Here is a 143653-nt window from a genome sequence, read left to right as displayed (position 1 = left end):
GAGTAACAACAGACCACAAACAGGTGATTTAAACCAGTCATCATTGCAGCCGTCAGGGTCACTTGTCAGTAAAAATATATCATAGAAATACAATGGAATGAATACACGTGGTTATGTCCAAGTAGTTCAAGGGCCAGTGCCAGATTCCCCTTCGAGGATTCCAAGCTGTCTGCTCCCAGCATGCCAATCTGTCATGTCCTTGTTCATATCCTGCCCCTCATAGGATGCCCGGTTCCCGAGCTTAAAATGCGTACAGATTTAGCCCAACCTGGGCTTGTCGTAAGCAATTATACACAGAGCGTGACGAATGCCAACAATGACAACATACTCTCAGCGGGATATCCATAATCTCTGTGGCAACTCAATTTTAGCAGCGTTCAATTCCTCAGGCGGTTAGGGAAAAGTAAACTTGCACAGGGTTTAGCAGAGTCCGCTGCTCTTTGCCTGGGTGCGTAGGTGAAGGTCAGTGCAGGTGGAGTTAGTCATGCACGGGCCGTCCTTCGTGGGGCAGTGAGCAGGTCTCAGTAAATGAGTGTAGCAGAGGCTCTGAGGGTATATCAAATTGCACTCTGTGAGAAAGAATGCTCCCTAAGGTCATAAATCAGAGATGGGGCAGAATTTCGCGCCTTTCTGCAGCTCAGCAGGCCTGTTTACACTGACGTAAGTGGCACTCAATAGACTGCCACTAATGCCCAGTCTGTCATTCACATACGCAAACGCAAACTCGTGCGAGTGTGTCCCGAAAAAACATACTTACAAAACAAAGAACATAATGAATGTAATCCTGTTTAATGCCAACCAATTTAACGGTGCCAAAAAAAGACAAATTCAATGTTAAAATCATTAAGGCTCATTCAATCTACATCCAATACTAAACACTGGGAGGTGGCACTCACAGCCTCTTGTTTTGCTTTTTTTTATTCATTGGAGTCTATGTCACGCTGTTGATGTTTTGTTAACACACCTCGGTGTTATGTCCGGTCCAAAGTGCCCCCTTTGAAAGCAGAGGGCTCTCTGACTTAATAGCTTTAGTGTCCTTCACTAAAGTAATAAATTATTCCTGAACAAATTCCTGCAGGTAAAATAAATATCATAAACTGAAAAAAAAAGAAGTATCAACAGAGGGGTTCTGTTTTGGATCAATATGAAAGGACAACTAACCCAAGAAAACGAGATGTGGACCATAAATTTGAACACAATTTCCTTTGCAGACCTACCAAAATGAGAAGTCCCACAAAAAAAACACAAGCAAGGTGTCCAGCAAATAATTCATGGTGGCATGTGCGAGCATTTGTCAGCTGCATTGAGACAGGCACGATAACTTTTTAACTGCCCTGGTGTTGTTAGGTCATGTAAAAGTAACAACAGGAGACACAGTAAATGCTGGTTATTAACACGATGTTCACACTAAATTAGATTGGAAAAATACTTGCTTAGTCAAATCTAATAATTAGTGCAAATCAAGGCGGAAATTGAAACATTAAGTGAATCTGAACAGGGAATATTTCTTAGCACAGAGAAGAAAGCAAACACATGTGTGAGTGTGATGAGAAGCTGCTTGGAGTCTGTTTGTGTGTCTTAGGTTGTGTGTGCGTGTGCTTATGGGAGTTCCTGTGTGTAAGAGGCTTAGACGCACTCATGTAAACAACAAACGTGCAACGCTGGGCAAGAAAACCTGTGTGGCCAACTTGCTTAGAGCCTGCAAGGATCACACTGTGATTTGTACAGTAACAGGAAACATCTTGGCAGACTTACAACAACTGAGCAACCTACTTTACAAATAACGCAAACAAACCAAAGTTCTCTGCCTGTAAAGATACTTTGTGGGCATTCATTAATATATGTTAACAGCTTCAAAGTTGCAATGGCCCCGGGGAAGAAAAAAACTGAGAAGAAAAAAAAACTGCCCTGTTCCTTTTAAACAGGATGTTGGAGATACTGTGTTTGATTTCCTCCTCTCCTCAGCCATCACCCTCCATCAATCCAGTGGCCTCAAAGACACTCCCTTTCCAACACTATCGGCTCACAACAGGAAATCATGACTCCTTAAAACCCCCCCTGGACTCATCTTGGCGAGAAACCAAACAATGTACAACAATTCTTGATCTTGTATTAATATTTTTGGGAGTTTCATATCAATAACTTTGCTGACTTTTGATTTCTTCCGTTTACAAGCAGCATATTTATTTTTTTATTACTAATTCTCATATGAAAGGTAGCCTTTTGAAAATAGATCTGCTGGAGTGCAGTAAGAATGACAGGTTTGCACTAACGCTGCTGCATAATGGATGAGACTACACTTGTGTATTACTGTGTGCTCCTGGTGATGTGGCGCCCAACGAAGCAGTAGAAAACAAATCCAGCAGCAGCCAGAGGCCTTTAGGACTAGAGGGCCTGTAGACGTAGTGGGGCTGAGAGGACTCTTATCCACAGCCTCCCGATCCCCACTATCAGGTTTTCCCAGTGGGGTTTGCCTGATAACACAGCATGCTGATAACAGTAGCCTCAAGCCCGGGATACTCTGGACCATGTTAATGCCGTTAGCTACCTCATTACTCCACTGGCTACTGGCCTATCACAAGCCCGTCACCAGCCCAGTGGCTCCTTACCAGCTCCGAACCTCTGGCAATCACTACTGTCTTAGGGCCAACAAGGGAATCATCACAGGCTGCTGTCTACAGGAGCCAGACCCTCCATTTGGCATATTGAAAAAGAGAGGAACGTTTTTCTCCATAAGCACAGAGTGGTGTTTATTGAGAGCTTGTGCTTCACAAAGATTAGGATGACAAACGAAGAGTCAAGAGCATAAGAATTGAAGTGCTTTTAAAGAAAGAAGTTGGTGACGTTCCCATTTTGAGCCAACCTCTGAACTTATTAGGCAGTTTTTCTTCTATTTATGTGAACTATTGAGCTAATCCCTTTATCTGATAGAGATAGTCCTTAATATAATAACCACTTCACCTTATTTTAATATCTTTGTACATTTATTTAAAAATAGCTTGTCCCTGGAAAAACTAGTAGCTCTGTTTTCAATATGCTGGCTCCAGTGTTTATATCAGTTCTAAGAATCTGACATTTTCAATGAAGCAGTAAGAGTGTGAAAACATTCAGATCATCTTGCAAAGAACAGACCATGGTCAGAGGCCCTGTCACCGAGGACATAGTCAAACATGTCAGGGAGCAGAAGAAGTTGCAGATTCCAAAGCTGGAGCTTTGAATGCCACTGGAAATGCTGTGTCACCTTTATAACTGGTTGGACACATTCGTACTGCTCCAACAGGAATAAATTGCAGCTTTGCAACACTAGTTTTAAGGAACTTTTTGAAGAAATGAGACTGAAAATTATAGCTAAATCATACTCCTAAACCAGCATGGATGTCTTCTAAAAGCATACAATATGTTATTAATAAGGATAAATGTCTTCCTACAAGCACCTGGACGCATCAACAACAAGCTGAAGTTTACAATAAAGACCCCGTTATCAACTGTATGACCAAGTGACAATGTTGAATGTAACCTGAAGCTGGCTTTCATGTCCTTCTGCAGCTAATGGGAAACAATGGGGTCTTGAGTGAAGATACAAACACATTCTTCAATCTAACAACTGAAACATGTTTTTTGAAGGGGTTATTCAAGTATTAGGTTGAATATGAGTGTGAAAGAAAAAAAATGCAAAATGTACACAAAAAAAAACAGAGCACATCAAATTAACTGTTTTCCAGATTAATATACCTAAATTGGAAAAATATACAACTATTGATATATTTCAAAAATAAAATAATTAAATAATACATACTTTATTAAGGAATAGAAAAGACAAATGTTACCACTGGAATAATGACTGTGGAAACCGAACAAACAAAATTTGGGAGCATTCGTCATTAGTAATATTTTGTGCCTTACCTAGTTCCTCCGAAGAGAATGATTCGATCCCCGACCATACAACAGCACTGCCGTCTCCGCGGACATGGGCCTTTCCCCTTGGGCTCTACCTTCGTCCAGGAAAAGGCCTCTGCAGTGTGCACACACACACACAACACAGGAATAAAGTTGAAATAGCAATAATTAGAAATAATGATGGAAAAGAAGACCCTGAATAGCTCTAAAGAGGGATTTTCAGCACAACAAATCTTGAGCGGTGTGGGCGACATTGTAGCAGCTACACAAATTCTCAGCCACTTAAAAGTAACATAAACCTACTAGTGCTTCCTTTAGTGCCTCCAGTTCATTCAGCTTCCTGCTATATCTAACCACAAACACAAGGCCCAGGGGTAAGGGGATGAAAATGAGTGATTAAAACAAGAAAACAAAACCTAGCATTCATTTAAACATAAAACTTTCCATACAGAAATAGAAATGAATCCTCTCTTCTGCTCGGCAGAAGTGCAATATGAGTGACGATGTTGGAGCTCTCTCAGTTGTTCCATATAAGGATGAAATGTCTCACACACTCTGAGCCAACAGCATCATTGTATCTCTATAGCAACAGGCCATTCAGACTTTGTTGAATATGTAGGTGCTGCCATCTAGTGGACGCAACGCACAAGTTTACCGCAAATCACCCAGTTCACCAATGACGTACACGGTACATCTTCATTCATAAAAAGCATGTGACATGCTAAATCTGGAAAGGTTAATGATCAGTGGGGATATGCTAACTGTTATGATACATATTCTGTCCATTGTCATGACCATATTAATGCATATTCATATTAATAAACAACAGTCTACCTTAATTGATTGAACACCATAGAGCACCTTTTCACCAGCAATGGCAATCATAACAACTGCTATTACTGTCAGTCACTATATTATTATTATTATTATTAATATTATAAGATATTGTATAGACAATAGACCCCAGGTATTACAACATGCTCTTTCAATGTCTCTTTCGGAAAACAACTTCAGAATAAATCTGCAGAATGAGACTTATTTATTGTCAGTTCTTAAATCTGCATGTTTCTGGCAAAAAGACCGGCCATGTGTATTTCACAGTGAAAAAGGAAGCAGCTAGCCACTAGCACTGATAATGATGCATTGAGGGAGGAGGAGGAGGGCCTCGTCTACATGAGTCTCATGCGGGTCAACACGAGTTAGCGTCTCCAGTGCAACGTTTCCTTAACAGAGGTGTAACGTTCATTAATGCGGGGAGCTCAACACATGTACTACGCACAAAGCGAAGACACGCTACTGGGAATGGCACACTTTACAACGGTGTTTGATAGCAACGTGACACGGTTTCCCCCAAAACAGACATAAAAACGGTGAATCACCTGGATTGAATTTCCAGAGGTCGTTGAAGTGCCGGTCCAGACGGGCGTTGTATCCACCAAATATATACAGCTCCCCGTTGTAAGAAACTAAACATAAAAACAAATCAATTGACCAAACATAAAAACAAATCAATTAACCAGTCTGTATCTATCATCCCGGTCAAGACATTTGCAGCGCAGTAAACTGAACCATGTGCATCTGTTAAATTAACTGGATTTGTTTAATCAATGTGGGAAAAACAGCCAATCTTGTCCTGAATACATTTAATATAAGTATGAACACAGTTTGTATTCTCATTTCAAAAACTCTAACATAAAAAACTAATCATGCTTGAGAATGAAATAGAGATAGGTCACACTGTAAAATGACTGCAATTTACACACAAATGAATAATCAAAAAAATGTATTTGAAATTTGATTCCATCAGTTATCCCCCAGGAAAAAAATGAATTTAGACTATTTAGACTAACTATATGTTTAATGATGAGTGCCGGTTCATCAACCTCTAAAAGGATGAGGAATTTCCCAACAACCAGATTGTATTCTGAAATGTTGAGCTACAACATTGGGGCTCACAATTCTCATCTTTAAACTCATTCTAGGTTAAATACTTATTGAAAAGGACAGAATAAAAGCAATTTAGGATTCTGGTCTACTGAAATACAATACAAGCATTTAAAAGTGCTTCACAAATTCTAAATCTGTGTTCGCCATATTGATTTTATGTGTGCGTTTGTCTTACAGGCCGAATGACTCCTGCGTCCCTCTGGCAAAGGCTGTGTTGGAGGTGTGCTCAGCCAGCAGTTGGTTTGTGTATCGAACACTTTGATCTTGTTGCAGTAGATCTCATTGTTGGAGTGGAAGGGACCAAAGCGGTCTGCTCGCCCTCCAAACACAAACATCTTTGTCCCGATGATGGTGGCCGAGTGGAAGTCCCTCCAGCGTGCTGGAGTGCCCTGTGAAGAGGAGGAGAGGGGCAGATGATGTGTGACCGTTATACTTTAACACTCTATAAAACTTTCAGTAGAGCAACGGAACATAAAGCAGTCGATCCAGGACCGACCTCACGGGTATAAAGCTTTATTTTCACACTCCCAAAAGGTGAGGCTTAGTTTACAGCAACCGTGGGTAAACTGCGCCATCTAGTGTAATACGTAGCACAACTACAAAGACACTCCACTTTTCTCGAACCACCAGTTTTGTAAAAGAATGGCCAGTAATAGAGACATTGTACGAAATTTAGTGGGAACACTGATCTCAGAATATTTTTGGTATTGTCATTGGTTACAAGAGTACTATAAATACAGGTGAAATGCAATCTGTTTCCACGGTACAAAACAGCCTGAGCCTCTACTCCCTGTGCATTTAGCCCTGGTAAAGCCTTTCACGCCTTCCTTTCCAGAATGTGCTGCCATTGTTTACCCATAAATGCTGCAGTCCAGCACGATGTAGAACTTGTTTTACAAATAGAGCAGTGGGCGAAAAAGCAAACCAGAAAACAAACAGATTATACAAATAATGTTGAAAAAAAAAGACCATCTTAACAAAACTAAATTGAAATAATTCAAACGGCCGGGCCAATCGAGGAAAAATAGTGAGCACACAAGACGTATTGAAGACTTTAAATTAGTGGAGGAATAAAAAAAACATATTTATTAACTGAGTAAACTGTTTTTTGAGTAAAAGTGCAGCAGGTTGTTTTATTTTACAAAAGGAATGCAGAGCTGAGAACATGGCAAAACAATTTATTATTCAGTCACATGGACAACTAAATATGTAAGCACCAAACTGTAATCTTCTTGATGACGAAATGTTACAAGTTAGAAACAAAAACTAGTTCAGCCGAGGCACTGGTGTCGACGCCTGATGTGTACTTAAGAAGAGTGTATCACGTGAACAGACTGACTGCATGCAAATACAAATGGCACTTCCAAAAGGGGAGTGTATATAATCCTCTGTGAGGCTTTTTGTACTTGGCCACCTACCAGGGAGCTGCATTACATTTTAGTGCCTTTGTATCCAGCCAATCTGAGCACTGCATGCTTGTGTAGCAGTACTGCCAACCAGCTGTAATAACCAATGGTTTGTCGATTTCCAACTGTGCTTTGAATGTAACCAAACAGGTTGCAAGTCCATTCTTTTGTGTTTCTTTGAGCGAGTGCTTTGTGCTCCTCTTTTTTGGGGGGGCGTGAATAATAAATGCACAACATTTTCTTTAAAAGAAAGAATTGACTCACTCTAGCATTGATTAAAGACCAAACCATGGTGATGGTGTCCAGCTTGTGGATGTCATTGGAGAAGCAGTCCGCCTAAGACAGAGCAGAGAAGATTCATTTAGTCATGTTTTAATGTTCAATGAGCAAGTGCCACAGCGAAGAGTGACGAAGACTCACCAGCTGCTCGTAGCCTCCAAATATATACATTGCCTTCCCCAGGACACAGGAGGAGTGGCCGTCCCTTGCCCCTGGAACGGTCCCTGAAATCTTGGGTGTGAACCATCTGTGGGTGTCTATGAAGAAGTAAAAGCTGATATCAACTCTTAGCACTCTTGCGAGGGACCAACCCTTGTGTCATGTGCGAAAGCTCCATGGAGTAAAAAAATGTTTTCTCTCCCTATCGCTATTGCGACCATAACAGCAAACAGGTATCTCAAAGACAACGCAGCCTCAAACTAGGACTTAGCGGTGTCAGTTCGATGCAGGTCAACTTACTGACATCAAAGGCATAAAGCACATTGCAGGCCCCCTCTGTGTCGTTACGACCACCCCAGAGGTAGATAATCTCATCCAGCAGCACAGCGGTGTGGCCGTAGCGCATATATGGCACTTCACGGGCACGTTCATGCCCTCCTCCGATCCTCACAGGAGGCAACTTCATCCAGCGCAGAGACACTGAAGCACAAAAACATCCAGAAAGGTACATTGAGTATGTTTCACTCAGTTAATCATGACATACAATGAGTAAAGCCACAATCTAATGAACAACTTTTGTTTTTTTAAATGACTGAAACAGTAAAGGTGGACGCATAATGCTCTTATATATTTCTATCCTAAATAATTATCAATTAAATATCAATGAAAAACAAACACACACACACACATATATATATATATATATATATATATATATATATATATATATATATATATATATATATATATATATTTCATTCACACTTGTAACCTTCAAAAATGTTTTTATAAACAATCCTTTCGAGAAACAAAAATGAGAGTTGACCAGTCTTAAATTTATTGTGTGTGTGTATATATATATATATATATATATATATATATATATATATAATATGTTAGTGTTGTTCAATAATTTAACTCCTACAATAGAAATAAATATTCTTTTAATGACTTTTTTTTTGCTTTTTGTACAGTAAACTTACAGACATCTTTCCAATCATATTAATACTCATGTATTAAACACAACCTTTGTACACAGTCTGGCAGGGACTTTGCTTTAGCTATTTACATTGTTTGCACTTTTTTATAATATGCCAATAATTACATTTCATTCAATGCACAGTTGAAAAGTAACTTGTCATCTGCATTTTGTTTTATGTTAGTTGGATGTTATATAACAGACAACCTCAAAATGCAGGAGTCTGATAATATTAAGTCGAGACAAGCCGCGACACCAAACTAAATGTCCCTACAAATACAGGATGCAGTACAATAGTAACGCAATTTTCAGATAGCCAAAAGTATTAAAGCAGCAATAACAATTCGAGAATCAATTGTGAGCTACGCCACCTGGATTTAACTATTACTGCCTACTGTACAAGCCTGTGGGGGCAGTGCTATGATTTGGGATTGCTGCAGTTGGTCAGGTTTAAGTTCAGCATCAACTAAGTTCAGCATTGACCAGGTTATTTCATCAATGGATTGTTTCTTCCCTGATGACACGGGCATATTCCAAGCAGACAATGCCAGGATTCATCAGGCTCATGTTGTGGTTCAACGAGACATCATTGTCACACATGGAGTCCCGACCTTAACCCCATTGAGAATCTCTGGGATGTGCTGGAGAAGGCTTTGCGCAGCGGTCAGACTCTACCATCATCAATACAAGACCTTGGTGAGAAATTATTGCAACACTGGATGAAAATAAATCTTGTGACATTGCAGAAGCTTAGCAAAACAATGCCACAGCAATTGCGCGCCGTAAACAAAGCTAAAGGTGGTCCAACGAAATATTAGTGTGTGTGACCTTTTTTTTGGCCGGGCAGTGTACAACGCAAGAGATTCAGTTTTGAAGCGAAAATATAGGTCAGTGTTGACATTTCACACAAGCTCTTACAGCTGTCTGAAATGACAGTGTTCTTTAAACCTTCTGTATAGTAAGACAAGATGCAACCTAGCGTGAAACATCTTCTTGAATTCGATAGCCGCTTACTTGAAAGTCTGAAAACAGAAGGTGAAAAGTAAAATATCGTCGAACATAGACAAGAAAACAAAGGTGAAAAAAATCAAAAGGACTTAAAACACAGGCGGCTGTGCTGTAAAATAGACATCAAAGAGAAGAGGAACAAAGCAAGTGACAAGATAAAATACTAAAACAATAACTAAGGTGGTCCCGTTTCTATTCCAATCAGCAAAAAGGCATCTTTATTAAGGTTTGGTGCCACCGCTCTTTTATTTTTATGGCACGACATCGGCAAGTAGGCTCAAGCTACTTTTGGAAGTTGTAAAACCCTAAAGCAGGTGGTCGACCCCTCCTCCCCTCTCCCACACACACACACACACACACACACACACACACAGAATAAGAAAAGGGAGAAGTTTTATAAAAGTTATAGAGCGACACATTTAAAGAAAACACCTGTGTTTGTGAGGTGGCAACGGAAAAACAGCAAACACAGAACACTTTACAAAACCGCAATGACACACTTTGGTTTCAATTCCAGCTGAAGGTTTGGAAGGTTTGACAAACACTGAAACACTTTCATTCTCATTTCATAAATTTGAAAAAAAGAATACTTTCATAAGTGTCATAACAGTTAGACCTTAGGGTATAAAAGGAACGTGCCTTTTCACCTACTTAGTATACAAACAGAAACCAACAGCAGATAAGATTATTTTACAAACATATGTAAACTGGGGTCCCAGTGACATCCAGATGAATCACTTTTTATTAACAAGTCTGATCCCAAGTACTCTTGGGACCTGCAAATTGTATTATTTTTTGATTTACTGTTGTTGCCCCACAATAGTTTTCCTAAGGTAAAAAAAACAACAGTTTATTCTCAGATTTCATTTGTCTAATTTGAAGATTTTTCAAAATATCCACAACTATTGAGAACCCCTATATCAAAGCATCACCACCTACCTGTGTTGAAGACATGCACATCAATCTGACGAAGTGTCTCGTAGTCCTCCCCAGAGCAGTAGCCTCCAAAGGAGTACACCTTGTGCCCCACCGCCACAGCAGCATGGTTGACTCTCCGCGGCCCTCCTTCTAGGTGCACCGACCAGCGCAACATTCCACGCGCAAGCACCTCTGTGACTGCGAGTCCTTAGGCCATCACTTTGTCACCTGCCTGGATCCCATCAAGCCAACACTGTTGAAACCTGTCAATCCAACAAGGAATGACATTCTGCTTAGAAGAACTGTGGGGAAACTAGGAAAGGCAAATAAAGGAGAACACAAAGGGCAACTGTTTGTCCTCTTGGTCGAAGAGTTGCTTAGCTCTGCGGTTGCTGACAAGCTCACAAGCCCCGGTATAATCGAAGCTGGGAGGGTATTTTAAGAAGAGATTAGATCTACATCTACCACTCCTCTTTCTTTCTGCTCACTCTCATCCATGTAACCTCCCACTGCACTACAAACATATTAAAAATAGAATCATATAAATAATATACAACCCCTTTTGGGCGATACATCGTCAATAAAAATCCCATATCAATATCATTTCACAAAAACGGCTTCAGTGATCTTTTGATATCAGTGAGATACATTCAGCAACATGTTTCTAATGTCTTGAAAAAAGAACAGTGAAACTGTCACTTGGCTTTTTGAAAATCAAAAATATGTTATCAAAAATAAACACCAACAGAAAAGCATGTGGAAAAAGGCCTGCAGTTTTTAAGGCAAGTCTAATGTGACAAGCAAGTACTCAGTCACTACCTGCGTGTCTCGCAGGAGGCAAGTGCACCTGTGTCTGTAAACCCTGCATGCCCCCCACCGCTTATTCCGTCTCAATGACTCACTTACTCGCTGACCTCCAACCTTTGTTTGCTCTTATAAATATACCCCCAGAAGACCATTCAACACTTCATGTGGAGCAACACGGGCAGCATCTCGTCGACAGGCAGGTTTTAGTTAAGTAATAGTTCTGTTGCAATTATTTTTTTAGAGCATGTTGTAAAAGCTGCCATGTAAACTCAAGACGTCCACATGGATACAAGTGACTTCTCAAAAATGACAACACAGTTGCAACGTAAAGGCAACATTGCCGCGTCTGTAATGCAGTAGCCCGGTTCACTAGCAGTGTTTCCTGCACATTAAACAGCAGTTCTTCGTCTCGTAGACTTTGAGAAGAAGTGCGTGTTTGAGGTGGCTGACACCCTCCTAACCAAATGAGCAGGACTTTGTTGACGTCAGATGACAAGCCATGGCACTGACAACTTGGCCACAATGGCTCAATAGTCATTACGACTTAGTTAAAATACAGCAACATCCACGTGCACTGCACCAGAGGTCTGGGTGGGCCATATAAGCTACACTGCGGGCGCACAGATAGTGTTTTGATAAAGCTAATCTACAGCCGGTGACATTGAGCTTCAACACGGTTAACACAGTCCAGTCAACGCCTCATGCACTTGCTAACTGACGTTAGCTGTACGACAGGAATAACACACATCTGTGAGCGACAGCGACTGGCCTCCCAACCTCCACTTCACCAGCAAAGGTGTCACGATAACAGCGTCCCAGTGTCCGGCTCCAACCAAGTGCCCAGGAGGGAAACGCTGTTGCTAGCTAGGCTAATGCTATATGTAGTAGCTAGCTAGCTAACGTGAACTGAGTAAAACATTTTAAAAAAAACGGCCCGCAAGAGTTACCGCAGCGGCGTTTATGTCCAACCGTGGCAAAGTTACGAACGGCTTCGCTAACCGACGGCAGTATCGGAGGAGAAATATGCGTTAGCTACCTTCAGGTCGAGTCGGTTGTGGTTATTAACTGGTGTTTGGGAAAGCAGCGCTGTCCACTGGGAGCCCCGACCGACTCCCTCGTGACGTGTTGGGGGGCGAGACGCGTCCTTGAGCACCCCCTGTCGGCAGGAACCAGTATTCACTTCAACTCTGTCCAAACTTTGCATGTGAACTTTGTAATTTTATTTTTTCGTTTTCCAAAACCACCGTTTAAACTTTATTGTGGTCAGTATTCAATTCCTTTGTGTCTCTCTGATTTCACACAGACAATTGCACCACGTCAGCCCAATATGTGCTAAAAATAATTAAGGTTTTATATATATACTTCTTGAAATAATGACTATTCCGTCAAGTATAATTTACTCAAGCAATTAATAACTGCAACTAATAGCTGCATGCCCAAAAGAAAAATATGTTGTTCTATATATATTGATTAATAATTAATTAATTAATTGATTTTCTGTATGTGTTTTAAATTTATTGATCTGGCATTTTTTTAGGAAGAACTTGGGTTTAAGTTCTTCATCAGTATACAACATTAAACTCGAGATAAACCCGGGAGCTTAATTTGTGACTAAAAGTTTGCTGAACAGATTTTCCTCAGCTTTGTGTTAAACCAACATCCACTATTCTGGCCTACAGTCGGCCTGCATGCTTTACTAGATTATCAAATATGTGCTTATATGTGTTCACATAGTCAGCATTAAAACTGATATCCATGTGCTTATTTATAAATATTATGCATAAAAGGCTGCTGATCATCGGGGACTTTTACTATTAAAACACAAACAGCAGAGAAAAAAAGGAGAAGCTTTATTGCAGTTTCCTCTTTCATTTAAACTGTAAAACAACAGCGGCAGATGTTGTCGACACATTGTGTCGACAACATCTGCCGCTGCCTCACTGATGACGACGTCCTCTCCAGACTTCACATTCAGGAGCAGGTAAAGAGTGTTCAAATATCATAGGAGCAGGTAAAGAGTGTTCAAATATCCATACTACCATACTATTCAGCATGCCAGAAACACATTTAGAATGATCAAACGCAGTACACCCGAGATACTTGGATGTCTTCCTACAGATGGTTGCATTGTTCAGAATTCAAGCCAGCAAGCTTGTCCGACTATTCTGACCCACTATCATCTGTGCAGGGGAAATGTGAGCAAGAGGGTCAAAGGTGTGATGGTTTGGCGGATTCATTGGTCCCAATGTAATGCATACCAAATACAACAGAGCAAACGTTGTAACTGCAGTACTGAAAGTCAAATGAAAAAGTATGCAATTTGAAATGCAGCTAACATCTAATAAATAATACATAAAAGGCGTGTCAACTTTGTTACATTATTAGGCTGGTGATGTATTTCATCCTCCCACTAGCGGTTTTCATAGCTGACGTTTGAGCTCGTCATAGGATGGAAAGCGCAGGTGGAGGTGATCATGCGCAGTGAAGCAGCTGTGACAGTCTGTGAATGCAGGAGCAGGAATCTACTGCAGCAGAGAATGCTCCATGCAATGCTACAGACTATGCTTTCTCGAGATGCAAGACTGCCCACAAACCTCCTGGTGGTTGGAGCACGGAGGCTGTGTTTGCTCAGAGCTGTGGCTGTTTTCTGCAATTACTCTGCAGCTGCACTCGAAGCCATGGTTGCGGTTAGTCAGTGCAATGAAATCCTTCTGAGAATTGCACTTGCGTTCACCAAGAGCACAGCTTTTTACCTTTCAACCATGCTGAGGCTGAACACGCTCCTCAGGCTAACGCTGGCAAGCGTGCTCTCCTCACTAGACGGACTGGACCAACGCAGACACTCCAACTGCTCCACCTGTTCAGCATCCGAGTCCTCCAGCAACAACAGCTCCTCTTTTCTGTGCTTTGGAGGAAGGACTGTGAGCTGGCTGAAGTCAGCGCTGCACGCCACGCCTGCACTCAGCCGATGGTCACGCTCTGTTAGCGTGGCCGTGTTGACCCTGTCATCTTGGTGCAGCACCTTCAGGTCCACCGTCTCCACCATGATGGCTTTGTGTCGATGCATCAAGCCGTCGCTGTCTACCTTCCACACTGTGATCGGTTACTTGACACAAGTACTCAACATCGTTTGGGATCTGTCGTCACTCATGAGCAAACCCTGAATGTTTGTGAATCTGGACTCAAACTAACCAGAAATTACATTTTTAATATTGTTTCTATTTCTACAACCTGTTTTTCTTCCAATAAAATAAATGTTAGTTTAGATGACCAGTGTGATCAAGCACAATGTTTGGCCAATTGTAAATTTTTTCTGGCTGTGCATGTAATTATTATTATGATTATTATTATTATTATTATTATTATTAGACGTTTGAGTCCACTGCTTGTGACATTTTCAAGGCTCATTCAAGATTATTTTTTTTAGGTTCCTGTTACACATTGTGCACAATTTTCACAAATCATTTTTCCCACTTCAACAGATTTTACATTCTCAAAAAAGGTCAAGTACAATGAGGTTTGGGGGACTCTCCACTGCGACATTTTCTTTTCTGCTGTTGACCTGTCTTTTAACATATAATCAGTAAAGTTACAGTACAGTTTTAACTATGATGACGCTCGTCCCTGTGTATTCTAAATTAATTGTTGGGTTTCTACAACCGTTACTTTCTAATTTTAACAACTGAATTACCGGCGGTGCCTCCAATAGAATTTAACGTAGCAACAATAAAAGGTCTATGCCTCTAATGTTGTCTTTTTATCTGGTTTTTGTCATTTTATTATAAACAGTTCTGGTAACACATCTGGTAATACATCAACTGTCTTAACACAAAAGGTGATATTTATTAACAGGTAACATCAATATACTCTAAACCCACACACTCTCTCTCTCTCTCTCTCACCCACACACACACACATACACTCTCTCTCTCTCTCTCTCTCTCTCTCTCTCTCTCTCTCTCTCTCTCTCTCTCTCTCTCTCTCTCTCTCTCTTTCTCACCCACACACACATCACACACTCTCTCTCTCTCACACAGACACATACACACACGCTCTCTCTCTCTCTCTCTCTCTCTCTCTCTCTCTCTCTCTCTCTCTCTCTCTCTCTCTCTGTCTCTCACACTCTCTCTCACACACACACACACACACACACACACACACACACACACACACACACACACACACACACACACAAAATAACAAAACCCCTGTTGCAGGCCTAAGTCGTTGCTTGGGAGCATAGAGTCCTAAAATGTTGTTTCACTTGTCCACACAAGCTCAAACAAAAAGGGGCACGTGCACGTTATTGTTGTTATTACTCACAAATCCAAGGAGTATAGGGAGGGGGGAGGTGAGGAAAACAGGGTGATGGTCGGCTTTAAAGCGCCGAAGAAACAGCAGCAACGGTCCACAGCAGCACACGCGGGAAACAGTTCTTGATAGTGGTCCAACAAGAGCTTTCCCGATCCTTCCTCTCACTTATACCTCACATCCACATTACGGCCCTAATCTGAAGTCATGAATCAATACGATTGATAAACTAGTAAAGGAAGAAGATTGGGCGCGCATGGTGAAACCTACGTTGACATTGTTTATAGAAACCCAGACGACTATTTCTGTCACAATAGCATAATTGCAGCAGTAGATGGTGCTGCCACACACATTTTTTATCGCTCTGGAGGTCAGCAGGCTGTCACGGACCCAAACACATAGACCAAAAAGTGAATACGATCCCTATTTTGTCATGATTGGTAAGAACAGTTGGTATGGTTAGGGTGCATTTGAGCAATGCATTTCATCATCTGATACTGCTTGGATGTCTGCTTCTCATGAGTGCATGGTCATGGCATGGTCAGTTACCACACAGCATCCCTGGAGAGCTCAGTGTTTCAGTGTTGGTTGTTCTTCAGCACGGTAAGAATACTGACACAAGCTGGAGCCCATCGTATCTGGGGCAAGGCCAGAGCGTTTCACCACTAAATAAGCCCTCAAATTATTCCAGTGTAAGATTGCGGTTAAAGTGGGATGCTTTTACGAATAACATTTATGTTTTATATATTTTTTAAAACCTCCATTTTGTAAGCACCACTTCAAGCACAATGCTGCCAATAAAAAAAAGTGCACGTTGGCAGCTTGCTTGGCTTGAAAAATGAAAGTCTTCATCTGACCTAATCCTACAGTACTGCGGTGCATTCCACGTGACCAAAGGTTGATTGTGAACATCTCTGGAGAAACTGGCAGTATGTCAAGCCCATCCTCTCTATATTGAATTGTATTGGATCCCCTTTAATCGGCCTGTTTCACACGTCTAGTCTGTAAATATGACACATCATGCAACCTGCTTTTAAAAGCTTTGCATTACAAAGCAGTGCGTTTAGTGTGATCAACTTCGTTCCAAATGCTCTGGCTGAAGTGAAAGTAGAGCCTTGTAAATGGATTATGGCACTGAGGAGCCATGTTACAGCTGCCATGGATCTGCCTGTATCACTACCCGGGTCAGGTCTGCTTAGGAGGGGCTTTGACTGATTCATTTTTGTCGGCATTCCAGCAGCATGCCAGCTGCAAGTCATGCACAATGGTGAGCTTGTGCCTGGGGCGCCCATGTGACAGCTGCCTAGGGCAGCCCCTTGGAGCTCCGATAGGTGATTACAGACCACAGATGGACACGCACTGAAAAACAGATTACGGCGCTCCTTGGGCGTGGTAGATTCTAAAATTATCATCACTCAGAAAGTGAAACCTTGTAGTTTGTTGAGTTGGACAATCACGATAGATACAATGCTGTCAGTTCCCAAGTTCCTTTTCCACTTGTTAGATGCAGATAAAATATCCCAAATTAATTCTGACAGTCTGAACTGAAGATCCCAAAAGCTGTCTACTTAGCGGTGCTTTTTTGTACCGTTACACAGTTGCAGTTAGATGATGTTATTGTCTGGAAGTGGACCCAGGAATTTTTGGAAATGGCTTGAAGAAAGTTTATTTAAATGATCACATGTCTGGGACACTGGATGCTATTTGGGGTAATTGTTTTGTTTTGGAGTTAGTATATGCAAACCTCATGTTGTATAATGATATGGGACATAATACACTAATATTATACTGAGGCACGCACTCCTTCTCCTTTTAGACTTTGTGCCTGGCCCCAGTTTATAATATTGGAAACATTCTGCCTATTCACCAACAAAGAGAAAAGGAGCAGAGCTTTTTTTTTTTTTTTTCCTGAAAATGACACTTACAATTACCATTACTCGGTTGTTCCAGTAGCTGATAATCTCATAAAACACATACATTTCGTCTCTGGCCTAACCGCTCATAACAGAGGTAATCTTTGTGAGAAGTAAATAGAGCAAAAAAATGAGTTTCTCATCCCAGTGAGTAGAGCCCAGCCCTACCCGGAGAAAGCAATCCCCCGCAGTGGTGCAAATACTGAAGGGCCTAAAAAGTCCGGCTTGCCGTCCCACCTGTCAGCCTTTGCACAAATTGCGTCACCCATCTGACCCTGCTGAGCAACCCTTCGACACATTTGCTTCGTGGTGTGTTTTACACATTTTATAGCCAGCACATGTGCTTGTCTGTCTGTTGTTATGCCTTGACATAGAGAACAGGAGTTGCCCAACTGCAGCATAGCTCTGCAATTCAACAACAACTGTGAGAACCAACTGTTGCTGGGTATTCTTCGGGTGCACCCATGATGGAAGAGCTTTGCAATGCGTTGTGGCAGAGAAAAACACAGCCTCTACTTAGAAATGGCTCATTTGGTTAACCTTTTTCGTCAGCATGGCTCATAAAAATCCTAAGTGTGCTGTTATTATGAACAGTAAAAGCAACTCCATGCTAAATAAACCAATAAATGGAAGGGAAGGGAAAGAAACGGTTGCTGATTTCGACATCAAGAAGCACTGTTATAGTTCAGTAAAGATTTTTGCAGAGTTATTTTCACCTGCTTCTGTTGACTTATTGTATGGATTTGTCTGAAATGGTTTGTTTCGTGTTTTACAAAATAAATGACATATCCCAAGGTTCTTTTACAGTTTCCATGTATTTCAGTTCCACATGCACAAAGTACGGTAAAGCAGTAAAAAAAAAAAAAAAAATAACACTCTGCCATTCGTAAGTGTTTCATAATATCAAAGACCACTTAGAAAAAGTGCCTTTACCAGTTAAGGTCAGTGCATCAAGCAGAGCTATTCCCCGGATGTTTGACGTTCTGATTAGACTTCCTCAAAAGCTGGATTAGGTCAACAGCGTTAGGCAGTCCAGAATGATGTCATACAGCATGATCTAACTCTGTGGCCAGATGATTGAATCATACATTTTCCTTTAATTTAGGGGTTATTAAATGAACAGAGCTCTTCTCTGTGAGTTTCTTAAGAAGAAGATTGGTATTCGTCTTAGGTCATTTTTTCGCTTACGGTTCATTTGAATTAGCAGTAAAAGTAGTACTTTGTAGATCTTGATATTAGTTAGGCTATATTTCTGATGACCAAACCGACGAGCCGTACTTTATGATCAAAGTCATGTGGCCGTGCAGGGAGGCCGGTTGTCGGACAAAGTTTCAAATCCTAAACAGATGAGTGATTTAATCGAGTATTGTCATTTCCACTCGGGAAATAAAAACATGCAGAAATGGTCAAGCAACAATTTGAATTGGTGTGAGTAGAGACAAACCCTTTTGAGAGTTCAGCAGCTTACCTCTGACTTGCAACATAAAGTTGAGTGTTTGCTAAGCGTCATTGAAACTGAAGTTCTGCGGCTTGTTTTCCTGGAACTTTGGAAGTTGACAGACTGGGGAGTAGTTTGTTTTAACGGTTTGTGGTGATTTTGTTTGTTTGTGGCCCTCGACCGTCCGCAAATAAAACCTAATGAAGGGTAAGAAATGCTCCCCCTAAACCTATAATCGCACTGGGAGGCTTAAAAGGTTGTTTCCTTGCATGTTTTCCAATTCTGCTACATTCAACCCGAATGTTGATATTTTCTGGTATTGTGTTATTGATGCAGTTTAGCTTCTTTTTTGGTTTTCTTGAGGATGATTAGCATTCTCATCATGTAACGATAAATATAATATTTACCACCCCACAGGGTCTTTCAGATTGGGTCAGCAGCAACATGTATTTTCATCACTTTAATGATGTGGCTCATGTTCTATTTTTGCCTGAAGAGCTCCCTCCACGCCCATACATTTGTGACAGTTGCTTGGTAAATGCACAGCACCTGTTTCAAACCCAATTGTTATCCCACTCCCATCGTAAAACACTGTCACCTGCTCATATCATCCCCATGTGATGCTTGAAGAAAGTCCCGTTTGATGCTCCATGCTGAATACAGATTTTACTGAGAAATGTCACATGCTGTCTCTTTGAAGCAACATGTGTGGCTTAAAAAAAACATGTGCTTGTTACAATCCAGACGTGTGAAATAAATTACGCCAAAAGAGGCAGCAGTCTAGTGAATAAGACTTTCTGAGCACCAATACCCTGCAACGGGAATACTTTCTGCTTTACCACTGGTTCTGCAGTTAGATAAAGGTTCTTTGTAACACCACAAAGTGAGCCTCCGGGTTTTGTCTTTTGGTGACCATGAGTGACTGAACTTTGCCAAAGTGTAGCATGTCTGCTTAAAATCCCAATTGTCTTTTCATGTGTCGCAAAATTGTCATCCCACTCTGGAGACGAACCACGCTCAGTTCCATTTGTGAAAGTAAACCACTGGTGTTCAAGTGTTTGTTATAGTGTCAGCTGCATTTCAGCATCAACTAGCCATTGTTCAGACTGGTGTCAGCAATGAGCTCATCCGTTCCACTAACAGGAGGTGACATGAGTGAGGCAAACAATAACGCAGAACTTTCAGGTGGGTCCAGCTTGTTACATAAGCCCTGGAGGCCGTTTGTATGTGAAAGCAGGAAATAAATTACATTGGCCTGTCCTGTATTGAATCCAGACTCCTTGAGGTGAGGTATAATGATGTCCTCACAGTGTGATAAAACGAGGGGTGACCCCACTGCTTTTCAAGAATGTTAAACAACATCTGTGAAAGTTTTTCCAAGTTGTCTGCTAACTTATTGGTATTTTTCTATTTACCTCTAATTAGAAAATGTCAGAGAAGAATTACCTCAACTCAAACATTAAGCTAATTTGTAACGGAATAGTGGTGTTCAAAAATGAGTCAAGAGGTACTTTGGCTTGCCTATATTTTTCCATTTGCCCAAAGCACTTGGATTAAACAATCTTTTTTTTTTCTTCGACTGTTTCTCTCGAGAAGTTTTGAGGTACATAATGGTGATTAGAGAGCAGATCCATCAAATGTCTGGACGTGTAAATATGGAGGTTCACTTCTTTCTTGATTCTATGTTCCTGCATTAGAAATGTTTAACAAGCCTTTCCACTTGGCAAAACGTGACGATTCAGATGTCAAGCATGCGAGCAAGCAATATACTCCAGGCGGGCAGCAGCACATGATTAAAGTTCCTGGAGCCTATGTGATTAATAAATCACACCGTCGGGTCAACAGAGCCTCCAAATAAAGGCTTGAAGGCACCAAAGCTGCTGCTGGAATGACATCAGAGGTCAAATGTTAAGCCTCCCTCTCAAGGTGATTAATCCTGTTGGAGAGGGCAAAAATAAGGTACAACTTTTTTTGTTATTCAACCTTTGATATGTGAAAATTGCTTCCTGCTGCCGGAGCACAGTGACCATGTGAACCTATGATGTCACATGATTGAGTGACCTCATCCCGCCATTCAGCCTGACTGCCACCTCAGGGTGCCTTCAAATTGCACTCTGAGAAAAGTACAATAAAAGCCTGTATGACACAGTGTGAGCCTCCCACACTGGAACTCTGATCTGCAGCATTGAGCACAGCTTTCTAAAGGGCTAAAATACTTTATAGATTGCCTTTTAATTACAGATTAAAAGGAGAAATATACAATATTCAGAGCGATAATATAGCAGTGAAGTTTCAGGAGAAACTCCAGCTCCAGAAACAGTTTCAGGAGAAACCATGCTCATATTTTCTACTTAGTACTAAACACAATGTACACTTAAAGCTGATGGAAAATACATTAGTATTGAAGGTATTTGGTCATAAAACAAAGTATTGACAATGGTGCCAGATGAAGTTTAGGGATCCCAAAGGTACGACTGATTGTCAGATGGACATGAATTTGGGCACCAAAATTAACGGCAATCAGTCCAAAGGTTGTCGTGACCTCTCCCCATGTGTCAACCTTGTGGTGGTGGTAGTAGAGGAAAGGTCAGAGGAACGCCCACATAACAGGGATCACCCACTGAGGACAATGAAGGTCTGCGCATATTTTGACTTGAATCCATCCAAAAGTTACTGAGTTATATCTGTCTGGGCCACCATTGCCATCCCTGGAGGCATGCCACTATAGCAAGAAAAATGTCCACGTGTTACTTGAATTTGAAAACTTTGCTATTACAGCCAAGGTAAGTCATTCAGTCATTCATTGCAGTGACCCTCATCCTTGTTGCGAACAAACGCTCCTGAGGATGCCAATCTGTCATCAGCTGGCCTCCAGTCCAGAAGTGGAAACACAAACGAACTGGGAAGTGGATTCATTTGATCATTTACAAATGTTATCGCTGACCTGTTCACTGACTTGCTGAACAAGCCCAAATGTTGACTTTGAATTATCATGTTTTTCAAGAGCCAGCGAAAGCCTCGTTTGATCACTTGTTTCTCAACTGCATGATGTATTTTTCTAAAGTCGTGGCCAATTGTTATGTCAGGACAAGAAACCCATTTAGGAGGTCAAAACAAAGCCCCTCTTGTCTTAAAGGCAGGTCTGACTCCTGTCTTTAAATTCAAACATACTTTCACTGTTTCTACTCACGATGCCACCCTGACACCAAAGTTGGAGCCTTAACAGAACAAGTTTCATGTTTGCATTGAGCAATATTGCAAAAGGAGGCCAGAGTTGTCAGCGCGGCACCTATTTAACAAGCCACTCCGCATTCGTTTTTTTTTTTTTCGAAAAATGCCTGCTACAGTTTGAAAGATCAAAAATATATTCGTCATGGCAGACGGTTGGGATTCATTGCCTCTGCTTGCCTCTTTCTGCTGTGTGACAAAACTTGGCACTCGGTCTCTCAAAATAATGAGCACTGACTGTTGCATATGATGTCATGGCTCTTTATGGTTGTGATAAGAGTGGACATGCTCAGAAGAAACATGTGAAACAGGACTCCCAGGAAGAAGCGCCACAGGTGTGTGTGTGCGTGTGTGTGTGTGTGAGTGTGTGTGTGTGTGGGAACGTCAGCTGAAAAGCATGCAGTCTCATTAGGTCAAATAGCCGCAGGTGAGTGAGGAAACTTGGTGCTACAATTATGTTATAATTAAATCAGTGATTAAAGATGTTGTTAATTTAGTTGACAGGTTTCAAGGCTTTTATGTTGGTACATTAGTTATTTCATAAACTATGTTGTGACCTCCAGCTGTATAGATTTGGTGTGGGTAAAACTTCACCATGTGGACATCATAAATGCTGAAAATGCACCCTTTGTAGCGTGTTTATATTTCCCGTTGTCTATAAACTGCAGCTTATGTTGGTTTTTTTTTAAAATCACAAATCATCTTATTGTTAATGCTAGAGAAGCTAGGTCATTGTCAAGATGTGGTTTCAGACACGTGAGCTCAGAGAAAAGGAATTTCAAGATATTTAGATCAACAGATACGCTTTATTACAGATGTGTTACTTCACAATTGTATTGGCACCGTGCCACATTGCCTTGAAGTTTGTGTTTCATAGTCATTCACAAGTTTCACTTTATCTTTAGTCTGTGTTCTCTTTCTATTCAAACAAAGTCAAACTGGTGTAATATGCACATGTTGCCAACAACTTTATGTTTTTGCTCTGTCCTGCTCGTAAAAACTTAAAAATAGCTTTTTGGGCCACAGGACAAATTATTACATTGTGTTGGGTATCCAGGCCTGGCATCCAACATGAAACAATACATCTTTAGTCATAACTATGCAAGTAATAAACAGAGACTTGTTTTTCATGACAAAGAATGTTTTGGATGTCATGTTTCTCTGAATGCTGTCTACTTCCTAAAAAGCTCAGGCCTGACATAACACATATGAAGGAAGTATTTTCATTGTTCTGTTCCTTTCATATCAACCATTTTTAAAATATCAAACCTTTTCTTTCTTGATCATGATCCAGAGCTAAAACTTAATCTTATCTGTAGTGAAACTTGACCAGGAGGCCGATCGTGCCTTTGTGATGACATACCGAGTGGAAAAGTACAGACCCCTTCTTGCCCCCATGCTTACTCTCTCCTCCGCCGCAGCTATCACTCTCCTTTCATGCGGGCTGCCTCGGTGACATCACCCCTTGAACTAGTCTTCAAAGTCAGATTTACTGACTCTTATAAAATGGAAGATATCTAACGAGGGTGATCACCAACCAGGGCCTGTGGTGAGAAAGCATCAGGGTTTTATTATCATCTTGGGAGGCAATGATATCAGCCATCAGGGCAGAACCAGCTTGTCTTTAAGAACCATGAAGATGGCACAAATGAAGAGCTATCAGATGAAGGCTGAGGTTTGAATAATCTGTAACGGATGTGGCAGCACAGTTAAACATTACGCACAAGATGTGGATGAGCGCTGCGAGGAGGGAGGGGAGACTTCCAGGGTAAACAACATACGGAAGGTGTTACAGTAGCCTAATCTGACTCGGTTGGTAGAGGTTCGACACCTGGTTCAAATCTAATCAGACAGTGACTCTGTGGGCAAACAACTTTCCATCCTTTATAAATGTTAACAGGCCAAGTGGAAAACAGGCTTTACACACAACGTGTGCAGTTTGAAGGTGAAGGAATGAGTTTCATGAAATTGGATGAAATGATTTTACATGAAGACAATTTTCCTAAAAGTGTACCTGTGAACTTCCAGCACATCGTACATGACGCTGTGTAATGTGTCCACAAGCCTGCCCACCCTTTTATTGTTGCTTTTTTAAAGGAGGAGTTGAAAGCAATATTTTTAGAAATGTGTTTAATGTCTTCGTTAGACCTTGGTGGGATGATCAATACAACTGTTGTGTCTTTAAATACTGGGCTTGAGCCCAGTATTTAGGAGGCAATTAGCTTAGTTTAGCTTAGCATAAAGACTCTCTCCAAAGTAAAACAAATAAATCTGTAAACTGTGAATTAGTAAGCTTTAGAAGGACTGGGAGGTGTGCTTTTGAACTTTATAATCTTTAGCCTTGCCAAAGAGCCATTTGCCTAGCCGAGCGAGGCCTTTAGCTATGCTAGGCTAACGGCATCCTGGCTCTACAGCTCAGTACTTAGTCAAATAAGTCTGTCTCTCAAAATGTCACCAAACAATACTGATTTTACCGGATTTGTAAGTCTTTAGAAGAAATACATTCAGGTGTTGTTGTGTCTTGTTTGTGTTACAAAATGTGTTTCAAAGACTGCTAAACATGAGTATGTCTCAGTGATAGAGATAAGCTAAAACACCAGCGTAGCTTTGATTGCTATTTTTCTCATTTGAAAATATAAAAATGAATTCCTCCATAATAAGATAATTCATGTATATCTGCAAAATATGAAAACAATTTATAATTGTGTTATTCATAGGGGAGATTCAACAATACTTTTTTACATGAATTACTGCACATTTACTGCATTTACTTATTTACTGACTTGTTTTTTTATCCAAATTTTATACTTTCACTTGTACAGTTAAATGTTCCTTGTTGTTGCTGCTGTTATTGTTGTTGTTGTTGTGTTTTATGATGCACCCTCCACCAGGACAAATTCCTCGTTGTAATAACTTACGTGGCAATAAAACGTTTCTGATTCAGATGAATGCAAATAACTATGCAGATTTATAAAGCCTGATGTACTTTATGTTTTTGCAAGTTGATGTTTATGTTATACATAATAAAAGTGTCACGGGGTAAATCAATGTTGTGGGTTTTTTCTTACTTGCTTTGAGTTCAATTCGAGGCTAAGCTGTGGATCGCAGTATTCTCATCAACATCTCTTCGAACTCAGTTTGCCTTTAAACAGAATGACTTTCAAAATGATTTTTGTGTAAATACGTATTTCCTTCTCCTAAATTAAAAATAACCCACTTTTCCAAACGTTCCGCTTGAACACAACCAACACTGGGGCCTGTGGTGGTGTCCCAGTCACAAAGTGTACCCACTGCTCACATAAATCGCACACTTTTAGAGCCCAGCAATATGAGGAAATGGCATTTTAAAGTCAGCCAAACCCCTTGAACTCCACCCATGCAGCCTTCCGTGAACACCACCCAGCCTGCGCAGAATTTATCTATGATTTCAAGCTGCAACACATTAAAACTCTTCCTTAGATGACTTCATCATGAAACCAGAGCTCTTTTAAAAGCGTCATTAACTTTGTCGACTCCTACCTCTGTCATACGGAGAGCCCCGCTGGGGTTGTTGTCCCGCTGCTGGCTGTTTGAGCGCGACTCAAACACTGCAGCAACACTGGTGAATATATTTCATCAATCTTTCTATTTCTAAATATCATGTATCAGTATCATTTTACTACACAGGTCTATATTTTAGGGTCCGAGTAGCATACTGCTAGCCATTCGACCAGGTGCTGCATGGGGTCAAGTCAGAGAGCAGCTGAGCGAGGAGTGAGAGTTCCTTTTTTGGGGAAAGCTTTCACCAGTAGAAGCAGATTCTCCGCTCTGCTCCCTACAAAAATATTTTCCCTGCTGCTCTGCTCAGTAATCCCAGCTCCCCTGACACACGCACGCCACCCCTGCCATTCCAATCAGTCAGCCCGACATGTGCTCTGTTGAACCCTTGCCACCATCAAGGAGTGGTGGGGGTCATCATGTGCTTGACTTTAACTTACACACACACACACACACACACACACACACACTTGTCATCTCTGCAGTTTAAGGAGCAGAGCGTCAGGGCTGTCCCATTCAGCTTGAACCTGAGTGACAACTGCTCCTCGCTGATGGGGAGAGGCTCAAAGCTGCAGGAAAGCAATCGCACTCGCGGACCGACAGCACTCACATGAGCTTCTGGAGCTCACTCCCTCCTCACATTTCAAACTGGATTTTTTTTTTTGTTGTAAAAGCCTGCAGGCTTTAAAAGACTTTTTTTTTTTTTGGTCTTGTAATTCTTTTTCAACAGAGCAGAACACCTCGGGGCTGAATCTGTTACTCCGCACTTGAAGGTGGAGGTGAGGTAGAGGCTGCGTTGTGTGAGTTTGTTTTCAGCTGAGGATATTACCTCACCGAGGATAAGCTGTGATTGAAGAGGTCTGACAGAGGTCTCTCCCTCCGACTCCATTACTGGCCTCTTATCTGGACAGATTTTCTGTTCGGGTTTAGAGGGGAAGTTTTGACAGCCAGGCTTTACAGCCCCCTCACCACTCTGTCGCTGAGAGAGAGAGGGAGAGAGAGAGAGAGAGAGAGAGAGAGAGAGAGAGAGAGAGAGAGAGAGAGAGAGAGAGAGAGAGAGAGAGAGAGAGAGAGTGGTGACTTCATCCCTTTCTGAACCAACCCTCCTCTTTTTTCAGTTTCCTTTTTTCTTCAACTTTCTTTTTTTTCTCTCTCTCTCTCTCTCTCTCTCTCTCTCTCTCTCTCTCTCTCTCTCTCTCTCTCTCTCTCTCTCTCTCTCTCTCTCTCTCTCTCTCTCTCTCGCAGCCCAGTCAGGCAGCATGCCAGCAGTTTTCATCTTGCTGCGGTCCCTGGTTATCAGGCTCCTCAGTAGCAGACTGGCCGGCTCAGTGGCAAAGTTCCTCAGAAGAAGCCTCTCTACAGGCGCTGCCCATCTTGGTACGGCGCTGCGCCACGTCTGGGACCGCATCCGATCCCAGGAGTCCAAGGAAGCCGTCCTGGGCTGCGTGCTGTGCATTCTCAACATGCACAAGAAGGTGGAGAACTGAGCTCTGCCTCCACTTGCTGCTCAGCCCCTCCACTTGCCCGTTGAACAGAGACTGGACAACCAGAGCTGGTTAGTGTGGCGTGTGTACAAAGGGATGTGACAGACTTCTTCTTTTCTTCTCCCCCCCTCCCCTCCCCTTTCCCATCCTCGCCCCTTCCCCCTCCCCCCCCACACTTCCCCACCCATTATTCCCGTTTGGACTTCACCACATTTGGTTTCCTCACCTGGATACTGACCAGCAATGTCTGAAAGCATTGTGAGGAAGGTCCAGCCCTTCACCATTGGGACGAGGCTGTCAGTCCCGGCTGTGCCAAAATGCCAGGAGTTTACGCAGAGTTACCTGCAGAGCCAGAGTCTGGATAACTGCAGCCTGCAGCACAACCTGAACTCGCTGTACATCAGTCGGTCCCAGCAGGTCTGCGCTCGCGGCCCCTGTCTCGTATCGCCCGTCTCGATGCAGGTCGCGCCCGCCAAGCGCGAGCCGGAGGACATGGCGGCGGAGGACGACCTGAACCAGAACGGAGCCTCCGCCTCCGCGGTCTCCAGGTCCATCAAGAAGATCACGATCTCCGGGTGCAAAGACAGATCGGAGAGCAAGGTGCCAGCGCTTCCCATCACGGGGTTCACGTCGGAAAACAACAATAACAACAACAATGTCACCAGCACTATGGAGCCACGTCTGCCCAGGATTGTGGGAGTGAGTTGTGAGAATAAACCCAGTTCTCACTTCAAGGTACAGGACACACTTGACTCGTGCAAATAGGCCAATGTAAGAACCAAGGAAATGATAGGTTATCACACAGAGGTGGGATTTCTTTCAATATTGCAGTATTTTACCCATCAAGACAAAATATAGATAGATTATACATGCTTTCAAAAAAATAGGTGTAACATTAGTTTCTCATCTTTGTGATGAATCGTCTCCTTTCAACAGTTTCCATGAAAATACTGGTGTTGTACCTCCAAGCTAAGACATTACCTCAAACGCAGCATGAGAAGTAGTATTTTGGTCTAATTCTTTTAACATACAGTACAATTTAGCAGTGTCTGTACTAAAAAACTGCCAAGAACACTGTTTAGTCATTTCTTTATTTAATATTTCAAAGGGTTTACAGTTTTACAAATGTACCCCAAGAGAATATATATATATATATATATATATATATATATATATATATATATATATATATATATATATATATATATATATTATACATTCTCTATTTGCTATGAGAATCCTAAATTTTATTTTTGCCTTTCACTATTTCCCTCGTCCTGCTCAGCTTGTTCAACCTATTTGCCTCTTAGCTTCAGCAATATACCTCCTGCTCATTCTTTTTTTTTTTTGGCTTTGTGTTTTAGGTTTTACTCAGAAAAGAAAGCAATGATGAAGTTCAGCTCACGCAGGGACAAACCAGGCAGGACCTGAGCAGAGAGAAATCCGACCTACAGGTAATGTTAGCTATCTGCTAAATTAAAATGACTTTTTTTTGTGTTTTTATCTTGGTAATTAAAACAAAAAATTAAGCCTAAAATATAGACTTTTCTTCTAATATTGAGTGTCTTGGTTTTACGATTTGTGTCATTTCCCTCAACTTGATTTTGCTGAGAGACAGTGCAGTCTTTATAGCGTTAGCTAACTGTGCAATTGATCTCTTGGAGTTTTAAGTGAGGTCACACGGCGTGTTCGCCAAACTTAACCAGTTTATTATGTTATACATTTGGAGCAAAGTCACTCAGAGGTGGAAAACCAGTTAAGTTGTGCGAGCAACGTGTCTTTAAATGTCATACAAACAGCCTGTTGTGTGTACTCTTGTTTAACTGCAATATATTAAAGAAACAGTCGACAGGAGGAAAATAGTATGTATATTGTAGGATATTGTTTAAAGGCAATGGGCTGTTGGATTTGGCCTGTTTCTCGTTGAAGTCATCAGTGTGTGTTGTGGATGAAGTGCTCTGTTACAGCAGACCGTGCAGAGGCAGGGCTCACTGGAAAACATGAGGTCAGGGAAGATGTTAACAAAAGAAAAAGGTTTGCTGAAGTCCTTAGCGGGTGCTTATAATAACACACTGACACAGCAATGGCCTCATTTCTCCTTTTAGGACAAAAAAAGCTGCCGTACTCATCGACATCGTGCAGACTTAGTTCTAAAACCACAACAATACTGTAGCTTTTCCTCCTTCTCATGTGTTATTCATGAAAATACCTGAAAAAATTGTCATAATTACACAAGAGAAGGTGTTTTTCTTCTTCTTTTTTTACCTGTTCAGGTATGACATGATCTACCAAAGTCCTTTTAAAGGCGATATGTTTACATGTAAGGCTGACTGTAAAAAACGTCAGACATCCAAGGATCTGTCCATTCCTGCTTCCTTCATGTGCCCAGATGTTTCCTGATTGGAGAGCAGCGGGAATGCTCGACTAGTGCCAGTCGTGTTTCATTTCATCTCACGTAGTGCTGACAGTAGGCCTTTGTTCAGAGAGACCTTGGGTGTCAGACAAGTTTATAGAGTCTCTGGATTGTAAAAAAAAAAAAAACACAAAAAAACTCCTTCTCCTCGGTTTTATCAGAGGCAAGCGTCATCTGGTCTTCATGTTTTATCTTATTAATGTGACAGTCCTAAGGCCCTCGTGTTTTCAACACGTTGCTGTGTGTTGTCGTGCTCTCACACAGATCTCGCTGCCCGAATCGCAGCAGGAAGAGCCTCAGAGAAGAGAAAGTCATCCGCACGCACAGAATAAAGCGGCGGCGGCGGCGGCGGTGGCCGGGACGTCCCAGAGTGATTGCTTCACTCAGTGCAACTCGCTCTTCAACAAGGAAGCACTGCAGGTAACACGTGGCATGCACACACAACATCAGCATAATCCTTTATCATGGTGTCATTTCCTTTTTCTCTGCATGTGTTCCTCCAGATAATTGGAAACTACTAAAACCTTTTCAGGAAGGGTGCGCTTTTTCACTCCACACTTTTTTTTTTCTCTCCACAATACGCATTATGGAGATGTAATGAAGCGTTTAGAAATAAAACCAGGGCAACGTATCTCTCATCTCCTTTCATGTAAAAAGAAATGCTCATCAAAAGTAGCTTGATCTCAGAAGCAACAAGTTACGCTGCGGAGATGAAACCAGAATGGAAGTGGCCGATTACTGCGAGGAGAACAAATATGTACTGGTTCTTATTTTTGTCCCGAGAACTGTGTGCGCTGTGTTCGGCTGAGGGAAGAGGGAGGGAGGGAGGGAGGGGGGGAAACCGCCACAAGTGAAGCAATTATTTTGGGATGAGATCATTGTTTGGCTCCATCTCTTCACGCCTATGGCCCGGAGAGACTCAGCCAAGCAGCACAACTGGCTGCGTTATCTCATCGCTGCGTCCACCCACAGTGGACAAGGACCTTTTTTTTTGTTGTTTTCGGTGAGTTCGACTGAGGGACATTTCCCCCCCCCCCCTCCCCGGCAGTCGGCTTTGTCATCAACCATCCTGGTGACGGGCTGTTTACGTCCAGTAATAAGAAAATCATTTTGGGGATTTATCAGCTGAAGGAAGCACGTCGTTATTGTTCACAAGCGGCGCATCCCCTTTGCTTCCGAGGGTTTGCGTTTCTGTCGCTTTTGGAGGAAACAGCCTTTTGTATGTGAACTGTATTTGAGACTTCTAATAACCAGAGGGTTTTGGGGTTTGCTACCTGGGGAGCTGCATGTTTTACAGGGACTTGGTTCACTAGTATCGCTGATAAAGTGTTATTTCAGGATTGCATCGCCGTAGAAGTGGAAGAGAGTTTTCCAGGGAGAGACTTTTAAAGGCCCCTCGTGCTTCAAGCTAGGAGAGCAAAGCAGGTCACCACATGGAGAAGCGCAGCGCCCGCTGAGGGCCATCTGTCTCCGAGGCTGCTCTGCGAAACATCTTGTTTTCCACCGTCTCGTTTTCATGATGGAGAAAGGCCGAGAGTCCTCTGCTCCCCACACAGTCTCCTCGTGGGCCAAGTTGCAGTACTGGCGGGGCTAGAAACGCGGCTTGTTGGTAAACAGTTTATGAAGTGTAAAGATGTGCACACTTGTTTTCCAGTTAGGATGCTATAAATGGGCTCCTTTGAAGTCGGTAGGAACACAAAGCAGCCTGGAAAAGGATCTGGTTCCTGATTACAGATCATAATCAACAACCATGGGAGCTTATTTTAAAATGTGGTCTGTGTTGACTGCAGCGATGCTTTCCCTGTGTGGCCATAGATGTCTCACAGAAGAATCAGAAGCGGTGATACAATCAGAACTGCATGCATTAGCAGTCTATTTTTTGTGGCCAGACTGAGGCCTGACTGTACATTTTGATGAACAGACAATTGTTGTGGAAAGCGGACAGGAAAAAACAAGGGAATCATAGACGTCCTGTATGAGGTCATTATAATGCCATGGGAGCCAGTGTGTGAGGAGAGGGGCAGGCTTGTTTTGTCAAACTCTTTTCCTTCTGTTCAACACAGAAAGGTCTCCACTGAGGGGGGGGCTTGTAAAGTTAATGACCGGCCCCTCTGAGGAGAAGTGACATCACATTTTAATCTGGAGCAAAGAGCGGCGTCGAGGCCGTGTCATGTGTGGTCTCGATGTTTTGTTGATCACCGTAGAGTTTATTATTCACTAGTGGTTGTACTAATTTCCTTGGGAAATAACAACTCACTTGTGTGCTTCACTGTTAGCTGACATGGCACACAATAGCAACACTGTGAAAAAAAAAATAAAAATGCATTGTATGACGCGCCTGGGATCCATCTGAGAAGCGGAAGAACCGGAGTTGATTTATGAATCCTTTCAATTATTGTGACTTCACTTGGGCGGGTCACGCACTTCCACGCTGAGCTCTTTGCAGAAAACAAACATGCTGTACTTTCCAACACTTTCTGACTTTGGCCACCTGCCTTGCACTTTCCCACTCCAGACAGACGTTGCCAGAAAAAGGCCGCTCTGCAAGACAAAGCCTCATGCGCCCGAGCCCAGGCGCTCGCCAAGAGAAACCTCTGCTCCGCATAACATCATAACATGGCACCGGAGAACAAAGAGCTGCTCTCGATGTGTCTGAGCTCCGTGTTAGTCAGGGGAGGGAATGTGGCATGTTTACCCCTCCTCCATGAGCAGAAACATGGCCGTCGAGTTTAGCACTGTGACGACCGCTTTGTAGTGTCCATGTAGATATGAACTGCATTGAAAATGCTGCAAAATATATAATCGAGTCATGTTTCCATGAGTAATATTGATCCAAACAAATACATCTACAAATACATGTATATACAGTATATATATATTACAATATTGAAGCCATATTCAGCCATGAGATTCAATATATTTTTATTGTCATATGCACAGGTAACAGACAGTAAAATGAAAACAATATTTTGCTATGTCCTCCTTGCACACAGAATTACAAGAAACATTTTTAAAATTAGAATTAATAATACAAACAAACGTTGATATAAATCCTAATAGGATAAGAAAAGGTATACAATAAAGCACACACAATATGACAACAGTATTCACTGAGTGTATAAAGTGCACTATGCATTGTTACTTATATATCAAGTATAGTTCAATGATGTTCTATACTTATATAACTTAATTAACCTTTAAAGCTGATCCATTTTCACATTTAATTAAAAGGGCAATATCCTCAACCATCTGAATCAGGTCTATAAAGCGACGTGACTGGGCGACTGCGATGTGCACAGCGTGAAGCACGCCCTAAACATTTGTTTGTGTTTGCGATGGAGGCGGAGGCGTGGATCAAAGGCAAGCTGCAAGACCTGAAGGACGGATGCAACATTCAGCGCTGCCCCCTGCAGGACTGGGAAGAAGCGTCGCAGACGCTTCAACGAGACCTCAAAGACTTCGAGAACACCCTCATTCAACTCAACCAGGTAAGAGAAAGAAGCGAGACGGCGCCGGGCTCCGACTGACATACGACCGAGTTGCCAGAGCGAGCACTTCACAACAAACGCACACTCTGAAGGAAATGTTTATTCAAACTTTGTGACAGGTGAGTGGAGATCTCAGTGCGAAACCGTAATCGCGGTCGTTGGCGCTGAAAGAGACTTGTCACGTCACACAGCGCAGAACTTAGTGGCGTCGCAGGCATTTCCAGTCGGCCAGACAGAAAAGCAGACTTTCAGTGTTCCAGGCGGCTCTGTCACGCCAGTTTATACTTCTTCGCTCAGGAGAAAATGTTTGTAAATGCTACGTTGCTGAAAATTAACGTCTCCTCAGAGTCAGGACATTTTCAAGGGAATATCCAGGAAATAAATGGCAGTTTTTTAACATCTGGGAAGCCCGCTGGCGCACAAGCGATGACTCTGGCAATCCCGAGGTGTCAAGTGTGCTCGGACACCCGAAAATGAGCATTGACTTTCTGTTCCAAAAGATGGGTGAGCAGTTGATCTGCAAGCCGAATCCCAACTGTGACCTGGTGAAGAGGCAGCTCAGCCAGCTCAGGGACCAGTGGCAGACCCTGAAACAGACGGCCGCAACCCAGACGAGGGCCCTGGGAGGAGCCAAGAACCTGCAGGACTTCAACAAAAAGGTGGACAAGCTGGAGGCATGGATCAGAGAGAAGGTCAAGCAAAACGTTCTTGTCTTTTTCTGTTGCGTTAAATTGTATTTAAATGCAGAGCGATGACTATTTTCACCCATTTTGTCACTTACTGATTCATTCATGTTTATTATTGGGAAACAGGGGGAAGTGAAGACTTATTTTTTTTGTATTCAATTCAAGACATGTCACCTTTTTTAATAATTCTAGTTCTGGATCTAATTGCGATCTCTTTCCCAAATTTCTTCCTGTCCTTTCCCCATTTATCCCAACACAAAAGTGATCAACCTCTCCGACTGTAACACTTCCCAAAACAGTTACAACTGGACTCAGCTCTGCTAACACAGGAAACCAGCTCAGTATCCCGAAGACGTGTCTTGTTTGTGTGGATTCACCTTAGTAAAACATCTGCCTGTCATTATCAAAAGGCAATCTGCGTTTTAGGTCTATGTTTATCTTGCTCTTCATGTCTGGCACAAGGGGACTAATGATTGATAATGGAGCGGTGGGAATGTAATGGAGGATGTTCTTATGAAGTCTATAAAACATCCATCCCCAGAGGAGACTGCATTCTCCATTTAGTTCCACTCATCCTTTCCTCTGTGCATTAGCATCAAGTCCTCACCTCATGCTGAAGGCTGTTTCTGCTCAGCATCTTGGTAGCAGGGCTGATGTGGATTAATCCTGGTGCCTCTGAAAAGAACTAATGGGGGCTATAAACACGGACTTTTATGTGTGCCAGCAGGAAGAGGAGCAGTCTCTGGTGGACGTCCTGGGGGGAAATGTTGACAAAATGCAGCTGACCAGGAGAATTTTAGATCTGAAGCAGGTGAGTGTCGTAATGGAACAAGCTAAAGAGCTATTAATAATGAACAGAATCGTGATTAAAAAAAAAACTTTACACATGCAAAACAACATTCTTTAAGTAAAAATATACACACATTCCCATATGTTATTAGTTTATAACTCAATTCTGCAGAGGTTTCCCAGTCATTTTTCCATGGTTGACTATTATTTGTCTCCCAGGGTGCAATGCTAAAGACAGCTGAGGTCATAGTTGGATTGTGTTTCTCTGTTTCCCTGCAGGATGAGCAGCTATACAGAAACCTCCATGAGGAGATCAACCACTTGGCCCTGAAGCTGGAGAAACAAGGGAAGACAGATGTCAAAAACATCTCCAGCAAGAGGAAACACATCAACAAAATGTACACCTCAACTTTGCCTCAAGTTGAGCTGCTGAACGAAACCTCTTCAATCCAGAGACGGATGACTGATGTGTGTATTGTCTTCTCTGTGCAGGTGGCTGAAGGTCCAGTCTCACCTGAAAAACCACCATGAAAATCTTCAGCTAGCACTGGAGGTGTCCTCGTTCTACCAACAGGCCGACAATACCCTGTTTGCTATTAATAACATGGTACAATTCCCTCTTAGCTTAAAGGTTTCTTTTTCTCATTCGATCTGAGCTCCACGTTCACTGATACGCACCTCATCTCTTGCAGTGGAAAAGCATATCTGCCTCCAAGGAGCCGGACGGCTTTGGCGATCGAGAAATCCGCGACATCGCCAGTCAAATCATGGTAGGAATCCTTTTCCTTTTTTACTCCTGTCAGCGCTGCGTCATCCGGTGCTGACGGCGTGCCGCAGAAGCCTTCCCGAGCTAACCTGCAGGCCTGTGTGTGCTAGATGCTGGATGTGAACGTGTCCCAGGTGTCTAATCTCCACCCGGCCCTGGCTGCCGGCGTCACACAGAAGCAGAGCGAGGTGAAGGACTGCTGGGCGCTTCTTCAGAAGGTCTTCAGGTAAGACAGCAGGCCGAGCACCCCCGCCGACAACCTTGGTGGCCCCGTGCGTGCATGCGCCGTTTCACCCAGTAAATTGGCCATCCGCGGGTTTCCACTGAGCTGAAACTGTGTTTTTCTGTTATTACTCTTCTGGTGCCCGACATGAAAAGCCTTTTCCATTTGACGTTTGTATAAAGATTTCTCCCCCGCTCTCTCTCTTGATTAGCTTTGTTGAATTTGGGTTTGAATCAGTGAAAAATTATAAGCAAGAGCGAAGGACCGGTTTGTCTGGATGTCTGGAGACCGACCACCACACAGAGCATCACTCACCGCCCACTGCTCTAGTTTGTAACGTTGACTTTTCTGCGCTGCTTTGGAATTTGGCCATGTGTTTGATTACTGTACAAGGTGAATGATGTCTTGATGCGGATTCAAGTTGGCAACACGGCCTGTTCTCTTTCTCGCTATTAAAATCGTGCCGTCACCTGAATAGTCTGCTGAAGCCGAGATACAGCGTTTACAAGCATATTTTGTTATTTTCATTGCATTTGTAAAACAAATTTATTGTTACTTTAATAGCCTTCAGTAAGAGTCCAGAGTTTTACATCATTAGACTTTTTTTTAGAGCATCAGAACCAATATCTACTTAATGAGTACAGATTTAAATGCTGTGGTGAAATGGGAACCAAGCTACAAGTATTTATGTAGTGATTGGGCTAAATCATTGACATGCATCGTGAAACGCGGCATTCTTTGGAATAATGCCCAAAATATAAAACGCCATCAAACTTTAACGCTCTGAAAAGTGCTGCAAGTGCTGTTTATTATTATTGTAATTGTTAGTATATACCCTTGAATATTCATGCTTAATGTAATTTCAGGCCGTCCAGTAGTTTTTATGTTCTCATCCTGTACTGGATCAAGGGGTCGGACTGGCCTGTGGATAACAATGCAGTCCTTTCACAATACTTGGACAAAGAAGATTGAACACTTTCCATTTTTATGAGAATAAATACGCTGAGGAGTAACTGGAGGCCACGGCTCTGACAGCCATCTCCAACATCTCCCGCTTTTCCAAACATTTCTCAGGCCGAGAGCCTCTCATGTCGACGGGCTATCTTTAGCTCCAAATATTACATCATCTTGTCCGTCTTATCAGCTGCTATTCAAACCAAATAACACAAACACTGGCTGAAAACCTCAGAGCCATAATTGGAGCTCCGCTGTCAGCGCCGCGGTAACCTCCCGCTCTGCTCCTCCCGCAGAAGTGACAGGACCACACTCCCCCCCACCGGCTCCACTTTCACCAGGGAAGATGCCGACCCCCTGACACCAGCCCAAGAACCCCAGTGCAACGTGGGAACCAAGACGCAAAGGATCATGGGAAAGGAGGTGAAGGAGGAGCAGAATCGCCTGAAAGGCTGCGTGGTGAGTTGCTTCGGTATTCCATCCTATTACTGGAGAAACCGCACTGTGGCCCTTGGCTGGGAGAGAGTGCCATCAGCTCCTTCACGTCCTACGACATCTGTGGCTGCAGAAAGTGACGCACTTTGTCCTTTGGTTTGGAAAATAGCTGATTTACTATTTAGGCATTAGGGTTTTTTTCCTCAATAACTGTTTTTATGTGCTTTAGAGCAGTGGCTTCCAGTCTCGGCACCCAACATACTGCTGGTTTTCCGCCCTACCAGCTGGTTAATTGTAATTATTAACATCATCTGATGTTAAAAAAGCTTGTTAGAATGAAAGTCTAAAACCCAAACACCAGTGCTATATTTAATGTTTCCAGCTAGTCTTCCCTATCTCCTGACCTTATGAATATTGGCCCTTACCAGTCACAGGAAGATCTTTTGGAGGTTTTATTTACCCTGGCACAAGAATTCCACAAATTTCCATGAAAAATGTCACGCCATGACTGTACAACATAGCTGAACGATGGGCCAGAGCAAATAAGCCTTCCAGCTTCGACCCAAAACGTTATGGTAGAATAGTTTCTTGGCTTTCAAGCGCTCGAACAAAAGTATACACTCGTTGGATTAATTCTGTATTAATAGATGGCCTGTGGGTCAGTCCGGGGTGAGCGGATAATCTGCAGGGCATGTGGATTCCTCAGACACGACATTCCTCACCTTGAAGCCTACCAGCACTTTATTGAACACGTGGGCGCCCCTATAGTAACTCCACTGCTCATAAACATACGAGGAAATACTGTTGCTGTCTTTTAGAAGTCTATCCAGAAACTTAAGTGTGTGGTGTGTTAAAAACCAGTAATTATGTGTATATTTAGGCTTTTAAGTTAGCACGTTAAATCTCTTTACAATCCGCAAGTGAATGCACAGTGGCTATTTGTGTTCAGCCGAGTGGTATCCCATAATGCAATGCTGCCCCTCCTGTTATTGACCCGGAGCTTGTGTGAAGTCCCCGCTGAGCCTCTGGCCTCGTTTTGCCCGGTGAAAAAAGCGGCCAGATGCTCGGATGAGAAAAGACTTCACTCTTTCCATTCTCCTTGTGTTTCTGGTTCCGTTTATTTCCCTGCTCGTGTTTTTGAGGCTCTCGCCGGCCCCGCAGCCTCGCCACCTGTGACGGGAAACCATCACGCCGGCGACCGGGCGCTGAGCTCGTTGCCTTTATTGCTCTGGGAGCTGGGACTTACCTAGGTGCGCTGTCAGTCGCAGCCGCTCTTGTTACTCTTTATGGAAGGACTAATAAGACACTCCAAACAAAACCCTGGAGCCCAAAGGCGAAACTCAGTTTTACGGTTTGACCACAAGTTGAACAGTAAAAGTAATTTGTCAGATACTTTACTTTAACTCCAGCCCCCGGGTGTGCGGCATTGATTACAGATTTTTTTTTCTTGCAGCTGGACAGGTTTGTGGGCTGACAGTGACTCTGAGCATTTGCATTAAGTGCTGGTAGACAGCACTTTCAGTGTTTCTGCAGACATGCTAACGGACACACTTGTCCTTCTGGCAGGCTCTGCTCCTCTGAGGCAATTTGACTCAGTAGATTGAAGTAACGGTAAAGGTTTTTATTGTGTGCATGTGCATGGGTACATGCGTTGTAATCTACACATCCATCCATGTCTGTGTCAGCAGTAGTATGGCCTCTTGTCGCTGGAGGTAAACATGGCTATCGTCTGTTTCTCAGACTAATTATAGCCAGATGCCCGGGCTGCAGACCAGATGGACTTGGTGCTAAGTGATAGTTCCTGGCTGACATCACTTCATAGCACGTTGCAGAAAGACACACGGTGGGGGGTGCGGGGGGCTCGGTAGAAAACAGATAAGGATCAACAGCACCAAGATAGGGTGAAGTAAGCTGAAACATGAGAGGATTGAATTGAGGCCTAAAAACAGAGAGTACCATTGAAAATAACAGTGAATCGTTAAACGACAATGTTTTTTTGGCTGTGGCTGACATAATTATTTTTTGCACGGCAGAATGGGATGTTGGGTTGTTTAGAGTGGAAGCCACTGTGAGGGATGAAGGACAGAAGCAAATTTCTGGAGAGAAGACGTCACCGACGGTTATCAACCCTGTCAAATGCATCACAGTAGTTTGTCAGTGCTACAGAAATGTGCCAATAATGTGCCTCCGTGAAACTCAGAACGGCCTATAAAATGACTGGCATGTTCGTAAATGATGTTAGACCCCTTTAATTTCCTAAATTTCTTGCGTAATTTTGGAGGCGACACTTTTCTCCAGCTCTCTGACTCACTTCTTCTCTAAGCCCAGTCAGAAAATAGCATGCCTAAATCAAAGCTACTCCCATAAAACACCATTATTAATGGCTGTTTTGTGCTTTTTGGCCGGCCGTGTAAATTCAGCCTTTTTGATTTATTTATTTTTACGTGAGAGCATTGACAGATGCATAGTTGCCTTACTGATTGTTGCAGAGGCTTTACTTGTGTCAGCACTGTTTTTACTGGCATATGAAAAAGACATTATGTTATACAGAATAATGAACACAGCTCGGTCTGCATTATTCATATAGTTAGACAGAGAAACGTCAGCATAGGAGAATGTTTGACTTAAGTCATAGTCAATGTACTTGTTTCATATTTATGCCAACTAGCTTTGGTAAAGTAAATCCTTATAACCTTACATTACTTATAAAGTCATTTTGAAAACCTTGGTTGGTGCCTTACAGCTCGAAATGACGGACAGTTAGAAACTACATACCTTGAATGGAATGAAAATAGCCCAAAACAATGCACTTTTGAATAACTTCTGCTGGATCCTGTCGCAGTACAATGTTTGAGATGTTTCCAGTGGACTGCTGTTGATAATTAGACCAGCCGCCATCCCACTGTGTTCTCTGTAACGGTCCAGATCTATGCAGCTCTCATTGGAAACCCTTCTGCAGAGTCATTTGGCCAAACTAAAAAGCACTCGGATTGTTGTAAAAAAAAGGCTTAGTGACTGTTGACGTCCTTCATCTGTTTCTGCCCACAGAAAGGGTCGACAGCGCTTGCATTGACCTCGCTAAAAACTCCACTGCGTAGTTCGAAACAGATTAGGAGCGAACGGTCCATGGAAATCTGTATCTAAGGCTGAAAAACCTCTGCTGCTATTTAATGACATTTGGGGATTTGGGATTTTTAAAAAGGCTCATATTTCCAACTGCAATGGCTCTTTTTAGTCAGCAGAGTGGTATAGCACATGTTGGCAACCTTGTTAGACCTAATGTGTTCATTCATGAAGCAATTATAACATATTTAAACTTTCACTGCCGTCTTTAGTGGTTTTATTGCACACTTTAATGCTGTTAAACAGATAAAGCTTGTCTCTTTCGTCTGGCCTGGGCTGTTTCACGGGCAAGAGCCAACCTTTGGTAAGAGAGTATGCTTTGTGTCATCTGCAGGAGAGGCTTTCGCTTTCCTCTGGGCAGCTGTCCACGCCGTCCAGCCGCATTGTAACAATCACATGAGCAGAGAGCGACAGCAACGCCTCGTTGTCTTGTGACCGCTCCCCGTGTAAAATCCTCCATTTGAGATGTTTATGCATCCAGTTGACATTTTATTTGACGGGCGACCGACGACAGCGAGACACGAAACGTCACTCACGTGGTTGGCCTTTTGGGTTTTTCCGACAAAGACTTTGACTCTTTTGTCCACAGAGTACGGTTGAATGTGGGATCGGTAGAACACCGAGCCAGGAGCAGCCATCAGCAAACCACACCTCCTCCCCACCCACGGGAGACGGCCCTGCCTGTGTAAATGATGTCATCGTCAGACATCAATTGAAGGGGGAAAGGTGACATTTCAGCTTGGCTTCTACTTCCCTCTCTCTCTCTTTCTCTCTCTCTCTCATTCTCTCTTTCTCTCCCTCTCTTTCGCTGCGACTTACATAATGAGAGGTCTTTATGTAAGTCATAATTGGAGTCACATGTCTGTGTTTTCTTTGCAGCAGCAGGAAGCCCAGAGCAGAGCCCAAGCTTGCCGCCGCCCCGCGGGGCCACCCACAGCTTCACACACAGCTCCAGAAGTTCACCGTGTCTGCCGACAAGGTGACCCAAAGGCTTTTACGCCAGAAGTCACCGTTCGACACAAAAATGGTTCCGCTTGAGTCAAATCATGTGACCCACCCTCAGTATTTATTGCCATGAATTGTTGCACTCATCAGCGACAACACCCTGATCTTGTAACCGGCCACAGACATTAGGTCACATTTTTAATGCTGTCGTGCATTTTGCCGTGACCGTGTGAGGAACATTACTTTAGGGCCTGGTGCTCGTGCTTCCTGTGGTATCTCAATGTCTCCTTTTCTGCTGTTTTTTTCACATTCCCCTCTCTCCGTCTCTCTCAGACCTTGTCCTGGCTGAAAGACAATGTGTCCATGGCCACACAGGTGTGTACAATAGCCAGCTTTGAGGGCCTGGAGGCAGCCAGGAGGTGTCAACACGCTCTGGAGCAAGAAATTCTCACCAACAGGGCCAGGATAGAGGTGGTCAAGCGGGTAAGCCAAGGCACACTGTCATATTCACAGTTTGTCTTAACATAAGCACTGGATGAATGCCTTGAATGAAAATATCCCCCTTACATTGTGCCAACTGGGCACCTCGGCAGGCCTGGTTTGTGTATTAATCAAATAACGAGCTGACATTTCATCTTCAGTTGCCCTAAACTTCACTTTAGGTTTATATTTCGCAACGCGAATCCCAGCCCTTCGTCATGGCATGCTCTCATCAGTCTAACGCTCCGTCCTCAGGAGGGCCACGGGCTGGTCCGCGCTCAGCACGCCGGCAGCGCCAAGATAGAGGAGTTCCTCCGCCAGCTGGAAGTCCTGTGGGAGGAGCTGCGGAGGAGGCACCAGAGGAACGCAGTGTTTCTGCAGGCTTCAGAGGAGCTGGGTTTTAGGGTAAGGTTCATAAAATATCTCAATCCAGGCACTCCTCTTGGGTCATACCCAGGCTTTGACTTACCTCTGAAGTTATTGGGGAGATTTATGGTTATGACCGATGAATCTGGATCAGTTCTCCCATCGGGAGAAGCTTTCTGCTGGCGCTGAGCCGGGGCTGTTCACATACACTCGTGGTTAGCAGCTCATTTACTTTCATCTTCACCATCTAAATTGAAAGAGTCTGAAAGGTATATTCCCTCAGAATTTATGAAGGGTAATCCAAGGGATATAAATCGCTCTGCCATATAATTTGATTATGGGATGGAAAGAAGCTGCAAATCCCTGCAGATTGAGGACTTAGTTGGAAAGCGTGAGGCTTTTATTACAAACGATGGAGTTCAAAGCATGCTCTACTTCCATGAGGAAATCATTGTTTTCTTTGCGCGGTGCATCACCTCTGGTTGTTTTGGCAGCGCACCAAAATCATCCCAAATGACTGCAGCTCATTAACTAATAACTCATTAGCCTTGCTGCTTCTGTACCGTGCAGGCTGTAAAGGCGCTGCAGGCCCTGGGCAGTCTGGAGGCCTGGCTGGAGTCTGTGGAGCTTTCCATGAAGGAATCGGCTCTCGCCGGCGACCCGGAGACAATGAGCGTGGCCGAGAGGGAGAGCTGTCTGCTGGAGAAAGAGGTGGCGGCCCGCGGCCCCGAGCTCCGCGCGCTGAGGCGGGAGGTGGAGCGCCTCCACAGCCACAGTCACCCACACACACAAGGCCTGCCGGCGCGCATGGAGGAGGTGGAAAGAAAGTGAGTTTGTCAGAGGACGAGAGGGGAGGGGTCGGGGGTAGCTCCCTGGTGTCTGTCATCACGGGCGACTCGTGTTATGGATCCGAACAATCACACTCTGGGGCTTTCGCTCGACACTGTGGTCAGGAAAAATAAAGTATCAGAGAGAGAATTTTGTCAGCGTTTCCAAAAGGTTCGCAGGTCTTGGGCTTGACATGTCTGCGATCCAACGTGGAAGAGTGTATTCATAAAATGCCCAGTTCTTATTTAAGATAAACAAATGTGAACCACACAAAAATATATATACAGTCTATATATCCATAGAACTGCTACGCTGCCTTTTTTTTGTTCCAAGTTGGCAAAAATAAAATACTCTCCATGCGCTCATTCGTTGCAAGGCTCGAGTTTATTAATTTGTGATTCATGCGGCACGTAACGAGGTCGACTCCACAGTCCTGACATGCACTTCACCCACAGCTTGTCAGTGTGTGTCAGAGTCACCGGCTCCGTGTTTGCAAGATGACGCCTCTCACTCACTAGCTGGCCCTCGAAAGACAGATGGTTGCCACGGACTCTCAGTAAAAAGCCCCACGATGTCGGCCGGGTTTACTGGACGTACCTACCTGTGTCCATAAACACACGTTCAGACTCTGTAAAGAAGACCAAGCGGACCAAAGAAAATAAAGAAAGGGAAAGGGCCCAATGTAAGTGTTTCCAGGGTGGGGGTGTTAGATGGTTGAAGGGATGGTGCAGTCTGAGGGACCGCTGATGCAGGCGGAGGCTCCCACTCAGCAGCTGTGAGTGCCCCGGGATGATGTCATTATTTAACACTACACACACAAGCAACTTAAGGCTCATTTGTCCTAGAAACAATACCCTTTGAAATTGCTCCATTTACCATCTCAAACATAAACTCTGCACAGACAGGGAAATGTTGACGTGACACATGACATACGGTCACATAAACGGCGCTCTATGCTGCTGGCGGCCTCCAATGTGGTTCTGCTGAAGAATGCAGGTTTGTACTGTACAAATGCAGATTACAGCTGGCGTGTGTGTGTGTGTGTGTGTGTGTGTGTGTCCCAGGTACCATCATGTCCAAAGCACCTTGACCCAGCAGAACTCAGAGCTGCAGGACACACGGATGCTGACAGAGTTCCTGGAGCGCGTGGAGCTGGAGGACAGCCAGGAGCTCAGCGGCCGTCAGTTCAGTCTGGGCCAGGTGAGACGCCGAGAGTGGAATTTAAAGGGTCATTTCACCTCAATTGAAGCAGAATCTCTTCACCCAATGGTTTGCTTTTAAAATATTTCGCATATGTGAGCTGCCACCAACCCAATGCAATCATGAAGGATGGAAATTTATTTGTGACTCAAAATGATTCAATCAATACTTCTCTACTTTAAATGTTCCTTTAAACTCCCCCTCTTGTTTTGAGGTGCCGCCTCACAGATGTGAGAAAATGTGACGGATCGTTTTTGAATGATATTGCACCCTCTTTCTCTCCAACAGCCTCTTCACAGTGAGATTTCCTCCGCTCCTTCATTGCTGGGCCTCCGAAGCAGTGGCGGCGTGGAGCCCCTTATAGAAAGCATGGGGGACCCTGTGGAGGCGCTACGAGAGGCCGTCGAGATGCTAAATGACACGGTTAGGGAAAGAGGCCGGTCGCAGAGCCACGACCAGGCCATCCATGAGCTGCTGAGCAAGGTACGGAGACGGGAGTCAGGTTGTGTCAAACGATGGAGAGCTCTAGTTCGACTTGATTAGATCCGACGGTTGCCGCAATGTTTGTGAAGGTATTATGATCTTAGATGGTGCTGAAGTCCCTCCACTTCTGTCACTAACAGCTGCACAAACCAATAGAGCCACATCTGGTTTCCTTTTGTCTGTGGCTGTGTACTTTAATAGGCCCCAAACGAGCCACCACTCCCCCTCGCATGAGTGTTTTCGCGTTAATCCGATTTATTCTCGGGAAGAAAGCAGGATAATTGTCAAAATAGCACACACACATACACAAAAACACCCGGAAGGGACTCCATGACACCATTTAAAAACACTAACTTGGCTCTTGTTGGAAAACAAATAATCCACAGTGCAGCATAATGACTTAATGACGTCCTACGAATACTCATAATGACTTTGCGCCTCGCCAGCACGCCAGCCTGGCGGTGCACGTGGAGGAGTGCTTATGCCGCAGCAAAGAGCTGGGCCTGGACATCCTGGAGAAGGAGACAGACATGGCCGTCCAGTGTGAGCCAGACCGCTGCGGCCTCGAGGCTCTGCAGGAGAAGCAGGACCACCTGGAGGTGAGAGGAGGCCGGTGTCGACATTCAAAATGATGCACTGGTGCTCATACGATCCAGTATACCAATCCGTTGGCTTTGGATTATTGACCTTTGCTTGGTGCAATAAAAACAGGAAGCCCCCCTCCCTCCCCCGCCACCTCTCCCACTCCTCTCTTTCATGCACTTGGCTCTAAAACACTGTTCCACAGTTTGCTTCCTGTTGTGCCAGATTTTCTCACATCTTTAAAAAAAAAAAAAAAAGCCAGCCCACTCCACTTTGTGCTGTGTTTGATTTAATACGTAAACTGCACCGTGCAATCACACACACACACACACAAACACAGAGCGTGCAAAAGTTTATTAAACAAACGGGATATTTATTTACGCCAGTGTGAATCATTGTTCTGCTCGCTCTCAAATGTGCGTGTGTTTCTGGTGGGTAGTGTTCTCTGCATCCGGGGGTCACAAGGTTGGAGATGTGATGTTGGTAAAGTCCTGCGTGAGTCATTTTTTGGGCAGTGTTCTGTTTATCACACGAACACACAGCTGTCTGGACTCGATACCATTGAAGAGCAGAGATGACCTAATCCCCCAAACTGAAATAACTGTGCCGTCAGCAGACAGGCATCCACAACTCGGCGTTCTCGAGGCCTGCTGTAGCTGAGAAACGTTGTGAAGCATTACTCCCAGAGAACCCCACAACGCTATTAATTACCGCCTCGTCCAGAGGAGAAAAAAGTGGTCGAGATCGCTAGCTCGCTGCAGCGCGGCAGCCCATATGCAGACCACATGGGCCTGCAGCCGAATGCTATGCATAAAGCTATGGGGGTGAGGTCATAGTCAGACAGAGATACAATTGGTACAGGCTGTTTGAGTGATACAGAGGATGATGGGCGATGATAGATCTTTGCTCTGATTCCCCACAGATTGACTATGAAGTCATCATGGCGGAGGTAAAGGAGATGGAGAACCAGACGTCTCGCTTGGAGGAACTGTGCCCAGAGAGAGTGCACATGCTCGGGGCGAAGATCCAGGCTATGCTGCAGGGCTGGACGGAGCTGGGGAAGAGCACGACGGAGAACAAGTCGCGTCTGCGAGAGTTCGTGCAGCTCCAGGACTTCTTCAGGAGCTACCTCGCCATGATGTAAGTAAGCAGGGCGCACGGACGCCGAGACCCCTTTCTGCCAGACGTTCTTTCACAATCATCGTTGCAAGGACATCTGCTCATTAAAATATCTTTGAGAAGAACAGGATGTTCTCGATGTCAAGCTTGGTCCCTGGTGAAATGGATAATTTAAGACGTGCTGAGGAGGTCAGCGCGCGTCTCCCGGGCCGGGTGTGACAAGGCGATGAATGTCTGTGCTATCGGGGAGAGTCTGGTCATGCTCAGGTTTTTTTTCTTCTCTCAAATGTATGTATGGCTTTTCTCACAGCCCTGTTCCCTGTCTCCTCCGCCACCTCCCCCTCTCTTCTGAACAGCTCATGGACAGAAGACACCAGGTCGTGCATTTTCTCAGATACCGCCTTGCATCTTGGGAGGGAGGGCCAGAGGCCGCTGGCTGCCGAGCTGGACTTGCAGATCGAGAAGAGGTTTGAGGAGTTTGATGAGCTGGCGATCTCGGGAAAGAATTTATTACACAAAGAACACCACCTCACACAGATGGTGAGCGTGACTCACTGACGTCTTTGGATAGATTGATTTTCTTTATTGTCGTTTTTTTACAAACCCTGAGTAATGTGTTGCAGGTAAGAGAGCGCATGGAGGAGCTGAGGAGTATGCTGGGGTGGATCTCGGTGCACTGGAGGGCTCAGAAACAACAGTGGCTTCACAAGCAGAGCAGACAGGAGCCTTCACAAGATAACATTTACTCTGAGGCCACCATGTGCACAATGACAGAGGTAAATAAGCAGAGACAGGCCTAGGTGTAAGACACATATTTTTTATACCCGTTAACTAAACACAACTTGTTTCATAGTCTGAAGTAGTGCTGAAGATTACGGCATCCTCAAAAACAAACAAATTAAATTAAATAAACACCATAATAACTCAGAAAACCGTAAAAACCTAAAACGGAAAGATTAACGGGGCAATAACATATGTTTCCTGCCTGATGAATACATATTCAGTTATTATCTAACAATGTAAATACCTCCTCAATATCTCTTCACGGCTTCCTCTATAGAGTTTGTCTCCTGAGCTAGAAGCCCACCAGTCCCACCAGTCCCACCAGTCCCACCAGTCCCCATTCATCACCACCAATGAAGAGGAATTAAAGGCAGCGGCGGACGGCCAACCCTCGTCACTGCCGTCCAGACAAGCTGAGCAGCAGGAGGAGAAGCAGCTCGAGTACGAGGTGATGAACAGTATCGGACAACAGGACGGCAGGACCACCTCCTCAAAGTCTCCTAAATCCTCCATTGTGGTCCTCAAAGAGCCAAGCAGTCCTGCTTTAGGGGGCACGGTCAACCTCATCCTTAGTTTTGGGGGACAGGGGGACAGCCGGGTCCAGGTGCTTGACCCGCCTGCCAGGCCGGACGAGGTCGAGGACGAGACCTCTGAGCCGGTCCACAGGGTGAGAAACACACTCATTGCTTCACACCGACAGTCACCAAACACCACTGTTGTTGCATTTCAAGCTCGAAAGTAGTGAAGGAACTTAAACTTATCGCTGTTTCCAAAGGCCAGTGCACCACCAATGCTCTGTCACGACGCTGCATGGGGTCTCCCTCCTTGACTATCTGCTGCTGGTCATTCCTCCCTCTCCTTTGGCCTTCATGTGTTACTTTTCCCTCATTTTCTCCCTCAGCCTCAATCTTCTGCCTGTAAAAGCTTTTGGAGGCGCTGCCAGGGGCTTTTGGAAAATACTTTTGGTAGTTTAAAGAGAAAGAGAAAGATTTATCGGCAGAGTGCAAACGAGGTAAATTGCGTGTCGTGAATTGGCGCTGCATGCCGCGTCTCAAAGTGTGCCGGCACTGCATGCCGTGTGGAGTTGTTTTCTGGGGCAGCATGTTCTACTAACTAACCCTTGTTACAAGGTACAGCCGGTCCGCAGCTTCACTGCTGCTGTTGCTCATCTGTGAGCCAGGCGTGAGCGTGGAGGGAAGCGAGTCATGCCAGAGTGCTATCGTCCACCCACGACCATCTCTGAGCGTCGCCGTGGCTGGAAATATTATGAGAAGAGATAACAAACCACGTCACTGTTTAAACTCATAATTTCCTACTTAACTGCGGCCATAAATGCAAATATGAAACTAAATCAATTTTCTTTTTAATGAAGCACATTCCAAGGGGATGGAGAAAAGAGGTTTTACAATGTATTTGTGAAAATACAGACGTGATGACAGAAGTGTAATAGTATAAAATGATCTCCAATTAATAAACACAAATCAGTTCTGTTTTTAGAAAGAAATGTATGGCCTTTATGTCGTAACTATAATGCAATACAATATACAGAGTTTTATGCCAACCCAAAATGTAAGTTCTTGTTAAAGTGAATTGATTCCTTTTCTGTCAATGAAAGTGGCAAAAGAAAGTAGTTTTAAAGGAGTCGTACATTCCAGCATTAAAAACAAGGATTTATAAGTAAGAGCACAGAAAACAAATGTGCGTCTTTTAGCTGGTGAATGTGAATCCGTCTAATCTGTCGGCAGTCGTTTCGCCCCGTCACTCTTGTGTAAACTCTGCCAAGTGCTTATAAAATTCCCAACTGAAAAGCAGACAATGGATCAGAACGTTCCTCCGTCATTAAAACATTTCTCCGGGGCTCAAGTCGCGAGCAGTGATGGCAGATACAGAATGAGGGCGCTGAGAAGGAAAAGCACAACAGTCTCCTCTCCGCTGTGGATGTTGACAGAAGCTCTCTCTTCCCCTTCTGTCATTGCACTGCGAGCTTGATGCAAACCTGGTCTTGTTTGTCTTTCCGCGGCTGTAGAACGAGTGACCTCACCTTCGCTTCCTATGAAAGTTCGGCTTAAAAAAAAATGGCCCCCGGGCCGGATTGTGTCCCGTACGCCAACACAGGCGCGCACTCTTTAGACAAAAGAACTGCTGCTGAACTTTTGGAGAGCGGCCCCCAGACTGCACACGGTGATTTATGGTCTGGGGCTTCCACAGAAACAAGAGATTAGTCACAGAGTTGAAAGGTCAAGCCCTTACAGCTGCATATGACGGCATGCGCAGCCACATATGACTTTGATTAAGTCCTGCAAGTGTGCGATTGCAATCATTTCCATGTTCTTTATGTCCTTCCATCTAATTTTCATGTCTTTTGTGTTTTTCCCTCGCCTGTATACATTTGCATTGCTGTGTGAGGCTTGTACATTCCCGAATCTATTGTCTTCTTGATATGTGGGACATGGAGGAAAAGGAGCTGATGTTTGTCCCCGAAAAGTAGCTATTGGCTTTAGTCAGGTTCACTCTTCATCATCATCATCATCATCATCCATCTGTAACACATAAAACAGCTCTTGTTCTCGCAGAGGGCCGCAGGGCTGCGGCCCGCGGCACGCATGAATCTCTCTGGGGTTAACTCTTTGCGATGAAGCGTTCACAGACACGAGAGCTCACCTAATGTCCTTTTCTTTTTCTCTAGGTTAGTACCTACTTGCATGTCAAGGACAGCAACTTGGCAGTGGTCCCTGTGTATGAGAGTATCACCTTTCCCCGCCAAAAGAGCCGCTGTGCAGCCTCGGCCTCCCCTACTTTCTCGCTGGCCTCCTCCTCGCCGTCTCCCTCGGAGAGCAACGTAACCTTCCACCCTTCGGCAGGGAGCGGCAGCAGCTCCATCTTCAGCAGCCTCAAGAGGATGGGCAAGAAGAGGAAGAGGAAGAGGGATGCTCGCAGACACACCATTCAGAAAATCATGGGAGTGGAGGAGCAAGCAGAAGGGACGCCTCATCATGACTGCGAGATGATCACGTACGACACGCACACATGGCCCCTGAAGGAAGGCAGAAGGAAGAAGAGCTCACAGAAGAGAGGCGATGGGGTGGAGGCGGTGGCCTATATAAAGAATCCCCTGCTGAGGGACATTGACACAGAATGTGCTGGAGAATACAGCACTATTCCATACGTGGTCTCGGATGGGACAGCCACAAATCAAGGGAGAAGCCACTGCAGATTCCTCTCTTTGGGCTCTGTGCTGAGCTTCGACCTCCCGAAGGACATGACCCTCATCCCCAGCATCCAGGAGATCATTACCATCGCCCCGCCGGAGTCCAAAAAAGGAGCGGGGACTGACCCGGACCCACACTCCCAGAGACTCACGGCCCTGAGCTCCTTCAAACAGACTCGGCCCACTCCCGCCGTCCCACACAGCCCGGCAGAGCTCAGTTTCACTGAGACACGCACTGTGACAGCCGGAGTGAAAGATACGCCTGATGTGGAAAGGATTTCCCGGCCTCAACCTCCTCTCTCGCCGGCAGGAGATGAAGATCAGACTGCGCCGTGTAACGACATGTCTAAAACCCACTTCAGCCTGCACAAGTGCACAGAACAAGAGTGTGACAGAATGTCGTCAGAGGTTAAAACCAGTACGGCAGAAAGAGATGGGACCAGCCAGCAGTCCCATTTGCCTATTTATGTAAACCACGCCCAAAATGCAGCTGCGCCGAAACACGAATGCCCCAGTGTCCACACGCTCATCCGAGACCTAAATGGACACCAGTATCATAAACATGCGAGACCCCAGGTTGTGCGTGAAGAGAGTCCTAGACTTCAGTGTCTGAGCCAAGCTTCTCATATGGTCGTGAATCTGAGGTCAGCGGTGAGTGTTCGCCAGGACTCGGTCGACTCGGGAATCTCCACCTCCAGCAGCATCAAGCTTTGCACTGAGGCCGCCGGTCCAGATAACCTGCAGCCCAAGGGGGTGGTGGGGAGGCTCTTGTCCTTCGAGGTGGGAGGTCTGGACGGCGCTAAAACGAAGGAGAACACGTTCACATCATCGGCCGCATCGGCAGAGCCAGAAACAGAGCCTGTGCACCTCGACCGCCAGCAGTTTGAGGAGGAAGAGGAAGAACTGGAGGACATCTGGAACCGGACTACTAACTACAGACAGAGCATCTGCTCAGACATTATGTACCAGCCCAACCACGGGCCCTCTGACCAGTCTAGGGAGCCCCTCTCCTGCTCCCCCTCGCCCAAGACCCCGGCTGTGCTCTACAGGAACCTGGTCACAGCCTCGGCACCCAACCTCCTGGTGGCCGAGTTTAAACTGCCCCCCTACCTTCAGAGCTTGCTGGGTTACGACAAGGAGCAGAGCCCCAAAGGTCACCTCCCTCCCTTGGCCACAGGAGACAGGAGGTCCTGGGCGGCCTTTCCCAACAGGGAACCAGCCGGCAAGACCTCGGTGGCTGTGAACGAGACGGCATCTGATCCAGTGAAGCTGCCAGATGTGGGGGACAATCAGAGATATATCTATCAATACAGAGAAGAGGAGGAAGAGGAGGAGGAGGAGGAGGAGGAGGCAAAGGTGGGGGACGAGGTGGATGAGCATGCAGATTCTTTGAAGGTGAGGTCAGCGTTTGAGATACTGTGATGTTGAAACCTTTCAGACTCGGATCAGTTCACACAAATTACAAATCTCAAATATATTCCTACTGGTACGGAGGCATGAGGTCATGTGTGTTTTTTATTTGCTCAGGTTTTGAGATAAGTCTCGACCAGTAGGACGGAAAGGATCTCAATGTTGTTTGTTATGCGCACAGCAGTGAAAGCAAAAAGAGTCGACAGGGCCTACAAAGGAGTTGACACTGTGTTATGTGTAACAAGACATCGCTGAGTTGTACTCATTTCTCTCTCCTTCATAACATCTCAAACCTGAGCAAACAAAACTGAAGCCATCAGCAAGTCAAAATAGCACAGTTATTGTGTTTAAAAAACTTATGTGAAACATTAACTCACCCTGGCTCAAGTATTAGAATACTAATTAATGCAATAATAATAATTCAAAAATGTTTATAGAATACCAAGTGTGTCTATTATCTCATGTATGCAGCGAGACATTGTCCTGAATCTGTAGCTGGTCCGTAGCTTTTAACCCAGTTCTGGTGATGGTACTGAAGGCACGAGCAACTTCTAGCGCATCATCAGTGACTTCTCTTTCCGAACAGGACCAATCAACGAGTCTCCTGTCAGTTCATATGGGTTTGGATGGCGTCTGTCGGCGAAGAAAAGCCTCGCAAAGCCTCAACATGGAGATGCAGGAAGAATATGCGGCCACAAGAGGGCGCTGTATCACCCTGGTAGGAGTGACTGCAATATGTTAAGCTTTTTTTTTTTTTATGGGTCTCTTTTGATGAACCACAGAGAGGACTTTTCCTTTTTGTCTTAATGTTGGTGTTAACTTAAACCCTCTCAGAGTGGAAAGCCAGAGCAGCAGTCTATGGAGGGAACGCTGGAGAGGAAGCATAAGCTGCAGCTGGGAGGAAAGAAAGTAAGAAAGACTCCGCTTTTCTTCCGGAGCCAGCGCCGTCAGCAAATGTGAAGCCCTACAGTCAGCAGCGCACGCTCTTATCTTATTTTCACAGGCTGCCTCCAGAGGCTGGAACTCCTACCATGCCGTCCTATACAGACACACCTTGTGCTTCTACCAGGACAGAAAGGATACACTGAGGGTAAGCAGAAAAAAAAAACCACAACAATAAGAGCCCTGGAGAACGGAGATGGTGAATAATTGAATCGGAGCGTATGAAGTGAACGGTGATCAATCTGTGTTGCGCTGCAGAGCTGTGCATGCGGCCTGCCGCTGAACCTCATGGGGGCCGAGTGTTCACCTGCACCGGAGTACACCAAAAAACCCAACTGCTTTCGACTCCGGTGAGACTTGAACAACCGCTAAATCACAGCGATGGTGTTGTATAGACGGTACAGACAGCTGTGTGTTTGAGCCCTCTGGGGGCCGTAACGGTCGTCTTCTCTGGCCCCTCAGGCTCCGCGACGGCTCGGAGTATCTGCTCAATGCCTCCTCGCGCTTCTTGATGAAGAATTGGATGATGAAAATACAAGCAAGCACAGGTAGACTTTCTGTTTCAGGGCTTTTGTTTTTGCCAACGCTGAACTGCTGTGAAAATGATGCATTTGTTTCTCCGTCCTTAAAAAGGTCTGAGTGAGTTTGTGTCGTCACGCGTCCCCGCTGATCAAGACCTCCCCATCAACCTGTAAGATGTGACGCCTCTCTTGGTTAGAAGGATGCTGCCAATTTTCACAGCCATGTTTTGTAATTAACATGAACCAAAACTATTCCCCGCTCGCCCACCTGTTCAGAAAGCCCTTCCTCTGCTCCGGCTGTCACGGCCTCGCCAAATGCCGCTGCTCCTCCCGCCACGATGTCACCTCCACGTTCCCCAGGCGCAAACCGCCGGGCGCCGCCCAAACCAAGGAGATCTTTGTCCTCACCAGAGAGTTCAGTCACGCGCAGAGGAGCCGTTTAAGGAGTGTGGATGAGCGGTCGACCGTCTCGTCCTCAGATGTCGGCCGCCGCGGTAAGGCCCACTGCTGGGTTGCATCTGCTCCACATTCACACCCTCGCCCTCCATTGTTGGCTAATGAATAGCCCCCACCGAGCCACTGGTGGTCAGAGGATGCACTCTGCTGTGGTAGCCATCGATTCTCCCTCCAGTGATTTTGTTTTGTCTGCTCTTTTACTCTGGAGCCAACTGTGGAATAGTTCAGGATATATTTTAGCTTTGTCGTGTTTCACACGGTCTATCATGAGTCTCCCAACCAGGGAAGAAAATGGTGAACGTCTGCTGCAGGTATAGTGTGTTCCACGAGGGGGAGCTATGGTATTGTCTTCCCACATATTAAACAACTGGACTGTCACAGGAGCACACACTGCAACAATTCAGCTTCCAACAACAAGAAAAAAAAGGAATAAAATGAGGGAAATATTACTTGAAATAAGACAAATTATCTGCCAACAGAACGGGAAAATTTGACTTGCCAAGACTTCTTGAAACAAGTGAAATGCTCTAAAATAAAAACTGCCTGATAAGAAGAAATATCTTGTCAATGAAAAAACAAGCGTGTAATGCCTTGATTTAAGACATTTCATCTTACTTAGATTTCAATTTTTGCAGTGCATTGTTACTTCAGCAAAGGTTTCCTTTTAGTCTCCAGTCTCTCTCATTCTTGATGCCTGCTTTTGATCGTCTTTTGTCTCTCGCTAGATGTTGATGATGATGATGAAGACAGCTTAAAGCAGACAGTGACTCACAGGCTGTCACAGTCTGGGGCATCCAGAGACGACGCCTCCTCCTGCTCCTCCCCTCACTCCCCCGTCGCCAGCAGTGACGACTGGCTCAGCAGCCAGCGTCGCTCCCACTCCTTCACGTCAGGTGAGTTTGAATATCAAACGAGTTGGATGATGCACAACGCGTCCGAGGAATCATAAGCGGATGTTTTTGCCGTCTCCTCTCAGCGACGTTTCAGAGGATCAAACCCACGCTGCACACACCTGGGGGCCGAGGCCCGGAAAGAGGCTCCAACTACTGCGTGACTCTCGTGGTTGGAGACAAGTCGTCGGACGGCGCGTCCACCGGCAGGAGCTCCGGGCCGCCGCTGCTGGCCGCCGCCGGATGGCAGCAGGACGGCCGTCAGGAGGCGGATCTGAGGAGCTACACCAGCCTGCCGAGGCCACGCAGCAAGTCCGTCTTCAAGAAGTTCTTCAGTAAAAGGGACATCTGAGTTTTTAAAAAGTATTTTACCGATAAAGGTTTTTTTTTTTTTTTTTTACAAATGGTTTCTAAAGTGCAGTGCACATATTTGTTGAAAAGCAAAGAACGAGCAAAAACGCTACTACTGACTGTATTTATGATCTGAAGAGCTGCCACGTTTTATATTTTTGATGTGTTTTATATAAATCACTTCCGGTCCTTCTGAGTGTTCGTATTGTTCTTTTTCAAGGAGCAATACTGTGTGAGTGTGCACCGTCTAGTTGTAGATGTGATTCTTGGATAAACACGTTTTCTTGCCGGTCTTATTTCATATTTCCTTTTCTAGTTTTGTGATTGTCGAGTTATTGAGTAAATCAGTTGATGAACTGACTCAGTTATGACCAGCCATAACCAAATATCATGAACACATGACACGTCACGTGTGCAGCGTGTGGTACACCGAAACATGTTCCTCATATTAAAATCAGCAGTTTGATACTGCTCGAGCTTGTTTGATATTAACACTTTTTAAATACAAAATGTAGTTAAGTCTATTCATAATAAAACATTAAAAAAAAACTGTGATTCGCCACGGCTGTGATTATTCAATGATATTTATTTTGAATCGAGTCCCGGAGTTATTCAAGCTTTGTTCTCATCTGTGAAGGCTTTGAAGAAAGGAGATCAGATGAAGAGAGAGATTAAAGGCCGGGCCAGGCGAAGAACATCTTAACATCATTAGCCTCCTCTTTGCATATTAAAAAGACATGATTCAAACGAATCCATAATCAACCGCATTTATGCTGATGAACCAAACATCTTCTGCAGACATCATGGCTGCACGATGAGTCACATGCATGAAGAGTTTGCGGGATACTACTGCTTAGCATTACAAAATAGTCTGCGATTTCCCTCGAGATGTCTGAGGAACAGATTCGATACAGCAGAGGGGGAAATGGCTCACTTGGTAGAAATTAAAAATATTTTTTTAGATGATTTGGCTGAAGAAAATAAGAAATTCAATGTCTTAAATTGTAAGTTTACTTGTGTGAGGGGATTTGGGAGTTGCGCTTGAGGTAAAAGCACTTGAAGTAGTTGAAAAGTATTTTGAAGAGTGAGAGCCAAAAGCAGTCAAACTCAGTGGAGTGTAATCGCTTCAGCACTTAAAAATGGTAATGTCAAGTTTCCGTTCAGCAGATGTATTTCCCATTCACTGAACACAGTCAAAGTCAAACTGTCAGTCGAGGTGAAACATAAAAAGCAGCTGAGGTGTCACTTTAAGGGTGACGCTTTTAAAACGTTTGTTTGAACTTTAAAAGGGCGATCGCAGATACGTTTCCGCTGAAGCGTCAGTTTGGAAGCATGTTGGACAATGTTGATCTCAGTTTTGGCACAACCGCTGCGGCACCTCTGGGATCATACGGCACTGCCAGAAGTCACAGCGGAGTCCTGACACGCTGCACACACACCAGCTACAGGAGCGTGTGGAGCGGAAACCGCTCGACCAAGCTCTGTGTCTGCGGTGCAGGTTTGTCAAAAGCACCCTGCAAAGGCATTCATCATGGCAGGTCAGCAATCTGTGAGCCATTATCACGACTCGATATGGAGCCCAACGCTGCATGACGTACACTCTCGCAGAACTGCGAAATGCAGCCGCAGTTTGTCCACTCGACACACAAACATCCCCGCGTAAGTCATGTCTACCACATTGATCTGTGTTTGCGATTTAATAATGGACATTCAGGATATGATTAGCAAATTCACACAGTTGCTGAACGCACGTATGGCACCTATTTCCTTGATATGCAAAACAGACTACGAACATTTGGATTCCACAAGAGGAGAGAAGTGTGTGTTGTTCCTCTTCGTCATGTTTGGAATGACAGCCACATCCTTTGCAGCCCCCCCGAGGGACGCGGCTCCGGCCGATAGATTGATCCCCATGCCCCAGTTTGTGTGGGTGTCCGGCTTCGTGCCCTCTGACCTCCATATCACCCGTTGACAGCTCCCGACTGCTCGCCCCGTGGCTGCGGGGGTTTGAACCCTCCCCCTGCAGAGGCAAGCGATGCACTCACTCCACCACACCTTAGAGGCTCCCTTTTCCTGATGTGTGGGATCATGTGGCTGGGCAATGGATACAAGCGCCGCTAAATACAAGGCCCGCGCACTTCCTTTCAACACTTGGGTTGTTGCGCTTCCCCAGTCCAACCCACTAACAACCGCCCACGTGATATAATTTCCCAAAAGGTGAGGCAAAGTCCAGGTTTTTGTTCTGCAGGTAAGTGAGGAGTGACTCACAGGGGTTAGCACAGTCATCCAAAGAGACCTGGAGATCACAAGGAGCCATCAAGCTAGTGTAACAGGAGAGGGATGCCCTCGGGCCTCGACCCCTCCCATGCTCCTGATGAAAAACGGTCTTCTCGAAGAGTATGCATGACTCTTGACACATGGCAAATTTTAACAGGCAATATGTTAATGATTGCTTTTAGTATCACAGCAGACCCATTCAATCAAAATAGACTGGTGTCAGTGTTTTGGGAAAAAAATAAATGCTACTCTTTCTTTTTTTTTGAAAGGCAAAGGAAGAAGTTTGTTGAAATCCCCAAAATACTTTTTCCTTTTCTTATTTTCATCCTCGTGTCTTGGCTTTGGGCTTTGATCTCAGAAGGTAGACTTGCAGAGAGGGGTGTGCTCGTAGCCCAGATGCGGGCTTTGAAACCCAACACTGTCTGCCTCCAGCGGCCCCGGTGAGCACATGAAAGTGATGTAATGGGAAGAGCGGTGCCGGAGCAGCGGCGGTGGGCAGCAGTGTGGAATAGCGGTTAAGAAGTCAAATCAAATAGCTTAATTTCCACAGCCTTCGGATCCCATTCGAAACCAACTGCCCATGTGCCAAAACCAGTGGACCTTGGTTATGCCCATTAGCACAATGAGGAGAATGAAAGCTCAATTATAGCTTTCTGGGAATACATTTGAAAACGCCTGCAGGCTTTGAATAGACCTGTGCCACAAACTGTGAGAACTCGCACGCCCAGCACCTGCTGAGAAATTACCTTGATTTAGGAGGTATTGCTAAATTTCCCTTCGGGAATCATTAAAGTAATTATCTAACAATCTATCTATCTATTTATCAAATGTGCAAGCTTTTTCACGGAGAAATCAGGCATCAAAGGCGCTAAGACGCTTCGGCGCCACACGATCTTCCAATAAATCACCCGATCATCTTGGGAAATAATATGTGAATTTGAAGTCCGGCTTCGGGAAAGCCGGGGCAGATTTTTGTGCAACTCCCACATGGCCTTTGAACAATATGTCAGATTTTCATCCGCTGTGTTTGGCATTTTGGCCGAGGGCTCCTCCGACAATACATCATAATATGCTCAGCTGTCATTTGCCTCCTGGGCTGGTCCCGAAAAGTGCAATAACTGGAGAGAAATGTCCTCATCTAAGCCTCAGCTCCACTCCGTCCAGTCCCCCCCCCCGCCCACCCCCTCCACTTCCTCCCCCTTCCTCCCACCAGCAAGCTCCCTTTTGTCCTGGTTTGTTGGTAAGCTCTCCACATTTCTGTGTCCTCCATGTGTGGAGGGATAAAGGGTGTCATCTGTCCCACAGATATGGTGCAAATGCGTCTCCGTGATACGGATTTTAATTCACTTCATATTCAATTCAAGCTATTCCATATGGCTCACGCGGCATCAATACGTAGTCCCCTGACAGTGGATTTGATTGTTCCAGTTGCACAATAGCTACGCATGAACAAACCTATGGCGGCATTCAATGTTAAATATACAAGCATACAAACACTAAAGCATAGCACTGAAAATACAGATGTTTTTGGAGCACTGAAAGAATTTCTCTTCTGAAGTGTCTTCAAATCCTCTTTATATATCTGAACTTTTTTGCTGCTGTATCAGATGCGGGTGTTGCGATGATATGGATTACATTTCATACACATGAACACACTGTAAACCTGCGCTTCTTGACATTGTTTTGTCAGTCATACCCCCACTCAGCCCTGTCAGATGAACTTAAGCACCCATTCATCGATGAGATTTCAACTATTTACCCATTTATTTCAGCTATTTCAACTGCGGACTCAAGGTGGGGATATTTATTCAAACAAATGAACATTCAACTTAAAGAAATCAAGTGGTTTTTTTTTTAATTGGTTGAGCTACTCCTGAACTCTCTCCATGGAAACAGAAACATACCATTATGGTTGCTGGTCACATCATAACACACCACACACAGCTTCACTTCGTCCAATTGGCAGAGACTTTGTCACTGTTACATAAACCCGGCTACCGGCAACAATGAGACGCCGCATTCCCGCGCTGGTCCCAAAAAAAAAAAACAGGCGACCATTTGCAATGTCGACTTTGAAAGCCAATTCTGCGACTGTCAGCGGCAGCCGATCCAGAGGTAGGTCAGCGGTGGCCGCAGAACAGATGCTGGCACAGCAGCATGTCTGACGCAGATCACAGCTGGCAGCTCTCTCTTCAGACAGCCTGACAGGTTACATCAGTAACACAAGCTGTATTAAAAAAAAAAAGCCTTCCATTCATTTTCACTTTCAAATGACCTAAAGATGCTGTAGTGTCAAAACAAATATCTTTCGTCAGAGAGGGTTTTCTAGTGAAAACCTTGAAACAACTGCCAGACCTTGAAAGCACTTGAGCTACTTAAGTCTCTAAAACTCTACCTATCCCTATTTAACCGACATGTATTAACAATATAGCCATCTTTTCAGGCAAAAGGTTATTAATGTGCTGCAGCCGACAGCCACGGAGAGCTGCATTCTCTTCCAACTATACAGCATGTCTGGTTGTATAGCTGTAACAACCGTTCAGAGGCCTCTTTTGAGCGTTGCTACTAAAATAAATCCTCAATAAATGCACTTTGACATCTCAGAAATCCTGTACTCACTGATACGATCTATCCCTTAATGTAATCTGACTGGACATGCACATAAATGCCATTAACTCCCAGTATGGAGCATAAAAGCCCTGAATAATAGTGAAGCTTATTTATTTGTATGAAAACATTGGATTCCATATTCTGATAAAATACATAAACACCAGAGAAAGACAACATCTGTTTATTTTTTTTCTTTTCTTTCATGCAAGTGGATGAATAAACAATGATAGGATTGGACATAGTTGCACCGTTAAATATTGATTGATTTTCAATAAGCACAACCTCAGGATGACTAGACACACAAGGGGGGGGCTCACATAGCAAGGAACTAAATGAATAAACAGGGGCACTGCCGTGTTTGCACATTTACAAAAATAAAGTAGAAGCTCTCATGAAGAAATTAATATTATACACCAAGAGAAATGGAGAAATGCCCGCCGGAGTCGCCATAACACCATCCACTGAATCAAAAACAAAACAGAGCTGTTATAGCCGTCTTTACTCTGAGAGCACGAGCTATTTACACACTAACTGAACAACCTGACCCTGTTGTGTTCCATCTCACAATCAATTATTCAGCATGCAATCCATTTTAAAGGCTGCATGAGAATGAAAATTGTGGACATAAATACATGCATGTGACACACTAACTCTTCCAGCAGCGCTGCATGCCCCTCAAGTTAGGTCAAAAGCCAGTGAGGAAGCATGTGTGGATCCACTCAACAGCGTTGCTGTGTGCACTGTAGATGCACTGACACACATAAAACTCGTTGTCAGCAGAAAGAAAATGCAGTAATGTCTTTCACTTTTCAGCTCAATACTCTGTGCTGTGTTTGAGACAATTCTCTAGTTCTGCTAGAATGTCTTGTAAGATGGCATTTCTGTTTTCCTTAGACACCTAGGTGAGGAAAAGAAATAAGCAAAGATTATTAAATGGCAGTAAGTAGATAGCATGCAGATCATTTAAAATGATGAAGCCATGTCTCGTCCTGGAGAACCTAAGATTCAAACAATTACAGTGTCCGCTTTGAGATTATCCACCACATGTTATAAACACTTAATTTCTGACCTTAAAGTGAAATTACAAATCATATGTTTGCCAAAAACGTTAACACTGCCACCTTGTTTGATAGAATAACCCCTCCGGCAGAGTGAGTGTTTTGCATGACAATATCCATAACTGAGTCTTCCGTGATAAATTATTTTGACATCTGAGACCACCCTTTGTTGTTGAATCAGTCACGCATGATTTAGAGTTAATCCTGCTGTAGGAGAGGGATAATGCAGGGCAGACTGACTGCCCTCCTAAGACCAAGAGGAATACAGTGTAAACAGTGTCCTGTAGCTACTGTGGGACTGAAAAGCCCCTGAATTGACCTAAATATCTTCCTTTTTGTTGCTGTTGTTGTTGTTTGTACTTACAGTAAAGACCTTGACATCTCTCCTGCTTCGCACCTCTTCCACAAGAGCCAGCGGTTTACCCTTGGAGATGGGGATGGTGCCCAGGATGGAGCAGGAAGAGCTGTCCAAAGTCTGTCTCACTGCCCTGACGAACGACTGGCTGAAGAGCTCCATTTTGCCAATCTCGTCAATGACGAACACCTTCCTGCCGCCCCGCTCTGCTATCCCTACCTGCGGACGCAGTACGAGCGTGCACAAGTGCGATGTTAAGTATTATGTTATAAATGAAAAGAAACCAGTTTGGTGGAGACATTTAGTGATTTCATGTGGCGAATCTAACATGCGGAATAAGGCTCATCGTGTTGATGTCTCATGTATGTGTGACTGATAGTATGCCTGGGACGGCGGTTGAATGTTGCACGCAACAGGTGATCAGCAGTGATTACAGAGACGCTTCAAGTGAGATGAAAGTGGAACGTGTGCCGCCAAGGCACAGACACCTTCCTTCACAGCACATGTGTAGGCGTCACTCCGGGCTCACTTTTCATGCCGGATTAATCGCGGCCAGTGACAGCCAGACGGCACCACGGACACTAAAAATGTCACTCTGGAATTTATGCATTTGCAAGCTTCCAATTATTCCATCAATTCTGAGGAAATCAAAGGTTTGATGGGTTGTTGTGTGTGAAGGGGCAGGGGGGAAGAGAGTGTTAGGCCCACTGTGATCTATTGATGGGGGTTTAAAAAGTGTGTGTGCTTCTGTCTCACGTTTCTGAAGAGGGGGAGAGCCAAGTTTTCAAATGAAGGCAAGTCAACCACATACTGCCCAACTGTGTGCTCCCGTCTGCCATGAGATGAACCGGCAACGTCTCTGTGAAGTGAAAAAAAATAAGGTGAAAGTAACTCAAAAACTGCACAGTAATAAAAAAAAAAAAAAGAAGAGAATGGTCAGTTTTTGAGAGGATGACAATCCTGCTACCTGATTCTGGACAGGTGGCCTCTCTCTCCTGTCACTGTGACTACATCAAAGCCGACTCTCCGGCCTCCCTCCCTGACCTCCTCTGTGTAAAACCCTTCAGCTGCCGCCCCAGATGACACCAAAGCCTCACAGGCTTTCTGGACCAGAGTGGTTTTCCCCACACCTGTGTGCCAAACAAGAGACATTGTATCATAACCACTATATATATATATATATATATATATATATATATATATATATATATATATATATATATATATATATATATATATATATATATATCACAAGTTAGAATCATGGTACTGTGAAATGTTAGTATGCATTTAATCCACACTATAGTCATCCTGAACCAATGCTCCCAGTCTAGATAGATAGGTATGTAGGTGAGTAGGCAAACCAATGTCTTTGAATATGAGTTATTGAGTCACACTGACTCAAAAGCCTAATTAAAAAAGGTAATTGTACATTATGCATGTCTTTTTGAATCATGTATGCTAAAGGAATAGCATAAATACCTAGTTAGCAGTATAGTGCGATATTATCCTTACAGAAATAGCTAAAACAAGCTAACTTTCAGGAGGATCAACTTAAACGTGTACTGGCTGGAACAGTGGTTGAAGACAGCTGACTGACTGGTCTGTATTTACAGCGACTGTAACTACTGTGACTGCAACAGCCCCAGACACGCAGGGCGGGACGTGTTACCTGGAGGACCCGTCAGAAAAACGTGTTTGAACATTTCACTTGACGCCGGTCGACGCGCCGCTGCAGCTCTTCCGTACACATCGAGTTGACGCATGCGCGCTGCAGACACGGCGCCTCGGGACCTGATTTCGTTTTTTTTTCAACGAGCAAATTTAACATCAGTTCAAAGTGTTGTAACCTTCAAATGTGTCGGTAAAATGAGTCGACTCAAAAAAAAAAAGAAATGAAAAGGCAATTAGTTTATTTGTAGGAATCAATAACCTACTTTCTAGCAATGCCACTGTGTACAAATACTCCAAATGTAAAAGCAACAGACTCATTGTGCAGTCTTGACCTCATCAATGTCATATCTATCATTTTGGTTTACTATTATTATTAATTATTGCATAATGCAGTTCAAAATGAACTTTGTTACATGTGTGTGTACACATTGTATAACAATGCTGTTCAATGCTTATTATACATCATTACAATCTTAGTACAGTACAAAAAATACACACAATTATTCAAATGCATGGGGAGTTTATTATAAAAGTAGCATCAAATGTAAATACTAAAAGTACAAAAACATTTGAAAACTAAATCACCAGCAGTGCAAATGGAGGTTCAGCTGTTCTGTTTTTTTTTATCGACTAATACCACGTGAGAAATGTGAAGTTGCAGGTGGTATTTAAAGAAGCTGCCTGAAAATCAGGAGCTTAACTCTGAGCTCTGGGTATAAACTGAGTGAATAAGAAGTAAAATGATCACACTATTTATACGAAAAGCTTGTCTTTATTCAAAAAAACATACACAAACATATTTCCTGGCTTTGTACACTACAATACTACTCATCTGTTTTACTCAGATAACCTTGGTTTTACCATAATGTGAAATTCTAGATTGTATTACTTTACATCGTGTAACCAGGGAGTTTGTTGGCCACTAGCTCAGATATATGCTGATACTCCTTTTTGAAATCCAGAGATCCAAGCTCGTCCACCAGTTCCTCGGCATCAAGCGGTTCAATGGAGGATACAGATTCTGCAGAAAGTCCCCGGGCCGGACCTCTATTCTTGGTTTGACCTCTTGAGGATTTGAGACCGTCGATCACGGAGCCCTCTTCCACCCTACCACTATCTGTCATGGTCGTTTTTCTGGAGTGTATGTTCCACAAGGAGCCCGACCCATCTCCGTCTCCGTCCTCGGAGGAGAAGCTGAGGGCCGAGGCGTGGGTTCGAGGGCGGATGACTCGCGTGGCCCTCATAGCACGCTGCGGGGAGCCGGAGCCTTGGACGGGCATGGGGAGGACTGCTATCCTCCGGAGACGGTCAGAGTCGGAGTTGCAGAAGTCCAGGCGGACAGGAGAGCAGACGGTCTTGGCCCTGGAGAACTCTGGGCTGCTCAAAGGGTCGGGGGAGAAGGCATCACTGGGATCCAGGCTGTTGAAATCATCAGCATAGTCCGCGTCCTCGTTTCCTTCCCCGCTGGAGTCTGAAAATGAAGATTTGTGGCTGCTGCGTCTGCTGCTTCCCAGAGACTCAATTTTCTCTCCGTGCCCGTCAGCTTCCGCCTCTGACCCGACTTGATTTGATTCACTGTGGTGCTCCTTCTTGTCTTTGCTTCGGGCAACATCATCACCCTCCGTACTGGGGATGCCAATACATTTCAAGCCTCTTTCAGAAAGGGAAGGCGTTTGTGAAACTATCGGAGATTCTCTCTCTTGTTCTCTGTGAACTTTCCCAAGCAGAGTGTTCTGTTTTAGTGTGATAGTTCCTCGTAGAGCAGAGTCCACTGTGACGCTTTGCATCATTGTATCTACATTTTCATTGAGGCCGGAGCTCTGATTTTGATCTCTGCTCTCTGATTTTGCTTTGCCGGGCTTCACAATCTTATTACTTGACTTCATCTTCCCGTTGGGCAGACTTGACTGCGCTTCATTCTGCATCAAGTCTGTGCATTCACGACGTTTTACTTTCACAGGAGTGTTTCGTTTTAGTCTCAGATCGAATGTTTTAGTCGAGCCGTATACGAGCCTCTTCCTAGGAGACTTGGTCGAGCTTTTAGTCTCGATCAAAGCCTCTTGTTTGTGTTTCGCTGTTACAGATGCTGGCCGAACTACTGGTGTGGAACGGTATCTGGGGGAGTGTACATGTTTAAAGTGGGGACAAGTGCTCTGCTCGGTTTTCTGCGACAATTTGGCCTGCTCTTTTTGTGGGGCGCTCACATGCCCGGCTGAAGGCTCCGTGGAAGCAGACCTATAAATCCAAGAGAGGTTGGGATGAATAGATGCGGGCACGTGTTGGTTTTGGCCATTCAACTGTGACAGCTCAACAAGAAGAGCGTTTAGGAGAGGCAACTGTTGTAAGGCCTCCCCGGGGACATTTGGAGTCCCCTCACTTGTTTCTGTGTTTTCTGGGGGATTTTCACATTCAACTCTCCTGTCCATCGCTGGAGAACTTGTACTTTCTTCTGAACATGTGTCTTCAAATGGAAAAGCATCCTGGTCTAGAGTCGCGAATATGCAATCCCCTCCTTCATTTCTGTTGTTTTCCTCCGCAGAATTGATGTAAAAGAGGTGAGGTGGACGAAATACACTTAAGTCTTCGTCAAAGTTGCTTTCTGTGTCTCTGAGTGTTCGAGACATCTGGCCACTGTCCCGCTTGTCCTCATTTATTAAGGTTTTCTCATTTGATGGTTCATTGTTTTGGATGTCTTTGCAAGCGTCAGACTCACCTGGTGTGGTTGGGCAGGCATTCACACGGTCATGGGGCAGGGACGCTGGGATGTTTTTCACTGCGATACTTTGATGCACATGTTCTCCTTCATGTACACTTGGGCTTTTAAGGCCCGTATTTGTGATACACGGTTGTAAACTAGCTCCCAGACTTAACAGTTTGTAACTCAGGGAAATTGATCCAATCGTCTTCCCTGTGAGATCACAAACACCAACAACCCCCCTTTCGCCATGAGACGAGGGACGAGAAACACCATGTTCCTTCACATCCTGGCTGATTCTGTCCATCGCTCTCGCCAGTGAGATGAGCGAGGTACCAACTAGTTTGGGGATCTCCTCTTTCACGTCCAACACCATGACATAGAGAGGGGTGCTGGATAAATTGGCATGTAGTGAGTTCAGGTTCATTTTGAAGAAACAAGACTTCCCCCTGTTAAAGGCGTGTTTTCCCCGTTGATCATTTCCGTCATGACCCCGCTGTGCGATGACACCGCCGCTCCGCTGATGCCGATGAACGAGCAGCGTCGGAAAATCCAGCAGTCGCACTCCGAGAGCTAGCTCGTCGGACACTTTGCTTTCTTTCTCCACTCGGATGTATTCCACCAAAAGCTCAAATGAAAACAGAGTCTCGAGAATATCGCTATCTAGTGGTTCTGACATCCTGATATCCGCGTGACAATAAAACACAACAACGGGCTAGCTAAACAGCCAGCTAGCTAATCCGTATACGAGTTTTCAGCTTCTATCGGCTCCATGGAAACAATCAGCTGTCGCGAACATTTTGCGTCACAAAATGGCGGGGGTACCTGGGGAATGTAGTTTTAGTTGAATTGTAGCGGTCCATCGCGTATAGCTCTGCTTATTGGTTCTTTTATTTCCCCATTACAAGTGTGCTTGGTTTTATTTTGGGATATTTTCTGAGGCCTTGCTGGTTTAGAAATTGAGGAAGTATATTACCAAAATAAAAAGAAGGGGAAAATATATATAAAAATAATTAAATGTTCTCGAAAAAATATAACTATCATCTTACAGGTAACTCGAAAACACGAGTATAACACGAGATACGCATAGGTTGAAGGAATATAAAAATACAACTGTGGTCATATAGTTTGAGTGAGCGTGTGTTCCGCATTTCACCAGAAGGGGTCGCTGTCGGGCTTACTTGGGACTACAAAAGTATAATGGCGAACAGCAGCAGAGCCACCGGACTGAGTTCACATGACAGGCTCATTACTCGTCTTAAGCCTGCAGAGGATACATTAGTCTATTAGTGTCTCTCAAACATAGGCCAAACAAATATATGATAATAGCTCTGTGTGTGGACAAGAGTGAGCCGCCGAGAGTTTCTCCAGGCGCCGGGTGGGCGGAGTCTGTCCTCCTTCCTGCGTGTTGTCATCACGGAGAGGTGCAGTGTGGATTTCTCCACGGCCAGAGTCGCTTCAGTCTGGAGGCTGACGCCGAGAGGGAGAGACATGTAAGGCCGACTGCCGCAGCTTCAACTGGGTTCAGCCTTTCAGGATAACTAGCACGGTCACCTGCCTCGCAGCCCGGACGGGACGCCGCTCCCACTCTCACTTGGAGGTAAGAGAGTCGCCTATTTTCCTCCCGCCGACCACGACGGACAAACTAAAAAAAAGTAGCACTGTGACGGAAAAGTGAGGAGTGCTGCACACAGTGCGAGCAGCGAAAGGCGGAGAAACTCACTGGCACACCAGCGGTAACGGTGAATACACGAAGGATAAAGTTGCTTTCAGGCACCGAGGAATGTAATGCGAGCTACAAATATACAAATAACTGGGGGATATTATGTTTCAGCAGCAGCCTATATATAGCCTGTGTATCTGTTCATTAATTGTGTCATCGTCTGACTTATACCTGACTCATTGTTTGTTTATTTATCGAGGAGCATGTTCGCCTCCCGGAGACCAAACTCAATGCAAAATGCATCTAATGTTGCGTTCACATTCCACAAGGGGGACTGTCATACATCATCTTTATTGTATTTGTACTATTAATTATTTAATTACACATTTGTCGCGTAATTTTGTTAATGTTGGTAACTTGGTAGTTTTAGTTGTAGTTGTGTGCGCGTGCGCGACACTATTGCCCGTAATTGGACTGCACCGAAATATATTTTGAATTAATTTGTTTCTTGGAGTGCTTTCATGAAAACGTTAGGGGCGATAAAGACATCAATGCCCAGCAGGTTATGGATAATAAAGGTGAGGCCCACGGTTTTGTGGGCAATTTCTTTTTTTTTAATTAACAATTTAGTGGTAAATAAAAAAAATCCCACCCTGGCAGTATTGATATTAACCGTTGTTTCACATTTGTTATTTTGAGGTATCTTTACTTTTTGCAGCAGTGGGAGCTTATCAGTTTGTACAGACAAAGAACAATTTCCCTCAACATCTGAGTTGTTTTTAATCTCCATTCACAAAATGTGGCTGCTTGCTTGTAAACAGCATGCTCATTCTTGCTTCATTACTGGCTGCTTCTGTGGCCTATTCAACATACAAATGAGCTGTTTACTCCACTGGGAAAATAAACGAGTGGAATTATGTTTGTTTTCCAGCACCATATCCCTTGCTGTCTTCCTGCAGGAAGTTTAGCCTCCACAATAACTAACTTCCCAATAAAGGGGAAACAAACATGGCCTTATGCCGTTGGCTAGCTGCAGACGCAACAAAGAGGTGCTCTTGAGTATAAATGTAAGTTTCCATTGTTTCATTCTCAGTGCTCTGCCCCCCCCTGGCTTCACGGCTCCCATCTGAACAGATCAAGCATACAAAGTTCTTTTCTCCTGGAGCGTTAAAAATCAATAAGACGCCATTAGTTTTCACAGGGTTTTTTGTCTGGTTAAGATTAGTTTTCCGTAAGGCTGTGCCGAACTAAGTAGGCACAGGAGTGCTTTAAGATTACTCCAGTATGTTCATTGCCTGGTATACCATTTAACATATTTTCCCTTTAACACTATACATGTTTAGTTTGAGGTTTGCACACCAGGGAGGAAAATTACCACTATTCTGAATGAGCATTAAGACATCTGCAGTGATGTGTGACTGATTTGTTATTATTGTGCACAGAAGCAGAAATCCACCCCATTAATCTGCTCATTTTCTCTCGTCACCGAACAAACATTCGTATTAGCAGTTGTCTGTTATCTAGTCGAGTTTGCGTCCATGCCGTGCCTCATTATGTGGTTGCACCCAATATTGATTTTGAGTGATTTCCACCTTGTTGGATTTTCTGTTGGAATGTTTATGTTTTTGTTGCTTTACAGAAGGGAAGACAGGCTTTTAAACAGATAGATGAAAGGTAGATCAAAGACATGATCTTGTGAAGAAGACTTAGTGTTGGTAAAAATGAGGCTGCCGAGGCCAGTACCCCATCTCACCCACTGCCAGCAGCACACTCCTAGAAGGAGACCGGTACATCAGCTCCGATAATGACGGTGCCTGGGAAAGTCTTAGAGATCTGTTTCATTCTGCCATCGGTACAGCGCAGCGGACAGGCCCCCAAAGAAGAAACATGTTCTCATCTATTTCTAACAGCGCCGTCTGCATGACTAACCAGACAAAGTGCAATTTAGCTGGATAAATATGTCTTTCAAAATAAAGTTGCGAGCACAATGTGTGCTCAGCTGAACAATAACACACCTGTCACGATTGGGAGAGGAGCGGCTTCCTGTGACATGCCCAGAGGCCGTCTTCAGCAGAGCTAGTTAGGATGTCTTCTTGGCCTCGTGGGCTTGGAGACGCCCCTCTAGAGTTACAGCCATTGGGTTTGCCTGTAAAGACATTACCATAACACAGCACTGTTTGGGGTCTTTCTTAAGGACTGGGAAGTTACTTAACAGTAGTGGCTGATTTCAGTTTTCTTGTAACACCTCTCCCCTGCTGTTGCCTTGTGGTTCCTCTTGTTTCTTTGTTTCTGTTCCCACGGTGCTTTGCTAGCAATTTGCTGACTGATCATAATTTGGAGAGCAGTAGAAGACGGCAGGGAGAAAAAAAAAATACTGAAGGCCTTCAGGTTCAGACCACGTTTGTTAGAAGTGATGCATTTCTCCAAACCACGTGGCCCAACCAATCCCACAGCACATGCATGTGACAAGGATCAGGAAGCTGGTCTGGTTTGTGCGGGCTGACCGGCTGGCTGCCTAGCCGGGGACTCACAATAGGCCTCCCAACTAAATCCTGTTGCTTCAAAACCAACCAACCAGCAGACAGGGGATCACATGCTGCCTGCTCTTGTTGTGAGAGCCAGACTCTCTCTCGACCGTCTTTTTGTCAGCCTTTGTTTTGATTGCAGTCTGGATTTTATGGAAGGATTTAAGCCCACTCATCACTGTCAGGGAAAGCGCAGATGTCGTCATTAGTTCGATGTTTTTTCATGAATTGGTCTCCCGTTCCACCAGGGGTCTGTTTGTGATGGATGTGTGGGCGCTTGATGTGTACAGTACCAACAAAAAAATCTCTCTTGATTTGAAATATCGGTTAGATTTGTAACATTGGAGATGCCCTCATGAGCACCAGAACTCCGTGCCTCATCAGTCACAGTAATACTTCCCGTTAGTTTGGGATGAACATATATCTAATACGTTTAAGTACTTTTATACACTTTATTTTTATTCCGTCTGTACATTAAATATTCTTCTTACTGTTTTTTTTAAATGTTTTGTTTTTATTACTGTTTTACTGTTTATCTATATTACTTGATTTTGTATCTTTTATTTACTTGTGAGCAATGCTGCTGTAATCCTGTCATTTCTATTCCTATCTTATCTTATATGATTCTCAGAGGGAGGCTCAAACCCGATGACTAAAGGAGCCTGTGACTTTAACTGCTCCAAGGTCAGCGTGTTGGGTTCTCTTCGGGTCATTCGTCACATTTGTCTTCACTGCACATTACAGCAATTGTCATGCGTTATGGCCTCAAGAAGGCGTGTTTAACAGCTTGCTCGGGTGCTGGCGTATGTCAGCATGTATTTCAGGGAACCACAGGAAGACGCCAACAGCCCTTCACAGCGCCATATTTCTGCTCTTTATGTGATACTCACAAATAAGATGTTAAAGCCTGTGGCGTGTTTCTTGAGGACATATGTGGATTGTCGCCTTCAATTGCCGCTTTGCTTGTTTATTCTTTTGTATCGCGATGCGTCGTCGGTTAATCCGATTCCTACTGAAGTGGTTAAGCCTTTTCAAAGAGGCATAGAGTAGATGCAGATGGACACTGTTTGGTCAGATGTAATGCCTACAATTCAAAGGCATTACCTTAAGTTATGCTTTTCTTTTTTTCTGTCGTGTAGAAAAGTTGGTAGTACATCCATTGAACAACTTCATGGTTATTTCATTTAGAAGTTTGTGAATGGAATTTCTAAATGCTATTATTTCCAGTACAAATGGATAAAATAGCTGCCACACCAGCCCTGTCTTGTACGTCTTGTATCTGCTCAGCTCTTTAGTTTCCACCCTCTTGCCACTCACTGATCCAGTGGCTTGCTGTCATGCCAGGCGCATTTGAGTGGAAAAATATGGGGCCATGGCTGGAGGGGAAGCTGCTGGAAGGAGCAGATGGCATAGTGGCAGAAGTCAAATGCTGATCGCACCATTGCTGGTGAGGTCCACTGTCAACCTCTGGTGACACACAGCCAAGCATCGCAGGGTAGGTGTTATGTGAGGTCAGAGGGGAATATAAAGGTTTGAGGCCTCGGATGACCGCCTTGTGTGGCGCTAGACCATTACTGGACTAGATTATGCATCTCATAACTTCATCCGAAGCAATAAAGGACTTACAGTATGCTTCCCCATGGCCTTATTTTGTTGCAGTGTGGATGGTGAAAAAGCAATGATTCACACAATTATATTATTCATGCATTACATATTATGGCTGGTCAGAAAAAGAAAGTCATAACTGCTTGGACCAGATTGGACCTTGCTGTTTAACGACGGCCTTTTGAAACCTCATGATGTCCTGCGCTTAGCTCCATTATTACACATGATTGTCAGACGGATATGATTGCAGCGGCGGTGGACTCCAGGTTTAGCCCCGACAGTCAACACGGATGGAACTGTAAGGTATTTTGTTCCATCTGACAGAAAATCATAATTCCTCCAAATCATCTCTTTGATTTATTTTGGGGCAAAATGTGTGTCATCTCAGTTTATAAAGGAGGACCCTTATTGACGTACTCAGCAGAGATATTTGTAATCTTTTGCGATCCACTTACCTCGCCCCAAAATGGAGTCAAAACACAACCTTCCGGTTTTGCGCTCGATCCATTAGTCTTGTTCCTGGTGTGACTAGTTTCATGAAGGCATTTCTCCCCAGTGGACAGAAGTGTAAATACCACTTGTCAGATCCGTGAGCAGGGAGGGATCACCCCTTTGTTTCACCAAGTCAATCCACTAACACTGTCACTCCAAACAAAAAATTCATGTTCATGCATTATGGATTTGCAATAAGCAAGCATATAGAAACAAATGTGTCTTGCCAAGATGAATTATGTCTCCAACGTCTGTTCCCTTAGGGACTCATTAGTGTCCGTATCAGGAATTATGGAAGGATAGGGGTTGGTGGGGGGTGGGCGGGAGCAGGAGGGGGAAAGGCCAGCGAAAGTTGCTGACCCTCCTCGCATGTTTTGTCTACGTGTCAGTCACTAGCCCACAATGAAGAGAATGAGTGCCGGCCAGTCATTAACCCGATTGCCACTGGGTCCACGGACCAGTCGTGACCCACGGGGTTAACTCGGTCTGTGTTCCCCTCAGCGGGCCCGGACAATCGAACCATCTGACCTCTGTGGTCACAGCCAGCCTCCAAGGGATTTGGTTTAGTGCCGATGTGCATACCTCCTTCCTACTGTAGCGAAACAGAATTGGCCTGTCTGAATAGGAAGACAGGACTGGGTGTGGGTGACACAGCTACCGTCCTGACTGCATGCCATTACACTGTCTGACTCTCTGTCTATTCATTCATTGAGCAACGCCCTGGTCAGGTATGGCATTTTCAAATGATCAAAATGTGATTACAATAAGAGGTGTCCAATAAATAAACAGGTTTATAAATGGAGCATAGTCTCTAAATGAACCAATATTTTCCCACGCTCACCTGCCAAAAAAGAAGTTAAGATAATGAGTAAATAGAGTTTGATTTGATGGTTGGAGGGAATTATTTCCCACTCAATTAGTGTATTTCCTGTATGATTCCCAAAATTATTTATTTCATGACGTTTATTTCTAAGTAAATAGAGATTAGAGTACAGTAAATTAAACCTGTTGTCACAAAATGTAGGACAATACTGCACGAAACCTTCGGTGCAAACACCTGCGTCCTTTGACTCAAATCAACCCTGGGTGAGCCAAGGAGCAAGAGACCATCGCATGACTTGTTTTAAAGCGTAAAAGCCTGCTGACTTGTTTTTGATAGAGGTTGATTGTAATTAACAAGTCAAATGAAGCAGAGCTGTGACAGATGTGCCATAAAGTGCTCAGCTTTAGGGTGTGTGTGTGTGCGTGTGTGTGTGCATGCGTGCGTGCCCTGGATGCATTTGCTGCTGGAGTCGGTATCCTTCACTTAACCTCACTAACACTGCTGTTAAGCATGAGGTTTTTTTTTTCCTCCCACTGCATGGTTTGGCTCGACTCCACTCACTACCAGCTCATTTCTCTATTTTATTAGTGCTCTCTCATTGTAGGCGTAACTCTCAGCTGACCGCGATAGCGTCTTCACTGGCAACCAAACGAGGAACGTCTGCACTTTGTCTCGTGTACGTCAAACAAAAAACAGGTAGCTTAAATATTTAGATTTCGGTCTGCAGTGTTGTACCAAAAAAAAAAGAACCAGGTACTATCCACAACTTACGTTTAAAAGAAAACCAAAATAAAGTAAAGCCGTGCGGTGGAATTGTCGTGCAAGCCAAACAGACATGAACAGCAGGTTGCTTGATTCGATGGTACACTGTATGGCAATTCCCTTCAGCATGATTTCCTTGAAGTATAACAAATTAATTGATCTAAAAATACATGAAAAAGGTGTCCTTTGCTGTTTTGACAGACAGCGTTGTGTTGTTGCGAGGCGGCCTATTCTGCTTTGTGTACAGTACTGATGGGAATGTACAAGTTTTCTGGCTATCAGCCTTTTTACAGGAAGGAACTTTCTGCTAAACAACCCTTTATCAATTGTGAGAGTGTGTCTGTTTTTTTGTTGGTTCCTTTCATGTTGCCAGCTCATTGACGTGAGACAAATTAGAAAGTCTGGTCACGGTCTGTAGTCTGTCATTGTGTTTTTAAAAGCGCTGACGAAACACGCTGGGAGGAGGATGTTATTCTTGTTTGTGTTTCCACTGATCCATAAATCAGATGGTAATGAGTTTGGTTTGCTGAAAATATGTGGTTTCCGTGTGACCCAGAACTGCGCGAACCAGAACTATAACAAAACTTTGGCCATTTGTAGTTGAATTTCCAGTGTGTATTTAAAAGTGGTTACTTTCAATGTATTATTCAGGTTTTGTTATTCTTCAACTGTCAAAAATCTTTTAAGTGTCGCGCGAGAACAAATCAGAGGCGTTGGAGCGTTCAAGTTATTTCTTTTTTCATTTTTCTACAGCTTCATTTGGTTCAAATGAACATCATACTTCCTTTTTTAATATTTTTGACGGGGAGATATTTTGTCTCTTAGTTCAGTTCAGATTGTACTTTTGAATTATGCACACCATTAAACAGGACGTTACCGTGCAGCCCCTTGTCTCCACTTACTGAAGCACAAAAATGCCTGTACATGTTGCCTTTGGCCTATTCTTGTAACTTGCTGTTAGCAGAGACAGAGTTATCTGTGACTGTTTTAGACAAGCCTGGGATACTGGAGTTACTGGTGTGTATGGGAAAGCCTTTTACACAAAGTGGAAGGGAAGGCTGAGGGGAGCTGAACTGTGCAGGGCTGGCACTCGGTCTGGCTGCTGCAGCGGCGGCACGATGCGTTTAAGGAGCACCGGCCCAGCCAAGCGGCGCTAATTCAAAGCTAGGGTAGTATACTCCATCTAACTTGTTTTTTTTCTTTCGTTCCTTTCATTTTGAGACATCATTTTGACTAGCCTTACTTTTATGCGATTTGTAATGGCTGTCGACAGAGGATAATGATCTGGAGTGACAGTGGCCTGATTTTTTTTCTTCTACTTCTTCTTTCTCCTGCTTCTGTAATCGCCCTTGTCTGTCAATGTGGAGGAGATCAACTGCTCTCCATGCGCTGAAGTGTACTGAAACAGTCTGTGGACGTTTGGAGGTTAGCCACAGGAGGTGGGATCCCGAGCAGGATGGGCAGAGCAGACTTGACACGGACTGCTTTATATGGGTTTACTGCCTTTTTTAAAAGAAGAAGCAGCAGAGAAGGAGATTGCATAACGGTGTCCCAGACGCTGTGTCGTGAGCCAAACAATAGGTCTCTAATTCTTACAATGCCTAGCAGCTACACTGTGTTCATTCACTGCTTACCTTCCCCGGGCTATGTTTACTGGAAGCCCTTGGAACCTCTCTGAAATGTAAACAGCACCGTCGGGCCACATGTAGTTCAGCACCGAGCTGCACGGGCTCGAGCCAAAACAAGAGGAACACACAACTGCTGGATACGCTGCCAGGTGCTGCATCTCTGACCACAGGAGCAGCTGTGTCATTACACTGTTCCCGTCTATCTCGAGATGATCGGTGTTTAGGTGGTGCCCACAAACACCAACGGTCAGAGGTCAACGTAAGCTTCCAAGTTGTTGATGGGTTTATCTTGTCACGTGTTTGCTTCCTTGGAGTCGGTTCTCATCTTTCCTCTCCACTGCTTTCACGGTTTGTTTCATGGCTGACGCACAAACTCCAGAGGTTATGTACGTCAAGAATTCAGCTTGCTCCTGCAGGAACTCTTAGTTAACCAGTTTAGTCCCAATCCCTTTCCTCCATCAAGGAAACGGCTTCCTACGTGACTCTGAAGAAATTGAGTTACTGCAGAAAGCCAACCATAATCAGGTTAGTTGGGTGCATGTAAACATAGAGATTCTCATCAGGTCACACACGAAGAGCCGTTCTCCGAGGCGCTGACATTTGACATTTTCCGGGGGAGTGTCAGGAAAGAAATGAGTGTAGGTTAATTGTTTCCTGTCATTTTGTTAAATTTCCACTGAAAGGCAGTCAGCGTCCGTGGTCCCTGAGGGGACCCCTTGCATTCCCCCAGACTCCAACAGGGCCTGGTTAGTCCCACTTCTGTTTGTTCACTTCATGGATTGCTGCTGGGCCGCTGCTTTGTCACTTCGGGGGTTTTAGTTGTTGCACTGCAGAATCAACAACATGCCCGCCAGGCCAGGTTTACAATTTCAAATGTGATGGGATTGCAAATATTTTGCAATAGATGCTGAAACACACGCACTTAGCCACTAAAGTGAGTCTCCTTGATAGAATTTTCCCCCAGGGAGTCCCATACTGGAAGACTGTTGTTGTTATTGATTTGATATGGAATCGTATTACTGCCTGTGCTTTCTCAGGGCCGGTCGTAATGGTGGGAATTCAAATATTTCTGATGTCATATTTCAAGGTCATTTCAACAAAAAAAATCTCTACCTCTATTAACCAGGCAGACTGAGGAAGATCTTATTTATAGCAACAGCATGTGGGAGCCCGTCTTACCAAACCCTGCTGGATATAACGATCTAGGCTACTTGAATGAAAACACGGTTTTCTTCTTGATTCTGCCGGCCTGGTGACCCTGAGTGCACGTTGAACAGCTGCCAATGCCCGGTGCTTTCTCCAAATGCTGCCATCTTAATGACATTCTTCAGAGCCTGCTGCAGTTTAGATATACGGAGGTGAGGAATAAGGAAATCTGTGTTTATTTGTGATTCTCTTGTAAAGTTTGGCCAGCTCTATGATTGAGGACCGACACCTTCCTGTGCACATTTTTCATTTTGTGCCCGACCTCTGCATGAGTGTGGTAAAAGTACACTCAAAGATGCTCTTTTTTTATGCCTTTCTGCATTGCATGAATATTAATGACAACATACTTCCATTCGAATTCCCCATCCTGGTCTCTGAGGAAATTCTGCAGGATGCAATGCAGCCACAGCCATACTTCTTATGACTGGGGACATTTTTTTTTTATCTACCCCTTTCCCATTCTCTATACTCCCCCCCCCCCCCCCCCCATTATAGGAGAGACTCATCAGATCGTTGGCCTCGATCAGTACGAAAGGTCAAAGGTCACTCGATCGCTGGGGGGCCCGCGCATCAGGTCGGATCAGTGCACTTGGCTTCTGGTAAGGAATGAATTTATCAGCACTCATCTCCCTGGACACTTTCCCCATTTAGCATTCAGGAAGGGGGATGGTAAGATGGTGGAGTAATGAGGTGGGAATAAAAAGAAGGAAAATGGGAAGGCAAAAAAAGAGAGCATTCACATCCCTTCCTCCGGTCCACACACTTTTTAAAGGTTCATGTACAGTTTATCTTCGTGTGTACGCAGATATTTCATGGCAGAGTTTTATGACCAGTTGACTGGAGGAACGGGATATGTGTATGCAGAGTATGCCTCGCATTTTTTTATTTTTTTTTTCACGACAGCTGACTCCTCTCTAAATCAGTGAGATCAAGGATGTGCAGCTGAGTGGCATCAGGGAGGGAAAAAAAATCACATTTTAAAGCACGGTATTTCCCCCTGATGCTTTGGTATGTCATTAACATTATTGATTGTGAACACGAGGGCGTGCAACTCTGCGTGTGTGTTTATGCCTAGGTGCGTGTGTGAATGTGTGGGTGGCTCTCAGTGGGAGGTTAGTCTCTGACACCCTTTCAGCTGCCACACCTCCCTTAAACACACCCACCGCATGCCATGCCAGCTGCAGCTGTCGTGCCTCAATGCTAGAGATGTCGAAAATTTCCCCTCACTCTGCAATTAGAGCTGCAGATTGCTGAATAGCGCACATTGCGATGTCCTAGAATTGCACTTGGTCCCCTTTCTACACCCAAGAACACTGAGTAAATAGAAACTGATGAGGGCGAATCATGAATAAACTGGCCCCGGCTGCCTCCAAGTTGACAGATTGTGTTTTTGTGCAAGCTGCTGCTTGTGATGTGCTGTTACCCCGGTTAAAGAAACCAAAAGGTGGAAAGGGGCCTCATCGATGGGGTGGGTTTCTCACGGCTGACTGAGAATGTTCGCTTTCCATCGAGTCAAGTGGCGCATTGTGAGTTAACCAAAGAAATGCAAATATATCGAACAGATGTACTATTTCTTTTTGCACGTTGGTCGGCAGCAGTAATCCTTCACTCTGGTGTGTGTGTGTGTGTGTGTGTCTTTGTTTGTTGCAAGACAAAAGTGTTAACAAGGGAAAAGCCATGTCACCCTGGCACACGTGATAGCTGCCCGCCTTTCAGAGGTTTTCCTCAATAAAGCTTGATGCTCGGGAAAGATAAATGGAGGCTTTTGGGGCCCTCGCCAGAGGGAGAGCCAAACAATGAAGGACACACACGGAGCAATGTCTTTTCCAGAGAAAACAGCTAAAAACTGCATTTCTACAGCCCCTCCTCCTTTTTCTCTTCCTCTGACTCCTCCACTTTCTACTATCCCTCACTCGCTTCCTAAATCTTTTTCTCCTCCGTGAGAATTGAACCTCGCTCCAATAATGTTTCCATAAACGGGCTGAGGGAGTGGAAATAACTCGGACCATTTCCAATTGCCTCTCCCCCTCCCTCCCTCACTCCCTCACTCCCTCCCTGCTCTGCAGACGCTCTACAGGGCCGTGGACGGTCCTTAAGCTCACATCCCTTAATGATGCTCGGTGTTTTACACTGCTCGCAGTGCTGACAGAGTGCACATTTAAGGCATTGTGTACGTCCTAAACACTGCAGCCTAAATATAGCTGCGCTCCTGATACTTCATCAGGCACCTTCCACCAACAAGACTTCTTTGAACAGGATGGAGGTCAAATAGGTCTTCTGCACCACTGTGTGTCCTTCAATATCGCCACACCGGCTCAAAAATGATTAGTCATTGTCCTCTTCCTCCACTATAACCATCTCTTGTTATTCTGTGTGCCCCCCCTCCCCCCTCCCTTTCGTTCTTCTTTTGTGTAATTTTTCACTCCATATCTCACCTGTCTCTATTTTTCTTTTTCCTTCACCTTTTGACATGTTATTGTCTTAAAGTGTTTCAATGTGGCTGTCTGAGGTCCCACATGTACATTTGCATGTTGGTTGTATAGCCTACATCTGCAGGCCATCCTGCCAGGTCCGGAGCGATCTCTCTTGTGGGTGGCTGCTCTGGGAACAGATGTTTTTGATGCCACTTGTAGGGGGAAAAGCTTTTGAAAGTGACTGCATAAAAGAGATGCCAGCTGCATGACAAACCAGGGCCGCCTAGTTCTCAGGAATTCTATCGGAGACATTTCTCTCTGAGCTCTGGTAACAAGGCCTGTGGAGAATAAGAAGAGTTTTCACTTAATCAGACTGTTCCCTTTAGAGATCTTCATTAATTACCGGAGGAAGTTGCTGCACCAGAATATATGCTCCAGATGGTCACAGACTTTATTTTGTGTGTGTGTGTGTGCGGATGATGCTCCGTCGTTAATAGTATTTTAGTGGCTAGATCCTGTACAATGTTCTGAATACAGTCAAGCCACACCTACAGTATGTAAATAGTTTATAGTTTATGACATTGGTATATGGTAACGAGAGTAACTTTCCTTTTACGTCTTAACGACCTGCTCCCTCTGCTCACATACGCACAGCAGCACCCCTGATATGGCATCCAGCACTCTCTCCTCTGCCATACTTCCATTGAAAAGCAGCCAGTGGTTATTATTGACGTGCTAATTTTAGCCCCTGCACTCGTCAAGAAAAAGAAAGAAGGAAAAAAAACCTTATATGCAATATGTATGAAGCGTGTCATCTGTGCTGTCGGAACCATTGGTGTCTGCCAACTTTTGCCAAAGTATAGTTTGTCGGTTATGGTGGTAAAGCTGGGCCTCTGCCTCTGGAATCTGACGGATCCTAATCATAAGCCTGTTGGTAATGAAAGACTGTCAAATATAAACAAGACTCGGATAACTGCTGAAGATATCCTTAGGTGGCGACGTTGTGGTGTTGAAAAATTAATTTATTAGTCTGCCCTGCAGTGGGATCACAGCAATATAAATTAAGTTTTCTTTATCAGGTACAAATGGAGATAAAGTTGTTTGGACTGAATGTTTTCAAATGTGCCGTGTTTTGAAACTCTGGCCCCAACTTTTCAGGCTTGCATTTCCTTGAACTAATTTCATCTGGAAACAAGTAGTTGCCAAATTTAATTTTGAGTCGTATATCTATCTATCTATCTATCGATATAAATGTAGATATCTAGCTAGCTAGCTAATTATGCCTCAGTTCTTTATCCCTGGTCAGTCTTGACCCTGAGATTGGGAACGACTGCTCTGAGGTCATCTTGGTCCACCTTTTCCCACTGTTTCATTTCGTTGCTTTGTGTTGCTTTAGCCTCCCTCCATTCGCTGCATTCACCAGATCACCATCGTCTCTGCACCGCTCCTCTCCCTCGCTCTACTTTCCGTCCTTGTTGCGAAGGGAGGTCTGCTGTCACTCAAGGCTGTCGTATGCAGAAAAAGTTGCCTAGCAACAACATAGAGGGGATGCGAAGCCACTGTTTACGCTCCACCCCCTCACCTCATGTGCCCACGACCCCCTTTCCCGTGACTCTCTTCCTCTGTGGTGCGGATGGAGTGGCCTGCTCCTGCTCTCTGATGAATTCAGACAACAGATACAGAACCAACTGGGAGGATGAGAGAGGGTTAGAGAGAGGGAGAGAGAGATAGAGGGAGGGGAAGAAGAGGAGGGGAGGAAGTGACATCCACAGATGCGGTGTCTGCCTGTTGCCTGCCAGCTGCTTTTCCTCCCTTCCTCTCTGCAGGTGGATCAGGCCATTTCCTCACACAGCTCTTCTCATCGCTAAGAAGAAACCTGCCGTTATCAGCAGGACAAAAAATACTCAACGGCATATGGTTCACACGCCTGGTCCATTGTCACACCCTCCATGAAAGAGAGCTTAATTTCGGTTGACACAGGTACCTTTTGTTCTTGGTGGATGATTAAATGCCCCCCTGGAAGGCCCAGTCCCACGTCGCATAATGCTGTTTTTAACCTGTTTAGCACTGTAGTTTAGGCGCAAGCCTCAATGGTTCCCAGACCACCGTGCAGCGTTTGACTTCAAGCTGACCGTAGAATGACAAGAGTCACCCTCAGGGTTGTTTTTCAGAAACAGGCTCCACTACAGGGATGATATAACAGCGTGTGATTTAATACCAGGCCAGACTCCGAATGTGGTCTGTCTGAGCCATCGGATCGCAATACCGCCTCCTTAATGAGTCTCGGGTGCATTCACAACTCTACATCGAGCCGACCGCTTGTCTTTGAATCTCCCAAAACACATGTTCAATCTTCTTGGCAAGAAAGCAACTATCTAACTATTCCTTTAAACATGGAGCACATAAGCTAGTTTGCCCTGCCCATCTCAATCGAAAGCTAAATCATTCCCATGTTCCAGAAAGATTTGTCTTAGAAAAGTTTGGAAAATTTTTGCCTCTGGCTAAATATTCCCATTGCATCGATTTAGATGACAATTGGTGTATGGTTTTGAATCTGTCGAAACTCTCCAGAGCCTTTGAAAGATGAGCTGTGAAAGATGTTTATTCAGTGTTTGCGAATGTCGGCCTTTCGGCATGTGTATCCGTTTGTGTAATGACTACCCTTGGTATGTAAACTACCCATCAGACCCAGGCGTCCATGTGCAAAAGAGCAGCGTTTGTGGGATTGTGTTCGTCTCCACAGGCCCCGCTGCACATGTGTGTAGGCTGATGAATAGTTTGTCTGTTTGCTGGGATGCAGTGACAAGAACTCTTAAGTGTTACCTCCTGGGGCTTCCCACTCTTCAAATAAAAACCCTTTCCTTCCCAACCACTCAAATCAAAGTTGAGAACCTGCCTGCGGAGGCTAGATCAAAGCCCGATGTGGCACAAAGACCTGTACTTGCTGCCATTCATTCAGCTTGATTAAAGTCTGTCATTTCCTGTCATTAACATCCTCCTACCTCCAACCAGAAACGGGCAGAGCAAAGCAGTCATCAGGAAGTGGTTACAATGACACTGTTTTAGTGTTTCTCCAATTAAGCTCCCTGAAACTCAACTTTAGTGCACCATGCAAGAGGAGAAATCTATCATCAGAACTCATTTACCTCACAGAGTCGTTCTTTATTTAGCCTTTGTGGCTTTGGAGGGTTCAGAAACAAACGGTAAACATACTCGCACACATTCATACCTAGTTATTGCAAAGCACAAGTGTAGCTTTTAACATTGGTTACGCAGAAGTGCCTCAGTGGTTGTTGAGAAGGGTTTTATTAGCCTCCGACACCCAAGTTTCCCCTCCTGGCCGACCATAAACCTCCAAGTCACAAGTCAGCTTCACTTGCTCCTCGTCAGGGGCAGGACGCTCCAAGCTGACCTCAGACAGCTCGCGTCAACAAACTGCAACTGATCAAACACTTAATGACGGCTTTGTTATAACGTCGCCTGACGTCTTGTTGAATTTAAACACCACAAAGACCACAGCTCAAGGCCAGCTGACTTGTGCTTGCCTTTGCTTACTCTTCTTTAGGCCTTTATATTGCAAGGTGTGACCTTTTTAAATAGACCACTTTTGTTTCTGGCCATGCAGGCGCAGAAGGTATATTACTTTTTAGCGGTCAGCTTTTTATCAGCAGTGGTCTTTCGATGCGTTGCCTCACATCTTCCGAAGGAAAAAAAAGCCGCTCTTGAAAAAGCTGCCATCTTTGTTGCTGTTAGTTCTTTCGCTTGTCGACCCACAAATGTTTGCAGCGAAGCGCCAGAGAGGAGCGCTCCCCACAGATAATTTTTTCTTCTTTGCATTTATGACCGCTGCAGCTTCTCCCCGTCCCTCCCTCCCTCCTTCATGTCTGTTGCTCTGGCCTCTGCTGAAGGTATTGCAGGCTCAGCATATGGCATGTGGCTAGAGGGATTATCAGTTTTGAAAGAAGTGCAATTTCCCTCTCCGGTTGTGTCTATCTCTTATCTCAGTGTGGTTAAGGTGGTCGTGGTTGCAGTCTTTGTCAGACGGACCTTTGTACCGGGGCTGCAGTTCATTGGAGAGAGAGCGGATAAGTGGATTCCTCCGTCTCCCGTCGCTCCAAATGTCAGCCTTTGCGAGAAACTTGGAAGGTCACAGGCTTGACCTGGGCATCTTTTCCTGGGAACAATAGCTTCCCCCCCCCCCCATTTTTTTCTTGTCCTTCCTGTCAGATAGAGAAGCTCTGAATGTCACGGCCCACCTCTTCTCCCCCAACACCCAACAGTCCCCCCCCCAATGCAGCACAGCCACCTACTTTCCTTTACGTATGCTAATGGTGCAGGCCCATTCATTCGGTTGGTGGCTTTGTCACAGGGGGAGGGAAAGGGTTGTGTGCATTAAGGGGGCAGCTGTATGCATTTCACTAAATTGACTCCCCAATGGCTGCCAGACCGGTCCTGATTTTACTCCTTCCTTTTTCTTCTATTTCTCTCTGTTCTCTCCCCAAACTAGTTGTTGGGTGAAGGAGCAGGAGGAAGGGTTGCTGTTGTTTATTTCAGAGGCTTTCTGCTGTGAAGTGTGGCGGATTTCTCTCAACAAGTGGCTGATGGATTTAATGCACTTGGATAGCATCTCCACAGTGGCCTCATTACCACTGTGGCTCATGGGGCTTTGAGTCGTCTGCCATTAGGAGTTATGGCTCTGATGAAAAAGGACCCTCTTAATCAGGTAAGCATGGCAGCAGTTGATTTCTAATGTTGGTTTTGTGTCATAGTCTCTCAGGAAGACGTGTAAAGCTTAAATAATGCATATCGACCTGAGTTTTACTCTTTCATATGCAGGATGAGGCTTATATAAAGCAAGGAGAGTCATGTTTTCAGACAATGGTGTGTTTGAGAGGTCTCGCCTGTGGGCCACATCACAAGAGGAATTTGTGAGTGCACGTCTGCGGCAGACCAAGCACACAAAGTTCTTGCGGGGTGAATGAACCAGTGATTCGTCTGTGTATCTGCGCTCACTCCTGTCCTTCGCACCCCTCGCATCTTCTGTTTGACTAAACGTACAGCTGCTGCCTTGGAGTCCAAATTGCCTGTCTTACCTCGGATTTCTCTCAGCAACACTGAACCAAGTGTGAAAAAACAACTTGGAAAAGAAAACGAGCACCGCTAAAGCAAAAGGAGGGAGATGGAGAGGTGCTCCGTGGTGGTCGACTCCTGCCGGTCAGCGTTTTTAGAAATCCTGTACCTGAATGACGTGTCTGAATGGATTTGTGCATTAGGGCGTCGGTGCTCGATCTTAACGGTGTCGCACAGCTTACCTAGGCCTGGTGACGATGTGGACTCTGACTGACCTCGGCAGAGGAGCGGCAGCATGGATGTTCTCAGAGTTTTAGATCTGAACTCTTTCAACAGCTTCCTGGTCGCAAGATCAGAGCGCTCTTCTCACCATTTGTCTCTTCCTCCCCTTGTTTTCTTTCTTTCTCCCCTCTCCCTGGGAGAGTGCACTCTGCGGACAGGCTGTCTTTGGTATGGAGGTTGCAGGGTAAAGCAGCAGGCTGCTGGGAAGTGGCAGAGGGGGGATGTATGCTGATGGGAAAGAGGTGGTGGTTTATTCTGGAGGCCTGCTGGGCCACATCAACCCTGCGCGTCCCGTTCTGTCCCACCGTAGCAGTGAGGGCCGGTACGGCTGGGCCAAGTTCGAGGGGACAGATGGTCCCTTTTGGAGAAGGGCCACAGAACAGTGCTCTCCGTTTGTGAGGCTCCGCTGGAGCAGCCAGGAACAAACACAGTCTCCTTCTGTTGGGAAACATACAAGAGCTTTGGTCTGAGAGACCTGAATAGGCCTTGGGACCGCCATCTAAAACGATGCACGTGTGATCCGAATGCTGGTTTATGCCTAATGGTACCTGACAAACAACTAAGTGCTCCGTGATAGCACTGCTGCTACCTATATTTCGAACCACATGCTATTCCATTAGTCATATTAGCCGGCGTTCATTAATTTTGAATCAGCATAGGGAATCTCTACACAATGCGTGGCCGGCTTTACATCTTCTCTTCAATGTCTGTGCTCGGTGCATTGCAGGTCCGTTGGCATTGTAGCGCTTGCTCTTCCTTCTCAAGCGAATAAACAGGAGAATTCTGTTGGCCTGTCTATTTTAATTCTCAGATCACCCTGAAACAACTAAAGGACAATGGCAGTGTGCGGCCTGGCAGGCGCTAGGCAGATGGCCAGCTGGCAGGGCAACAGGGCAGGAGACTCCCATTTATTTTAGTGGAGCCAAGAGGAGGCACTACCTACGCACAGCCAGCACAACTACTATTGTGCTGTTTTTGTGCGCCTCACTCCAACTTAAGAACAAAGGGGCCCTTTTCTTTTCAAAACGTAACTTCGCAGCATAGCTCGGCTCTACACCTTGTCAACGTGATTATTTGAAGCTGTCGTCAGCGCTGTGACTGTGGTTGTGCTTCCACTTGATGGATTGCTGTTCGTTATTGTGTTAATCTTGGCACGCAGAGGTCGTCATTCCAGAGCTGCAGTGGTAATTTTTATTTTTATCATTGGCTGTCATCTTAATGCGCTATCTGACATTGGAATTTAGAAACAGACGAGCCGATGCATAAAATGAATCTTGTGTTTTCACTAAAAGTACTGTCACAAATGACTTGATGAATGAAGTATCCGCTTAGTTAGCTAAGAGTCAGGTCTCCTAAAGCACTCTTAACAACATCTGTAGTGGATATTTACTGAGCATATTATAGCCTGCCAAAACACTACTGACACGCTGATGGTTTTTAGAAGCAAAATTTTTTGTGTTTGAACCCTTTTCCAGGCGTAGCTTCCAAACATGCTGCGGTGCTGCAGAGTACAATCGGTTCCTTTTTTTTTTTTTTTTTTTTTTTTTAAAGGCTCAACTTAAAGTTTCCAGATAAACGGAGGTGAAAGATATGTGCCTTTCAGTTGCGTGGATATCCATAAACATAATTGGATTTACATTTACTTTATCTCCTTCTAGTTCACGTGGTGTCTCAAACCACTCTCTACTGGCAGGCCTCTTTTCTTTGTCCGTAACTAAGCATATGGTAGACATTATGCAATTGGAACGTTTGCAGGAAATTAAATTTACCATTTGCAGTTTTTGTTGGGTAAATACTTACTGTTCTCTGAACCAAGTAAAATGGAGTCGGATCATGGGTGACCCCGCTTCTTTAGACATACCAGATGGAGCTCCTGCGAGCATGGAGCAGAGCACACTCAAGAGGGCACTCACCTGGTGTAGCAAAACAGACTAATGCTCGCGTAAGCTGCCTCCACGATAAGGCCACGGCTAGAAATAACCACAGAGTCCACGACGCAAAGTCTGCGGGAGAAGAAAAAACGGCTATCTTTTGTTTTACACATGAGAGCACAACTGTTGTCAGATGAGGTGTGGCGAGATGGCTGTTGGAGGTCAGTGACCTCGGGTTAGATGAGTAACCACAGCAGTAGATATAAAACAGTGCAGCTCTGCAAATGGCTTCATCTCTGCGGCCTCTTTCAGTCCAGCTGTCTCATATCTGTGGAAACCGGTTCCATTTTTTTCTATGCTCTTATGGAAGTCTTATTCTGGTATGAAGCAACTTCCTTTTTTTTCGAAGAAATTCCTGTCTAGTCTCTTCAATTCAAGAAGTGAAAGTATTTTTCATATAGATCAAAATGCAGAGTCTCTCTTTTTGAAGTAGTGCTCGTGCCAAAGGAGAGAGTCCTGGATACACTGCAGTGCTTGTTTGATAAAGGCTTTGTTTTTCAGAAGTCTGAGCACCTGGGGCACTGACGGGGCATTAGTGAATTTGGGCATTTCCCACAGTGCATTGTGAGGCCCCGATGATGAGGGTGCATGTTTACTCTGTGCTGTCTGACCTCCTTTTTTTTCTTTTTAATCTCTTCTGCTGATTGTTCTTCTGCTGTTGGGTCAACTCGGGTCTGTGTGCGCTGAGATGTAAACAGAAAGCCTCTAATCGTCTCCCCCTCGCTCCTGCAGGATCTCTGTTGTTGCAAGCGCACACTCGTCTGTGCACACACACACACACACACACACGTTTCCCTTTGTGCTGTTTTCTGTGTCTTCGTGGTCCAACGTTGTGTTGGTACGAGCTCAGGTGTGTGTGTGTGTGTGTGTGTGTGTGTGGATAATGTCTAAATAGTGACCGGTGTTTGTTTTTTTTAACTAATTTCTTTAAGCTCAGAGTGCACATATGCAGACGGTCATAAAGAGACGAGATTGCAGATGAGTAGTAGGACAGTGTGTGTCGGCCTCCTGACACTCTGATTCAAAGTGCTTTAATAATGTCATGGGATCAGGTCCACATTTTTTAAGTGTCAGCTTTCGACCCCCCATGGAAAAATCACACAACTGGAAATTGGCCAACTTCCGGTCTGGTTTAGAGCATGGTCCCAAGAGAGTTATTTAAGTTTTCATGTGGTACATACGCTTAGCAAATTTTGAATATCTATAGCTGCTTTGTTGATTTTCGTTGAATTTTCAGAAGTTGATGGGTCATTTTTTTGTAACACAATGAGACACACACGCTTTTTTTTAATAAGTTTTGATGACATTGAACCAGTAATGATCCACAGAGAATTTTGTGACAATTGAACACAGCGTTTAGGAAGATTTGGGGAAAAACCTTTTTTGGGAAAATAAAAAATGTCGGAAAATCTAAGTAGGCAGAGCTTAAGGGTTTCGATCTGTTTTTGTAAAGAAGAGCCACTCGGACATTTGAGGTCAATCGGTCCTATGGGGCAAATCTATGGGCTTTCACAACCTAAGCAGTGTAAAAAACAAAGTGCTTTTTATAGGGGGCGCTATCCGACTTCCTCTACTCTTTAGAGCATTGTCCCAAGAGACTTTATTTTTAGTTTACATGTGTTACATATGCCTACCAAGTTTCATACATGTAGGTCAACCGTAGCGCTTGGGCTGCTTACATAAATATTTGTAGGGGGGCGCTTTTGAGCCAAAGTGCCATTTTGAAGCATTAAAATGAGTTAGAATAACCTTCTTATGCAGATATTTCATTTGGAGTGGTAATGGCTTTCTTGAAGGACAATGCTTTTGATGAAAGGGGAAACTCATATTGGCACATCTTAAAAATGTCTGGCACACATTTCCTTCCTCATTCCCTTCCTCCTTCGTGGTTAAGGGAACAAACAAACTAGCTCCTCGTCTGCTTTCTGTAAAGCGGCACCGTCTCTAAAGCCTCCTGTAACCGCAGCTTTAAGTTTTAGCTGCAGCTGGAGCTCATGCATCTACTCATTCAAAGGTTCACTATCAGGACTTCTGGCTTCATGTCTAAATGCAAAATGTAACCGCTTGCTTGGAGGGCCAGACCTGCAGTCACACCCAAAGCTTTTGACTATATGCCAAATGTAATTTTCAAATTTTAATTCTGTAGCTTATGCAAGTCTGCTTAACCTAAATAAATGTTGGCATCTGTTGTTGTTAAATTCTCACCCATGTGAATATTTGTCAAGGATAGCTTGGTTGGATATAGTTTGCTGTTAGTTTCCACATATCAGGCTCGATAAGGCAGCTGGCTGGAACAACTTTCATTGGTTTCCTTACCTCCCACTGAGGGTACGACCCTCCATTCACGCTGGCCATTAAAATCCCAGCATTACTCCCTGCAGGCAATATAGGTTCGGTTGGTAGTCTGGCCACTATAAGAGGCGGTGGAGTCAGATGATTGGGTTCTTGCCGGCTTAGATATAGGGAGTTATCGCCGTGTACCGGAAGGGGAGGGTTCAGCCATTATTGAAAGGGCTTTAGCATCAGTGCTAATTTGAGGGTCAGCTGGTGGGAGATTCCTCCCTGTTGTGAGGTTGAATTGTGCGAGCAGGAGATGAAAGAGGGAGATGTTGAATGGTGCATTTGGTTTTCTTTGGTCCAAACTTTCATTGCCTCAGCTGTTGTGAGCAAGTGACACACACACACACACAATCACACACACAGCATTAACAAGTGTCCTTTCTGGTTATGCAGGCATTTGGTGGATGACATAGCTGGTTTCCCAGGCCCCAGTAATGAACTACTAACATTGCCCAATTAATTGGTTCTCTGGTTTAATTGCACAAATCTCTTTTGAGCAAGGTTTGGCAAAACTCCCATTCTCTTTTTTCCCCCTTCTTCCCACTTCACCATTTTCCCTTCACTTCTTAGCCTCACTTTCTCCCTCGCTTTAACCCAGTTAGGTAAAGAATCGCTCCAGTGAAGCAGAGACGCAAGTGTTTTCCTCAGATTGGAGATGCCCGTGTCTGGTTGCAGTCCAGTTCCTCGTCTGGAAGTGTGATGAATTTAATATCGCTCCTGCCCAAAAGCATCGCGTACTCCCCTCCAATTTCCCACCGCGAGGTTGGAACAGCTGCTCTCAATAGAGGATTGAAAACAGAGCTCCCAAGTTGTTAAAAGGCAACTCCTTAGAGGACAAAGCCCTAAAACCGTGTGCAGTATGAATTTGATCGTATTTGAGTGTGATGTGACATGGAATGTGATTCATTGTTTTTACTGTGTGTTTATTGAGGTATCAACCGGCAGGCAGTGAAGCATATGCAACATGCCTTCAGGTTTGTCTGTTTTCCGCTTGGATTCCTTCCTTCCTCTGTGTTGGTGATGAACAAAGTGTGACACATCCCAATGTTTGACTGGCACACTAAACAGTAGAAGGCTGGTTACAAGGAACCACAACAAACAAGGTTTGTGAACGCACTGAGAGAGACTTGTAAATTTGCTTCACGTAGTAACGCGGGCTGACTCACTATATGATGAAGTCCATGAGCTGGAAAATTGGTGTAATCATCTTGGCCTCTAACCTACATTGCGCCCCCAATTTGGCCGCGGAATGAGAGGATGACTACATCGCAGCTTGGCTTCGGCTCCGGAGGTCGAGGCATCTTGGGGACGAGGCCAGCTCGTACTTCCTGCTTGCAGAGAACAGAGGAGCATTAATATGGCTCAATTACACCAGGCTTTATTAAACATAATTGACCATAATCACAGGTCTGCGTTCACCCCCGGGGCTCAGAGTGCATGGCCCAGCATCGTGGTAGGGGCTAAATAAGCATGTTTGATCTGAGGGGGCAAAAGGTGGGACACCGTGGAGCATATTTTTGAGGAGTGTGAAAATTCAAGAAAGGAAAAAGCAGGGTTTAATAGGCTGTCAAATTAGTCAGTTCTTCTTTTTCCTACAAGATGCCTTCACTCTAGCTGCAATTTTTGATATTTTGGTTGCAAAATTGTGACATCCAGGTGACTTTTTTCAATTTCGACGCACAAATTACTAAACCTCTGATACATCAGCGAGCACAAGAGGTTTTTAGGTCCAAGGCAAGTGACAAGTTTGACTTTTCAGAGACTATCTGCTGCCTGAATTGGGCCGCGTTGTCAACAAATCAGGCATGCAGAGGATTTGGCATTCATCTTCATGAAAAGGCTTATGACATGGCCTTGCTTTTTGAGCGTACAGTGTGTACCTAATTTTCTTAAGTGCTGTCAGCTCTGAGTGGATGAAGCGCAATAATGTTGTGCAAGAAATGTTTGCAAGTTTGCACCTGGGGTAAAATTGACCTTCAGTGTTTAAATAAGCACTGCTGTTTTGTAAAACATCTTTGCATTGTGACTTACACTTATTAATTAACTCTTTGCTCATGTCGGTGAGAAGTTAAACATTTCCCGATGTGCCATACTACCCAGTTTGATCAATCTAATACTGCAAATGTATAAAGTTTGGACAAAAATACAACCTGTGGTTTTGTTCAGATAGACCTCCTCTCCACGAGCGACAGTTGTGTTGGAGTTATAGAAGTAACTAATGAGGAGACCGTCAGTCTATTGTGTCTGTCAGAGATGGCAGACATCATGTCGCGTGTCCTGCTCAGGTGAAATATCAGCGATAGTGGAACATTAATCTTAGGATGTTGGACAGAAGGCGTGCACTTTTCTGTCAGCGTATTAATATCTGCCGGGTCTTTAATCAGGCCACAATGTCGGAGGATTATTTTAAGACCTGGCTGAACCGCTCGGCCACTCCTCTCTGGATGGACCAAGATGAAAGACCGACTATCCAACATCAGAGACAGAGAATGAGTTCATTACTGTAATTAGGTCTCCCTTCCTCTCCTCATCTCTCCTTCGCCATCCCTTCCCCGAGTTCACCAGGCCTTGTGTCTTAAACACCCATAATGGCGATGCATTACTCCAGTAATAAAGGCCTGTTAGCAAAGCAGACCGCCCACCCTCCATCTGCTGCCACACACACACACACACACACACACACACACACACACACACACACACACACACACACACACACACACACACACACACACACACACACACACAAAGGCAAGGAACAGAAGACAGCCTCCTTCAGGTCACAAAGAACATGAATTCTGCTGACCAAGTAGCCTGTGGCTCTCTCTATTGGTTTGGAAGGGGGGGATGGATGGATGTGAAATGAGACGTGGTCCAACCGTGTTCATTAATCACTGTCACAGAGAAAGTAGCTAATAGGAGGCAGGAAAGGAAAACAGACCACCGTGTTCACTGGTTTATCCGTCCACAATGTGAAATAAAGGCAAGCCGGCCCTTTGCTGACCCTGTCTAGCAGCACAAACAAGGAGAGGCGAGACGGTAACATAAACAGATAAAACATGCTTCTGTTTTTTTTACTCTTAATTCACAACCAGTAAGGACGAGTTTGAAGGGGAAAGTAGAACGCTGTATAACACCTATGATGTATTTTTATTGCTTAATGTTTGCGTATTTCTTTTCATTACACACAATAGCAAAACCCTGTTTTCTCTTAACAGTGATAGTAAACGTGGGGGGAGAGGTTGTCAATGTTGACTGCATTACAGCCCCACTATCTTGTTTTTATTTATATCTTTGCAGCTCGACATAGACTACTGGGAAAACTGATTTATGCTGTCTTGTTGTCATGCGTGGAGATTACAGTATGCCAGTTTCTTTGTTCGTCTTGTTCCCAGTCATCCGTTAAAGCCTCTGTTGGAGTGTCCCATTGATGAAGCTGTTTGCACAGGTGGCACATTTTGCTGTCACTCGCTCTAATTGTGAGTGTGAAAGGGCCATGTTCAGTCAACACGTGGCATTTGGTGTTGGTGGTCAGCAGATTGCCATATGAGTCACCGCTCCACTCTTTTAGTGGACATAAACTTCTTTTACACACAGTTCTTGGTCAACGACCGGGATAATTGGCCACCACTAGTGATTTACACTATTCGCACCATAAAACTGCCATGAAACTCAACGGAAGAAGAAGAAAACGAGGCACCGTGCCCGTAAGCTGTCACGATAGCTATGTTTGTTCGACAGTATGATAAATAATGGCGATAAATGATATTTTGTCGTTTTATAACCATTGTATGGTACTGATAGTATAATAGCACAATAATTCAAGAAGCCTACATTCTTTCAAAGAGCATTTCATTTTTTTATTTAGTTAATTATTCTAAATAAATAAATAAAATTAAACCACACAACTAATACAATTAATACAAGAGACTCTCAGGCTGTTAACAAATTCATTGCATTGTGTGAGTCATGCACAAATCTTATATTCGTAGGCAAAACTCGGTTGTTGATTAGTTGATTAGTCAAAAAAAAGATCAAGATCATGTCCATATATTGGACAATAAATGAGTGACGTAATTATCGTGACAGGCCTTTGACAGGAAGACAGTTCTTGTTATATTTAGGCTAGGAGCTGTTTTTGTTTGATGTCCGTGTTCTTTATTGTTACACTTATGTACATTTAATACTCAACACTGTTAGCGAGACAAATAATATTTTTGTCCAATTACCCACAAAAACATTGGCAGAAATTCTCAGCAGTAAACAAGTCACAGATTCAAATACGTCATCCACAGAGTCTTTCTTGGTTTGCTCACTCCATGTGAAAGCGTCTTTTGTCAGACCGACATCTTTAACGTTTCTGCTTTTGGTCACAACATCGCCATACCATCATTTTCCCTGAAAAGTCTCCAGGTGGGGAATTGGCAGTTGTGCCTGAATATTGATCCCTGCGCCCTGTCCGACATGAACCCATGCAGGAAATGTTCCTGAACATAGTAGGGATAGGATATGTAGTATGTTTATATGTGAATGGGACAACAAAAACCTAAAATAAGTTTAGAGTAATTTATCCATAAGTCTTGGTTTGTTGTGGCAACAGGTGAAAGATATTTGGTGTATTTAAAAATATCTTTCCCCAATTCGAGAATCAAGATTTACAAATTGTGTAATAAATTTCCTTATTACAAAATACACCAGATCTACACATTTAAACTTTGTCCAGGGATAATTTATAAGACATCGTTGATCCCTGCTTACATTAACACATTGGTATTGCATGTGTATGATTCAGAACAAATATCAGTGATTGTTTTACCAAATATTAAATGGTACAATTCTCATTTGTAACTTTTCACATATGTTCATGGCTTTATGTTGAAATAATGAAACCAAAACCAACTTCACACCCAAATCTACCGCTTGACTCTTTTCAGACTCCGACGTTGTCGGCATTGAAAATAAGACGTTTGAGACTCTTTGGCATCGTTAACTCCACTACAACCCGGCAGATATTCCATTATTCATCGTCTGCCAGTTCTAAGAGACACACATATTTCCCAGAACAGTACTTGTAGCTACATTATGCACTCGCATGACACAACACAATGTCTTGCTGTCCTCGCTACGCCTTGTGTTTAAATACAGTGGCACTACAGTTTCTTGCTTGTGAATGAAGCTGTGTTCATAATCAGACCAGTATGTGATGGGACAGAGGGGAGTGTGGGTAGTTTGGTAGTACATCTCACTGAGGAGGTATCAATCTCTTCATGCACATTTAGGTCATGCATGCATCAGTGTGTATTTGGCCCGTGCTAAAGCACATAGGTTAATACTATGTTTCAGAGTCATCCCCAGTGTAGTTGGTCTAGTCTGGCCTGTAGCTAATCTTAATGTGACCCACATTTTCATCCCAAAATAGGTTACCCCCCCCACCTTATTCATAATTGAAAAATGTAAACAGTTGTCCTGGAAAAGAATATTTCATGGGGACGTAGCTGAAGGAGCAAAGACTGGGACACCGTGCCCAACTTTTCCATCACGTTTAGAGTGAAGCCTCACAACGACAATGGCTTCAACAGGGATTCTCATCCCCGCTGAAGCAAAACAAAACTGGCAATCCAGTGCCTCTGTGAAGTGGAGGGTTCACTTGGTAACTCATGGGTCTTTCACGTGATCACAGTAGTAGGAGGAAGGAGGCACACCACCAGCCCCAAAGAACACAAGAAAAGCATTTAGGCCAATGTAGGAAGACTTGTAGTCTCCATTGTGACATGGTGTGGTGGGATCTTTCATGCAGAAGCCAGTTTTTTTTTTTAGAAGAATCCATTCCAGTGTAACACCTCAGTCACTCGACCCTACAACCTATCTAAGAGCCTTTGTTGGAATTTGATGGAAGAGAAGTTGCTCAGTTCCTCTTTTGCTTTCAGCGACAACAAGCAGCGCAGTCTTTGTTTGTTAGCGTCTTTATTACATTGTCCGTGTCGAATCGTTTCCCGCCGTTGGAACAGGGAAGTATGACCAACCAACCGTCTGTGTGCCAAAAGTCTACACACAGCTGATATACAGAGACTTTACGCATACAGATGGAAACCACAGAGTTTGCAGCACGAGTGGAACCGACATCTGAAATGCCCAAGAGGGAACAAATCTGCTTTTCAAGGACAAGCCAACCGATGTTTTCGCTCCCCTTTTCTCTGTCCTCAGATGTTCAGGTTAATGAATAAAACCTGCTGATATCAGCTTTTTGTCAGTTTTATTTTTCCCCCCAGTTGAACAAAACTGAACAAGGGGAAAAGTTTCTTTCCTCTAGTTACGATAGTGGGGTGGACTTCATATTTCAGTGCGTTTGTGGCTATAATATTGTTTTATGTTACATGAAATACATGTTTGTCATAAACAGTTTACCTCACTGGGTTCTTTTTAATTGTCCTCCTGACCAAATACATCTGATTTAAAAATGTGATGTGGCATCGTCGTTAAATATGCAAAACTATCCCCCTTGTATAATTTGCAGCTTGATGATGCTGCGAGCGGTTGGATCAGATATTGGTACATGTGAACATTTAGCTGAACATCTGCCTCTTGTTGCTGTAATTTGCTTCCCCGCCATCTGTTAGGCATTGGCTGGAAGCACCAGGAAAGATATACATCTATCTTGTTATAAACCCATAATGGAACTAGCTCCTCTCAAATACACTAATTAGACGTATTCGATGATATGCTCTGCAGTTGTTCCAAAGCTAATGCAGCCCTACATACCCCTCAGTTTGAGTTTATTACAAAATAACAGGGTAAAGACAATTCAGGTCAGCAGTATGATCATTTGTATAGCTAAACTAAATGTGCTGTGTTTTGGGTCATTTAGAGGAACACAAAATAGCTTTTCCCTGTTTTTTCTAACCCTCTCGCCGTGTGCTAACATTTTTGTTGTTTTTTTTATGTTTCTGTGCCATAGATCCAACTCTTCCAGCTGTCGTTCTGCATTGGCGACACGCTGTGAGAAGAGGCTCCACGCCGCTGTGCCTCAGCGCCCCTCAGACACTTGTCCTTGACATCCAAATGCTGTGTGTTGATCGTCGTGCCAGCCGCCTTCTGTGAGTTATGACGACGGCTGCTTCATTGACTCAGGAAAGAGGCTCCTCCTCCGCTCAGCAGTGAGCGAATCACATGATGTAATGAAGAAGGGAAGTTTGCTCTTCAAGGAGTCTGCCAGCAGGATATGAGTATTTTGAGCCCTGTGACGGATAACAAATCAAACCTAGTGGGAATTGTGGGAGGCCCAGAAGAATACTCCAGAGCCATGCAGTCAGAGGAGCTGTTCAACAGGAAACTGAAAGCCCTGAATGGTAGCATGGGCCCGCCAGCCCCCAACATGCAGGGGAAAACCGAAGGCCCAGGGAAAACAAATGGTAATCCAGCCATGCCTAAAATGGGCGTCAGAGCCAGGGTGACAGAGTGGCCACCAAGGAATGATGGATGGGACGGACGACCTTCGCCGAACTATCAGAGTGTGATACCTGTATTTCAAAACGGCCAGCAGGAACATACTGTGGAAATACTAGAGCAAGGCGAGTCAGTCTGCCTGGAGGTAGACTACTCTGACAAATACACACTGAGTGACCTCCTCAGCCACTCCCCGCTGAAGGGTCTTCATCCGATCCGCCAGCGCAGCAACAGCGACGTTACCATTAGTGACATTGACTCTGAGGACGTAATGGACCAGAATGCTGTCAATCCAAACACCGGTGCGTCGCTGCACCGCGAATACGGCAGCACGTCCTCCATTGACCGCCAGGGCTTGACTGGAGACAGCTTCTTCACTATGCTTAGAGGCTACCGAGTGGACACTCTGGACCACCGGAGCATACCGCCTATGGGCTTCCCCGAGCTGTTGCGCTGTGATGCCGCCCTCTCCCCCAGCCTGCAGACAGCAGCCCAGATCGCCAGGGGTGAGATAGTCCACATTCCGGGCTACGACTACGTAGACAACTCTCTCATTTACAGCCGGGAGCCGGAGCGGTCCTTCATGAGGCGCCTTAAGTCAGAATCATCCGAAACGTCTCTGTTTAAGAAACTCCGGACCATAAAAAGCGAGAGTGATGCCTTCCGGCTCTCAATAGAGGACGACCGGCGACCACTCAGCTTCCAGAAATGCTTCGCGCACTATGATGTCCAAAGTGTTCTTTTTAACATCAGCGAGGCGGTGGCAAGCAGAGCGACCCTGAACCAGAGGAAGAACACCACCACTGGGGCTTCGGCCGCCTCGGCGATAGGGCCTGGAGCCGCTGTGCCCGGAGGTGGAGCAGTGGCTGGACCCGGGGGAGGGTGCTCCGATGGCAGCGCAGCAGGATGTAGCAGTGGAAATGCCCCCATGTTTGAGTCTCCACTCGGCAGCAGGGAGGACTTGAACCCCAAGGAGAACCTGGACATTGACGAGGGGGACGGGAAGAGCAACAGCTTAGTGCTGACCTGTCCTCACTTCCGCAATGAGATTGGTGGTGAGGGCGAGAGGAGGATCTCCCTCTCCAGAGCCAACAGTGCCAACTACAGTGGTTTGTCAGAGAGCTGCTCTTTTGAATCCTCTTTAAGTTCCCACTGCACCAATGCTGGAGTGTCTGTGCTCGAGGTACCTCGAGAAAACCAGCCTATCCACAGGGAGAAGGTCAAACGCTACATCATTGAGCACATCGACCTTGGAGCCTACTACTACCACAAGTACTTCTATGGGAGAGGTAAGGAATGCATCCGATGATGTGTTGTATTTGAGTTTACAGAGATTGATCGGCGAGGGTTTAAAATGACTCAATGTTGAGGATTATTAAACTTTCTAGGCTAAATCCATTTTACTAAGCAATGCACAGTGCCGTGTGAGAGCAAGATCCCAAATGGAACCGCTTCAGCTCATTGGGTAAGATATCTTGACGGCCCAGTTATTTTTGTAGGACCAGATGAAATAAGGGCCAGAACAATAGCAGGCTTGTGCTGGGTGCGAGGGTGTGTGTTTCACTTCCTCGGGAGAGGAGCTGTCATGTCCTCCCCGTGATATTGCCCTGAACCCCGCGGAGAGGCTGTGATTAGTCATGTGAGAAGAGAGAGGTGAGCGAGAGGGTGCGTTTGCAGCTGTTCACTGCGGAGGCCGCAGGGGTCTGAGGACCCCTCCTCTGAAACTTTGGGGTCAGTAAAACTATGCCACGGCCCTGAGTCCCCTCATTAAAACACCTATGTGACTGATGCTGGAAATACCACGCAGACCCCGACCCATCATCGCATTATATACGTGTCTGTTTTTCCCACTGTCTGTGCGACTCTGTCTGCCGCTCTCAGCAGATTGAATTACCCATTCTTCAGCTTCCCGAGAAAACAGCTGCTTCACCTTTAACACTGTGAGATGCCTGACCTTCTCCAAAAAAGACACTGTTAGAATATTCTTCAGCGGGACAGTTTGTAAACTCAACTGAGGCTCTGTGTCTCCAGTTAACGAGACCATTACAGAGCTCTGTACACAGTGTCTTTTATTGTGCCATGGAGTTTACTCTGATAATCATTTACCGTGAAATGTGGCCTCGCCTACTGCAGCCTGAGCTGTAGTTTTTAACCTCTGAGTGGCAGGCCAATGCTCCGTGTTGCCGTTGTTGTTATGGCTTTTATAGAAGATGCCTTTTACAGTATATGGACATGGCTTTTGCCCTTTCTTCATGAGGTGTTTTATCGGAGAGACAATTCTGTCATCACCTCTGCTTCACCATAAACACATACAAACAGGCACGCACACACAACTGGGCGCACGCACACATGATATAGGCACACACTCGCAGCATGTTACCACTTTAGGACAGGCTTTTATCAACCTGGGCTGAACATTGATCCCATTGATTGCCTAAAGCCCTCCTTCCCTTAGCAACAGGAGTGTTTCTCCCCAGGCTGCACTAATGGACACAATGTTTCAGCCACACCTTTGGGCCACAACTTGTTACACACATATATAAAGTAAAGACATACAGATTCAAGATTTTGAAGGCATTTCTCCATTGTGGAGTTACAGGAAGATGGGAAATGTATTTGACATAACAATCAAAGTCATCCATTTTATAACCTTTGGCAAATTACCAATGCCATGTGATGAGTAATGGTGACATGTTGGAGAAGTGTGTTGACAAAAAGCTTTCCTCTACAATCATCACTGTCTCCCTCACTGTGCCGTCGACGTTCTGATAGCCTAATGGCTCATTCACAGAGGCCCCTGGGCCTCCTTCCATCAATTGACCTTATGCCTCACAGAGCATTTCCAACTCACTCCTCTGTCCCTGACAAGCCACGTCTCGGGCGGTTAACCCCGCGCTGCCTTCATACAGTTCATTTATTACTCATGCTGAAATGCGCTTTTTCCTCAAAGTTAATGCTGCAATAACAAGAATCTGTGTATTTATATTGTACGCTCTACACCACATGGATGCATAGTGAAAACTTCTGCAGGAATCTCTTTGCAAATGTCAGTGCTTTGAGTCCCTGCTGAGGTTTTTCTCTTGTTGTCTGCTGAATCCAGGTCTTTCTCCGCGGCTTTAGCCTGGATTAGGGGGTGTTTGCGCAAGGCATCGCTTTTTGTTTGCAAAGCTCAGCTCCTGTCCATATCCTTAACACACACTTCCACATACATAACACACACGTCAACCTTTTTCAGTCCAACACTAAAGATATGGTTTGGCAATTACACTTTATCTTTGATAAATTGAATACTTGTTTACAATGCTTTAAACTAAAAAGACTAATAGTCCCCTCGAGTGTTCATTACATTTTCCTTTTGAACCTCACAACCTGATAGAAATAACGTCTGATGTGTAACTATCATCAAAAAAAAAACATGTCAGCTAATCTAGCTTGTAAACGTCGACATGAATGTCAAAAAGTGTTCAGTTACATTCCCCTAAAGGACACAAATACTCTGAGCTTGACCGGAGGGGACATCCTGGTGGCCTCGTGGTTAAAGGCACATACTGTGAAACCACTGGGTTTAAACGAAGTCAGGAAACTTTGCCTCATCTGTCTCTCCCCATATATTCCTCCTCCCTGCACAGTCAATTATCGAATGAAAGCCATATGGCATGAAAACAAAAGCAAAAATGACCTTGAGTGACATAACACTTACTTTTAGCATGGCTTGTTAAATTTAGGCCTGTTCCAACAATACAAATACAAAGAGCCCCTCCATGAACATTATTACACACTGTGTGCGTGTGGTAGGACTGTAAATCCATCACATCTAAATAAATATTTTAAAACATTCTTGTTTTTTAATCAGTCACAAACTCTTATTTGATACTGAATCATCACATAAACAAAACAGAAAACATGTTAAAGATATAATACCTCAATGTAATGCTGTATGAATACTCTAAATTGGTTTATACTGTGTTGCGTATCTGGGTCAGTAACCGTTCAGAGGAAGTCAAACTGTCCCGAGCTCTCTTTTTATTTGTTTGTTTGCTTTTTAAATCCCAGTTCAACCACAACACAGCACGCCAGGCTCTAATCCAAAGTGAATCTTCTTTCACTGGACCCCTGCTGCATTCTGTAATCACAGCTCGTCAATGGCCAGTCCACACACACGCAGGATTTGTTAATACACAAATAAATAAATAAATGGGCTGAGTAACATAAAATGATATTCTGTCGAACCAAAAGCAGTGATTTAAATAGATTTGAACGATTATAGATCTCTGAAAGATCTCTTGGAACTGGGGGTTGTTCAAGTCTGTAAAGTAGAGGTCCAGAGCGCTAAATGTGTGTTTTACTTCCCATCTTTCTTGCTTGACCTCCAGAGCATCAAAACTACTTTGGGGTTGATGACAATCTGGGCCCTGTGGCGGTCAGCGTCCGCAGGGAGCGGCTGGACGACGGGAAGGAGAAAGATGGAATGCAGCACAACTATCGAGTCACCTTCAGAACCAGCCAGGTAACTATAATACACCGAGGTGCACTTACCCTACACTGCTTTTTGTCTACAACGACTGGGGGTGCTCGGTGGGAGAAACCTGACGACTATTGCTCAATTAAAGAATTGACTATGAGCCAGGTCATGCTTTTAAAGGACGTTCTTTGTGTATTGCATTCAATGTTGAGGTCTCTCAGTTCTGGGCTTGTTCAAGCAGCACAGAAGTGCAGGAATGCTTCAATACTCCTGAAAACAAGAGGAGGCTTCTCGCTCCTAAATCTGCTTCTCGCACCGTGATATGCCCAGTGATTCTGTGCCAGTTGTGACTCAGTTGGCCAGTCATGCAATCACTGATTGCCGTCTAGCGGAGTCTGCGTGCTCACCCTCGCTCTCCATGCGCGCCCTCGCTCCTTCTAGACACAATAGGATTCATCCACAACCTAAGATGCACAGTCCCACAGTCCCATGTGGGACGAAAACCTCTCCTCGATTGATGCAGGGTGGTCTCATCCACTGAATAATTCAGGTGTGACAGATGTGTCGGGCAGGAAAATGTCACTGATATCAATGCCATTCTTGGTGTAACGCTCCACTCCCACGATATATATGACTGTATCTGGGTCACGGTAGCCCTGCAAGTAGCACGCAGACGATGTTTAACCCCCCCATCCGCTCCTATTTGCCTGTACTCCTATCATTTAGGCCCAGCATTCTCTGCCTCTCTGCGCCACTCTCCCTCGCTCTTCCCTTTCTGAGTCTCTTAAGTAATCTGCTTTTCAGAAAGCCTTTCTGTCGGACAGCCACTGACTGCTGACATTTGCATCCACGGGCTGCATGCATGGAAATGGCCGTAATGTGTCCGCGATGATGTGATAATGTGTCCGAACAACAACACGGGGGTCACAGAGTGGGTGTTTAGAAGCTGTTTGGGTCAACATTTACTGGCACATTAATGATCTTACTAGTAAAATACCACTTAACATCTAGTGCGCAGTTAGCGTGTCTTAATTATTTAGAATGTGAGTTCCTAATGCCTTCCGATGGAGCCGTAATGGAGCCATAGCCCTGAATAATATGGCACAGCATAAAAGGATATTACTGCTGGCAGCTAGCATACAAGCCTGTTTTAATTTCCAACATATTGAAATAAAATACATTGGCTTAATGCGATCCAAATGAATAAAATCACACAAGTGGACATGAAGACATCGTAAGACACTTGGCTTACCTGGTGAAACCTCATAATTTGTCTTTTCTGCCAGCTGACGACACTTCGTGGAGCCATCCTGGAGGACGCCATTCCATCCACTGCAAGACACGGGACGGCCCGCGGCCTGCCGCTGAAAGAAGTGCTTGAATACGTCATCCCCGAGATTAATATCCAGTGTCTGAGGCTGGCCCTCAACTCCCCCAAGGTCCCGGAGCAGCTACTCAAACTGGACGAGCAAGGGGTGAGTACACCAAGATGTCCTCCGTGCTTTGAGTGCCACTACAGACTCGTGCTGATGATGATTGAGCAGCACTGGAACAATCTGTGCCGAGGAGTCTTGATCAGGGATGTTTGATGCAAGGGAAATACGTCTATTTGCTTTCCATAGCAGTTGAGTAAACATTACACTTTGCAGATTTATGGGGCGCTATTTTTTTTGTCCAGATAAAACAAACTAGACCATAGCGTGTTTACTAGTTAACTTAAGTTGTGCTTGTAGGTGGATTTTCTTACCTTCTGATAGAGCCAGGCTACTTGTTAACCCCCACTAAAACACACACACACACACACTATTTCTAGTGTTTATGCTAAACTAAGCTAACCAGCTGCTGGCTGTATAGCTTCATATTCAACGGGCAGATATGAGTGCTATCAATACTCCTCTCTAGCTCTTGGCAAATGAGCACATTTCCCAAGGTGTTGAGGTAATCCTTTTAAAGAAGGAAAAGCTGTGGCCCAATCACTCTCCTCCACACGGACTAAAATATGTCTTTATTATGAATAATGTCTCGAGCTTAAATTATGATGAACTGTCATTGATGTTATGATATAGATCTTATATTCAAGGTATATCTGTCGCTGACCTTTTGCATCAGCTGTAGAAGGCAACAGGAGGGATTAACTTCAAATAGCAGGAAGCTCTGTCCCATATGTGGGCTGCTTATTATAGATGAACACACGCTCCTGCATGGAGCCACAAGACAGACAATATCACACTTAATTAGAATCAATGTGAATCCCACACTCTCTGTCGCCATCATGGACGACTTCGACACGTATTTTCTGCTGATAGATGCAAGCTGAAGTAACTACTTTCCTGACAACTTACTTCATCTGAGAGCAGGTGATTTGGTATTCTGCCGGCACGGCGGAGGGTGTCATCTTGCATTATCTCTGTGTGAATAAAATGGCTATTAGTGATACAGGCTCTCTACAGTCACAGGTGTAAGAGATGGGTTCATTGTGTGATCTTAAGGCCTTTAATATCTCATCTAATGAAACTGCAAGATGGAAAAGAGTGTGGGAGAGATTAGCCAGTGCTGTGTTGCATGTCTTGCTATCAGAGAATTGTCTACTTCTTAGTATAATTACATTCATTAGCACGAGCCCATCCTTCCATTTGACAGGGGAAGGCTCTTATAATAGAAAGTGTCAGCCATGTCCCTCTTGAATATTAAGATTTTGTGCCACACATAAACAAGAGCAGTGTAGTGTCCTCTCCAAAGCAAGTTAAATGCACTTAAGATGATGACAGAATCATCGCAAAGTAACAAGGTAAGTAAGTGCGCTAGTGCTTCCTGCCAGATTTCCAAGAGCTGATACGGGAGTTTGTTCACCTGCCACACAACTCTTGCTGTCTTTTGGTTGGAGACACTGTCTGCAGATAATGACTTTGATGTAAGGGAGGGAGGGGAAAAATGCAAGAAGGTAATTGCAGAAACTACTTTTGGAGGAGGAGAGTCCAGGCTGAGTGGGGCTCAAAGCTCCTCCATCTGGCACTCTCCCTCACAGACCTCAAACCAAACGCCCAATGGAGGCCAGTGATATATTTGGACATCAGTATTTTTGTACACTCCTGTTTTAATCATTAATGTTTTGCTTGCCTTGCAAATGTGTAATACGTCAACCGCCCCGTAATCTTCCTTTTTAACCGAGCCGGACTTTCCCCGTCCCTTTGTAATGTGTTGACGTGAGGAAGCCGATATTGGAATACAGGGAAAACTGCAACTCAGGCCTGTTTTTGTTTGTATGAGCGCATGATGTTCTACCACTGCAAAGCTTTTATCAGGGGATTTTCTTTTTTGAGTGTGTATGCACACTGCTGAGGAGATTCGTGAGATTGTCTAAAAGGCTTCTTTTTCCTGTGAAGAGAAAGCACATCTCGTAAATGAGAGTATCCTGCAGCCAGACAATCTTCACAATAACCTCATGATCAGTTCTGCGGAGAGAAAGTCCCTGAAAGCAGCACCGTAATGGCCTGAATGTAAAAAGAGAACAGAGCGTATGTGAATGTATTTTAGATCACTCTGTCGATCACAGTGGACCGGCTGTGTGCAGATGGACTGGGGAAAGCATTAGGCAGTTACTCAGATTCTGAGATGTGGTTTTAGCTGGTAGAAAACGCAAATGACACATTTTTCTAACGTCGGCGGTGTAAAATGTGTATCTGCTGTTTTCATTTCGAGGCTAAAATCCAGGGAGATGACAGAATTCTTGTTTAATAAAAACTATTCATCATCTGCATCGGTTTCAGAATTAAAAATGTAATTTTAAGCTTTAATTTGTAATTCTTGATTTTAAAAAAAGAAAAGCGAGGATATGAGCAAGATAAAAGCTTGCCTGCAGGTGTCTGCATGTAACTATACGTAGTAGTGTTTGGTGATAGCAGAGATAACATCGAAGAGGTCAGGGAAAGGTTACTAATCTTTCCCTCTCAATTATGCCGAACAAATTACCTTCTACCTCACAAAGACAACCCATTATCACTGCAGCACTCTGTATCATAACGAGAATAAATGCGTGACACCGGCCGAACTGCCAACGCTGCCTATCAAGTTTACTTACATTAGTCAACAGGTAAAGCCTCTGTGGCACCATAAATCACTCCTGATGCCCGCAGCGACAGCTCGACTCTGAAGTACAAGTCAGCCGAGGTCGGTTCCACAAGTTCAATAAAGTAATCTACCACCTGCCGAGGCCGATATTGCATCACCTCTCGCTGATGTAAATCAATCCCCTGTTATGACTCTGACTAAGGATTAAGTTGGTGGATTTATGCCCTGACCAGAATTTATTCTCCCTTTATCCCCCCGCATCTAAATTCCATGTTTTATATATTGTTGCTGCAGAACTTCCGACCCCCCAAAAAAAAAAAACGTCCCAAAATGCAACAGCGATGTTTGTGTAGTGACGCATGAAGGTTGTAGCCAGGTTTTGGGAGCCGTGTTTTGGATTTCTTTTGCCGCATCGGGGACACTGCAGTGCAGACAGATGTCAACGGGATGTTATGTGTTGTGTTAGGGCAATGCTATCTCCCTCAGGTGCGTCTCGGAGTTCTCCAAGGGGAATGCTGTCCTCATTTCTCCCTCCACTCATTAAGTCTCTTTCTATCTCTGCATTTTCACAGGGTTTTTCTCTCTCTTTTTTTGCAGAAGAGAAGGAGAGGGGCGAACTGTTTTCAGCACCCTCCAGCTCTAGATACAGGGAGATGAACATTTTGGGGGAAAGCTATTTAAGGAGAGAAAATGCTTGCTTTTTAGTAGCTTATACTCAGAATCTTAGTTAATCACAGATCCGTTAAATAGGATAAAGCTTTTTTTCACCCCGGTTATGGCTGTATTACCCCGTCAGACGCTGATGCCACCAAAACAAAAAGCACACATCAAAGGCGGTTCCACAATGAGCTTTACCTCGGGAGCATTACTCATCTGTACATGTGCCCTGATGTGTTTGCACTTTTCAGGCAGAGACAAATTTGCAGCACCAAAGGGCGATGCGATTGTCCTTGCCGATGGCCAGTCTGTTAAGAGGAGCGGGAGGTTAAGTGAGCCCGCATAATGCAGGATGAAAAATAGAAGACCTCATCATTGCACATCAGACCATTTCCACTGAGCTTGAAGCCGTAATAGCTTTTCGTCCACAGCAGGAGCTCTAGTGCAGGGCGGGCTTGCCTGATGGAGGAAGTCATCATGACAACAGTGTCAGGAGCCGGGAACAGATTACCTGTAAAAGAGGAAAAAAAGACAATCCCAATTTGTTTCAGTGTATGGATCAATTTGCTGGCTGCCTCATTCGGAGAAACCTTTTCTTCCCGGCGTATTGACACATTTTCCCCGGGTCAAGATCTTGCTGTCCTCAGCTGTGACTTTAGGTAACAGGTGCCAAACGCAAAGGGCCATTCTTCACCTTCTTTTTCACCCCCCTTTTCACTTCACCCCCCTGTTTCTTGGCCAGCATCAGGGAGATATAGGCCATGAAAGATTCATGTTGGTTGAGAGGGCTCTCGCTCTCACCGCGCAAGAAGAATCACTCCGGATGTTTTCTTTTCTTCCTGCCTCTTTGTGAGACAAGTTCATATCAGACCTGTCATTTCTGGATACGACTAATGCTTTCAGTGAAAAGCTGTGAGTTTTGGCAGGCTTCTGTAGGTCTATGAATACTCTTCTTTGTAAATGAGACATGTATCTTCATTGCGGCGCTCTTTGTAGAACAATGGCTGAATCAAGAGTATTATTAGTGGGGTGTTTGGAAGTCCAATGTCTCGTATTTTGTGAGTTTAAACACCCAAGTGTTACAACAGATTGAAATGATTTTGCTGGTAGCTTACACAGAGTTCTGCCGTCAACCAAATCTATCCTGCTATCTGTCCGCAATTCACTCCCTCGTTGCTCCACAGCTGCTCTTAAGTAGCAGCTATTATATGGGCTTGATTTATGCTCTGCTCAGAGCTCCCGAGAGTTCATAGCCTGGCTTCACAAAAGGGGATTTTAGCTCTTTCCGAGAAGGGCTGTGAAGGCCTTCACATTAGCTGTGACATGATGGAAAGTGGGCACTCTCGCATGCTCTTGAGTGCATAATGTTCAGCATGTACATGAGTGTGGTGTGCGTGATGCATATCCACGTCAGGAAGTGATACTTACCCGATGAGTGTCTGTGTATGTTCCTCATTCCAGCTAAGCTTCCAGCACAAGGTGGGGGTGCTTTACTGCAAGGCGGGCCAGAGCACAGAGGAGGAGATGTACAACAACGAGAGTGCCGGACCGGCGCTGGAGGAGTTCTTGGATCTGCTCGGTCAGAGGGTGCGCCTCAAAGGCTTCACCAAGTACAGAGCGCAGCTGGATAACAAGAGTAAGTTACATGATGCGTCCAACAAAAACATTCACAAATTGCAAGCCCACGCATTTCAGATCCTGCTGAGTGCAGATGCTCTGCTTTGTTTCTTTTTTCTTTTTTTCCTTTTTGGTGGTGTAATTATTTTTTTTTTAAACGCCATATATCTTAAGTCTTGATTTCTATTGAATTACATCCTCAGCTTATCTAACACAATAGTATGTTTTGTTACAGCGGACTCCACAGGCACACACTCTCTCTACACCACGTACAAGGACTATGAGCTGATGTTTCACGTGTCCACCATGCTCCCCTACACCACCAACAACAGACAGCAGGTCAGTAAACTCTGACTCCACGCTTCCAACACTCCCCTCCCCTCCTCCGAGGACCGTCGTGTTTTACTTTGCCGTGTGGTAAGCCGATGACTAATGGTGGTAATAAGTCCCTGAGCAGCTTCCTTTTAGGATATCTTCAATCCCGGCTGCTGCCAATCTTCCCCAGAGGCTCATTTTCCCGCAATAATGACCAATCAGTAGAAAGCATGAGCATTGCCATGGTAACGGGTACCCCACAGTAGGATTTTCATCAATGCATCCCAGAGGGGCTGTATCCAAAGTGGTATTAGATGGGCCTCTGTGTCTGTCTGCGCTAACAAGTGGAATTAAGTGGATGTAGTGGTGGACTGGCGAGCGATGGCCCGATAAAGCCGCGATTACAGAGGTTCACCATCTTAGTCGCTGCACTGCTTGCATGGAAGTTATTCTTGAGCCCATGTTAAAACCATGAGGGTTCAACCCTGCAGAGATATTAACAGCGAAGACACTGAGGGAGGTAGTGAGTGAGTCAGGGCCAGGAGCTACAGCGAACACTGCAAAGACATCCTCCATCATGTGAGAGCAAAACATCTGATTGGCGGGAGTCTTCCTTCTTTATTTCCTCCTCCTTCGATTGTATGTCATGAAGTGGGATAGTTGCATTTAATCCCTGGTGGTAATCGTCTTCAGGCAGAGCTCTCCCCACTTATCTCTTCATCCTTTCCATTTCACCTCTGAACCCTGTAATCCTGCTTGTTTCTGCCTCCTGCTGACCCTCAATGACAACTTCTATACTCGCCACAGAATGAGGTTAACTATCTGCACAATGCAACAAGGCAGGAGGTCTGAATTGGTTCTGAAGTCTCCTTCAGCAAAAAAAAAAAGCCTTAATTGTGTTAGCAGGATGCATTGCCCTCATCCAAAAAGCCCTTTATCTTGGTCTCAACAGACATTACATTCAATTTGTCATTCCTCATTGCAATACAGTGGGGACTTTATTTCCTCTCTCTTGTCTACGAAATGCTTTCAGAAAATCCACAGGAGATGTTCTCCTGTGGATTTTCCTCATAATCCACTCCGAAGTCCAAAATCGCTCGGCAAAATAAGACAACGTAACTTTGCAAACTGGTCAATCAAAGCGTCTCTCAGCCAACTATGACGAGGGTCCGGCACATATCTGACTCAGCGCCAGAGACTCTCGTGGAATGAATTCAGATTTTCTGCACTTCCAGGCTGGTTTGGTGGATCTCAAGCTAGTCGTGGTTAATTGTTGTGTAATGGTGATACTTGTAGAACTAAACATGATCCAAAACGTAGCAGCGTACGGTAGCGCATCATTAGCTAGTGAACCTTTATGCTACGCTAGCAACTGAATGAATACACACGCTGCTTTTGCTTTTTAAAGACTGTAACGGTATTTGTAACCCGGCTTTACTGAAACAGAAACACTCCTTGGTTACATCGTCTTTTGTCTTAATCTCCTGGTGATGTTGTAGTTTACTTTTACATTATGATCTGTATGCTGTAGCTTCTTATCTTTTAATATTATTAATGTTTTCACAGAGTACAATCAGAATAGAGTCAATTGTCTCTTCTACTTTATTGAGCAAAACTTTGAACGTCTGGCTTTAGCAATACTTTCTTTTCCATTCCAGGCTTAATTTTAAATATTAAATGTTTATAAATCGGTGACGTCTTGCACTACTCAACTATTAATTCACCATTTGTGTAATGCTATTGCTCTTTGTATCCTTGTCCCTCTTTTTTTTCTAGTTATTAAGGAAGAGGCACATTGGCAATGATATCGTCACCATCGTATTCCAGGAGCCCGGGGCCCTTCCTTTTACTCCAAAACACATCCGCTCTCATTTCCAACATGTGTTTGTCATCGTCAAAGTCCACAACCCCTGCACTGATAACGTCTGCTACAGGTAACTAGCCAGGCTCTCTCAAAATGATACTCAAAGGAAGAAGAACCGCCAAACATTAGAGCGCCTCGCCACGGGGTAACGAGCACACTTATATCCTCAAGACAATTTAGGGGAAAAGTGTTTATCGTTTGATGGGCTTTTCATGAATGTCTTCATCCCAAATGGCTCTACATGAACTTTTAAGAACATTTAATTTGAAAGAATAATAATAATAGCCTGCTGAGTGCTTTCTGTGGTTTCTGTCATGACTTTATAGTAATGTGTGGGAATCACAGGGCTCTTTTGATCTGGTAGGTGATGATACAGTTATTATCTTCAGAGCCACCTTGAAAGTATGACTTATAAGTCTCTCCTCGAGTGTTCCTGAAGTCAACACAAGTCTCGTTAATAACATAGCATTGAACAGAGCAAGAATATTCAGAGCTCCTCTTAGTCTTTCCACCAGAAATAATTTCCCCGAAAGCCATATAATTTCACACCCCTCATTGTACATACAGTTCAATATCCATTCACTTCTTTTTTTTTTCCCCTCTTAACTGTCACTTCTGCGTGTGATTCATGTTTCCACCCTGTCTTTCAGCGTGGCCGTGTCCAGATCTAAAGACGTGCCTCCATTTGGCCCCCCTATTCCCAAGTCTGTGACTTTCCCGAAGTCGGCCGTTTTCAGGGACTTCCTGCTCGCCAAGGTCATCAATGGAGAAAACGCTGCACACAAGTCGGAGAAGTTCAGAGCCATGGCGACTCGTACGCGGCAGGAGTACCTGAAGGACTTGGCTGAGAACTTTGTTAGCACAGCGACTATTGACTCTGCTGTCAAATTCAGCTTCATCACTCTCGGAGCCAAGAAGAAAGAGAAGGTGAAACCCAGGAAGGATGCACATCTGTGGAGCGTGGGGGCCATCACCTGGAGCGTCCGCGCCCGGGACTTCGGCCAGTCGATGGACGTGGATTGCTTGCTCGGCATATCCAATGAGTTTATTGTGCTCATCGAGGAGGAATCAAAAAACGTGGTCTTCAACTGCTCTTGCCGTGACGTCATTGGATGGACCTCAGGGATTATGAGCATTAAGATCTTCTATGAGCGCGGGGAGTGTGTCATGCTGTCTGCACACGACAACTGCGGAGAGGACATCAGGGAGATGGTGCAAAGACTAGAGGTAAGATCCTTTAAGACTGAAGTGTCATAATCTCGGTCATTTTCGAGGTATTCATGTCTCCTGGATTAGACCGTTGGAAGGCGAGCTGAACTGTTGTACCATGCTGTATGTCCACGTCTTCAGTCTCTAATCACGCCACACTAAGCCATTTAAAAACACAGAGGGAGTAAATCATTCTCTGTGGCGAAGGGAGGGTTTTGTTGTTTATATTTGATAGATTGAGACTATGACAGTAAAAATCAATTACTTTGTCAGAACAGTGTTGCGTCAAAAACAGTTTTAATGGATCAGACAAGGTGCAGCTCATTTTTTTCGCAATAATACATGACACCCTTTCCGGTTCAGACTCGGGGAAAAAAAAAAGGAAAAGCACAACAATTAAATACTATACATGCTGTGCTCGACTTAACCTGTTGCTCACATTGTTCACTCTTTTTCAAACAGGAGATGCTCTGCATTGGTCTTCTCGTTGCTCTACATTGCAATATGGCTCACAACCCAAATTTAGCTTTTTTTTATTGTATCTTATGAGTATCTCATTATGAGCATCATATTTGTTAAAGTTAGGTTCTCAATAAACTGAAAATGAGTTCACCCAGTGTTTGCTGCCTAAAAAAAGGCCTATAAACTTCTGTGAAACACGGAATAGCAGTCTGTCATCGGAATCGCCCACTAAATCTAGTTTGACTGCCTTTCACACATAAGCTCAATGGCATGTGAAGGAAATGGCTGCCCTTACTTTAAATGGGGCTGCGAGGCATTTTACTTTGGATAGTTGTGGTAGCTCTGTGGTGAAACAATGCATTCTGCAAATATTGCTCTTACCATTGTAGCTTTACTACTTACCACAACCCTTGTTTTTCTATTTTCATCATTATGTCAGCGGAGCTGTTGCTTTCTTAACCTATATCTAGCCTGTCAAGTCTTGTGTGTTGAAAATCTGCGCTGAGCTTCTGGTATTTTCTTTTCTTTCCTTGGTGTCTTTATTTTTTCCCTTCCCGACTCCCCCCTCATCTGTCTGCCTGGCCCCTCTTCGGGTTGTTCAGAGACGGGAGTGTCACATAAATGTGAAACTGTAAAGTGAAATCAATGGAGTCCAGAGAGGATTATAGACCTCCTGTTGATAGCTTTCTTTGGCTCATCACACAGGCTCAGCAGAGGTGTACAGTTAAACGTATAGGTCACACAAGTGCAGATGTTGTTCCGCGCTTGATCGGGATGAAACATTATGAAACATAACAGCATCTTTATCACCAAAAAACGAAGCTGGAGCCACTCCCTGCGGCAGACGGTTCATTTAATGGGAGTGGAAGATTAGCGATGATGTGATTTCGGCTCATTGTTGATTTTGCTGCTGTCTGGGCGCAAGTACAGGAGAAGGTAGCTTAAGCAGGACACCAACCCAGTTATGAATGGGAGGAGGGTTTCTTTTTGTTTTTGGGTCTTAGACTAGGAATAGATAATAACACTTTGTTGGCCTCACTACTTCACTCCCTTTAAGAGCTATCCACTGAGTCCAATTTCTATACCAACCTTACTGTATAGTTTTGCCTTGGCCATCTGCACTCTGTGGCCCTGGTTACATTATTTTATTTGTTTTAGTGTTTTTCAAATCTTAAAAAAAGAAGAAGAAAAAGGGAACAAACACCTGGTTCTTCAGCCTGAACGCTGGCATCCGATGCCTTGTTTCCGCTCCCAGTGTTGCGCAGGTTTGCATTTCTTATTCTAGTTTCCATTGTTTGTTTACTGAACCTCTAATCAGGCAAACCTTTATTTCCTTGAAAAAAACATTGTGGTTGAATCCCAAAATCCAAACCTGAGCTGTGCATGACCTTATTTCTGCCTGCCTGCATGCTCTCCTCCACTTATCCCTTTGGCAACCTCGTCAACAGGAATTTCCAACAGACCCCAGTCAGCGTATCATTGGTTCAGCCAACAACACGGGAGTAACAATCTATTTCCTGTGGAAAGCACAAGAAAGAGCCTCACTCTTCTGAGGATTTCGATAGATGATAATTACACCTTTCTTATTATCACCTTTCACAGTGAAACTAGAACCAGCACAAAGATTTTGCAACCGCAGTGAAAAGCCCAAGATCCCAAAGAAGTATTTACCATAATTAATCTTAAAAGACACGGATGTCATTCAGTGTCTGCGCAACTCATCGCAAGAAAGGACAGAGCCGGATATATTAGCATTTGTGATTAGCCAAAGGGCGTCATTTCCTCGTTCACTATGCTAATATCCTCTCACATTTACTGTCCGCTTACCCACGGGATTTGTGAGGGATATTTCACAGGAAAATCTCAGGATAAGTATTAATAAGTGTGTCGCTATTTAAGTTATTCACTAAGACAGAGGAGGAGCAGCAGCGGTTGGCACATTTTGGGTATCAGGTGACCCTGCATTCTTGATCCCAAAGGTGTCTGTAATGTCCCAGAGGTGGGCTCGAGTCATGTTTCATAGGTGGGGATTTACGGGCTGCCGGACCTGTGATGTAATGCGAACCACAGTGAACAGATTGCCCACTGTAACCGAGGAGCCCAGTGTGGGAGCACAACTAAAAGCTTTGTGATAATAACGCCCCACTCTCAAGGGTGTTGCTGAGCTGGGTGGCCGCGTGCTCTGCTTTTATGAGACAAGCCATCTTGGTTCGGGAGCCATGTTTTTTTTGTCACCTGATCAAAGTACAGGCTGTCCCCTACATTGCGTGTTACTTTATGTACTGTTTTTATATAGAAGCGAATCACTGCGTCTGCTTTGGACCTCAGTGAACGAACTAGAAGTAGGAAAAATATAACAAGGAAAAACTTCACTAGCTTCTCAAAATATTTTTATTCCATTCTCTTTTTTTTTAATCCACATATCAAAGTAAATGGTAAAAGTTTGGATTCAAGATTGTCGATCGGTTAAAACATGGTGTTTGAAAACTAATTACGTGGTAACTTATTATGGCCATTTAAATTTGTTTTGTCTTCCTACTTATGAAACGACTAATTGATTCAGTAACAGATCTGCTTACTGGATAAAGACGATAAGCGGTTCCTACAGTATAATCGATCAGTTCAGGAGCTGCAACAAATTATTAATTGTTGGATTGTTCATTCTTTAAAATGTCCAAATATAGCATGGCATCATTACCTTGCTCTCTTTCTCCAACTTTCAGACAAAAATCCAAAGTGATTAAGTGTATTGTTATACATAACAAAGAAAAGCAGCACAATCTGAATCAGTTTTGCATCTTTGCTGAATCAACAGTTTAAATTATGTATATATTGCCATGTGTTTTTTTTTAAATTTCTGTCAATAAACCGATCAATTCATCGGCAGCATTTGAAATGCTTGATTAGTAACCGCTGACACTAATGTCTTGCTCTGGCCACTCTTGCCCCATTAAAAAAATTGTGCCCTATCCCAGTGGAAGCCGCTGTCCTAGATGTAGAATTGATTCACAGATATTCAGCCCAGAGGAAACGGGTGACCCTCATTTCCACAATCTGTCCTTTGACGTTCAGTTGGGTGACAGGGTTTTGTTATGTCTGTGAAACATGCCAGAGCTACTTCTGACTGTCAGACCTCTCACAGAGGAGCCGCGCCAGCAACACTACTTGACAACCAATTCCAGGCAAAAACTGTTTTGTTTTGTTTCGGGTTGGCGTTTTAGTTTTGTGTTCCCCACTCGCACAGATGTGTCATCCACGCTGCCAGACTTCATGCCACCATCCTTTTATCAAAATAACTTAACGGGCCACAAATCCCTCCGATGAGATAATGAGCGTCCTGTTAGATTCACCCATTAACGATTTTGGCCATTCGGAGGAAAACCTATGCACATTCATTTTGTGGATGGACAGAATAATGTCCGTTGATGAAAGCATTTAGAAAGCTATTATTTAGGCCTAATGAATTTCTGACAAAGGGCAGTTTGATTCATGGCTCCTAATACTCAGGCCAATGTCCTCTTCATGCACATTTACTTGCACAGGCTATGTTAGCCTGCACAACACGCCTCCTCCCTCCATCCAATTTGTTCTTGTTTTTTTAATTTTTCTTTTGGACAATCTTTTCTAATAGTGTGTGTATGTATATATTGTGTTGTGCGATGTGTCGAGCTACTTGGACCTTGCATTTTCCTTTGGGGATCAATAAAGTAATTATCTATCCATCTAGAGAGCTTTTTGGACTTCACTTTTCCCATTTCCTTTGCCCTTGATGTTTTCCGCGAAAGGAATTGTGTAGTTGCCAAAGTGCCCCTCTAGTTTCATGTCTCTTTTAAAAACTGGACCTCCAAGCATTTATGTATTGCTTGTAACTGATTGTCACTGATTTCACCAACAGAATGAGTCCTTCCCCAAGTAAATAAAGGGTTTCAGGGTTGCGTCTCACTGTGAGAGCCGTCATGGCTGTTTCGGGTCCCCTCTCACACAGCGGGGTAGGATTTCTGCCAGTGTGAGAATCTGGTGGAGTGTTGACAGGCCATAGTCTGAGTCGATGTGTCCCTGAAACCAGCTGCCACTCTTCAGCAAATGGAGTCAACCACCCACAACTGAACAAAAACTAATCTGGTGGGTAATTAAAGCTCATTGGATGCAGTGTGGGTGTTTTTTTCTCTCCAGTGATTGTTGCAGGAAAACTCGGCCAGTCCCTCTGAGTACCCACACTGCACTGCAGTCTATATCCTATAAGCTCAGTGACTCCATGTCACCGAGGTGAACAGATAGCTAGAGATGCATGTTTTCATCTCTGCTCAGTCTGTTGCTGAAATATTGCTGCCCAAGCGAGAGGGTTGCCTGAACTTCACTTGAACCTGAATTACATTACAGCAGAGGCTGCGGCCAAGCCACCGCCAACTTTAAGTTTCACCCGAGCACACAACAGGACAAGCGGTGACTGCCTGCCAAGTATCCACGGGTGAAGTCTTGAGTCTCTAGAATAGTGAGGGAAGGGTGTAGAGATCATTTTGTGTTCATCAGCTGCCAGTAGACTGTGTGTTGGATACATATTGTGCTCCAAAGTCCTTTTAACAGAAGTTATCTCTGGTTAATAGACTTAGTTCTCTGGACACGTCCGTGTCTCTGGAGCCACGGTGAGCCTTATTCCCCACCATGGCGCCCACAAAGCCACAGTAGGCCACAACACGGACGGACGGACGGATGGGTTTTGAGGCTAAACTAGTTAGCTCTGTTATGGACCCTCTTAGTAACTTATATTTTGAGAGGTTCTTTGAATTTGCCAAACATGCTCGTGCTCTTCTGCTGAAGGACGGGATGTTATTTTGCTCTAATAGTATTGTTCTCACACATCTAAGAGAAAATATTGAAATTGTACATTGTTTAAAGGCTGCTGTTGGAATATACTGTAATAGCTTAGAAAGCTCTTATTAAGGGCTATTAGGATCATTCAACTTGTCTCTCTCTGTCAAGTTCATGCTTGTTTTTGTTTTTTTCTGTTTGATTGCATCCTTTTCATGTGTTGGACTTTGTGTTTCTTAAGTGCTGCTGTCTTCATGTCTCCTGTTCAGTACAATCAACACGTCTGTACGTTTTATTGGAGATAACGAACAAAAGCATTTCGTTTCCGGTTCCAGATCGCCACCAGAGGCTGCGAGACGTCGGAGATGACGCTGCGTCGGAACGGCCTCGGCCAACTCGGTTTCCACGTCAACTTCGAGGGCATCGTGGCCGACGTGGAGCCCTTCGGCTTCGCCTGGAAGGCGGGGCTGAGGCAGGGCAGCCGGCTGGTGGAGATCTGCAAGGTGGCCGTCGCTACTCTCACCCACGAGCAAATGATTGACCTTCTGCGCACCTCCGTCAGCGTGAAAGTGGTTATAATCCAGCCTCATGAGGACGGCGCACCCCGGCGGTAACTCCTCCTCTCTTGTTTTCTCACTGTCACTTGAGATCTAACACTTTCTTACATCATCACAGACAAAATCTGCTTCCAAAACAAATGCAGACCTCCTCTGGTTTTTGACCACAGTTAGTGAAACAGAGAAACAGGTGCTCCTCAAAAATGTATGAAGTTCTAACAGAAGAGTGTTCTTTTCTCATTTTTCCATGCAGCTGGGGTAAATTAGCTTGACATTTGTGCTCATGTTTGTGTTGATTAGCACACGGAAATGCTTACACACTGTTTTAGTTGCAATGGGGGTATATGTTGTTCTCCGCTGATTTCTCTGGAGGGGACTCTCTTTGTGTTGATGTGGCTTTGTTGCAGGAGAAAGCTCCAGCAGAGCTGTAGAGTCACGCAGACACGGACGGTCAGCGTTTCTCCCTAATGATAATGAGAGGAGCATTTTGATTAATGGCTCAACTCTCGCCCTCATTGTCTGACAGCTCGCATTTTGCAGATTGCTTTTTTTTCCCTAAACTCGGCCCAATCTTCCACTCAGCAATTCGGATGGTAATGTTTGGCTTTTCAGGGACACACACACGCAGCGAGACTCCATTGCTCCCATCATAAAGGGGAGAGGCATAATTCAAATTATCTGTTGTCACGAGGACGAGATGGATGTCTGTGGAAAATGCTCCTTCTGAAAGCACACCTGCTTGTTTTGTCTGCGAGAGAAAGACAGTGAAATTATATCCACCACTCGTTCACACTCATATTTTTTGACATCTTTGTTTTGGTTGTGCTTCGGGCTGACAGATTTGTGTACCACAAAATGTTTTTTCCTACTTAGTGGCAGATGACCACAGCAAATTGACAGTGAGAGAGACGATCGTTACCATTTTCTGTTTGCAATGTTACAGGTAATGCTAACACTGTTTGCTAAAAAGTCAAATTCAATACGTATTAAACAATCACAGTGCACATTTGCTGTGTGCGTCTGTGTTCACCCTGTGCATTTCTATACAGTGTGTTGGTGAAGCCTTTTGATAAATGGTTGGCGAATGAAGGACTTAGATGACATCTTTTTTATAGAAGTTTAAGTGTAAATGCATGTATATATTTGTCAATGTGTCAAAGACTGCATACTCGGCATGCGTTTAGCTGCGTTTCAGTTTTAAGTTCTCGCATGGCGTAACAGTGGAGTAACATATTTGCTCCCCCAGATGGTGGTCGAAAATGCCCCGTCTGGGAATCCAAAACAGCAGCCTCTCTGGCAGAACCGCCATCTAATCCTCTTACGACGAGCTGTGATGATACATGATGATACAATCATAATCGCAGTTCAGGGAAGCTGAAAGCAAACAAAACAAACCTCTTCTTGTGTGTCAACCAAAGCGTGTCCGGCTCCGTGGAGATGCGGTTACACGATGGAGGATTCTGGAAAGGAACTTTTTGGACTTGGTGTGTGCGCCAGTGGGAGGCGTCTTGGTTTCAATGAAACGACTGAAAACTGCAACGGCTCTTTCAGACAGCCCAAAATACACCGTATGCATTATATCATGTTGCATGTCCATAATGGGTGGGGCGATGCATAATTCAGTGAGTTTGACCCATATATGGCAAAGCCGACAGATGCATCTGGGAGATTAGTATAGAAGACTTTACTGGTCCACCACCATCTTACTGAAACAGTTTCTCATCGTCGCCCCCCCGTGAGAGCCAAAAGACTCCGTCTCGAGTCCTGTGAATCCGACCCCCCCCCCCCAAGTCTCCAACAAATCTAGAGGTGAGAGGTCAGATGAAGAACCTCGAGAGCCCTCAACTCCTTTTGCTGCTGCGTCTTTCAGTTGCTAAAGTGTTGCAGTCAACAATAAGTACTCCAGTTTCTCCAGTATTATCTCATAGGAAAGGAATTCAGCCCCAGTCAGTCAGTCCCCTGTGGCCAGAGAGATGAGGGTTAGTCTTCACAACAATGGACCAGAGTCTCATGACCTCCAGACAATGCACCCTGGCTCCACACTGCTACCAAGGCGAGGAGAAATGTTTTCATAAGCACATGTTCCGGCCCGGAGACGTGCGTACTCCCCTTCGCCGTTTTTAAATTGTCCGAGTAATATTTCGTCGTCTTTATTTCGTGGTTCCTCCAGATTCCGTGAGGGGAAATGAATATTGAGAATATTTCAGAAAAAAGGAACGTTAGTTTAGCGTTGTGAAGCTGTTCATGCCCTAAACGAGTTTCGCATGCTCAGCCTGAAGCCAGCGGAGATATGGCTCTAATATTAGCCGTACCTCGGACTGTATTTATTTACACTGGAGGAAGGATGTGGTTTTAGCCCAGCGCAATACTAGAGGCTTTTCCATCATCACTCTGAAAGGCATTAAACAAGTTCAACATGTTAGCCTTGGATCAAACTCATGAGAAAAAGATGAGAAAGATTAGCTCTTTGAAACAGGAATGCAATGTACAGAACATGTTTTGGGATATGGTCATCAGAGATCGAAGAGTAAACAAGAGCATCAGTACAAGGCGGGCTCAAAGTGGATGATCGGTTCAAGATACACAAACGGTAACAGAAACTAAAAATATAGCATCTGTATATGCCATTCATATCTTTTCTTGGAACATATTGTACATTTAAGGTTTTAAAATGAGTAACCCGCATATAAGTGCGTCCAACCTGCACCAGCCGCCTGTTCATAATGAGTATTGGCTGTGACATTCAGATAGCCACTTGTGACCTTTCCTTTTGAAGTGTTGTCAGATTTGTCATCACGGATTTTCATCTAGACTGACGTTAAGCCGGATTTCTCACTTCCCATGCCGACACCCGGGAAAAGAGAGCACCACTAAACCAAAACTCAAAGAGCCTGCATCACAAATTGCTCGTCTTAATCCCTGCACATTCTTCACAGGAGGTGTGCTCTCCTTTAGATCACGTTGCAGAGAAATCAGTTAAAGAGCTTCTTTTTTTTTGCCTCTACCTTTTTTTTCCTCTCTTTTTTGCAATCCTATGCACTTTTCCACACACCTTAATTAATAAACCTCCTGACAAGGTTCTGCAAAGGCTGTAGGTCACAGCCTCTGTGGGTCTTCGCTGTGACATGGACTTTGATTGTGGAAATGGATTAGCGCGTCCCTTAGTCGCCGGCCATGTCATTAGAGTGACAGCACTCTAACTAAGGTCTTAGGTCCCGATGTCACACTGATCTATTGTAATTCCTTGAGAGCCAATGGCTGAAAGAGCTGATTGTTCGCCACAAACTGGCCACAACCTTTTTTTAAATGTATTTTTCATTTCTCATGGGCATTGGCCGATTGTGTTAAGCCAGGCATGCAGTAGCTGTTTTTTGAGTGGACTGGAAGTTTGTTTTTTATTTTGTAGATGTTTTCTTTTTCTCCAAGCTCATGTAGGTCATTGTGGTATAATTTATGGCTCGTGCACATTTAGTTGGAGGAGTACAGCGGTACTTGCTGGAATCAAGAGGAAGCAGGCAATAGTCTTCCTCCTCTCCTTAAAGCTGGATGTGTCTCCTCCAGCTGTGGTTGAAATGTTGACCAAACACCCGTTTCCTGCTCTTTCTCCACGATTTATACACTGAGTCAGAGTCCCCCCCTCCACCCTTTTATACATTACAAACAAGTAGCCATTCCATATACATCGGGCCATTTCTCACCTCGAGCTAAGCTTGTCGAGGTGCTGGGAGAGAATATTAGGATCATAAGTGATATTTACCTCGTCAGTTCTTTCTCCTTCTGGAGCAGAGAGCAGAGCAGGAGACGACGGCCGAGACCTTTCCTGTTGACAAGCTGTTGGCTAGCTTTAGCCTGTTTTCGAGAGTAATGATTCATGGCAGCCTGGCATGATCTCTCTCACACACACACACACACACACACACACACACACACACACACACACATACACATACACATACACACGCACAGACACAGTTAATCAAGGTATTGAGCGGGTTAGGAGCCCTGTTTAGAAAAACAATTAACCAACAGTCAAGATCTAACAATCTTTTTTGGATTATTTGTATTTTGACATTAACTAAAAGAGATCTACGGATTCACATCAAAGTAAATGAGTAGTGATTCAATCGCCGTTCTCTACAGCAGCTTCACCCAAGACAAATTCCTTATTTCTTACAGACTGGTGCCACTCATTACTCTCGCTGTCCCACATATCAACCTAGTGATGCGTGCTACGTACATGCAATAAATAATGTAAACTATGGAGGGTGTGGAGCAGGCTACACCACTGGCGTTCCTCTTCCATCATGGATGAGGCCAGCTCGCCGGTGACACTGACCAAATGTGGGAAACATGTTGGACGAGGAGGAAGCAAAAACAAGATCTTCTAGTTAGAGCTCCTAACATCCATGAGTCCAGTGGGAGGCCAGCTGTAAACAGCCCCAGCCACCCATGGCCCAGTTTGATGAAAAGGGTCTCTGAGAGGGATTACTTGCCCCCTCCACCGCAGCCTTTGCAATCAACCTAGCCCACCCTCCTCAAGGTCCGCTCTGTGTACATGTGAGACCACAGCAAAGCATACACAGCTTTCCATCCCCCCCAGTGGGTCCTGAAAAAAAAAAAGGACTTTGGAGGGGGAAGGCCATTGTAATCATTAGGGTCATGCTTGATATGCATTTGGAGAGCTAGCAGAGCACCCGGGCTGTTTAACCCTGACCAACCACCCTGTAAACCTCCTCGTCCTTCCAAACATACACACCAAGCCTCTGCCCAGCCCCGAAGATTAATGTTGCATGAAATGGCATCACGGGCCGTGTCGATCGCAGAGATCTTCAGTGTTGTAAGCAGTAATGGGATAGAGATGCAGATGGAAGGAGGAGAAAGCCTCCTGTGTAGAGCTACTCAGGGGAAACCTATATCTGATTAAGTGGCAAGTGGAGATTTTCATCTCTATAAAAAAAGAAAGGCAAAGTGTTTTCTGTGCATCTCTACTCCAATTTGCCCACAAGCCCTCTGTGTGTGTGTGTGTGTGTGTGTGTGTGTGTGTGTGTGTGTGTGTGTGTGTGTGTGTGTGTGTGTGCGTGTGCGCGTGCGCGTCATTGGCTCACACTCATGCAATTGGACACACTATATTTAGACGTATGCCTCTGGCTAAATATTTCTGACAGCATTAGTGTGTTTTGGTGTAGTCATGGTAATGGATGAATGGCTCCCCTCCCCCCGCCTGGTTCACAGAGGACGTCAGGGTCAGTTGTGTTGTACAGTGAAGAACTGCAGCAGCTGAAATTCAAGACGTCTGGTAACATAACAGCGAACTGTGATGAAATTTAATGGCTGAAAGCGGTAATAAGACATGTATTTTGACGACTACTACAGTAATTATTGTAACATTGTAATGTGGATTTACTGTCTAATGTGCAATCATCATAATGGCTGATTACTCATTTAAGCTTTTAAATCATTCTTATGATTCATTACATCATCAATAATTAATTGAGATGTATGGGCACGGCAGAAGTAATAATTGTGTAAAACAATACAATTTAAATCTAAGTACCATATCGTCCCATTACATTGGAGAGAAGGGAGATATCTATTCAACACTTTTTTTTCAAAATAATGCAACTCGCACCAAAACAAGCTATACAGATAAATATCACGAAGAGAAAAAAAATATGTTTCACATTGTTGTGCTAATCTGTCCCTTTTTTACCATCTTCTTCGTTTCCTCCCACATCCTCCTTCCCGCTCAGGGGCTGCTCCGAGCTCTACCGCATACCCATGGTGGAGTACAAGGTCGACAGCGAGGGTACACCCTGCGAGTACAAGACTCCCTTCAGGAGAAACACCACCTGGCATCGGGTGCCCACGGCTGCTGGACCGCCGCTGTCCCGGGGCTCGCCCACGCAGGGCCCTGAACGCCTGCAGTGCCAGCAGATCCTCCAGCAGCACCAGGCGGCCATCCCACGGAGCACCTCCTTTGATCGGAAGTTGCCAGATGGGTCCAGGTAGAGCTAGACTATGAACGACTATTCATTTACGGAGGGAAAGGGGTTTTGTTCACTGCTTTGTTTTACACACAATAAAGGAGCACTGCAGGAGCTTAACTATGTTCATCATCTGCCTGTAGAAGAACACGCGTCTCTTGGGTTAATGCATGATCATTTTTGTAACCTTTATTTTCCATAAAAAAGGATTTTGACCTCTAGCTAACAATCTTAACTTTCATCAGTACACATCTTATTCGGCGGAAGGTTTTTGAAGCATATGAGCGTGACGCTGATACCAAGTCAAATGAAAGTGAAAGTTTCCTGAGAAAAATATCACATCAAGATCAAGTTACAGCACCATTATAAACAGTGTTGTGCAATAAATGTCACTAAATTATCCTTTAAGGGCACTTTTGAAAGTCAAGCTTTCTCCTCAAGGTTTTTCAGAGCTCTAGAAAGAGCGACGCTTTCGATCAAACATCGTGATGCTCAAAGGACCCGATCCTTTGAGATGAAATCTTTGAACTCCGAGCCTTTCTCGTTGGGAGAGGAGCCGGTTATTGTCTTCAGCTATTTGCATACATATAAATGGAGCATTTTAGTCCAATGAATTCATGGCTTCGCTTTCATCTCCCTTCAGATGATAAGGCCACACGCAGACTTTGTTCCTTTCCTAGACGGTGTCTCTTTTGGACATCTCCATTGAGCCATGTAAAGCAGTGATTTGTTCATCCTAATGAAACCCCTACAGTCATGATAACCTTTCCAGTGTGTCACACCGACCCCCCCCCCCCCTTGGTGTTGCCTGTTCTGACTATACCGGGATAATGGCCGCCTTCGCTGCCTAATCAGAGTCCCTGGCAGCGGGGGCACTCTATTCTCCCTCGCTTCTTTCCCGCTCTCCCTCTTTCCACACCCCCTCCTACTCTCCGCTCCCTCCTTCTTCCTGCACCCTGCTGAGGAGGAGGTGATGAGGACACTGACACAGCTCTGCTCATCTCATCCAATTACGGCTGAAACAAAGAGAGTGCTTTTGTCTGGACCACGATATGTAGTACCGCAGGGGGGGAGGGGTTGGAGATGTAGACAGAAGGTATGAAGACGGGAGGGGAATATTGTTCAGTCTAATATTCTAGAAAAATAAATCGACATATAGAATCATTTATATATTCTTTTAGTTTTTTAGGATTTAAATCCGTATTCTAAAACGGACTAAACGTGATGATCATTTGGTTTCCCTATTGTTGCATTGATAAATTAATGGATAAACAGTTGGTGAGCTATATGGTTGAACTTGATAGCTTGATAATGGAGAACAGTTGGAAACATCTCTTTTACTACTAGTGGTAGTAGAATGAATGCAAACTTGACCAAACTGACCTAAACGTTAACAATTGAAGTGCATGAAAACATTGTCACGTGACAAAAAAGGGTTGGGAACCCCTGGTCTCTAGATCACATTGTGATGGCTCCGATGTAAAGCATCATCCCATCCGAACATTTAGCTAAATCCACACATGGCACTATAAAATATGACACCTAGCATGCAAAAAGACTATAGACCGACCGCTAATCCTTAAGTGTTATTGCAGAGAAAAAAAACGTCCGTGCCTCCTCATCCCTCACCCCCCAAGACAACTTTATATTATGTGTAGAGAGGAAGAAGAGGAGGAGAAGAAAGAGCAGCTGCTGCTGTTTCACATTAAAGCTCCTGGACCCGTCTGAGGGAGGAAATGTAACGATCTGGCCAAAGCATTTGATGATGTGTGCCGCAACTGAGTTACTGACATTTTGGTGAGTTTCCCAAAGGAAAACTGTGCAGAAAGGGAAGGAATTTGTCGCCTTCTTGATGTAGTGTTTTGAATTATGAGATCCTACTGGTTTTTTTTTTTAAAGGATTGTCATGTTCATAATTCCAATCTCTGCTCCTGCCTTTACGCTTGTAAATATTTACAATTTTGTCCGCTTCATTCCGACCCAGTCCAAAACTCATTACATATACAGATACGGGAGACAAAAGGAGATGAAAGTGGATGCAGTTCGACCTGGCCGGAGACTTAATGTGAAAGCCATGCCGCCGATGTTATTGCAGTCTTATTTCCGCTGGGTCATTTTAGCTACTTTGGTGTGTTGGTTAAACGGAAGGCCTGGAGGCAGCAGACATAGCTCGAATCCAGTGTTTATTTTTCACTCTTGACTCTCATCCGCAAGTTTCTCCGCACCAGGCGAGAGTAAGCAAAGAACCCTCTAGTCTCAAGATATTAAGTCTGAGCCTTTTGCAGGGTGGTAGATTTTTAGAATGGGTTGAGCAGAAATCTCAAGGCTCCTCTCACATCCAAAAGTTGCTTCTGCCTTCTTACTCTACGCGCGCACACACACACACACACACACACACACACACACACACACACACACACACACAGACACAGGGCTGCACCATCTGGATCGCTCACTGAGGCGTACGACCATAACTAATCCCTGTTGCTGTTTGTCTTTGGAGAACAAGACACCCTCTACCTCACTGACAGCGCTCACGTTTTCTTCGGGATCGTCCGCAAGGGACCGTTCGCTGGATGGAAACCTTTTAATAAAGTCATTAACGCGGGACAGTTGGGGAAAGACGTTTTTTCCAGTTGTGGAGATGCCGATCTAATTTGGTCACGGAATATAAAAAGATTTCTATGAGTAATATGCAAATTCCACTGCGTCAAAAGAATTCACTGCTTGTCTTCGTATGTCATCGTGAGTTGATCGTCCTTGTTTTTTTTGCACTGTTTAAACAAAACAAGCAATTAGAAAATAGTGAAAATTTACCACGCTAATTCCCCAAAACCTTTCAGACATTTTATGAGCAATTTTAAAGAATTAGTTGCAGCCTAAAATCATATTCCTATGAGACTCCTATACAGCCCAGCTATTGAACATCTGTGACAGTGAGTTTTACACTTTTGTCCCTCTGTTTCTTCAGGACAATGCAGGATATGGAGAACCCGCAGATCACCTCATGTAACAAGGGAGACCAGCACTACCGCAGCTCCCCCAGTAACCAGTCCTCCTCCAGTGATCCAGGACCCTGTGGCAGCAGCACCTGGTCCCAGCAGCCTGGTTACGATGGGTACGGGTCCAGAGCGGTGTTACTTTTTTTTTTTTTTTTCACAAATGGACTCAAAGCCCCTCCAGGAATATGCACTCTCGCAGTGATGAATGCAGCCACAATCAGTCACAGGCAGCACTATTTCTGAGAACTAGCAATTTTTGCAAAATGGCAGCAATTTATCCACACGAAATGACCAAATCATCAGCCCACTTTTGGTCGCTCGTCACTCTTTTCTTTTTGCAGGAAGTGATGTAACAGTATCACATATAGAAGCTTAAATAAGGGACGGTGATGGAGCTTTATGGATGAGATAACTTTTTATTTAGCATGTATTATTCTAGCTTCCATTCATTCAACACAAAGCCTTACTTTCATAATTGGATACAGAAGAACATAAAGCTACCTCAAACATAAAAGACTACTTTTGGATCAAGCCGTTCTATTTTGTAGCCATTAAAAATCCAAGCCAAGTTTTGAGCTTGTCGTCCTTATTTTGTTCAGAAGGATGATCACTTAACTGTGATAGAAGTGATTATAAAGAAATCTTTCTTGTCTGCAGTCTAACTTACTGGAGCTGAAGTGCCACTTTCTGAAACTGCTCTGTAATTTTGAAAAAATCCATTGAAGAGACATCTTTTGGAAAAGAAAAAAAAGAAAATCATAAAGCAGGAGGAAGAGGCTTTAGCTTCTGTCAACATGAAACCATGAAAGGCCACCCCAATTTCTAGTTCATGTGCTTTCTCCCCTTAACAGCCCAGCAAACTGTCGATCTCTTTTTCAATATTAAGTTATTTCTTTCCTGCTCTTGATCATATATTGGTATGCAGGGTTGCAGACTGCGGAGGCGTAACATCTGTCATGGTTACAGACCATGACAAGAGGCTTAGCTGCACACTGCTGCCTTTCTGTCAGAGGCCTCAAAAGTGCACTGAACTCTCAGGGACCAGTGTGGCCTGTCAGAGCTGCCGTGCAGAAACAGACGTGTTGACGAGTTGATTGATCTCCGAGGTAGAGCCTTGGCTAAAGATTACGAGACGCCGCGGCCTCTGTTCATCTGTTGTAACCTTTATTAGCTCCTCGAGGTTGAATTAAGACCCACATTGAAGCATGTGCTGCTCTCCCTTTTGTCAGGAGCAAGAAAGTGCCTGGCATGCCAAGTCGAATGAAAGGAGGTCTCTCGTCAGCATTGTCTGGCAGCGTCTTTATACTATTACAAGCTCAAGTGAATCGACCTTAAATGATCTTGAGCTAATTGCTCTAAATCTTTTAGAGCCCCTCTCTGACTAGAATGCCGAGTTCACTCGATAGACAGAAAATGATTCATAGCCCCCATTTCCCTCCTCCGTCTTTGTCCAGGTGTCCCTCCCCAATCCTCCATGAGCGGGCAGGTGACATCCAGGGTTGTGACGGAGAGATCCACAGGGAGCGGGAGCCCACCCTGGAGAGGACCAGATCTGCAGGTGAGTCTGACGGGTGGTTCACGTCGTCTAGTCGCATCTGGTGCTTCGTCACACTGAGCTTTTTTCTTCTCTGTCAACAGAGGCCAAATGGCACATCCCCTCCACCAAGATCCTGAACCCGCTGAAGCAAAGAGAAGGAGGGAAAGACTCCCCCAACAAGCTGTCCAGGGTAAATGTCTGACCTTCTTTGATTTCGGTCCGACTGAAGCCGCCCACATGATATCTAGTGGAGGTGTTTAGAAATTCTCAGACAAGTCGTTTGGAGGGCCACAGTGTTTAAAAGCAGCACAGTATGTGTGCTATTGTTTGCAGTAGATGCCAAACTCTGCACCTGGCCTGCTTCCTCCACATGGATGTTTGAATCGGGGTGAGGTCAGATTGCCCTTGTTTATGCACTCGCAGCAACCTCAATTGGGGTATTCAACCTCATGTCGACCCCCTCTAGCCACCATTTGCACTTATCGTTTCCCCTTCATCAGCATGCTAACGGGCGTCTCATCTCATCACCGTTTCTGGTTGTCTCACATTTCTAGGACATATTTTCCTAGAAGGTTGAATATATTAAGTGCTCGAGCCTCTCATTTTCTCTTTTCTCTGTATTCTCCTCTCGTTCATCATCCCTCCTTCTGCCTTTTCTTTCTCCTTGGTTGCTGGAGGCTGCAGCATACAATACAGCTCACAACATCATTCAGTGCTTTCAGAGAGTTTTGCGTTAACTCAGGCCAGGATACAGATTCAAACCATTCCCTTGGCAAGCACGAAACCGGTTTTGTTTTTTCAAATCAGAGTGGCTGTTTCTGATGCGATGTGAGTTAGGCTGCTTTCATGATTTAGCAGAGAAAATGATCTCTCACAAAAGTACCTGAATTTGAGAGGTCACGAACAAAGGACGTGACATTCAGATTATTTTCAGTTTGTATTCCTCCCTGTATCTTGCCCGACAGTATCATGGGTCTCAAGAAACTAAGCAGTGGGCTCGGTCAGGGACACGTGTGATGTAGCATGATGGGTGAACCCATCCCCTTCAGGTGCGCTGAGCACGTTAGAGCAACCGTGAAAACTATCTGCAGCTGCTGTTTGACCTTGTCTGATTTACTGTAGTTCTTTCTTCCTTTTAACCCTCTTGCTCTCTCTTGTTCTTCCAGACAGGCGATAAAAACTCCAGCCACTCAAGTAGCAACACTCTCTCCAGCAACGCCTCCAGCAACAGCGACGATAAGCACTTTGGCTCCGGAGACCTGATGGACCCGGAGATGCTGGGCCTCACGTACATCAAAGGGGCGTCAACAGACAGCGGCATCGATACTAACCCCTGCGTGGCTCCTGGGGCCCGGGTGCTGCTGCAGGGCCGGATGGGGGAGCAGGGACACCCCTGGGTGTCGGAGCACCACGAAGACGGGGCATCAGAAGAGGATCACGGGAAACTGTACCTGCCACCGGGCTACGCCTCCGCCGTTATGTCTAGCCATGGGACGGAAGGAAGCATCGGTGACCTGAGCGAGATCTCATCCCACTCCAGGTACAGTGTAGAGTCAGCATGTGCTGTTTTCTCTCACTATTTCCCCCTGAAAGGCAGTAGTATTTGAAATTGTTGTCGGTGCAGGTATATGCTGGTTTATGTTTGGGGTCGGTCAAGACGGAGATGTGTGACTTGTTGTAGGTAACCCACAGAGGATTGAAGCTGTTCTGAAAGCTCAGCACTTTACTGGGACACTTTCTGTGTTTGTTTTCTCTTTGCATATGTCACCACACTCAAAATCCAGCTCATGTCATACATGACTGTGATGTTCCTTCTTCTCTTTGGGCAATTGGTTCATTCTGTTGCGGCTTAAGTCAATCGTGTTGTTGGCTCATTGATTCGCCCGCTGAGAAGAATTTTAGCCTTTTTCATGGTATATGTCTCTGAGCACACTCCCTCTGTGTTCGAACACGTGGATGTACATTCACACTTGAACCATCCACCAGCAATCAGTTCATCCCATTGTCTGTCCTATTACACACACACAGAGGCCTGCACAAAAGGACGGTCGCTGGTTGTTAGCTGACCTTTTCACCCAACCATGCTCCCTCATTCCTGACCCACTGCCTGACTTATCCAGCTGTGCTGCAGCCGGTGGGTGGGGCTCCTGTCAGGCCAAAGCAACATGGGGGGGCTTCATCACACCGTTGTCCAAGTCATTCTCCCCAGACAGGGGGCCATCTGGAAAAGAGGAGGGTTGTCAGACAGGGTCTGCCTCTCTGAAAATGAATGGGTATCTATTTGTTTATGCCTTTCTGAATTATGTTCACACAATCTGGTGAGATCATTGACCTGTTTGGGAGACGTCACCGCTGTCCGCTCCAGGACATCAATCAGAGATGAGTAAAGAGCTCATGCCATCACCTTGACTACTCCGATGCTTCCCACCTTTGATGAAATGGTCTTTGACACCCGAGAGTCATCTGAACAAACAGTGAAGCAGCAGGAGCACAGTTTGCAGGGTGTGGCCCAGATGGTCATGAATATGGAAACAAGAGTGTGTGGTGCCTCCAGCTTAAGCCCACTCTGATGTCTTAGGGTGTTTTTAGAGGAATGTTTTGTGTTTGCTTAAAATTTCCAACAAACAACAAGACGTGAACTAAAACCTGATTTCTTTGTGGACCTTTATCTAAATCAGGGTCCAGTTGAGCAGCTAACGAATCAATTCTAATCGGGCAGTTTCCATAAAACACAAAATGTTTAGGAAACCACAGAAGATATGTTCTCGGTAACGTGTTAAAATTGCAATGGATGCAGCATAAGCAATGCAATTTTAAAAAGAGCAAAGACGGGCAGAGTGCTCTGTGCTGATGCATGGCTCGTTTTCTCATCGCTGTCTAATGTGATTCACTCATCCTGCATAAATCTACCGGTACTTGGCAGAGAATGTAGTTCAAGGATAGGGATTCAAGTAAATCTAAACCTTGAACAATAATCATAAAGAAAGACACGGTACATCGTAGCCTTGTTCAAATCAAATGGATTTAGTGATGTGTTGTACATAAAATCCACAAACAAGTTTTAGAAACTGTCACTGAAATGTCACTTAAATATTAAAAAAGAAATGTATGCTAGATTTAGTCAGTTCACCCAAATCACTAAAATAAGTAAATATTTTCACTAACCTGATGATCTCTAGCCTTCTAACAGTCATTTCTATCATACTTTGAGAATCAGAAATCAACAGAAAGAATAGGGAAAAATATCTCAAAACCTGAAACTTGCTAGAAACCACCGGGAGTCGGAGGGAAAAGTCTCTTTCTGACTCCAATGCAGTGACCTTATAATCTGGTTTGTCAGCTGAACATTTAAAGGACAAAGTTCAGCGGGAGTATGCACACGATAGACTGGATGTGAGTCATTCGGCATTGTAGGTCAGAGGTGAACCAGCTTGACTCTGCTCTGTGTGGAGGAGATGACGACACCCTGTCTGAGCCGACAGAAGAGCATTCAAATATTTTGATTTCAAAATCATTCTGTTATTTCTCAACATCTGTGCCAGGTGACTTGCTAGTAGCCATTCTCATTATTTCATTGTCAATGTTTGTTCATGCGTTCACATTTTCATTTTGATCACTTTTGAGTTACATTATGCTTTTTTTTTTTTTTTTTTTTTTGCTGTTTGGTCAGTGGCTCACACCACTCTGGCAGTCCCCTGGCCCGCGGTGCCAGATACTGTATGTCCGCTGACTCCTCCAAGGTGTACACCATCCCCCAGACCAGCAGCTCAGTGCCGGGGCCAGAGCTGGAGCTGGAGCCCAGCTCAGAGGCCTGTGGACAGACACGCCCACAGCCTGGTTGCACACTCCCAGGGGGAATGAAGACAACTGATGATGATGATGATGATGCCCACAGCACTGAGGGACCGCCCAACATTTCAGAGTGTGGGTGAGTGTGTGTGTGTGTGTGTGTGTGTGTGTGAGAGAGAGAGAGAGAGAAAAAACAAGAGGAAGCATATTGGAGATCAAGAACACAGCAAATATGCTTGTTCACCCACATCAACAAAAGTTTGTAGTTTCCTGCCGACTCTCGTAAAGTGCAACAGCGGCTCTCAAAGCCAAGCTAGACGCATTTTTTAATCACACTAACTGGCCTTGTCAGCACTGTTTCTCTCATTGTGGAGCTGTTTACTCCTGTTGCACGAGAGTCAGAACCACTCCAACACAAGTGCCTCTTCCACCCCCAGTTGGCCCACCCAGTGTGCACAAACTGGCCTTGATTGAAGCCGACAGCCACAAAATAAATAAGCTCAATGAAGCCGTGGACATAATACACTTGGCACATGTCACTTGCGGTTATTGATTGTTCCCGTGAAGCCGCGTCCCCGTGGACTGCCGGGCCGAGCCGCTACCAGATCAGCATCTCTGCTGGGAGCCGAGCAATGATCCGCACACAGCAACACACTGCTGTCACACATGCAGCCCCAAGGACACACCCGCCACAGAGTAGCCTCAGAAATACCAGCAAGGGGAGAGGGATCTATGCAGCCGCTCCGCCAGGTTGAGAACATACACTGCCCTCAGACTTCATATGAGCAGTGACGGCTGACTGTATCTGTCTGGCGATTAAATGGTTTCCAGTAGAGAACAGAGAAGCATTAAAGGTGAACTTGAAACACAGCTGTGATGGTGTGTGTGTGTGTGTGTGTTTGCTTGTTTGAAGGTTTTTTGCGTGCGGGCTGTGGGCATTGTAGGAGAGTGTGAGATTTGCCCTGGAAGAAACCCCCTGCTCTAGCTCCCAAGTAATTAAATTTAGGCTGTGAAATTTGCCACTTAAGGACTACGTGATTGATCGCACGCAGCGAAGTCATCTCCTGCCGACTTATGAAAAAGCTCCGTAATTCACTTACCCTCCCCATTGTTTGTTTATATATTCCTCCAGTTTTATTTCATCTTACGTAACAGCGCCTCGTGATGAATGGCCTAATATTACTCACAGATATTGTTCTAACGTAATGAAGTTTCTCTTCCTTCTCCCGGAAAAAAAAGTTTTCTCATTTGCTCTAACCCTGTATGTAATGCACGATGCTGCTAACCCTGGGCTGTTTCTCTTTCTCTTGCTTCTGCTTCTTGTTCCAGAGGAGCGGAGAGCTTGTTAGCGTTCCTCCTCACAATGCTGTCTGAGCGTTCAAGGTACACAGTTAGTCAAAGTCCACCCCCGTGGCCCAGTCTGCTCCCCTGCACACACCTCCCCAGCCCCCCCCACCCTTTGTCCCAGACCTGCGAGTGGAGAACGGCCAACTGTGCATCAGTGGCTGTGACGTTCCTGCTGTGTCTTTTGCAGAATCCTACTGCTGTGTAACAGCCTACACTGCTTCCTGCTGTTTTTATCAGCCGCGATGGTGATAGAGAAAGGGTGTGACATGCAGAAGCAACCCAGCTCCTTTATGCTTCGTCCTGTCTGGTGGAGCTGTGGAACAGTGAGTGGCATTGTGGCATGAATGCCTTGACGGCAGCAGAGGAAGTTACCACAACATCAAGTTGCACTCATAAAAATCTGTTTCCATCAGCCTTTATTGCACTTTTCTCTTTTCGATATGCCAGCTTTATCACCTCAGCCAAGCCAGAAAACATTTCATCGTTGGTATTGTCTTTTTTTATTATTTTTTCTTTTTCAAATTTCTAGCAAGAAAAGGTGTCTTCATGACAGGTGGATGAAAATGTACCTTTCTTTTACACCCATACTTAGGACCTGCTGGGCACAAAAAAATTGTTTTTCACATTGTCTGCGTGACGCAGTCGCTGTGGCACAGTAGAATAACCTTTAATTGCAAAGGTCAGGGCTTGAGCGGTGCTCAATTTGTTGTTACATGATCGAACCATGATTACGGGATGATTGGAACAAGGGCTACGTCAAGATACAGAGGGACAAGATGGGGGTGCCTCCTCACAGTTTTAGCCCACTAATCGTCAGCACTACTTGCACTTCTCTTTTCTGTACGCAGCCTTCAGAATAGAGCGTTTTGTTTTGAGAGCTCATGGTCTGAATGAGTCTGGCACACATCATAGACATTTGCAATACCCGTTTATGTATTTAGCGCTCGGTTGCCATGGTGCCAAAAGCTTAAAACAGGGCAACGCTGAGCAATAGTGTCTCTAGGTAACCACTGCAGCCAGGCTGCCCGTCGTCTCGCCGTGCGGCGTGTCCCCCTGCGGCCATCCATCACCCTGCCAACAGCACTCAGTGTGCTGCTCACTTAAAGCAAAGGTCTCACAGCCACACAACTTCACCAGCCAGGTCAGTCACTTCCTCCCCTCACCGTATCCCAGCTTTAAACCCCCAGCACCTAAAAAAAATATCATCATCCTGTAAATGACAAACACCCCCCCACCAAAAAAAAAACATGCCACCTCTTGTGGGTCCTTGTCCAATCCTGTCGAACAGCTCTCATGTCCTCTGTTGTTGTGTGAACACTCCTCTAGAGTCTGTGTTTTGCACTTGTCTCTGGATGTACTTTCTGTCCAAAACCCTCTTTCTTTCCTTCCTTTCTACTCGTCACAGTGCTTGGCTGCGTTCTTCACACTGTCTTTAATCATTGCTTTGGCAGAGTGAGATGGGAGCGGGTGGGATTGGTAATGAACTCCTCTCTGGCTCTCCTCTCCAACCCCGTTACCCAACCTCGTTCACCTGACCAGCATGGAAGCACCTGTTGTTGGCATGCTAAGACAGTCCCACCTAAACCCTTTGTGTGATACTGACATTATTTTCTAAATAGCAGGACCCAAGCTGCGATGGCCCACGGCCTCCCTTGCAGGATGAGGCTTTCATGACCCTTCTGATGAGCTCTGCTCCTCTGTGCCCTCTGTTTGGGTCTACAGGCAGCTGTATGCACAGGAGGCGGCCTGCCAGCTCCAGGCCACTGAGCAGGATGGGAAATCACTGCAGAGACTCTCGAAAGAAGAATACCTAAAAATGATGCTGCCCAACAGCCCTCCAGGAGAAGACAGGAGTCGGAAGGTGAGGTCACTGTGGCTGATTGGCTAATTAACCTCTGAATCACACGATAATTGTGGTGCTGACAACTAAAACCTGTTAAAACTGTGACGTGATGATGACATGACTTTTTTTATTTAGTGTTGCAATCAACTGCAAACCTTGAAGCTATAACTAACAGGCGCAGTACCGACAAGAACCAGAATTGGGTTCTTTTGCTGGAAACACGGCTGTTCCCAGCAAAAGAGTCCTTCAGTCTCCATTGACAGGCACCGAGTGTGGAAAATACATTCATAACGGGGCCTGGGTTTGTTCAGTCAGGATGTCATGGATTAAAGGCAGAGAGTGCATCGATGTTTGATGTTCTCGGGTCCTGCAGACTCTATTAATTGCATCTTCCGTCCCCCATCCATTATCTACCCGGAAGGTACCCTGGAGACATACAAATGAGTTATTTTTGGATGCCGCTCAATTGTACTATAAATGCACGTCATCCCTGCAGAAGGCAAGCATGTCCTCTGGCGCAGGCGGGCCTCGTCCCTCACGAAGCAGCTTGGTGCAATGATCAGATGGTTTCTCGTGTTTGACAGTGTTGCCATTTACTAGCCTGTTTTAACATGTACAAAATAGGAACATCAAAACAATTAATGTTTGATATTTGTGGCATTAATTATATTTATTATTTATTTATTATATTCGTGTATTGCTGCTACAGTCGGCCTGTGCTTACAGATAGTATATAAACGGTGATGCTTACAAGAAAACCATGCAGCATCAATGCCAAAAAATAGATGCTGGTGTATCGGGCCTGTGTTGTGATTTTCTCTTTATTTGATTCTGTGTTCTCCATAGAGAGAGAAAACACAGCTTGCAGAACAAAGGTCCACATGCTGTTTGTGGATTCGAAGCGCAGTATAGTCCTGTACTCTCACTCTCGGTTCTGTTTCAGAGGGATAATAAAATGTGGGAAAGAGCTGAAGAGAGATGCGTAAAAGCTGAGCTCAAATCTAGACATTCCAACCATAAACACATCTGATCCCAATAAAGAAATACTTTTATTCTCTTGGGACGGCATGTTTTCAATCATCAGCTGGAGCGTCAAAGACTCAGAATACAGTCGTGACCATGTTGGCCTTCATGGTTGATTTATATCAAATTACAGTCTGACTTGTTCAATCACCTAAAGGTTAATTTGTGTGTCACTTCCAGTAGTGAGTCTTTGTGTTAGTGAGCAGGTGTGGAGAGATTTTATTTGCCGCTGAGACGCCCTTCCACAGACAGGCCCACTATTGTGTGTCTGACGTAAAGGAAAGGCCGCTCACAGCTTATTCTCCCACAGCGTTCCTCTTTTGAACCTCCTGTGGGAAAGCAAAAAGCATCTGAATAGGTGGTTGTCCAACACATCCTCCCAAGTGGCACGTCAAACGGGTTCAATGCTGGTTCTTGTCTTTGTTCAGTGAGAGCGGCGAGGAGGAAAGTCCGGGCAATCAGGAGAGATGTGGATGTGTAACTGCTGCCACAAGAACGCAAACACTTTTCAGCTCAAAGCAGGGTGTGGACTGTTGCCAGCTGACGTGGATTTAGACACGCCAAAATAGTCAATCTTGTAGGTTTGATTAATACGATATCTTGTGTGTAATGCGCACAGCAGGTTCCATTAACCGGTGCCAAGATGTGTTCAGAGAGCCCGGTTTGATGCCGTGCTTGTAATATATAGATGGCTTCTGAAAAAACATTAAGCCCTATTGCGAATGGTTTCATTTGCCGTGACTCCATTTATTGGAGCTCTAAATCTGTGCTATTTCTGCTTTCTGTGAGAGAGCAGCAAATCCTGTTTTAAAGTTGTTTTTGATAAGGGACAACCTTATGGGGTCTAATCTTGTCGAATTGGGTGGGAAAACTTGGGAGTAAAAGACAACCTTGTAAAGTTAAAACCTGCGAGATGTTCTGTGGCGGCAGTATGCATGCACGCTGCTTTGAATTCCAGTGTATATCTCCGCTTAAAAGACCTACTTGATGTTTGTTAAATTGTCACGGTGGGATTTGTGGGGGATGCGTCTTTGAAATGGAGATGGCTGGGTGTTGGCTTGCGGGTATACAAGTCTAGCGTTGGTTACAGCTGCAGCCGAAGGCAGACAGTTACCCATTTGGCCAATTGCCTCACATATCATTTGTGGCTACTTTTGATGTCACTCCTGCAATATTTATGTAGGCTAAAAGGGACAATGATAGATTGGATTGGCCATTGTGGGTTTTGTGTGTTTAAACAGGAGATCCTCTGTCAAAATTCTGGCCACAGTCATGAAACTCAATTACCCCTGCAGTGGTATTCTGTGCAAATCTTCTCAGCACAGATGACGTCCCTTCTGAACGATGCAGCTTTTCAAACCCTCGCAGCCTTTGTGATTGTTCACTGTGACCCTTCACTTCCTTTCGACCTCTGCGTTGCCCTTTCATATGTCTTTGCAATACGAGTCCTATTCTACAGGAGTTCCACTGCGCTTTATATATTTGTGTCGACAATCTCTGGATAATAGTTTAATGTTGGAGTTTCGTTTCGGGAAAATTGCTGTATTTTTTTTAACCTGCTGTATTTCCTATAAATGCAGCCATATGCACTCACTACCCCATAGGACTCAAAACTATGTACATCGTGGACAGTATAAAGTGCTGACTATGGTATCCTTTGCGTTTTCTCTATCCATCTGGTATTGTGGCACTTACTCTTGTCTGTCTACTGTAGTTTCTCACGTTAAGCTCACTGACTATTGGCCGCCTCAGCGCAGTGACCTCTGTCACCACCTCCAGAAGCCCTGTCCTCTCTTTTTCCCCCACTCTGCCAGACACTCTCCAGCTGTGCTCAATCCATCTGCATTTTCCTGAGAGCAAAGACTGTAATTGATTCCTGACACTGTTCCCCGATGCTCCCTCTTTTACCCTCCCAGCTGCCCGCTCATGTAAACCTGCTGTGCCCGGGAAAGGCAAAGCACAGGGTGAGTGGGGCGGGGGAGGGAGGCTGTGACTCTCTCTTGACAAATTGTTCTCCTTCCCTCAGGTGTCAGCAGTGGGCAGCTTGTCGCCGAGACGCTCCCTGTACCGGACGCTATCAGACGAGAGTGTGTGCAGTAACCGCAAGGGCTCGTCCTACGCCAGCTCGCACAGCTCCATGCTGGACCAAGCCATGCCCAACGATATCCTATTCAGCACCACCCAACCTTACCACAGCACGCTGCCTCCTCGCATCATCCACAACCAGGGAGCATCCAACCTAAGGAGTGAGTACAGGAATATGTACAGTTAGCTTCACCAAGGATACTGCGGCGAAAACAAGCGGCTCTAAATTAGAGACAGCTGAAGTAGACTTTCTCTGCACGTTGCTCTTGGATTATCATTCCTCCTCTCTACAAGCCAGGATGTAGATACTTGTTTGAAGAGCCACTTGTTTCCTACCAATATTATTAGCACTACTGGTACACACTCCAGCAACACTCCTTAATATAGCCACTAATTGGAACTGGGCGAGGCGGCGTGCAACTTGCATTGGGTCGTGCCGCTCCGTCTGCATTAAGCAGACACCTGTCACTGCTGGCGAGTGTTCACCCTCTGCCATCCTCACAGCACCCACTGAATATGTTTTAGCAATGAGAGGTGTGTCCTGCCTGCGCCGCTGCAGGTCTGTGACATGAACGTGCCATCAGGAATCTCACAATGTCTGTCATGCATTGTGTTTCATTCACTCGTGACTCCCTGCCTGCCTCCCCTTCTCTGTCCCTCCTGTCTCATTTCCATACCACTCCTCACCCGTCTCCGGCTGCCGTCGCTGGATAGAAAATGGCTTTTGGAAAGACGTTTCTCTCTTAGGCCTCTTCTGGCTGTCAACCTGATGGATTCTTGATTGTTTTGAAGGGTAGTTGAGAACACAGGCGCTCTCTTTCCCTCACTGAAACAGACCAATTTGGTAAACAGTGAATCACTCAAGCTCCAAGACGCTGTGTAAATTGAAAGGAGAGTGTCGGCATCACCTCAAGCTCTCTGTCTCTGCCTCTCTCTCTGTCTCTCTCTCTGTCTCCTCTCAACTTCTCCACTCATGCTTTTCTAAATGCCTTTCTGCAGAATGGGAGCTTGCTTATTGCGTTCCCCCGTCTTTCAAGGCTGACGGGGAGAAAGGGGCGAGACAGATGGGAGGGACAAGAGATATTGATTGAAACATGAAGACATTCACTTAGACTAGTCATTTATCGGCCCTCAGGCAGCGCCTCGCGAGTGCTATGCAGAGAAGGTGGTTTAACGTCAGCCCACCATGCTGTCACATAAATGCTAAACTTTTCATCCCTGAGTTAACGTGTTAGCAATGTTCTGGAGGATTCGTTCTTACGGTGCAGCTAGATTAGAGTTGGACTCAGCACGGTGTTGTGATGGGCAGGGCAGCAGTCGGTAAATACCATCCCTTTGAGCAACGGCGGCCCTTGTTGACCCCCTGCCTTCCTCTTCTGCGTGTCTCTGTTCCTCTCCCAACCCCTCTTGTCTGCTCTGACGCAAACTGAATGGCGACTCGGAGATTAGCGCTAAGCTCAGGCCAGGCCTGGACACTGATCAGAGTGCCTGCCTGTCTCTGCAGATGAGTTTTGGTTCTCTGACGGCTTCTTGGCGGACAGGTCCAAGTTCAGCGACCCGGGCCTCATGCCCCTCCCAGACGCTGCCACGGGCCTGGACTGGTCTCACCTGGTTGACGCAGCACGGGCCTTCGAAGGTAACCAGCCTGGCTGAAGCTGCTGGCACCTTGTGTCACCTCCTCCTGGCTGCCCAGCGTGTGTGTATGTGTGCGTTTTGTGTGTCTGCAAGTGCTAGCTGGCTTGCATGTGTAGGTTTGTGTGCGCGCTTTGTGTTTGTGTTTCTTCCAGCGTCTCCCAAGGTGCTGTGAGAGGTGACTTACGGGGGGTCTTTTTCGCTCTTTGCACCTCAGCCCTGAGCCTCTTTGCGATTCCCAGCGAGTAGCTTGAAAAGAATAAGCCATCATTTGTCAGCGTTGACATGGAGCCAATTTTCACACCATAAAGCCAGCAAGTGGCCACTCAGGGAGAGTTCTTACAGTGACGCCCCCATCTACTGTTGATAGTTAGGGGGTAAATTCACCTCCTCTCGTGGCCTTTGGTCCATTAAATCTGAATATGCTCTGCAAGATGTATTTTTTTCTTCAACAAAATGATGACAGACATCTCGTCTTTCCCAAAGCAGCTGATTCTCTCCTTTAGAAATGGAAATCTTCATTTTTAGATGGTTTCTTACGAATGAGGCTGCTTAAGAGGATTTGTGGCTTTTGTGGACTCTGGAACAAGTGCTTTAGGAATCGAGTGCTGGGATAAATTGATGAGTGCTTACAGTATGTTGTCTTTCTCGACGACATGAGCGATATGTTCCTGTCAACTAAAATCTGTCTTTTCACACTATTTTCATGTAATTAGCATTGGCTGGTCTCAGCCCCACCTCATGATCAGCATCATCGCTTCTGCTCATTAATTTTTTTCCTGCTTTCCAGTACTTTTGAGACCACTCATGCCAGTGTATTTTCCATTCATCACAGAAACGCTCACACGCCATGAGTATGTTTTAAACTTGAACTCTGCCTGACCCCGAGACCAGCGAGCGGGCAAAATGGCATGTGACCATACATTTGTCATAATTAATGAACGCTCCCTGGAGTTTCCTCTTCGATAGGGTTCTTGCTGCACCGCCCGCAGCACATCATTTAACAAGAGTGGAATCAGTGGAGATGATGCAGAGTCTGACTGGCAGCTTGGAGGCAGTTGTCACGGCAGCCCGGCGGGCCCAGAGAAGCGCTGTGTAAACTAAAGCCTTGTTGCCGAGCAGAAAGTGACTCCAAGCTGCCGTTGTTGTGTTTACTCAGCTCTGTTTCGAGCCAGGGCAGAGAGAGGTTGCCTGCAATGTACAGCATGTATGGCACTCGTAACCGCGGTCATGTGGATCCTGAGAGGCTGCTCCATATTTAGTTGCGTCAGCTCGCAGCATCCGCAAAACCACTGCGCTCTCCTGACTTTGAAAAGCAGAAGCAGATGGAATAAAAATGTTTATTTCAAACAACAAAAGGCTTTTTGGTCTAATCACTGAACGCTCTCTTTCTCAGCCAATGGATATGTTTTTAATATTCCCTCAAAAAGAAGTAACGCACATCGATTGTCATGTTTTCTCTTCAGTGTAATCTGTATTTGTTTGATTTTCTGCCGTTTGTCCAGTAAATCTGGACACCAGGTCTCGCAGAAATGACAACCTGCTTTGCCGCTATCCACAAAGTCTTTAATCTTTCTAATGCAGCCATCGCATATGAGAAAAATGTTCATTCATATGTAAATTAAAGCTTGGTCTCCCTTTCCTACCTCGTCTGAACAACCAACTCCCAGGCTCAATCAGCCTTTGTCTTGGAGTGGATTAGCTTTAATTTGGGGGGCTAAATTAATGGAAGAGTATGCTTAATCTTTTCTATGAATATGCTGATCCTCCTATCTTTAGTCTCAGACCAAGGGCTTGAGAGAGAGAGAGTGGTTTCTAAAGAAAAGAGCATTACGCCTCAAAACTGAGCATTCCCCAAGCAGTACATGCCAAGTTTGGGTTTTCCATGGGGCTTTGAGTGAGCTTAAGGGCCTGATATGGTAAAACAAGCATGACTGGTGCCTCACAGCTCTCTGGGATCCAGCCCGTTATGAGCCAAACAGCTGTCAAGAGGAAGCTCAGAGGGGCGAGGGCACCGGAGCAACACCCGAGGGACTGACTTTATCCTAGAAATGCTCTGTTTCCCACCTTGTTCCTTATTGCCTGCATACAGATCTCTCTGTATGGGACTGCCTTCCAGTACCGCACATTCATACGAAGCGTGAATGAATTGCCCCATCCTGTCAGGAGTGTGTGCATGCCAGTGTGTTGCTCTGCTCAATTTTAGTTGCATGTTGACACCATGAGATGGCTGACCACATTTCCTGTTCTGGATGTGAAGGAGCATATTATGACCTGTTGCGTCACCTGTTCTGTCTCCAGACCAGCGTGTGGCGTCTTTCTGCACCATGACGGACATGCAGCGGGCGGAGGCGCTACACATCTCAAGGGAGCTGACCAGACGGGTGGTGGAGGCGGAGGGAGCAGCACTGGAAGCAGAGTAGGCCACACCGACGAACACAATCGCACACAAGCACCAACCCTCACATAGCAAGCAAATGATTGACGCACGGCAGGGCAGTCAAGTTTCTCCATGTGATGGATTGGTGTACTCTAATACCGCCAACAGGAGCAATACTCCGGATCTCAACAATGAGGAGTGTGGTGTCTTTTTTTTTAAGAAACACAAACTCAAGAGCAAAAATGTCAGGAGTGGAACAAACACTGTGCTGGCATGCCCGGATACCGTCTGTGAGTGTTCTCTTCAAAGACAAGGGGCATGTCATTAGCTAACTTGTTATTATGTGGGGTCACAGTTCATGTTCACCCAAATCGGCTTAAGATAGCCTGACAAACATCCTCTTTGAAAGTACATTAAAGCTCAAGTCTAACTACTGTGCCGCTTGTAATAAAATTTGGATTACGTTTTATGTATTTAATCATGCTGTACGAAAAGTCTGAGGCTCTGGTGCTTCCTTGTCCACTTAGACTTTAGCCCCGATCTAGCTAGCTGTCCATTATTACCTCTTACATAGTGTGAGAAGTGCCCAGTTTATGTAATAAATTAGTCTTTCATGAGTCTTAACAGCGTCCTTCCTTGTGTCCCCCTACAGCGGTGCACCCTCCACACTTACTGGCAAAGTCAACCAGTTGGAGGTGATCCTCAGGCAGTTGCAGCACGACCTCAGAAAGGTGAGTCCACGTGTAGCAAACGCTTCCCGGATCCTGTTGCAGTTACCTTTTCGCTGTCCTTCTACCAAGTCGGCAAACAATGCATGTCTGTGTCACACAGATCGGGAGAATAGACGTTGAGTAATGTCTGCCCCGCGGTCTGTGTAATACAAACTCGTCCACTTAATTCAATATCCTGCTTCCTTCCCTCATTGTGTTACGGCCCAACATATCCCCACCTCAACTAATGTGCTTAAAATGAAGAGAGGAAGTGCACTTCTATCAGAACGGAGCAAAGGCGGCTTTTCCATGTTAATGCCTCCCGTTTACATTGTGCTAATGATAGACGGATGTTCTTGTAATAGCGGGGCTTTTATCAACCTCTTTTGTATCCATTTATTTTTTGCTCATGCCCCGGTGTTGATTGTGTGTGTGTGTGTGTGTGTGTGTGTGTGTGTGTGTTCAGGAGAAAGAGGATAAGGCGATGTTGCAGGAGGAAGTGCAACACCTGAGACAGGACAACATGCGACTGCAGGAGGAGAGCCTCACGGCGTCGGCTCAGCTCAGGAAGTTCACAGAGTGGTTCTTTCACTCCATTGACAAGAAACCCTGAGAAATAAAGAAGGCCTTCACTCCTCCCGGGCACCCAGTCAACTCCCATGTAAGACTCCCACGTGATCCCCAGGAAACAAACTATAAAACAAACCATTACCAGCCCATAGCGTCATCAAAAAAAAAAAAAAAAAGGCCCTTCTTAGGAGACTCTAGTGCAGCCCTGAGGGGAGACTTGGAAACCCTGATCTGGACCGTAGTTTTGAGACTTTCCTCTGTCAGAAGTGCAAGGCTGTTTTTGACGTTAACAGTTACTTCATCCTGGTTTAAAGAGACTCATGGGAAACCTCCTCATCTCCTGCACTGGAGAGGAGTTAGGAATGCCAACCACCGGGGGCCCCGCCCGACGCCCTGGGATCTTCTTACAGTAGTGGAATGTAAAGCTCATTTACTGTAGTTAACATATAATCTACCTACGTATGTCACGTCAGTCCACTGTACTGTAGACTCAGCTGTACTGTTTCCTACTGCGCACACTGTCACACAGCTGTTTCTGTGCCGGCCTTCATGGACACAGGGAAGTAGAGCGGGTGAGGCGCGGAGGGGAGGAATGTACTGGACATAATGAAGTGGTACTTACTGTCTGCTTGCACCAAGAGGAATCCACATGTGGCGGTCTTTGAAATATACAGTCTGGGGGGGGAGGGAAATGAATGTAGCTCAACTGAGACCCTTTTTTCTGAATTTCTGGTTCCCAAAGTCCCAACAATTTCAAGGTTTGATGTTTTGGGGCATTTTTTTCTTTCAATGAATTCCACTTTTTCTTTACCTCAGTGTTGTAATGTGGGGTCACATGGCAGTAATCTTGATGTTTAAAGGTGCTTTCCCTACACACGTTCGTCAGTAGTTTCCATTCACTGTCACAATGTCCTAGCAATAATGAAGTGGTAGTTACAAAACTGTGTTTCTAAGAAGAAAAAAAAAAAGAAAAAGAAGTTAGCACAAACGTGAAGAGTTCCTGTCGAGCAGCAGTTCTACTGGACATGTATTTATAAAACAGGAAGAGACTGTGCCTGAAACTCTTGGTTGTAAATGGATTGTTTCTTTATGCTTTTAATTCTCTTTTATAAACACATGCCTTGTCTGTGGCTCACTGATATAAGTGTGTGTGTGTGTGTGTGTGTGTGTGTGTGTGTGTGTGTGTGTGTGTGTGTGTGTGTGTGTGTGTGTGTGTGTGTGTGTGTGTGTGTGTGTGTGTGTGTGTTCGTGTTCTTATGCAGTGGTTTCTAGAGCATTAGAGCAAGCGCCAGTGAACCACACTTACAATGCCAAATGTGTTTATTTCTGTACATATCTGCCACAGAAGTGTCTTGTATTTAACACTATTATTTAAGCTTATTTAACCTAAAGTTGTTTATTTAATTAAGTTTTATTTTTCTGCACAATGGAGAGATAAAGCTCTGTGTATGTTGTAAAGTGTGTAGCTTGCCAGAGCAAACAAAACTATATATTTAAATATATAAATGATGATTTTGGAGATTCCAACATTTGGATGCTGCTAGAATACAGTTTGCTGGTTTGTATGCTTTTAAAAATGTCTCTCTGCGTAAACTGTCTCATCCCTGGTGGGACACTGGTTGCTTTTTTTTAATTTTTGTTCTATTTTGGGTCTTGTTTTTTTAATAAATGTAGTTGTAAAAATAAGGGATTTTTGTGTTTTAATGTGTTTGTAGTTCTAGCACTCACAAGGGGGAACAGCTAGTCTAGCTCCAGCAAATGAACCATGTAAACCACAAAGTCTGGTTTTTACAAATGAGATATGACATCTATTTCTGAGCTAGATTAGTGAGCTAGATGTTACCTTTGCACAGAGTTAAACTTTCCAGTATTGTTGCTAAGCTGAGCTACTTGTTTGCTTGAGCTGTGCACTTTTGATACAGACTCGAGGGTGGCGTCAAACCTCTCATTGAACTCTCGGTAAGCCCGTTTCCCATGTAAAACTTAATATAACACAACACATGTCTATATGTACAATGGCATTGTGGCCACAGGAGCTTCATCCCAGCTCCTCACTGGCTTTGAAGTGATCATATTCTCACGCTTTTAATGGATAAGATCCACAGTCCTCACACAGAAATGCAGTC

General features: G+C 44.7%; 4 protein-coding genes across 10 annotated transcripts in view; 2 read left to right on the top strand and 2 right to left on the bottom strand.

Annotated features, from left to right (window-relative positions):
- The window catches only part of klhdc3 (kelch domain containing 3), a 24077-nt gene extending 11549 nt beyond the window's left edge, over positions 1-12528 (bottom strand). Inside the window, exons 1-8 of the mRNA XM_068568145.1 lie at positions 12437-12528; positions 10615-10856; positions 7989-8168; positions 7671-7786; positions 7515-7586; positions 6020-6233; positions 5277-5363; positions 3904-4012 (exon numbers count right to left, since the gene is read on the bottom strand). Coding sequence (XP_068424246.1) covers positions 3904-4012; positions 5277-5363; positions 6020-6233; positions 7515-7586; positions 7671-7786; positions 7989-8168; positions 10615-10768 — 932 coding nt within the window. The 5' untranslated portion in view covers positions 10769-10856; positions 12437-12528. The remainder of the gene's footprint in view (positions 1-3903; positions 4013-5276; positions 5364-6019; positions 6234-7514; positions 7587-7670; positions 7787-7988; positions 8169-10614; positions 10857-12436) is intronic.
- A 14801-nt stretch (positions 12529-27329) lies between these two features.
- On the top strand, positions 27330-55283 carry LOC137779584 (uncharacterized). Of its 3 annotated transcripts, none has more exons than XM_068567533.1 (33): positions 27330-28046; positions 28676-28765; positions 29989-30144; positions 33066-33212; positions 33713-33904; positions 34626-34709; positions 34967-35085; positions 35180-35294; positions 35380-35457; positions 35564-35679; positions 36927-37089; positions 40778-40914; positions 41068-41167; positions 41467-41616; positions 41869-42018; positions 42550-42806; positions 43872-44007; positions 44296-44490; positions 44937-45089; positions 45995-46212; positions 46548-46731; positions 46815-46967; positions 47252-47641; positions 49661-51577; positions 52179-52310; positions 52427-52501; positions 52596-52682; positions 52793-52884; positions 52997-53082; positions 53168-53225; positions 53332-53549; positions 54237-54404; positions 54488-55283. In XM_068567533.1, exons 1-33 carry the CDS (start codon positions 27555-27557, stop codon positions 54751-54753), a joined length of 7074 nt encoding a protein of 2357 aa, XP_068423634.1. In that variant the 5' UTR covers positions 27330-27554; the 3' UTR covers positions 54754-55283. The 3 variants fall into 3 exon arrangements, with proteins under 3 accessions (XP_068423634.1, XP_068423637.1, XP_068423633.1); XM_068567536.1 differs by having other exon boundaries at positions 34623-34709; positions 41071-41167; XM_068567532.1 differs by having other exon boundaries at positions 34623-34709.
- Positions 55284-59804: 4521 nt separating this feature from the next.
- Positions 59805-66173, bottom strand: LOC137779424 (cancer-related nucleoside-triphosphatase homolog). 2 transcript variants are annotated; one of them, XM_068567135.1, is made up of 5 exons: positions 65440-66173; positions 62020-62182; positions 61809-61911; positions 61062-61271; positions 59805-60537 (listed from the first exon to the last, which is right to left on the bottom strand). In XM_068567135.1, the coding sequence occupies exons 1-5, from the start codon at positions 66098-66100 to the stop codon at positions 60454-60456; spliced, it is 1221 nt and encodes a 406-aa protein (XP_068423236.1). In that variant the 5' UTR covers positions 66101-66173; the 3' UTR covers positions 59805-60453. The 2 variants fall into 2 exon arrangements, with proteins under 2 accessions (XP_068423236.1, XP_068423237.1); XM_068567136.1 differs by lacking the exon at positions 65440-66173 and adding an exon at positions 62725-62818.
- Positions 66174-66896: 723 nt separating this feature from the next.
- On the top strand, positions 66897-143205 carry sipa1l2 (signal induced proliferation associated 1 like 2). Of its 4 annotated transcripts, none has more exons than XM_068567462.1 (21): positions 66897-67021; positions 95118-96894; positions 99979-100112; positions 101354-101542; positions 106254-106428; positions 106645-106748; positions 108501-108658; positions 109239-109815; positions 115404-115678; positions 121376-121630; positions 124581-124727; positions 126066-126169; positions 126250-126338; positions 127315-127688; positions 129819-130076; positions 133007-133145; positions 136177-136396; positions 137740-137871; positions 140169-140286; positions 140900-140978; positions 141424-143205. In XM_068567462.1, the coding sequence occupies exons 2-21, from the start codon at positions 95382-95384 to the stop codon at positions 141568-141570; spliced, it is 5187 nt and encodes a 1728-aa protein (XP_068423563.1). In that variant the 5' UTR covers positions 66897-67021; positions 95118-95381; the 3' UTR covers positions 141571-143205. The 4 variants fall into 4 exon arrangements, with proteins under 4 accessions (XP_068423563.1, XP_068423566.1, XP_068423565.1 ...); XM_068567463.1 differs by lacking the exon at positions 66897-67021 and adding an exon at positions 76645-76724; XM_068567465.1 differs by lacking the exon at positions 129819-130076.
- The last annotated feature ends 448 nt before the right edge of the window (positions 143206-143653 follow it).

Source organism: Clinocottus analis, unplaced genomic scaffold, assembly GCF_023055335.1.
Source record: "Clinocottus analis isolate CAN_PGR_092001 unplaced genomic scaffold, fCliAna1.0.p SCAF_8, whole genome shotgun sequence".
Classification (NCBI taxonomy): domain Eukaryota; kingdom Metazoa; phylum Chordata; class Actinopteri; order Perciformes; family Cottidae; genus Clinocottus; species Clinocottus analis.
Note: the sequence above shows the minus strand (reverse complement) of the source record. Positions and strands in the feature narration are given on the sequence as shown.

Excerpts from the sequence above, each read along its gene's own strand:
- LOC137779584 (XM_068567532.1), top strand. The coding sequence starts at position 27,555 with ATGTCTGAAAGCATTGTGAGGAAGGTCCAGCCCTTCACCATTGGGACG. Across the intron at positions 30,145-33,065 it reads TCAACAAGGAAGCACTGCAG|GCGGAGGCGTGGATCAAAGG; the intron begins GTAACACGTGGC and ends TTTGCGATGGAG. Across the intron at positions 52,885-52,996 it reads CCCAACTGCTTTCGACTCCG|GCTCCGCGACGGCTCGGAGT; the intron begins GTGAGACTTGAA and ends CTGGCCCCTCAG.
- sipa1l2 (XM_068567462.1), top strand. The coding sequence starts at position 95,382 with ATGAGTATTTTGAGCCCTGTGACGGATAACAAATCAAACCTAGTGGGA. Across the intron at positions 108,659-109,238 it reads ACTGATAACGTCTGCTACAG|CGTGGCCGTGTCCAGATCTA; the intron begins GTAACTAGCCAG and ends CCTGTCTTTCAG. Across the intron at positions 130,077-133,006 it reads CCCAACATTTCAGAGTGTGG|GCAGCTGTATGCACAGGAGG; the intron begins GTGAGTGTGTGT and ends TTGGGTCTACAG.
- LOC137779424 (XM_068567135.1), bottom strand. The coding sequence starts at position 66,100 with ATGTCAGAACCACTAGATAGCGATATTCTCGAGACTCTGTTTTCATTT. Across the intron at positions 62,183-65,439 it reads TGCCTGCCCAACCACACCAG|GTGTGGGGAAAACCACTCTG; the intron begins GTGAGTCTGACG and ends TTTGGCACACAG. Across the intron at positions 60,538-61,061 it reads GAGATGTCAAGGTCTTTACT|GTGTCTAAGGAAAACAGAAA; the intron begins GTAAGTACAAAC and ends TTCCTCACCTAG.